This window comes from Plecotus auritus, assembly GCF_963455305.1.
Source record: "Plecotus auritus genome assembly, chromosome: 3".
Lineage (NCBI taxonomy): Eukaryota > Metazoa > Chordata > Mammalia > Chiroptera > Vespertilionidae > Plecotus > Plecotus auritus.
In genome coordinates, this window is record NC_137772.1 from 176,672,170 (window position 1) to 176,814,185 (window position 142,016).

A 142,016-nucleotide genomic window follows, 5' to 3' on the forward strand; every position below is an offset into this window, starting at 1 on the left:
CCCAGCAAGTTAGTGGCTGGGCTGGGACTGGAGCCTAACCTGGAGAGCATGCTACACACCCTGCACTGCCAGTCACACTCCGAGCCTCAGTTTTCTTGTTCAGAAAATGGGAGCAATGCTGCCCACCCCACGGCTGTTTTGAGGATGGAGCAAAAATAATGAATGGGAAATATTTTGCAATTGAGAATGCACCACCCAAACATATAGAGGGACTAGTGAACCCTACTAGTGAGGAGGCGGAGGAAGAGGAGGAGGGGAAGAAAGAAGAAAATGACCGCCTCCACCCCCAAATCAGGAATTCTCATGGGGCTTGTCCTCTGATGTATTTCCAGGGCCTAGAATGGTGCCTGACACACAGGTGGATGCTCAACTGTGACCTGAATGAAGATACCCCCTCCGCCCCTGCCTCCTGCTGAGACAGGCTGAGATGAATCCAGCTGGGCTGAGGACTGGGTGGACGCGAGCTCCATACTCCCCACGCCCACTGCCCACTCTGAGTCCAGCACCCAGTAGTTTTCCAATATCTCCAGGTAAAGCTCCCCTTCCCTTGACCTGCCGGCCCCCCTCTCCTTTTCCAGGACACAGCTCTTACTTGGCACCCTGGTTCTCTGCTCTCAGCCATCCCTTCCCAACCTCAGGCATTCCTACTGCTCAAGGAAGAGATTCAGAGGGAGGGAAAGATGGTGACTTGCCCTCATCCTTGCCTGGGCCCAAGGCTGGGAGGAGGGGAGGATGCCAATCTTGCCCGGGGCCTTATCATTGCCTTTGAGCCAGGGAGACAGAGGTGTTCCTGTCAAGCCACGGGTTCGAGCCCTGCTTCCTGGCAGGCAGTGGAACACCCCCAAGGGGCGGGCTACGTTTTGTCTCCAGTGACCACTATGTGGTGTCTTTATGACGTCCAGGATGCCATCAAGTGTATGATGCACTGCTAACGCGGTATGACAAAAATGCTCTTTTGGAGATGGGTGGTGGTAATGGTTGCACAACAGTGTGGCTGTACTTAATACCATCGAGCTGTGCACTTGAAAATGGGGAGGATGGTACTTTGTAGCAATCAAAAATAATTTTAGAAAGTGAGTAAAGGAACATGACCTGAAAATGCCTTTTTTAAACCAATTTTTATTTTGTGTACTTATTGGAAGAAATCTTTGTTATTTATTTATACCTCAGTTTTTAAGTCAAAATATCTCTTGTGCATGCATAAAAAAGGAAATTATAGGCAAAAGAAATTGGCTGAAATTCAATTGAGCCTTGAACAACAGGGTTTGAACTGCACGAGTCCATTGACATATGGATATTTTTTTTTAAAAAATGCTGTAAATGTATTTTCTCTTCCATAAGATTTTCTTAATAACATTCTCTTTTCTCTAATTTCCTTTATTGTAAGAATGTAGTATATAATACATATAACATACAAAATATGTGTTAACTGACTGATTATGTTATTAGTAAGGCTATTTGTAGTTAATAGTAGGCTATTTGTCGTTAAGTTTTGGGGGAGCAAAAAGTTGTATGTGGATTTTGACTGCACAGGGGGTTGGCACCCCTAATCCTCTTGTTATTCAAGGGTCAAGTGTCGCCCTAGGTTTCCTTCACAGTCAGAGTCCACATTTCCTAAGCCCTGCTTGGATTCCGCGTCCCCGAGGGTTTCTCTGCAGCGTCCTCTGTGCGTCAGGAGTGTCGTTGGGCACCATTTCTACGAGATTGTCCACTGCTATTTCCAGAATTCCTCTCCACGCCTCGGCTACTCCTTCTGTAAACTTGATCGCATGTGTTTTCCTGCTTCACATGTGACTGGCAATCATGTTGCCCTTTTCTCCGTAATAAAACATACCACAGCCCCATCTACTTGTGAGGCCGTTCCTGTCTTAGGTTTCATAAAACACTTGGTTGTTGTTTTGCAAGAAAATATGGAACGGCTCTTCAATGGTAACTATTTGCTTCACTAATATTACATTCTTGCTGCGCTCCTGTTTCCGTCTGTGTATACACAATAACTCCGTGTTTAACTGCGAAACCACAGTGTAACCTCCTTGAAGACATTTAAATAGCAATTAGGTTGAACGGATGTAGGCTTGAGAGGCGGGGAACTTACCTGACCAAGTTTAAGTACGCACAGGTGGTGACAGCCACTCCCAGCTGCTCTGACACAACACGACTGAAAGAGACGTTAACGTGAGGAAAAAGAGTACACCGTAGAGTTGGTGAAATGTAGCAGTTATAATATCAGCATGCACTTAGCGCTCACTCGGCCGTGCACTGCTCTCGACATTCTACATGTATTAACTCTCTTACTCTTCACAGCAGTCCTATCAGCTAAACATCCCATTTTTTGGAAATGAGGAAAATGAGGCAGAGAGGGGTTCAGTAACTTTCCAGAGGCCACACAGCTATAAGTGGTGAGGCAGAATTAGAACACTAGAAGTCTGGCTTTTGGATCGTGACAGTGAATCACTACCTCACCTTCAGAAATAATCGAGTTGGAAAAGAAGTGAGAAAGAATGCTAAAGGACACACACACACACACACACACACACACACACACACAGATGATTTGGGTGATGTTTGCTGGTGACTTGAAGGAGGGGCTGAGCCCCCGGAAAAGTGGGGGCAGAAAGAGGGTGTCTGTGGGGAGCTGTGCCCGTGAGGATGCTACACGTGGGAGCAGGACGGAATTCAGGGCCCATGCCGTCTGACCACTGGTGTGCGGTGTTTCCTGCTCTGAGCTGAGCTGCAAATGCCCTCCATTCTCCCCACAAGGTCAGAAAAAGTGGGTCACCCATCACAGCCTGGAGGCTGGACCACTGGGGAATGAGGGAGAAGGGACAGGGCCATCCACAGTCTGGTGAAGTGGGACGTTGTGGAGAGAGCAGACCCAGGCAGCAGCTGGCGGGAGGGGTGGGAGGCTGGGGCTCGGGCCCCTCGGGAAGCCTGGGAATGTTGCAGGGTGTCGGATCCATGCAGTTCCGGGACACAGTGCAAGCCCTTGGATGTCTTGTCGGGTGCCCAGATAAAATACAGGGTGCCCAGGTAATTTGAATTTCAGACAAACAATAAAATGTTTAGCATAAGTAATTCCAAGCCCTATGTGGACATACGTATACTGAAAAGTTATTTGTTATTTGAAATCTCTTCCATAACTGGGTGCCCTGCATTTTTATCTGCTAAATCTGGCAGCCCTGTTCTATGTGGAAGCAAAGGAGGAACCCAGAGGACTGAAGGCCTGGGACATCTGGGTCTCAAACTAAATCCTCACAGGACTTTTGGGGATGCGTCGTTTTAGCTCCATCTCACACAGGAGGAAACTGAGGCACAGGGAGGTCACAAAGGTTTCCCCCTGGTTAGTATGAATGTAAGCTATGAATACAGGTCTGTCTGCTCCAGAAATTCATGCTCCCTCTCCCCCCGCCACCCCCCTCACCCCCCCCCCCGCCCCGCCCGGGCCTGGCTGACTTCGTCCTCTAAACGCAGCTCAAGGACAGGCAGTTCTGACCGTGGAGGCCCAGGTGGAGGAGGGGAGGTTGAAGGTCCAGGCTCCTGGAGGGACAATAAATACACAAAATAATCCAAAGACAGCTTCATGCCATCTCCTCCTACCCACAGGGTGGGGCCCAGGGCTAGAGAAGATGGGAGCTCACCTGACCTCACGTAGCTCCCGACTGCCCACAGGTCAGCGCAGGCCTCGGGCTTGGCGTGCCCTCCTTCCACCCCTTCACCTCTGGGCTCTGATGTATGCTGTTTTCTCAGCCTGGTATATGTGTCACCACCATTTTCTCGTGACTAATTCTTCCTCCAACTCCAGGCCAGTGACTATCAAATCTTTTTGATCAAGACCTGCAAGAGGAAATACATTTAATATCCTAATTCATAACATTATCTGGATAGAATGATAGAGATCAAGATATAACTAAAACGAACATTTCACAAATCAGTATTTCCTAAAGGTGATGTTTTAAATTCCTCTATTCTGTTGCCCTAAAAGAGTTTTTCAGGTCACAACTATTAAGTCAATTTCATGACTCACGCATGGGTTGCCACTCACAGTTTGAAAAACACCACTTTCAATCCTGGCTTAAATATTGCCTTTTCTCCTTATTGCTCCTAGAGGACTAAGACACTAACCAGTTTTTTAAAGTTGTTTTCTTATTGGAAAGGACTTCCTGTAGCCTCCATATCACACCCTCCCAGGAACACCACCAGCAGGTGCCTCGACCTTTTGTCTCACTCAGAGGCTGGTAATTACCTCCTCAGCGTCTTGCTCCTCCTCTGGGCTGTGAACAGAGGGCAGGGCCATTTCTGGGTTTGCTCACCCTGGCACCTCCACCCCGTGCCTTGCATAGGGTCTGGCACATCAAGGTGCTCGGTAAATGTTTGTCAAGTGAATAAATGAACAAAACCACCAGCTCTTGTCCCCCCAAGCCTACCTGCCCCCTGCCCTGCACGCTCCAGGTTGCAGCCACATGGCTTCATGCCTCAGGGACTTGGTTCAGGAGAGAAGCTGATTTTCAGAGCTTGGACAGAGAGAGGGAGTGTGTATTTGTGCATTGGTGGGCGAGGAGGGGTCAGGGACACGTTTGTCTTCATTTGAAAGGATTAGATGTGAGTAAGGGGGTGGGGGCGGGGACACCTTTCTAATAGCCCTGCCTTGTGAATAGAGAGTTCCCTGTTGCCTGGAGGATCCAAAAAAGGCTGTGCAAGCACCGGGGAAGCTGTGGCAAGAGTCTGTGCACAGGGGAGGGTTGGACAAGCTGACTAATGGGGTCCCCTATAGCTCTGCACATGGAGAAGCCCCGGCTGCAGGTCAATAAAGCCTCCTTACAGAGGGCAACTGGGAGCCGTTGTGGAATCTGGCAGGAGAGGAGACCAGCTGGCAGGAAGAGGCTGCAGGAGGGCAGGCTGCTCCCCCCTTAACTGAGCGCCTTCCAGTCCCTGGCTTCCTCCCCCGTCACATCTTGGGGAGGAGGACCAGCCTGGAGGCCCCGAAGAGCTGAGGGTGACATGGTGGCCCCCTTGGCTTCCACCCACCCTGGAAACAGGCCTGGAGGGCAGGGAGGAAAGTGTTTGCCAGCTGGCCCAGGAGAGCTGGGGACCCCACCGTATAGGGAGAGAGAGGAGCTGTGAACACCAGGGCCAGGCCAACCCAGGTCCTACCAGAGAAGGGGTGGCAACGAACTGGAGGGTTGTGAGCAGCGCCCCACCACCTTGCTCGCAAAGGTCACCTAAACCTGTTTGACTCCTCACTTAGAACAGTTGCAGCTGAACTGCCCCGGCTCCCCAGCCCCTGCCTCCAGCATCTGTGGGCTCTGGCAACAGGGGGGCCTGCAGGACCCCTTTCAGACTCTGCGCAGGGTCCCTCTCTCCCCCACATGCCACACACTCACCTTCCTCCAACCCTGGAGCCCCCTCCTGTCCCTCCCAGGCCTCTGTCCCTGTCAGCCTCAGGCTTCTTCCTGCCTGTGCTTTGTGTGAGGCACCGAGCTAGGCTCCTGTCCTTTCTCCACCCGTCATCTCAACTCCGTGGTGAAGTGGGTACCAAACAACCCCATTTTATGGAGTAGGGTAAGGAGGCTAAAGCACCTTAAGCTGGCCACCTCCTCTTGCCCTCTATGCCACAGCACCCAGCCTCACCTCCGTAATAGCATGGATCATGCTGTCCTGGGTGATTTGTTTAAGCTCTGAGGATAGGAACTGTATTGAATTCAACTTTGTAGACCCAAAACTTAACACGTGATTGGCATGGAGTAGGTGCTCAAACAAAAGAGCTTGTAGAATGAACTGTTTGCCCAAGGTTCAACAGCTAAGAAGTACCTGAGCCATAATTCACACTCAGATCTTCCTGGATCCCAACCGAGCCCCACAGCCTTCACCCGCCTCCAGGCAGCCTTCCCTGACTTACTCAGAATCCTGGGTGTTTAGGTGCGTTCCTAGCCTTCCTCTCCTTGAAAATGGGGCCTGGGACTGTGTCTCAGCCTGGCTCTGCTCCCCAGCCAGCTCTGCCCCCAGAACCCAGGAGGAGCTCTGTGGAACGTGAATGCCCAGGCCAGGGATGGAGGGCCCAGGAGGTGAAGGCCTCAGTCAAACCAATGGTGTCTTCCTGCCTGAGCGCCCAGCCACCTGCCTCCTGACCCCTGCTCACTCAACCATGATTCCGCCTGGGCCTGGGCCTGCCAGCTTCTCGTGAGAGCCGGCCCAGGCCTTGGTATTCTCTGGGGTGGGTCCAGGTGGGGCACCTGATCCTCTGCTCATTTTGCTGCAATTCAATATCAGCCTCCAATTTGCACGCTCTGCTGCCATCCGTCCCTCCTCCCTCCGGCCTCTGCTGGGGGAAGGGAGAACACAGTACTCTCCACAGCTCTTCGAGGGCCCCTGGGAATCCCTCGGGGGGACTTCACCCCAGGCCTCGGTGTGGAGGGACTGCTGTGCCCACCAAGGGAGCAAGACCTGCATGTCCAGAAGGTTGGGGCAGACCTTGATGCCACCTCTTAGGCTTCCTGGCTGTGGAATCCAAAGCCACTAGGGCTCTCCAAGCTTCCGGGTGAACAAATGTAAGAGGACCTGCCCATGGCGAGTGTTCAGAAATGTGAGTCCAGGCTTCCCCAAGGGCTGAGGGCCCGTGGCTCTGGGACACCCTTGCTTCTCTAACCACCCCCATTCTGGCTGCAATGGCGGCCCATTCTCTCTGGTTCCACCTGCTGGATGTCTTGTTTTCTTGGGATTTTTAGGGCACTTGAAATAGCTCATTGTATTTTTCTATTCATGCGACAAATAGTTATTGAGCACCAGCTGTGTGCCAAGTACTGCTCTAGGCCTTTAGCTACATCAGGGAACAAAACTGACAAAGCTCCCTGGCCTGGCGGGCTGACGTGTGGGCAGTTTATTCAGTCTGTGGGGAAGCTTATTAAATGACCCTTCTCAGCCTGGTCCCTCCACTTTAAATAACCTGAATGAAAAGAAATTGTACATTGTAGAAAGTAGCGCTTACTCGCAGTTGTCATCTTTACCCCCATCTTATCACCGCAGCTTGAAGTTATGTCACACGAATGCAACAGAAAGTGTGTGCTGTTCCTCAAAAAGTTAAACACGGAGCTACGCCACCCTGCAATTCTACTCCTAGGTATGTATCCAAAGAGTTGAAATCAGGTGTTCAAACAAAAGCTTGTACACACATGCTCACAGCAGCACTATTCACAATAGACAAAAGGTGGCGACAACCCAAATGTCCATCAACTGATGAATGGATAAACAAAATGCAGTATGTCCATACAATGGAATATGATTCAGCCTTAAAAAGGAATGAAGTACCGATACATGCTATAGCATCGCTACACCTCAAAAACATGCTGAGTGAAACAACTCAGTCACAAAAGGCCACAAGTTGTGTGATTTCATTTACATGAAATGTCCAGAATGGGCAAATCCATCGAGACAGAAAGTAGGGGAGTGGTTGCCAAGGGTTGGGGAAAGAGAGGAATGGGGAGTGACTGCTTAATGGGTACAGGGTTTCCTTTTGGGGTGATGAAATGTTCTGGAACTAGATAGTGGTAGTGGTTGCACAACATTGTGATTTTACTAAACGCCACTGAGTTAACGTGCTTTGAGATGGGTGAAGAGGTGAATTTTGTGTTCTCTTCCTTTAAAATTTTAAAAAGTGTATGTTGTGCGGTCCTACCCACACTGGACTTCCTGTCTCATGTATTTCTTCTGCTTCCCCCAGGGCCTTTCACATGCTGGTCCTTCTACCTGGGATGCTTGTCTCTCCTCTCTTCTCTCACTTAAAGCATCACGAGTGTTTGGATCTCATCTTAACCATCACTTTCTCAGAGAGGACCAAGCCTCCCTATTACATGCTCAAGTACCATGTGCCATTCCAGTGGAGTACATGTCTTGGTTATAATTACAACATGTATATGATGACTGTCTCCCCTTCTAAATTATAAGCTCCTGGAAAGAAAGGGGAGCCTGTATATTTTTTCATCCCTGATGTACCCCTAGAGTCTACCTCAGTGCCTGACATAGGCACTCCATAAATATTTATTGTGTGCACAAATTAATAATTCCTAAGGGAATTCTAATAGATTCACTACCTCCACCAGCCCCATCCCACATGGTTTCCCTGTCACTGCCGCTGCTGCCATCGAGTCTTCGGAGCTGCCACAACTCCTCATCATAATTGCCACTAACAGGTCCGCATCAAGCCAACAGGAGCTAGAGATGGCCTGAGGAGGAACAGCCAAATTCCCAGGCAGTGTAGGTGGTGAGACAGAGTTGGACAATAGGGAGGCGTTCGGGTCAGTTGTTGGTATTAGGATGAGAGAAGTCGAGTGCCAAGTGGGGCAACGGCCTGAGTTAGAATTGTGAACGTGAGTCAAGTCAATGCTGCCCAGGATGGCCTTTCTAAGGAATGCTTGTTGAACGGATACCTGAAAGAATAACATGCCAAGAATGCGCAGGCTAAGTGCCTGGCACCTAACAAGCATGATGATGGATTCCAGGGATATGAAAGAGAAGCCTCGGTGAGTGGTGGGGGGTGGGATGTGGAAAATCGAGGAAGCGGGGAGTACAGAATGACTCTGGTGTGTAGTTGGGCCCTGCTGCCCTTTACTGAGATGGAGTGCACTGGAGGAGGAGCAGGTTTGGGGAGGAATGCCGAGATGAGCTCTGATGTTCGGATGTTGAGGTGCTTCTGGCTGGGTCAGAGCAGGTTCTGGCGAGTTGCAGAAGCCAGAAGCCGTGGATGGGAGGTGAGGACAGGGGGGTTTCAATGATTATGGGAGGTGCTGGGGAAAAATGTGTTGGAAACAGGGGCGTGAGGGGGGAGAACAGATGGTGCTCCATGTCCCAGGAAGAGGGAGGAGCTGGGGTCCAGACCCCAGGCTGGTCCCAGTCAGGAGAGCGAGCCGTGGTAAGAAGGAAGAAAGGTGGGATATGGATGATATGAAAATGTGAAGGTGGGTGGAGGAACCTGAGGGAATTTCCATGTTATGGCTCCTGTTTTCTTTGTGAATAAGGAGCAAGATCAGCTGCCTAGAGAGACTGGAGAGCTGGGGGCTGAGGGCACTGGAGAGCGTTTGAAAGAGCTGCAGTGAAGCACCAAGAGGGAGCGAGCCAGAGCGGGGGGGTGGGGGGTGGGGGGTGGGGGGGGCGGGGGGGGAGAGCCTGTTGAGGGAAGAGGCCAGGATTCCGGCGGCTGCTGCTCTCTCCGGGTGGGTGCAGCAGCCCAGGTGGAAACCAGGATGGCGGCGGCTCCATCAGGGGTGCTGGGTGGGTACAAGGGGAACCTGGGCGGGGGTGGCAGGCAGGGAAGGCTGTGCAGGCCAGAGGGACTTGGGGTGTGGGGAAAAGGGGGCTGGAGGTCTGGGTGAGTGAGACTCCAGGATCGGCAGATGGGAGCCAGGGAGTCAGAATCAGAGGCACAGAGGGATGTGTCCATCGAGTAAAATGTTTCATTCAAGCTTTTAAGAGCGTGTTTTAGGAAAGACAAGCTCCAGGGTGTGGCCATGGGAGGGAGACTAGAATGGAGATGGGAAGGCCTTTGGAACTGAGAACGTTAATGAGCAGAGCAGATGAGGGCCATCACCACCCCGGAGGAGAGAAGGGCTTCCAGGGCAGTGAGGAGGGAGGGAGGGGGGTTGACAGCGACGCTGAAGAAATAGGAAGGCTTGTCAGAGGGCGCTGGGAAGACTGGGGAGGGAAAGAGGGAGCAGGAAGCAGAGGACAAAAGGCAGGGAAGAGCTGGACGGCACACAAACTCACAGCTCAGATGGGAAAGGCTGGACAAGGTTTCCCAAACAATCCCCTCTGCGGCCTCTCAGCAGGGGTCAGCATACTGGGGTGTGGCTCTGAGGAATCTAGTCCCATGAACACTCTTCATTCAGGCTTCAGTATCTCCTGCTGAGATCCCCAGAGCAGCCAACTGATCCACAACCTGACTCCAGGGACCCCTCTCTCCAGACCTGCCAGAGCAACCACATCTCAGCGGACAACACCTCAGACTCAGACACCTCCCCACCCCCACCCTGCCCGCAGGATGAACCCCTGACCCCCTGGTCTCTCCAGCCACCTCTTTCTACACAGGCCACACTCGCTGGGGATGACTTGCACTTCCCTGAACTGTCTGTTCTCTCATGCCTCCGGGCTGTGCACAGGTGGCTTCTTCTCCCTGAAAGGGCTTCTCCGCCCTCCTGGCTGGCTCATGGCCCTGATCTACTCTTCCTTTGGGAAGCCTTCCCTCGTGACCCAAGATTGCCCTTCCTGGGCGTTCCTAGAGCACTAGGACTATCCTTGTCCCAGAGTTGACACAGCACTGCCATGTCTGCTCCGGCCTGCCTCCCCTGCACGGATGGTGCAGAGCTGGGTTTGGGGTCTCCAGCACCTGGCCCAGGGCCAGGCCCATCACTGACACTCACTAAAAGTGTGGAATGAATGAGCTAGTTGGTTGAATGGGCTGGGTTGAGCTGCTGGTGGTCTAATTAGTTCAGAGGAACAGTGTCTTGTTCCTTTTCAATGACCTTTCTGGGCAGTTGTTCTGGGGGAGAAAGACAAAGTGCTGGGACTGATTGGAATCACCTGGAAGGCTTTTCATAATGCACTTGCCCACCTTCCCGGAGGCCATATTGTCTGAGTTAGGCAAGGGTGAGGATGGGGAGGGGGTGACACCTTCACTTTGAGAAAGCTCCCGGGGGAAGGCTGACCCTCCCCATCCCCATCCCTCAGAAGCCACTGCTGAAGGCTGAGTTCCAGGGCATCTCTGAGGTGATAACAACCACCCCTGGAGCTCAAACATCTGAAACCAATGCACTTGACCTCCCCACTGCACTACCTTCGCCAGGACCACCTTCATGATCCAAACCTCCACCAGCTACCATCTCAGGTGTTCACCACCATCGCCTTCCTCGCCTGGTCCCTCATCCCACAGCCACCTCAGCCGCACCCTCAGCACGGCTCGGTCTCAAGGAAGTTGCTCCTGCTGAAGCCCACCTCCTTCTCTCACCAGCGGCCTAGCCATGTCACAAGAGTCACACTTTTGCAACCACTACCCATGGGCAGGCTGTGCCCTGGCTGGGGTCCTTGTCCTTGAGATTCATCTTTGCCCCAGAATTCAATGTCCTTAATTATTGCCATACCTGAGAAGCACGTGCACGTGTGTGTGTGTGTGTGTGTGTGTGTGTGTGTGTGTGTGTGTGTGTTTCTGAGAGAGCCCATAACTTTCATCGGATTCTAACAGGATCTTTAAGCCTCTGGGTATATGCCCACTTCATCCCTTGGAAAACTCTTAAAATGTCAAAATGCAATTCAGACACAACTGGCTTTAGACACTTTCTCACTCCCTCGTCACAGCCTTTCTCAAGTTCTGTGTCTTTACAGTTTTCCATGGTCTGTCTTCACCACAACGTCAGCTCCCGGGGGGCAGGGATCACAACTCTTCACCCTTATTTTCTGGAGCTGCGCCAGCCGTACCACCTGCTCATGTGGGGTTTCCTAGAACCAGGCCATCTGCCTCGTCTATCACGCTGTTCCAGAACGCACTTCTCTTAGCAGACAAGCACTTCTTTACCACAAGGTGACATCTCAGGCCACACCTCTCAATTTCCACTGTGCCTCGCTATACAAAAGCCCAGAAGCTTACCTTGAAGACAGTGGAAATGGGTCATCTACACTGACCATCCACTGTGACCTGCTCCAGGCATGTTCACATGTCCAACCAAGGCTTCTAGATGTCTATATCGAGTTCCAGGCTCTCAGCAGACTCAAGTCATTGCACACTTCCCCCATCTCCCACTAGTTGCACCCCCTCCCCTCCCCAACTCATCATCCCAGAGGATTTCCAGTTACTTCATTCCTCTAGAATGGATGCCCTGCCCATGCTCATACTGCCTAGAATACCACATGGAGACTGTCCCAGATGCAACGCCCCTGCCCCAGAACACCTCGCTCCATACAGCTCTGCCTACACTCCATGTCCATGCTGGAGTCCCCTTTGCCAAGAAGTTCTCTTTGACCAAATCCATTCCCTCCCTCCCTGCCCCCAGCAGCAAGCACAATTCCTGTCCTCAAGCAGACTTCATCCCATCCTTGGGTCATAGACAGAAACAGGTCATAGTCAGGGCTGGAAAGTAGAGAGCTCGTAGGGGTGCAAAGAGGGAACACTGGCCTCCTCTCCCAGGATGGTGGGGACTGCCTGGAGTTGCAATTATCACAGTGCTCCAGGAATTCAAGTGCCATCAGCAAGTTCCAAGTAGCCTCATGAAGCAATAGGAGAAAGCCCTGGGCCTCCAGGATTTGTCCAGCAGGGCTGGGCAGGGCTCCCCTCCCTCAGGGTAAAGGGCACAAAGCGGGGTTGGGGGCTGAGGTCAGGTTGAGAAGGGAGAGGTCCGTATTTCACAACTCTGCTGTGAGTTCCAGGGGGAGCAGGCAACCCCCAGACTCTTGGCTTACCAGAGCTGGAAAGAAAGTTAGTGATTGCCTGTCTGTCGGTGGTTCTGGGCCTGGGGCTGCATGAAGGCTGGAATGGGGGTTCTCAAGCTGTTTGTTATGATTCATTGGGTGCACCGGGCTCTGAGCATTTCCCTGACATGAGGCTGCAATCGAGTAACTCAGCCATAAAGAGCCTCTGCTTTTCCTGGAATTCTATCAACCCAGGGTGGCACTGCTCGCTATCTGCAGCAGATCTGAATCGGCTTCATACATCTTCCGTTAACAAGAAATGGGGAAACAAATTAATCATTACTTACATGCAGTCTGCTCAGTCGGCAACATTTTTCAAAGCATGACCTCCATGGCAGCGGTGGGGGTGGAAATAGATAACAGAAGGTGTCGGAGCTGGTGAAAAGGTAGGAAACGATTAACCACTCCAACCCTGCAGAGAATGCAACTGAGGTCCAGAGAAGCAAAGAGATTTTTCAAGGTTGCACAGCAAACTGTGAACAGATACAAAACTTGAACACAAGCGTCCGACTCCTAACCAGAGCACTTTCCACAAGGCCACCTGTCCTCCCACCTTCCCGGGGACCTCAGAGACCCTCCTTTTACATTTGTGGGTCCCTAATCTTTATGGGAGCCAGTCTTTTTTTTAATTTAAATTTTTGTTTATTGATTAATTTTAGAGAAAAGGAGAGAGAGAAACATAGACTTGTTGTTCCACTTATTTATGCATCCATTATGTTGGTTCTTGTATGTGCCCTGACCAGAGATCGAACCTGCAACCTTGGCGGATTGGGACAAGGCTCCAACCAAGCTATCCAGCGAGGCCGAGAGCCAGTCTTTCAAACACCCTCTCGTTTTCTCTCTTGAGTCTTTGACCAACTATTTGTTCAAGGGTAAGTGCCAAGAGAGTCCGTACTATATCATTCTATTTTTATGAAGTACAAAACCAGATAAAATTGATCTATGCTGTCACAAGCCAGGACAGCAGCTGCCCTTGAAGGAGGAGGTGACTGGGAGGGGGACGAGAAGAGTTCTAGGGTGCTGGTCACATTCTGTCTCTTGATCAGGGTTCTGGCTACACGGGTGTGTTTAGTTGGTGAAAATGTATCAGGCCGTATGTTTGTAATACATACTAATGTATGTTTGTAATTAAAAGCTTTTAAAGGTACATGATCTACAAATACTTATCATTGATTGGTGAAAGCACACCGAGAATGTTTCTTAGAAATGTTTTAAATGTTGGACAAAGCTGCACCCCCGTCAGTGGCCTGCAGTGCTGTGGATGTTCTCCCTGCCCCCACCACTTGGCTGGTCAGTCAAAGGACCCGTTGGGGGTAGGAGCTTCATCATGACCAATGACCTCTGGCCAGTTCACACCCAGCCTTCTGGGATTAGTACCACAGTGTGCAGTGAATAAGGACCCTGAGGGGATGCCCAGCCTGGTGGCAAAGTTAGGGCCTGTCCCGATGGGAAGGAAAGCAAGGAATGGCAGACATTAAATGCCCTCTTGAGAAAAGGACAGCTAGAACCCATGGCCTGGTGGGGCTTTGAGCTGTGGGCTGACCCAGGCAGACACAATGACATCATCTTCCAGATAGTTTCCGACTGGCCCTCGTGGGAGAAGGATGCATCTGAGTGTGTGCGTGTGCATTGGTGCAGTGTGCGCCTGGGAACATGCCTTTGCTCTCCGTGGTCCATCTGCCTGGAACACTGTGCCCTCCCCTTGTCTCTTTCTGGCAATATCCTGGGTAGGCTCCTAGGCTCGGCTCAAAGGTCTCATGTGGCCTGATACCTCCCTGCCTCCCAGGCAGAATTACTCCTGCCCTCCAGCTCTGGGCCCACTGTGCGACCTTGCACTTGGCCCCGGACACAGAAGAGTGGTGTGTGTGCTGTCTCCATGCCTGGACGGAGGGCAGGAACTCAAACCCCAGCTCTCCCTAGATTATTTAAGGGACAAATATGTGCATGGAGCTCTGGGATTAGAGTTAATTCCTCTAAACAACAAAAATCATTAGCAGATTAATTAAGAGCCCTGTTTAGAGTGCTAATTCAAAGGCTAATAATCTTTTCATTTAAGCAAGGTCTGATGCTTTGATAAGACCTGTCTGTCATTGTGTTACAGTATTGATTGAAGCTGGGCCCTGACTGTGGAATTGCCTGAGTATGCAATTCACACATAATTCCTCCAATAACTCAGCCACATTTTTTCCCTCTTGCTGACAAGCTTTATAATGGCTATAATAAGCTAAGGACACCTCAGACGAAACAACACATGACTACACTTGTCTGTAGAGGTATAGCCATGAATTTCATGAATGCATTTCCTAAGATCTGCTTCTTCTTCTTCTTCTTTTCTTTTTTTTTTTTTTTTTTTTGGTGGATGTTTGCCCAGGTTTTGATCAGAATATGACCTATATGATTGACTTAATAGCATTCATTTATTGATTTATTCATTCAGCATGTATATCAGCCCTATCATAATACTAGACTCTATGCCAGAAGCCCTGGGAAATACTTTCAAGTAAATAAGACATGATCCCTGCCTTCAAAGAGTTTGTCTTTGAGATTGGTGATCCCAGCAACCCCAGGAAAATACAAGATGCTATAAGAGAAGTACTAACAAGACTGTCAGAGGAAGGCAGATCCTGAATGGAGAGTCTGAGGAAGTTCCCTGGAGGAGGTAGCATTTGGGTGATAATGAATTGAAAATGTAGGATTTTGTTCATAGTAATAATATATTTTTCCTTCTATAAAAGTAATTCATGCTTCAGAATGGCCAAAACAAATCTTTAAATAAAAGAACAAAGTTGGAGGAGTCACACTTCCTGATTTACTCTTGATGCAGTGCACTCTGTATCAAGTATCAGGACTGTGTGGTGTTGGCATTGGATACATATAACAGATCAAGGGAATAGACTGACGGTCCAGAAAAAAATCCATATGTTTACGGGTAATTGATTTTCAGCAAAGATGCCAAGACAATCAATGAGGAAAGAATAATCTTTTCAATAAACAATGCTGGGACAACTGGATATCTGCATGCAACCAAATGAATTTGGACCCTTAAACTAAAATTAAGTCAAAATGATCAAATACCTAAATGTATGGGGTAAAACTATAAAACTCTCTTTGACATTGGAGTAGGCAATGGCTTCTTAGATATGACATCTGAAGCACAAACAACCAAAAAAATTGGAAATCATCAGAATTTTAAAAATTTGTGCTTTAAAGGACACCATCAAGAACATGAAAAAAGCAACCAATAGAATAAAAGACAATATTTGCTAATCATCCTATCTAATAAAGGTCTAGCATCCAAAATATATAAAGAGCATTTATAACTCAACAATAAAAAAGACAACCTAATTTTAAAATTGACAAAGGATTTAAATAGATATTTCTCATATATATATATGCAAATGGATACCACTTCATACCCAGGAGTTTGGCTATTGTAGATAGGGAAGGCACATGGGCATTCTTTAATTATTGTCAGCTGAACCCAAGGCGACAGGCAAAGCCGTGTCTTGGATACACATTTACCAAAAAGGCAGATGTGTTATCAGCACTGACTCTTACCTTTGCCCAGGTGTCAGGGAGTGGGTTTTTGATATGTAAATCCAGTCAAGCACCAGGGCCTACTCAAGAATGCAAATAATCTCCTTTGTCTTGACTTTTGGTGAAACTTCCTGGTATGTGGGGGTATAAAATAAACATGCTGTATCAGCTCTGGGTCACTGTCTCTCCAGCAGAAGAGGGCAGCGGTCCCACCCGGTTCCCAGCTTTTTCCTTCCATTTTGTGTCTTGTCTCTTTCTTTCATATTTTCTCAATCCCCAGCCTCTCTACTCGAAGAACCAGATCATCTCTCTTTCCGTGCTGCACGCGGAAAAGAGAGACCCCGTCATATCTGGTGTCCAACGTGGTCTGGCGAGTATAGAGGCAAGAGGCAAGGGGATCGCTCCAAGAAGTGTGCGCACCACAGATTAAAGGAGTAAGGTAAGGAGCGGATTGTTGCAAGTTGTATTAACTGGGTGTAAAATATGGGTAATTCTCAAATGCTTAAAACTATGCTCAAAGCTCAAGGATGCTCTGTTAAGCATAGTCAGATTCTTGATTTCTTAAGTTTTGTTGATGAAACGTGGGAAAAGGTCAGAAAGCAGTTGCGTGACTGATACACAGCAGAAGGTCCAGAGAAGATTCCTATTCCTACTTTAATTCGTGATTGCCTTGATCCAGCGCAGGAGAGTTTAAGAATGTCTAAGCAGGGTGTAGCCAAGGCCTTACAGCCTACAGTGGAGGGGTGCGAATCTCTAAGAATACCACCTCCCCGCTCTGCGCCTCCTCCACCTCCACGTGTCGCTCCTGCGACCACAGTCAAAAGCCCACCTGATAAAGGTTTATCTCGTAATTAGGAGCAGGAGCTAGAGTTTGAGGCAGAGCGGGACAAGAGTCCCTGTGAGCGGGATAAGAAAGGTTTTGCTCACAGCTGCCCAGCCTTTCAGACTGACTTAAATTGGCTAATTGAAATAAGTGAATATTCATAAAAACTTAATTGTACTGGACAAAAACTGTTCCTGAAGTACTAACAAAAATTTTTATTGATGGTTCATCTCATAGTAAAATTGCTAAACATGAAATGAATCCAAAACAGTCATATTTCTGTGCAAAAATTAAAAATAAAGGTTATCAAGACTGCATTAAAATTTTTTACAAAAAGCCTCATAATAATAAAATAAAAAAGGGGGATAGTAGAATAATATCCTGTAAGAAAGAAATATCCTGTAAGTAAATTACATCAAGCCTTAAAATTTTTTACATTAAAAATTATTTTTCATTTATAATGCTGATAACAACACACCCATAAAATCTTATGGTGTCAAAATAAGCCAAAGGAAAATCGTTTTGACAAAAATCAAAAGGATCCCAAGTCTAATTTATAGAAAAGATTTCTTTATTAACCTTTGGTCGAGAATATGTTTCTATATTTCCAGAAAACTCCAAACCCCTGTGGACTCCTGCAACAATGGATCCCAGAGAGGAATTGATAGGACTGTTCCAGCCACAGAAAAAGCAGTGGCCCCCAAGAACAGAGGAGAAACAGTCCAGAAATAAAGATGGTGAAGATGCCTTGCCATGCTAGCAGTCAGCAGCTGTGCTTGCTGCAGGTTGCCCAGGAGCAAGGGGAAAGAAGGTCGGTGTGCGCACGCTTCCAGACCATGTGTGCGCACCCTTCTGCATAGAAGTCAAAATGTTTGATGTTTTGTGTTCTACCAGGACCCCTGACTTGGGGGGCTTGCTTTATTTCTAACACAGGGAATGGTATTAGCTGCCATCAGGCATTAACCATTTTTACAGATGGATCCAGTTCTGGAAAGGCTGAATCTACTGCAGCAGGGGAGCAAAGGTCCTTCAAACCCCTTATATTTCAGTAGAAATACAAGCTCTTATTTATGCCTTAACAGATTTTGCTACGGAGCCCATCAACCTATAGTGATAGTGCTTATGTGGTAAGTATGGCCAAAGTTATTGAAACAGTTACTATAGGGCACACTAATTCGGAGGAACTTTTTCATTTATTTTTCAGCCTTCAAAATGTTATTTGAGAACGACAATTTCCATGTTTTATTGGAAGCAATGTCCTCAGTGTGTTATCCACCTCCTTGTGCCAACTTTAGGGGTAAATTCCCGAGGACTTAAACCTAATCAAATCTGGCAAATGGATGTCACTCAATAGTGGAAAGAGCCAATCGTACTCTTTTTTTTTTTTAAATATATTTTATTGATATTTTACAGAGAGGAAGGAAGAGGGATAGAGAGCTAGAAACATCGATGAGAGAGAAACATCGATCAGCTGCCTCCTGCACACCTCCCACTGGGGATGTGCCCGCAACTAATGTACATGCCCTTGACCGGAATCGAACCCGGGACCCTTCAGTCCACAGGTCGACGTTCTATCCACTGAGCCAAACCGGTTTTGGCACCAATCGTACTCTTAACATGCAATTACTAAAACAAAAAGGGGAGACGGATGTTATGTGTCACCTCAAAACAAACTCAGTCATGCTCTTTGTACTTTAAATTTTTTGAATTGTGATGCACAGGGTCGTACAGCAGCCGAAAGCCATCAGGCCTCCTGTATAATAGCCTCCACTGAGTTAGCTAGGTGGAAGGAAGCTTAAACCAGACAAGAGTTTTATCAGGTTCAGTAATAATGTGGGGAAGAGTTTGTGTTTTATATCTTTCCAGAAGGAGCAACACAGCCAATTTGGGTGACAGAGCGTTACGTCCGTCACCACAATGGACCCAGACAAGCTCCTTGTCCCTTCACTCAAAAGGACTGAGAGTTGCCCGATGACAGCAAAGCAACAGAAGAAGAAAAGTGAAAGCTACGCAAGGGTTCGAGGTGCCAACATGGGGTCAGCTGAAGAAGTTAACCACTGAAGCGCAGCAGATTGTGGAAAAGAAAGAAGTGGAAGCTACTTCTTCAACCATGTCTCTGGCTATGCTAGCATCTGTTAGCTGCCAGTCTTCTGCAAAGTCTTGTGCAGTCAAGTCCGAGGACTCTGAGTAAATATACACCAGCAGCAGAAGAAACTTTCTTTCATTTAGTAGCTAAAAATGTTAACATGTCTGTAGTTTTGATTTCTCTCTTATTGCTGTTTTGCATTGGCATTGTTTTGTTATTATTTAATAGCCAGAGTTTTGCTCTTGACATTCAAGTTTTAAAATGATATCATGTATGTAGTTTGGTTTTTGCATTGGCATTGTTTGCAATTGTTTTAATATTAGAGCTTTATTCTTGATGTTTAAAATTTTACTTTTATTATAGTAGCTTAAAAACAAAAAAAAGGGTGAGGCTATAATAAAAAAACACAGAAAATAACAAGTATTGACAAGGATGTGAGGGAACTGAAACACTCATACATGACAATGTAACTCTCATACGTAGCCATGTAAAATTGTGCGGCCACACCACACTGTAGAGAATAGTGTGGTGTTTTCTCAAAAAGTAAACATAGAATTACCAGATGGTCCAGCAATTCCACTCTTATTCCTCAGCTTCTCCAAGGTCAGCTGGCCCTTGGGTAGTGTCTTAGAGGACAGGTCAGGGCCTACGTGGCTCAGGTGGGGGGCAGAGATCCCGGATGCAGCTCGGAGGAGGAGATAGGGATGAGAACACTAAGAACATCAGGGACCAAGCCTGGGTTACCTCAGGTCATCCCCACAATGCCCCAAAGAGCTGGGGCTTGTTGTTGTCTCCATTTTTCACATGAGCAAACAGAGGCTAAGGGAGGTTAAGCAACGTTGCCTGAGGTCACTTAGCCAGTAGGTGGTAGAGCCAGGAGTCTAACCCACCCTGACTCCGCTTTGGGTACAGAAAGACCAGGAAGCAGGGTACTGAGGAGGCAGATGATGCTGGAATTCTCCAGGTGGCAAAGGGAGGGGGCATTCCCGGCAGAAAGAACAGTTTGTGCAAAGGTGCGGAGGCGTAAAAGGGTATGTCCTGTTCAGGCTGGTGACTAACTCTACGGCCGGAGTGGAGGGTGTGTAGGGAAGAGTGGCAGTAGATGGAGTGGGAAAGTGGTGCTGGAGCCAAGGTAGAAAGAGCGTGGCTTCCCGACCGAGGAGCTGGGGGCGTTGAGAGGCCATAGGAGGCATTAAGCAAGAGGGTGGATGACAGTGATAAACTTGGGTTTGCATGACGATCTGTGTTTACCCGGCCTCCCAGAGGTACATTATCAGGTGGAAGCCTCACGCCGATCCTGGGAGCCAGCCCATTTTGCAGATTAGCAAACAGACTCAGAATGGGTATGAGACCTGCTCAGGCCACAGAGCAGTGAACAACCGGTCCCAAACCCAATGCTGGAGCCCCCACAGGACATCGATCCGAAACTCAGGGCGTAATGAAATAAAGAGGAAGGCAGAGTCCTGCGTGAGCTCCTGATTTCTCCAGCTCTGCTCCTGCTCAGCCCTGTTGGAGACTGGGAGGTGAAGAGCACCTGGGCCTATATGTATGATGTTGGATGAGAGCAAGGCTTCTGGGTGATCGCTTCATACGGATATAAATGTCTAATCATTATGTTGTATACCTGAATTTAATATAATATTATGTGTCAACTGTAAATGGAAAAAAAGATCACCTAGGCCACGGTCCCATCTCTGTGTACCAAGACTGTGACAGTAAGTAATAAGAACACACATTCCTTGACTGCAACTATGTGCTAGGCTAACTGAGCGAGGAGAAAACTAGACAGAGTTTTCTAGCACCAGGCACTCTGTCTGATAACTAATATTCCGAACCGAGGGTCCCCTGCACTGCACTAGGAGGTGCCCCAGATCTTCCTGAAGAGCTAGCAAGGGCCCTGGAGGGAGAGGACTGCGGGGTTGCTGGCTCAGGAGCCCGAACCACGCTAAGATCCAGAGCAAGGCAGCCCTGCCTGGAGCCTGGGTAAACCCCGCCAAGTGAGGGACTGCACCAGAGGAGGGTTTATATGTCAGGAACCTCGAGGAGCCTCTCAAGCTTCTCAGGAGGCCCAGGGAAGGGCCTCTGATCGGGGTGTTTCCTGAGGTCCGCAGGCAGCTCTGAAAGCACAGCTGATTAGGAACAACTAGATGGTCAAGGTTCCTTCCAGATCCAGCTCAGCAGGTTCACTGTGGCACGTGCCCATTGAGCACCCACCGTGCCAGGCTCTATTCTGCAGGTTTGGGTATACCACTGAACAAAACAAGATAAATAAGTAACATTTCTAAGAAAGATGAAAGTAGCGTCGGGCAAGGGCGATGAGGAGGCCGGTTTGGGGGAAATTAGAGAACTCAATAGTGTGGACAAGGGCCAGCCAGCCTTGCTGAGACGGTGACTTGAAGGAGGCGAGGGAGTAGCTGAGTGGATATCTGGGTGACAGGTGTTCCAAGCAGTCACCAGCTAGAGAAAGGCCCTGACATAGGAGTGTGCATGCAAGGTGGCCAGTGTGACTCCAGCTGAGTGGGCAAGAGGAGGGGCGGGGGGTGGGAGGGGACAGCCATAGATTGCTGCCCCAACAGGCCAGCACATATTCAGCACTGCCTAAGGACCTTGATCCTGAACTCATCCCTGCCCTGATGCCTCCTCCACAAAACTTTCATTTTAGGCACCACCCATCGTAGTAAATGGCAGACCTGAACACCAAAACGGTGTTATTTGCACAGGTGTGCGCTTTACCTCCTTAATCCTAAGTGTCTTCAACCTCTCCTATTCCTCTGCTCCACCCAGCTACTGGCCCTTCCAGGGGCCCCAGGTCTTGGTGGCCTGGAGGAAGGGGAGCAGGGCCGCTGGAGAGCAGATGGCCAGGGAAGCAGTGGCTTAGAGTACAGCATCCAGGAAAGAGAGGCCCCCCCATGAATCACTGTCCTTGGAATCCACATTACTGAGCACCCTCTCTGAGCTTCTGGCTGGGACTCCCAAGGGGAATGAGACTATACCTGCTCTCTGGAGATCCCAGCCAGGGGTGAGGTGTGAGGGTAGAGTTGGGTACATATACACAGAATACTGTTTGGAATTGCCCAGCAGCTGACATTGTGAGAGGGAGGAGAGGTACATCACCCCCAGGGATGCAGAGTTCAGCTGGACACTAGCTACCAGTTGGGGACTCTGCATAAATCAGTTAACCTGTCTCTTCAGGCCTTGAAAAGCACTGGGGTCAATACACATTTTTAAATGAATGCACTTCCATTTCCTTGCATGTTAAGCGGAAGTAATAATGATACTGTTGACTGAGGGCTCCCCAGAGCCAGCCTCCACCCACTTCCAAGCTCGCTCTCCTGTCCTCAGACACTGGCATCCCCCCGCCCAGCAGCACTGGCATGTCCCCCCACTGCAGTGTCAATTGTGCCACCAAATCATATCCTGAAAGGAGGGTTATACCTGCTAGGGGATGGATGAAGCACGTAGTAGGATGAGAACCATGATGGCAGCAGAAGTAGAAAGCACAAACAGCAGCTGCACTCTTAGGCGAGAGGTCTGCGTCTCAGCAGGTGAGGGAAACCCCGGGAGGAAGAGACCACCGCTGCAACAGGAGTTGCTCCACCCGACCCCCCTGATTATGCTCCCTTTCTGAGGGGAAGTGCCAAGGACCGCGGTGCTCACACTCTGGACCCTGGCCGGACCTTCCCATCGTTAGGGCCTGCCCTTTCCCTGACTAGCTTAGTGCCCCATCCCAAGCTCCCACAGTGGTTACTTATACAACCACCCAAGCATGTCAAACTCGCACCCCGCAGGCCGCATACGGCCCACAATGAATATTTTTGCAGCACAGCCTAGGTAAGAAAGGTTTTAATAAAAATTTCGTAACTTAATTTTTAAAATATCCTGTTATACATAATTATTAATAATGAACTACAACGTTCGCTAATGACTGATTTCTATAATCGTGTTGCATTCATTTCCCTTATGTCCCTTACGTGCAGGCGCACCATTTCTCTCCACTAATACCAGCAGCGAATATTTTAGCAGCCAATTGCCACGTCATTAGTCTTGTACTGACTCGTTTGGTGTGTGCATAACAGGAAATATTTCACTTTCAGAGAACAAGAAAAATAGGTTTATTTGCATTACACTTATTAATCTGTGCAGTTATTCAGTGTCTGGTAAGTTAATGTTCAAGAAAAAATATTAATGTTTATTAAAATGTTCTATTATTTTAACAATTACTCATTTATTTCAGCCCTTTGTATTCAGCATGTCTCTATCGAAAAATACCTACATTTCTATGAAAATTGAAGCTTTTTGTTTTTTTGCGGCCCACAGAAACTTAAACCTTATTTATTTGGCCCGTGTTAGCCTTTGAGTTTGACATGCTTGCAACCACCCACAATTCTCACTAATGCACCCACTCTAGGCCAGCCCTGTGACAATAGGGTCCTGGCTAAAAGCGTGGCATTTGGAGTTAGGCCAAGTGCCTGGCATGATGCCTGGTATATATAGACATACAATGATTGATCATCACCATCTCAGGTCTTTACAATAACCACTGTACGGCAGCGAGCTTTGGTGTTTGCCGTCCTGGGTTTAAGCCTCGGCTCCACCACTTTCTAGGTGTGTAACCTTGACAAATTGCTCAAGAACTCTATGTTTCCGTTTCCTCCTCATGGCTAAAATGGGGATGATGACAACAGCTCCCACCTCATGGAGCTGACATGCAGACTACATATCATCATCATGTCACTAAAGCACTTAGCACAATGCTTGGAAGATGGTAAACACTCAGTAAATGTTAGCTATTGCCAACCATTCCCCTATGTTAGAGACAAGGAAATGGAAGGAGGGAGAGTTAAGTAACTTGACCCAGGTCACTGAGCTCAGTGGTGGAACCAGGACTCCGCCCCTGGCAGTTTGACTCCAAAGTCAGAGTTCTCTCAGCTTTTCCATGTGGCCCCTCGTTTCCCAAATTTAAGACGGAAATACACTGGTTAGAAATATCCTAAGTGTAATAGCAGTGGGCTGTGAAACTTCAAATATATTTAAATCTACAAGTTCACGATTTTAAAAGAATCATTTATTTCTTCCGGAGATGCTAAGGAAGTAACTCATTATTGTGAAATTGTAAATAAAGGGGAAAGAATCAAGCACGGATCTACTTTTTTTTTTTTTTTAATATAGTTTATAAAAGTTAACTCCGGTTAACCAAATAGTTGAGGGAGGAAGTTTCTCTTAGTGAACATATTTCAGTTATTTCTTTTTTTTTTTCCAATTACAGTTGACATTCAATATTACTTTATATTAGTTTCAGGTGTACGGCATGGTGGTTAGACAATTATATAATTTATGAAGTGATCCTCCCGAAAATTCTAGCACCCAGCTGGCATCATACACAGTTAAAAGTATTTCAGCTATTCCATGCAGAAAGAAATGATAGAATGTCACTATTTTGCAACCCTTAATGAAATAATGTGTCCAGGGCTTTATCATTCGTAGCTGCTTTCACTGTGTGTCTCTGCACAAGAGAGCACAGCAGCCCCTGGGGGTAACTTCCCAAATGTTGAACCTGGATCATATCGAGCCTCTGGATATAGGGACACGGCCGAACCTCAGACTGTGGGAAACTCTACGGGACAAATGGCCTGTGTGTGTTTCTTCCAACAAATACATTGTAAGGGGCGGGGGAACGAAAGGGGGCACCTATAGTTTAAAGTTGAGAGAGAGACATCAATAATTTGTAATACATAGACTTTATTTGAACCTCAATTTAAACAAATATTTTAGAAATGGGACAACTGGAGAATTTGAACAGTTATTGGATACTTGATGATATTAATATATTACTGTTTATTTTTTAGGTACACTAATGGTGGTGTGGCTATTTTTCAAAATCCCTTTCTCTTAGAGATACATACTGAAATGTTTACAGATGAAATTATATCATGTCTGATAGTTGCTTCAAAAGAGCCCAGGGGCATAGAAGGACTTGGTAGGACATAAGTCTATAGCAGCCGTGGACAAACTACGGCCCGCGGGCCGGATCCGGCTGTTCTATCCGGTTCTCTTGCTCTCCCCTCTGCTCCTTTACTTTGAATTTATATTAGTTCACACAAACACTCCATCCATGCTTTTGTTCTGGCCCTCCGGTCCAGTTTAAGAACCCATTGTGGCCCTCGAGTCAAAAAGTTTGCCCACCCCTGGTCTATAGTCATTGAGGTGGGGTAACGAGCACATGGGAGTTCACTATATTATTTCTCTCCATTTTTGTATGTTTAAAACTTTCCATAATAAAAACCAAAAGGAGGAGCTGAGTGATACAAGATCATTTTGTCTTTATAACCTGTCTCCCCAGCAGTAAGTGAGGGAACTGGACTCCTAACATTGAGTGTTGACCACATGGCGGCACAGTTCGAAGTCCTTGGTTTGCTTTCAGTCATTGACTCTCTGACCCATCCTACGGGCAGGGAATCTGTCTCGTGCCCATTTGAGAAGTGAGGGAACTAAGGCCTAAAGAGGTTAGTAACTTAGCCAAGATCCAGCCCCAGAGCCCCCTTTCGGCTTAAGTTCTACGATAGGCTGCTTCTCAACACGTAGCACTAGCCGCCCGTCCATCTGAGCTCCTCTGGGATCCTTTCTGTGTTCACAGGCCCTCCCTGGTCCTGCTGCCTCCCTACCTTGCCCACTGCTGGGCGAAGAGGCTTGCTGAGGGTGGGGACTGTGGGAACCTACCAGTGGGACCTCACCTTGAGAGTTGAGGTGTGTGAGACGGGTGCTCTTGAGAGTCACTGACCCATGAGTTGGGCAAGGGTGGGGCCCTGGTTTGAAGTGGGAGCAGAGCTGTGCCAGGCAGGAGTAGCTGAATGTTTCCTCCCTCCCAGGCTGTACCAGCTGCCTTCACCATCTTGGCCCGAGGAGGGAGACCTGCTCAACTCTCCCCCAGGGGCGTGTGCCTGTGAGGAAGGGCAGGCGGAGCTAGCAGGCAGGCTGCAGGAGTGGGGAGAATCCGCTCCTTTGGAGGGGGCAGAGAGGCAGGAGGCTGAAGACAATGGCCTCGGGATGTCCCCACTGCCTGTTCCCAGTTGTCTTCCGGCTACCGGCTACAATGTATATATGAGTTTGGCCACCCTGCTCTCCGGAGGTTATAATATAAAGGATTTAAGATTAAAATCTCCAAACATTGTGAGTGCTGTAGCCACCCAGGCAGACCCAGACCTAACACCATCTCCCGACAGTTCTTGCTGTCTAGATCCTCTCCCCATCCTATCCCTCACCTGATTCATTAATTCAGTTCATATTTTCAAGCACTTTCTCTATGGCAGGCACTATGGCTGGCACTGAGGACATAAAGATGACTAGAACAAGGCCTATCTCAGGGAGGCAGACATGAACTATGAGGAATATGAGGGTGAAAGAGAAGATGGCTGCTCCTCAATCCCCTCTTCCCAGGCCCCTTGTCAAATGTCCCTCTCCATCTCCAGCCTCGTCTGGATGCATCAAGATCCACCTGAATCTCCCCCATAATATCTGCCCGTGGCTTTCCCTCAGAAGATCAGGGGGAAGGGGAGGTTCCGTCTAGGTCAGCAAAGTTCAGCAGAAAGAAACACACTATACACAATCATGTAGCATGTAATTTGAATTGTTCTAATACTCACATGAAAAAAAGCAAAAAGGACAAGTAGAAGTATTTTTAATAATATGTTTTATTTAACCCACTATCCCCAAAATATTGTCACGTCAACATGTAATCAATATTAAAAAAATCACAAATAGCATATTTTACATTCACTTTTCCTACGATCGGGGAAATCCAGTGTGTGCCTTCCACTTACAGTGCACCTCAGCCTGGACTACCCACAGCAGGTGCTCAGCAGCCATATGTGGCGAGTGGTCACCACACGGGACAGCACAGGTCTGGATGATCAGCCTTGGGGCTCGGCCTGCTTTACTTCGTTTTGGAGCTGGAAACTCAGCTCCATTACCCCGGGGACAGGCTCCATCTCTTTGAGCGACTTGGCCGGGAAGAAGGGTGGCTGCAACTGCATGTCCTTGCCCAGAACCCAGCCCAGGGTGTCAGGCAGGAGAATGGGCTGAGGCTGGGCCCAAGGTGTGGCCCATTAATCAGTTAGAGAGCTGAGGACTGGGGCCCAGGGATCGCAAGGGTCCAGCTCACCTGTGGGCTCCGAGGACCCCAATGTAGGCACATGAAGAGTCCAGAGATGCCACATCCTCACTCTGCCCTCTCCTCCGTCCTGCATGCCTTTCCTCTTCCTCCAACTGCATCTGCCAAAATGCTACGTTCAAAATGCTTAAGCTGCAAAATGAAGTGAGAAAAGAAAGTGTAGCCAAGAAAAGAGACCAAAAGAAAACACACCTATATTTGAACCATATGGTTTTCTCCGGATTTTAGAACGAGGAAACCATTTTCTTCTTTCTACTCTTCTTTAAAACATTTTTTTCTTATGAACATGAATTAATTACTTAAATAATCTGAAAAAGCAATCTGTATTAATATATGTTGTTAAAAATCCTGCCTGGTCTTCAAAGACCAGTTAAAATGCCAGTTCCGCCCTAACCGGTTTGGCTCAGTGGATAGAGCATCGGCCTGCGGACTGAAGGGTCCCAGGTTCGATTCCGGTCAAGGGCATGTACCTTGGTTGCGGGCACATCCCCAGTGGGGGGTGTGCAGGAGGCAGCTGATCGATGTTTCTCTCTCATCGATGTTTCTAACTCTCTATCCCTCTCCCTTCCTCTCTGTAAAAATCAATGAAATATATATTAAAAATAAAATAAAAAATAAAATGCCAGTTCCCCTGAGTGCTCCCCGGGCCTTCCTCCACATCACTTTCCTCTGTTACGGTTCTAACGACGGCCTGGCCTGTACTGAGTTTAAATGTGGGCCCGTCTTCTCTTCTCTCCAGAACCTCGAGGGTGGGGTCTGCATCTCCATACCACCCGAGGGCCTACCACGTGCCTGCCACCTAGGGGCTCTCTGCCCTCTGGAATGGAAGATTGAGGCAAGCTAGAGCTCAAAGGCTCCAACTAGGAAGTAGGACTATATCAAACTAAAAAGCTTTTGCACAGAAAAGAGAACAATTAACAGGAAAAGGCAACATATAGGACAGAGTAGAAGCCTGCAAACCATACATCTGATAAGGGATCAATATTCAAAAAATATATAAGGAACTCCTAAAATTCAATAGCAAATGAAACCACCCAAAATGATCTGATTACAAAACAGGCAGAGGACTTGAATAGACATTTCTCCAAAAAAAGACATACAAATGGCCAACAGGGATAGGCATACCTCAGAGAACTGCAGGTTTGATTCCAGACCATCGTAGTAAAGCCAGTACCACAATAAAGCAAGTTGTAATCTTTTTGCTGGTGCAGTGTCTTGCCTTCAATTTACAAAAAATACAACATCTGTGAAGCTCAATAAAGCAAAGCGCAATACAACAAGGTCTGCCTATATATGAAAATATGCTCAACGTCACTAATCGCCAGGGAAATGCAAATCAAAGCTACAACGAGAGCTCTGGCTGGTTTTGCTCCGTGGTTGGAGTGCTAGCCTCTGAAGGGTCAAGGGGTTAAAGGGCCGTGGGTTCAATTCCCAGGCAAGGGCACATATCTGGATTGCAGGTTCAATCCTAATGTGATCTCTCTCTCTCTCTCTCCTTTTCTCTCCCTCTTTCTCTCTCCTTCCTGCCCTCCCTCCCTTCCACTCTCTCTAAAAAATTAATGGAAAAAAATATCCTCGGGTGAGGATTCACAACAACAACAACAAAAACCCTACAGTGAGATACCACATGACATCTGTTAGTATGGCTATTATAAAAAAATAATAACAAATATTGATGAGGATGTGAAGAACCTGGAACCCTTGTATACTGTTGGTAGAAATGTAAAGTGGTGCGCCATTGTGGAACACAGCATGGCAGTGACAGTTCCTCAAAAAATTAAAACTAGAACTCCCACTTCTGGATATTTATCCAAAAGAGTTGAAACCAGGATCTCAAAGAGATATTTAGACTTCCATATTCACTGAAGCATTATTCACAACAGCCAAAATGTGCAAACAACCTAACTTGTTCTTCGGTGGATGATTAGGGAGAGAAAATGTGGTGCATACATACAATGAAATACCATTCAGCCTCAAAAAAGGAAATCCTGCTGTAGATGACAACATGGATGGACTTTGAGGACTTTATGTTAATGCTGCAGGATTCTACTTTTATGAGGTAAAAACAGTCAACATCAGAGAAGCAGAGTGTCGAATGGTGGTTGCCAGGAGCTGGGGGGAGGGGAAATGGAGAGTTGTTATTTAAGGGGTATAAAGTTTCAGTTATGCAAAACGAATAAATTCTAGAGATCTGCTGTACCACACTGTGACTATAGTTAAAGAACATTGTACTGTACACTTAAAATTTAAGAGCGTGGATCTCATGTTAAATGTTCTTGCCACAAAACATTTTTTTAAAAAAGAATTCAAAGTTCTCGAGAGGCACCGACCCAGGTAAACTTGCCCTCAATTCTAGCTTCAGCCCCTGCTGTAGGGGTGTAGCATGAGTCTCTTGTTTTCTGGGCTCCCTCCAGCCCTCCTGGGACTCCTTGGCACAGTCTTCAAGTTGGGTGGGAGTGTGGGGGGTGGAGGAGCCCATGGTGGTGGCTGGGCCTTGGCGGTGGTCTTGTTTGGGAAATGGAACCCTGGGCCAGCTCATGTTCTGGCCTCTTTCCAGAAAAAGTCTACAGATCTGTCTCATGCCCATGACTATCAACTGTTCTAGGAAAAGATATATATATATAATAAAGCTGAGCAACCCAGCCAGTGTGGCTCAGTGGTTGAGTGTCGATCTATGAACCAGGAGGTCATGGTTCAATTCCCAGTCAGGGCATATGTCTGGGTTGCAGGATCGATCCCCAGTGTGGGGCATGCAGGAGGCAGCCAATCAATGATTCTCTCTCATCGTTGATGTTTCTATCTCTCCCTCCCTCTCCCTTCCTCTCTGAAATCAATAAAAAAAATATATTTTTTTTTAAAAGCTGAGCAAACACTTGCACCAGGCCTGAGAAGTCCCCCAGACCTCACTGTCAAAGTGCTACAGAGAACAGGCTTCACAGCCTCGGCCACAGACACCACTGAAATATTTACGAGGTTCCTGGCTCGTGAAACAGAGCGTTCCGCTCAGGAGAAAGGAAAGGGCCGTGCACGCGTGAGGTACCTACAACATGTCACACACTCATGGGTTTTACTCTCATCATTGAAGCCTCACGGCCCAGTGAAGGAGCTGACATTCCCCCACTTAACTGGTTTGAAGACTGAGTGTCTGAGGCAGGACTGCACGGAGGACTCCAGCTGTGGGAGACATTGGACAAGTCACTTAACCTCTCTAAGTCTCCGTTTCCTCATCTGTACCATGAAGATCATGTGAGGACCTACCTCCATTGTCAGGACTAAATGAAGCAATCCACGTAGCACACTTAGCTCAGAGCCTGGCATATAAGTGCTCAATAAATGTTAGCTTTTATTATTATTGCTCAGTCACATCCCTGCTCTGCACTGCTCTGAGGTCTCTTTCCCCACCTCTCTCTCCTTGGCCAGGAACCGTGCTTCCATGTTATTCCTCTGGGGATGGCTTGCCCCCCGGCACTTGCCCCAACCTGGAGACTGAATACTTACCCAAGGAAATACATTTCTGATGGTGAAATTTTGAGCCTGGTGTGGGGTTGGCCAAGGGTAGAAAGCTGGAAAGGGAGTCCCTCAAATCCTACCTCTTGGGCAATTGTCTCTTGTGTCTTGCCTGGCTCATCCTCCAACCTCACACTGGGCCAGGCCATCTTGGGATAAGCACAAAATTGGTGTCTCACGTTTTCCTTTCTCCATGCCTTTAATGTGTGCCATTCTGGTTTCCTGAAGGGCCTTCCTCCCTGTCTCTGCCACCCTGTCCCTGTTGAGTCCTACTCTTTTCTTCAAGATGCAGTTCAAAAGCCACCTCCCCCCAATCTCTTCTGATCTTCCAACCAAATATGACAATCCTTTTTTTTGAACTTCCCAAAAACCACACATGATTTATTTTCATGGCTTTGTCTGAGGGATACTGGGGGACACAGAGCTATATCTCTGCTACACTTGACATTCCAGAATTTTATGGGTTTTTTGTAGCCTGCAATACAAGTCAGTACTGGTTATAAGTTTCTGAACAATGATGAAGATCGTGTCCATTCAACACACAGTGGGTGCCTTAGACTGCTAGCTCCTTGAGGGCGTGGATGGGTGTTCTGCATTTTGCCTTCCTAGCATTTAGCACCGCGCTGGCACATAGTAAGTTCTCTATAAACGGTTCTGAATGAGTGTTCACAACAATAGCTCTCAGGCCTACCATGCCAGGCACTGCATATGGGAGCTCACTGAGTGCTCACCATCACCCTCTGAGACAGGCACCAATATTCCCCAGTAAAAAGTCAAGCCCCACAGGGCAGGGATTTGAGTCGTTTGTGTTCACTGCTGTACATACATCAATGCTTGAGATGTAGTAGGCTTTCACTAAATATTGGTTGAATGAGTGAATTAATGAGTTTCCATTTTACAGCTGAGGAAACTAAGCTCAGAGAGGGCCAATGACTTGCCTAAGGTCACTCACATAGTCAGTGGCGAGGTCATCTCTTTGCACCAGATGGACCTGATTTTAAAACCTTTGTTCTTCAACCACTGAACTCTACCAGGTGGAAGAGATGGGGTGGGGCTGGCAGGATTGAGATATACAGTCCTCTCTTTAAGGAGCTTTCTACCTGGTGGAGAAGCAGAAGTGCACATACTCATAGCACAACATGTGACAGGAGCGGAACCTGTGACCGTTTCAGGAATCAGGAAGGGCAGGCCCAACACCAAGCCCAGGGGAGAGAAGTGACTTCTGAAGGGCCGGGATACTGCGAGGCCAGCGGAGGAGGTGGGGATATTGACTCTACACTCTGCTCCCCTGCCCCAGCTCCTAGCAAGAGCCCAGGAATGGTGGTCTAGAAGGGGGGGCGGGGGAGAGGAGGGACAGGAATGTGGTTCCACACCTTAAGCAATCCTGCAGCTGAGAAGAGGGGTGTTGATGCTTGCCAAAGGCTTCTGTCCCTGTGCCTTGGAGACTGTATCTGGGCAGGCAGCGCGTCATGGCGGGAGGGGGGCGGGAGGCAGGAATGGACGCCTCGAGTAGAGGGGTTGTGTAACCAGGCTTTGGCCGGCCAGCACAGGATGTCTGGTTCTTTGCTGTAGGGCCACTAGGAGGAGGGAGAGGTAGGAAAGGAGAGTCATAGGGGGCCAGGGACCTGCACGGCAATGACAGGCTTTGAAGTTTGTGGAGGCAGCCACGCTGAGGCACAGGTTACACTCAGAATGCACTGGGATGCCTGAGCTCAGCTAGCCCACTACCTCTGGCAGAAACTTGCCTGCTGTGAGCAACCTGGGCTCTAGCACCTGCCTCTGCCCCACCCATCAGTGGCCTCAAATGGGCAGGTTCTCTCTTTACCCTGGGGAGACGCGGGGCCAGGGGATGGAATAGAGGCTGGTGCAGGCTGGGTGTACAGGTCCGTGGTTGGGGTGAGGATCTGGGGAGAGGTGCCTGGATAGCTCTGATTCTGCCCACTTAGGACCCCTGCAAACCTCCCAACTCACCCCTCACGCTCAGTCTAAGTGTCACTGACACATTCTTGGGCTGATGGACTTTTCTCACCTTGGCTTGGCCCCAAAAATGTCATGTAACTTTGGAAAAGTCACCATCTTTGGCTTTTGGCTTCTATGGCTATAAAGTGAGAAGTGTTGCCTCTGTCCGCACCTTCAGCTCCCTCCTCTCCCTGGCACTTGCCCCAAACAGAGCTGGCTGGCAACCGGAGCAGAACGGTGGAACGGGATGGGCCGCCACAGTGTAGGCCTAAAAGGAAGAGAGCGGAAATGGCTGGGCCCACAACCTCCCCGCCCCCCAGCAGCAGCCCTGAAAACATTGACTTAGGTCTTTGAATCCCTCCACTCTCACCACAGCCTAGTGGAGGTGTTGAAGGGAAATTCTGGAGGAGGAAAGAACTTCGTCTGTCTCCTCCAACCCCAGGTGCTGCCTTGGGTCTACTCTCCCCACTCTTCTCTCCTTGGCCTCACTCTCCAAGGAGCCTCACACCCCCAATCCAGTCCAGTCCCCGGTAGCCACACTACTCAACTCCATGGGGTTGGGCTGCTGGGTGGGAAGGGAAGTGAAATTCCCCTAAAACAAAGTGCACGGTGCCCCGGAGCTGTGGAAGGCCCCAGGCTTCAGGAGCCTCTACCTGATTGCCCACAGGACATCTCCCCCTGGTTGTCCCAAAGGCACCACAAATTCAATCCAAGCCCTGGACATGTCAGCTCCTTCCTCCCTTTTAATACTGACACCATTCTCCCAGGGACTCAGCCTCCAAACCTCCCTTTCTCCCTTTGTCCCATGTCCAGCCTCTTCCTAAGTCCCATCAGTCCTGCCCCAAGCTGTCTGTCTCTCTCCATCTTTTCTGCCACTGGATCATCTGTCTTATTTTTAGACTATCAAATGCACATAGAACACGTGGTGTGTCTGGCTCTGTTCTAAGTGCTTTACCAATATGAACTCACCACCGTCGTGTTACAGGCGAGGAAACTGAGGCACAGAGCAGTGAAGCATCTGGAGGGCCGGGAAGACAGCCCAGGCAGCCTGCTCAGAGTCTGGGCTGCGAGCCTCTGTCTCTTGTACCATCACGAAGTCTCCATGCTCGTCCCCGCACCTTTAATCAGGCCCCCGCTCAATCCCTCCTGTACGTTGCTCACAGGCCGGTCCTTATTCCCTTCGTGTTTAAGAAAACACTTTATTGGCAAAAATCACTACAGCAGTTTGGTCTTTCTGAAGCATGTCTTTGAACACATTATTCCTGCTCAAAACCCCTAGAAATTCCCCCACTGCCCCACCTCGTGCAAACAGAATAGAGCCCATCCCTAGGCTAGGAATTCAAGGGTGTGACCCCAACAAGTTCCCCTGGGCCACCCCTCACCGTTGCCCTTGGGCACCCCTTCCTCTAGGTGTCCTGCGTCACCTGTTCCCATGCCAGCACAGCACTGGGTGAGCTCTGAATGGACCTTCCCTCCTCAGACAGAGGCTGTAACATCTGATTCCTCTTTGACTCACCAAAGCGTCTGCCACAGTGTGTCACACAGAGGTAGGCACAGTACACGTGATGAGTGAGTAACAGTGAAACTGAGCTGCTGATGAGGGTGGGAATGAATTATTTCACTAAACAACATTTGGGGAACTCTTAGGACCAATACTAATACTGGGTGCTACCTGAAACCCTTTACATACATCATCATTTAATCCGCTCTACCATCTCAGTCAGTACTATCACTCTCCCTCATTTTACAAATGAGAAAACTGAGGCTCTGAGAGGGGAACTAACCTGTCCAGAGTCATAGAGCTTTGAAGTAGAGAGGCTGGGACCGCAACCAAGCCTGCCTGACTCTGAAGCTTGCCTTGGACCATCATATCTTGCTGCCTCCAGCGGCCAGAGGAGTGTTAGACAAACATTCCAATATTTGGGTAATGTCCAAAGACCACGCAACGGGGACATATCAGTGAGGCCATGGTAATAGAGTCCAGTGCTGAGACACATCATAGCACTGACCGTGTCAAAATGTCTGAGGAATATAAGGATTTTGTATAATGCTGTACTTTAGTCATTCAAACATTTATCAAGCATCTCCTGCTATTTTAACTGATGGGTGCAGAGCAATGGCAACTTCCCCCAAAACTCCTCCTCTCATGTAGCTGATACGCTAGTGAGAGATTGGGGGGGGAGGGGCGGGAGGCACAAAATATATGTCAGAGGTGACAACTGCCATGGAAAAAAATTAAGCTGGGTTAGGAAAAAGGAACTGTCCAATGAGCTGGTGGGGGTATGCCGGGGTCATTGCTACTTGTATAGGATCAGGAAGCCCTTCCCAGTAAGGTGATGTCTGAGCAGAGGCATGCCAGGCAGAGGACACAGCAAGTGCGAAGGCCCTGAACTAAGAGCATGCGTGGCCCAGTCAAGGAGCAGTCAAGAGGGCTGTGTGGCAGGAGCAGAATGAGTGGGGAGAGAAGGAGCAGGTGAGATATACAAACATATGAAAATGCTGAGGCCTACATAAAGGCAGGCTCTGTGTAATACCACATGCTGGGTAATCGTGAGAGCTAGGGTTTACTGAGTGTGTCCCACATGCCTTATACTCAGTACTGCTGACACAAAACCTGCTAGAGACAGGCTTCCTTAGAGTCTAATGGGGAGACAGATGAAGAAACCCCACAGTGCTATGTGGCAGGTGTTATGTCAGGGGGAAGTTATAGAAAAAAAAAAAAAAAAGCATCTAATCCAGACTAGGGGCCAAGGAGGCTTCCCGGAGGAGGTAGCCTTGAGCTGTCAAACAGGAGAAGGAAAACACTCCAAATCAGGTGCGGAGAGGGAGGGGCAGGCAGAGCTCAAGGGGCAGTGCAGGGTGTGGAGGTGGAGGTGCAGGGCCGGTTTATGGGAAGAAGAGCTCCAGGAGCAGGGCTGGGAGGAGAGGGCGGGCAGGGAGGGGGACAGGTTTATAGGGGCTTAGAAAGCCTCCAGAATGGGAGGCTCAGGCTTAAGTGTGTGGTTAGGGAGTGGGGGACAAAGGGCAAGTAGAGGTGGAATAAAGCCTTCAATAATTTACCTGCCTACCCAGGGCCTGCTTTCTCACAGGTCATGAGGTGGTCTAGCTGGTTGTTGACAGGGAAGCAGAAGGTAAGGGGCCACCCCCACTTGCACCAGGCCTTGGCTTCTCAGCCCATCCTGTGAGGTTCAGATCCTTCTTTTAGACAGCCCTCTGAGTCCTCACACTGGGGCAGCCCAGGATGCTCTGGTAGGAGGCATAAACCCTGTGTTCCCCCCATGAACTGTGCATCTTACGGTTAATCTAGGATGGACAGAGCTCCACTGTCGTCCTCCTTTCCATCGGAGATGGTGCAGCTCAGGGGTTAAGGCCTTGCCAAAGTCACACCGCCAATGGGTGTCTAAATTGGGACTTGAGCCCAGCTCTTGAGATTGCAAGCCCCACGGTAACACTGCAGCAGCTGCAGACAGCGGGGCCTGGTGATGGCCAAGTCCCAAGGACAAGCCTGGGAAAGGGGACGGGGCTGCCTCTGGAATGCGGGGGTGCGGGGGGGGGGGCGGGAATGGAGGAGAGTGAAGGGCGCTGAGAGTGGAAGCAGAAAAGGAGCAGCACAGAGGGTTGGAGAAGCTTTGAGACAGAATTAGAGGTGTTGCCAGAAGGACGTGGTAAAATGTCCCAGCAGGGGTATAAAAAACTGAGGCCGCATCTTCCCACAGCCTGTTTCTGTGACAAGGCAGTAAGGGGCCTCTTGCTCCCATTTCACAGGTGAGAAAACGAGGCAAGGAGAGGTGCACACCTGGCTTGCCCAAAAGCCCATAGGAACTTAGGGCCCTGTTAGAAGCTGAGGAAGACTTTTCCCAATCTACCCGGGATGATGAAATGGAGATGATGAGAGGGGAAATAGAGATGGAGACAGAAATCAGGGCTTAATCCAAAGAGGGAGGGAAAAGGGGGCAGAGGCAAGGGTAGAGCCTATCAGTGGCGGAGACGGTGGAGAAATGAGGCCCTGACACCCAGCTCCAGTTACCCGCAGGCGGCATCACCTGCCCGGCGTCACGGAGTCCCCGCGCCTCCTCCCGCCCGCACAGACCCATCCACTTGAGCTGCTCCGCAGCACGCTCGCCCTGGTCCCGGGGGTGAGGGAAGAGGGAAGCGGGGGGCCGAAGCAGGGGGCGGCGCACGCCTCCTCCCCTAGGCTCGCGAATCCGCAGAGGCCTCCTCCGCAGCCTTCCGGCCCGCCCCCGTCCCCACCTCCCCCCGCGCCCCGGTGGTACGTTCCGGTCCGCCTGGCACGGCTGCAGTGGAGGTTGCTAGAACCCACGCGGAGGAAGGAAGAGACGCAGGCAGGCTTCGGGGACCCCTTCCCCGAGAGACGGCACCATGACCCAGGGAAAGGTACCGGCATCTCCCCCGCCTGCACCATCCTCCATCCTCGGGCTCCCGGCTCCCTACCACCCTGAGCAAGCTCTCTGGACCACTCTAGCATCCTCCCCTGGCCCTTGTGGGAAGGTCCTCTGTGGTCCTTGCTGAAGTCAGAGGACCAAAAGACCCATTTCAAGGAATGGGTCGGGGCCTCTTCCTGCCCACCAGGCTCACCTCTCCTCCTCTGTCCCCCTTCCACCCTTGCTCTGATGTCCCAGAACCCTGCACAGATGCCCAGCCCCCCTAAGGAGTCAGCCTGGTGTCGTGTCCGTGTGTGTGCGTGTATGTATGTATGTGTGTGTGTGAGTGCCTGTGTGTTCACCAGGGTGAGCCCTGAGGGGCAGTTCCTATCCAGCATCCCCTTCTGGTCCAATCCCAACCCTAACATTAGCTCATCTTTCGCACCCTCCACAAAAACACCCCCCACCCAAACCCCTGTCATTATTCTACATCTGGACACATCAACTGTGATTAGAGGGTTACTATGGCAGCCCAGCATCAGGATGCTCTAATTCTTGTTTTGGTTTTGGCAGGGCATGGGACTAGATGAGACCAGATGAAACGTCTTTTCTTTTTTTCCAGTTCTAGGCCTAAAATGTAGGGGAAGGGTTTGGGCAGAGACTTAGCTGGCCCAGTAGGGTTATGTAACATCAGCAGCCTGTGGAATTACACAACCACCAGGGCCTAGGGCAAAGGGGGAGGGTCCTCTGGCCTGCTTGGGGGTACTAAGGATTGCGCTGAGAAAACAGATAGGGACCTCCCTTACACTCCCCTTCTTCTTTCTGAGATGAGCCTCAGAGCCAATGGCAACCTTCCCTGGCTTCTCAGACCCTCCTCTCCCTGTTTTTAAGCTCATGAGGCCTCAAATGATGTCATTGGGTGATACCACCTCCTGCCATTGGGCAGACCTCACTTGGGAATGCCAGATATGTGTGTGTGTGTGTGTGTGTGTGTGTATGGGGGGCAAGGCCCAGGAGGCTCCTGGTGATTGAGTGCCAGCGGGGGGGGGGGGGGGGGGGGGGCTGGTGAAGGGACCAGCTTGGACAGAGCTGAAGTCAGGAGTGATCGTCCTTTTCCCAGGCATGAGCCCTGGTTCTGGGCTCAGAGGACCTCCTTCTGGGGCTGAAAGGGATTTTCCTGCGCATGACTTCTGGTCGGGCTGGTCATGGAGGCTGGGGAGTGGGGGGGAAGCAGATGAGCCAGGACCCCATTCCCACAGGCCTAGGCTTGGAGGCCCTTCCCCAAGGAGGCCTGGGGGGGTATTCACTGTGGGGAAAATGAAAACTCCTCCCTCTCTGGACCCTCCCCCTCCACTCCCTACCCTCACCTCCACCAGGTACTTTGCTGACCCAGCTTCCTGTTCTGGGCTAACTGTATTCCCCTGCCTCCTCTGCTGCTCACCCCCAGCTTACTCACAGGCTTTCTAGTGACGGAATAGACCCTTCCAGTTCAATGGTCCTCAGGGCTGGGATGAGGACAGAGATCTGGTGCTTGCCTGACTCTGGCTGCCTCAGCTGGACCCTGCAAAGAAGGGACTCTGCGGCCTTCCTCAGTAGACCTTGAGGTTTAACACAATCATTTTGGAGGCAGATCTAAAGTTCAGTCCTTTTTTGCTGTTCCAGTTTTCATACCACCCCTCCACCCCAATCTGCCCTTCTCTGGCGACATCATTCAGGCCCTCACAGCTCATATCCTCTCTCCAAAGCTAAATGTGTACATTGTGGGGCAGGGGGCACATCGGAGTTAAATGCACTTGAGGTTTCAACCTGCCATGGGCACGTTTTCCTCTGGGCCTCCGTTTCTCATCGGTAAAATGAAAAGGGGTTGGATTCGATGCCTTCTGAGCTCCCTTTCAGCAGTGACATTCTGTGATTCTGTTCTGACCCCGGGGGCAAGGCTGAGATTACAACAGGACAAGGCCAGAACAGGGCCCTCAGCCAGGGCCTCTTGCCCTTTCTCTGCCCTGCAGTCCCCATTCCTCTTCCTCTTTCCTCCCTCTCCTCCCCCCTTCTGTTTCCCAGCTTTCCCACCCTCACCGTCCTTGGTTGTTTTCAGCCCAGCAGAAGCGGCCAGTCCCAGTGGATGGTGCCTGGGCTCTGTAGCCCAGTGGGCCACGTGTGGCGCTGTGACCTTGGACGAGTTATTCTTCTCCCTGATCCTCCGTTCCCTCATTTTAAAACAGAGGTCAACATACAACTAGCAAGGTAGCAGGGAGATTAAATAAGAGAACCATTCATTCAATAATACTTTTAAGGGTTTACTATGTTCCAAAACCTTCATTAGACCCCACAGAAACAGTGGAACCATACAAACCCAATCCTGCCATGGGAACAGTGACCACCAACGGGGAGGGTCTCTCCTAAGAATTTTCTCCTTTCTCAGTTCTTATCCCAGCTCCAGTGTGTGCCTGGCCAGTCCTGACCTTCCTGGAACTCAGTTCTCCCATCTATAAAATAGGAAGACCCCCCCCCCAGCTTATTGGGGTATAAGAGGCAAATAGAAATGGTACATATTTAAGGTGTACAACTTGATGTTTTGATATACATTGTGAAATGATCACCAAAATAAAGCTGTTCAACGTATCCATTACTCCACATCGCTCCTTCTTTTTTTGTGGCAAGAACTTAGATCTACCCTCTCAGCAGATTTTAAGTCCAACATACAGTATTGTTAAGTACAGTCACCACGCTGTGCATTAGATCCCGGAACTTCTTCATCCTGCATAGCTGACACTTTGTACTTCTTGACCAACATCTCCTCATTTCCCCCATCTCCCAGCCACTGGCAACCACTGTTCTACTCTGTGCTTTCATGAGTTCGACATTTTAGCATCCACATATCACTGGGAGCATGCAGTTTTTGCCTTTCTGTGTGTGGCTTATTTCACTTAGCATAATGTCCTCCAGGTTCATCCATGTTGTCACATATGGAAGGATTTCCTTCTTTTTTAAGGCTGAGTACTGTTTCATTGCATATGTATCCAACAAAAACAGGGAGGTTTTTGTCTTCACCCCGCCCTTCCTAGTGTAGGGGACAAAGTACCCATAAAACTACCAAAATTGAAGGGAAGGCTTGGTGAGGAGGGCTTGGAAGGCACCCTTTCCCTGGTAACCATCTCTCTCTGCCTCCACTCCACAGCTCTCCGTGGCTAACAAGGCCCCCGGGACCGAGGGCCAGCAGCAGGCGAATGGTGAGAAGAAGGAGGCTCCAGCAGTGCCATCGGCCCCGCCCTCCTATGAGGAGGCCACCTCTGCGGAGGGGCTGAAGGCAGGGGCCTTCCCTCCAGCCCCTGCAGCTGTGCCTCTCCACCCCAGCTGGGCCTATGTGGACCCTAGTAAGTCTCTCAGCTCCCGAAGGCTGGCTCATCAGGGGGAGAGGTGGACTCACATGGAAAACTGGGGTGGGAGGAAATAGATGCACTGTATGGTTGTTGTAGGGAGGCTCTGTGGTCAAAGGTTTGGTGATTGGAGGACTGTTCTGAGGATGGTCAAGGAGGACTCCATGAAAAGGGAGACATACAATGTCTGCAGTCAGAATGCTGTTGGATGGGGATGTGGGGAATTTTTTTCAACGCACCATGCTAGGCAGAGGCGACAGATGCAGGAAGGAAAACCAGGGGCTGGTCTAGAGAGGCTCTCCTAGAAGCAAGGGATACAGGAAAGGAATGAGGAGAGGACAGAGTCAGTGCAGGGAGGAGCCGTGTGATGCTGCGGCTGGCCACAGCCCTAGCTGGGGTGGCTTCCTGTGAGTGGGGTGCAGCATGTTTACTTGTTAGCTGATATGAAACCTCAGTGGGGACACATCACCAAGGAGGCCCTAGGAGTGTTGGGGGCCAGAGACCTGAGGATCCACTGCACCCATTACTCTCCTGTCTCTCTCCCTTTCCCCAGGCCCTTGGTGGGGGCATGATGTGGGCGGGTGTGTGGGTGACAGCCTCAGTGCCCCTCACAACCAGGCATAATTCATAGGCAGACTCACCAGGCCAGTGCCCAGAATGGTAGCTGGTGGGAGCCCCTTTGTTAAGTTGAGCAGCCTGTAGGAGCTTTGCCTCAGGGCTGGGAACATATAGCTCCCACAAGCTGTAAGGAAAGGCCCCTTCTCAAATCTTCCTCAGCCCCTTCAGCCTCCTCTGTAGCCCCTCAACCCCCTCCCCCACCTTCACTGCTCCCCACCCCCACCCCCAGCAGAATTCTAGAAGGGATCCCAGGGACAATGCCTCAGACAGACTCTACTCACAAGGAGTAGTCATCATGGTCCACACCACTCGCCACAAAACCCCTCGTCCTAGACCCAAGCAGAACTACGTGCTTGTGTCCAACTGGAAGGCCAATGAAGGTCTGGTATTTGGGGAGCCCTTCTCACCGCCTCAGATACCCACAGCATGCTTTCTCTCTTCTTTTCTCCCCCTCCATGGCCTGGCTAGTGGGACCTTGGTGGGGGGATGCAGACAGAAAGAACATGAAGAAGAAGTGAAGGATGAGAGAGTGAGGGTCTCCAGGCCCCAGGCTTGCAATAGGCTCACCTCTCTCCCCTTCCTCTTTGCCCATTTCCTGGTGGCCAGGACTGGCTGCCTTAAAGAACATTTTCCAAGCAGTTGTCAGGATAGGAAGGCAGGTCATTTCAGTCAACATGTGACAAACAGTTACTAGGTGTGTGCCAGGCACTGTGTCGGGCACTGAGCTCATTTCTGGGGATGCATCCATTTGCAAGACCTGCCCTCACAGCGCTCAGACAAGTAAACGGACAACTGCCATACAGTGAAACAGACGCAGTGATAGAGGCCTGGGCACTCACCTAGCCTGCCTGGCTGTCAGGGAACACTTCCTGGAGGAAAGGGTATCTGCCTTGAGTCCTGAAGAACAGCACGAGTTACCCTAGTAAAGAGGCAGGGAAATGAGTGTTCCAGGCCGAAGGAATGGGATGTGCAGAGGCCCAGTAGCAAGAGAACACATGGCTGAAAAAAACAGGCTGAAGAAAAGGAGGAGGGAATAATGTGCAGTGGAGGGCGCTGGGGGCTCGTGGGCGGCTGTGGGGCTTTGTTAAGGAACTTGAACTTGAGTCAAAAGCAGTGGGGAGCTGTCAAAGAGCTTGAAGCAAGGCAGTGCTGTGGTCACCTTTGAAAGACCAAGATGGAGGCTATTACTGTGGAGGGACCAACATGGAGAACTGATGGAGACAGTGAAGGGGAACACAGTGGGCACGTGAGGCCTCAGGAATGGCCCAGACGAGGGGTGCAAGGGAGAGGGTGCCGTAGTCCCCATCAGGGGACTCATTTCCCTGCCTCTTTACTAGGATAACTCATGCCATTCTTCAGGACTCGAGGCAGATACCCTTTCCTCTCGTGATGCCAGAGCCGTAGGCGATCACTTTTATCGCGTTTCATCCCCATGAGGTGGCTTCACTGACCCATTTCATAGAAGGGACTTGGGAAGGATGGTCATTTGCTCAAGGCCACACAGGAAGTCTTAGAGGAGGAGCCACATGTGGGTCTGTTTGACAATGGAGTCCAAGCTCTTCTGAAAGTCTGAGTTCTGGGACCAGCCTGCAAAACTTCATTCCCACTCACACTCCACTTCTTGCCCTGTCTTGGCTTTATTTCCCCTCCAGGATTCCCCCAGCCCTGGTTCCCAGCTGGATCACCAGCGGGTTCACCCATCCAACTGGTCCCAGTTTCCACCCCAAGGGCCTCAGAGCAAGCTGGGATCAGGACCCTTGACCCTGAGATGTGCTAGATAGTCCTGAGATTATGTCTGTCCCTCTCTGATTCTTTGCCACAAGGAAGCCCGAATGTCCAGGGAGGTGGTGGGGAGACACAGAGGGAAGGGTCGAATTTGTATGGCACAGCTTCATCTCGAGAAAGCCCCAGCCGGGGTGGAGGGAAGGGGCAGGGAGATGGCAGTTCATTCTCAGGACTCAAAGCAAGAAGGATGAGAAGCAGCTAGGTAGAGAGATCTGAAGATGGGGTGCAAGGCCTGAGAATGGGGCTGGAGAGAAAGGTTTCGGCTGGTCCGGAGAGCCAGTTTGACAAACGGCAGCTCTGAGCAGGTGGCTGTTGGGGCCAGTGTTTAGATGTATGGGAGCCCTCATGGCCCTCCCCTGCCCACCAGGCAGCAGCTCGAGCTATGAGAGTGGTTTCCCCACCGGAGACCATGAGCTCTTCACCACCTTCAGTTGGGATGACCAGCAAGTTCGCCGAGTCTTCATCAGAAAGGTAACTGCCTCTCCCCAACTCTCCAGGAAGGACTGGGGGGGTGGGTGTGGGGAGCTCAGCAGAGGCCACAGTCTGTCCCTCTCTCGTGATGCCAGCTGTTGGGAAGTGCTTCCTTAGATCCTCTCACTGGCCCTGCCACCCTTAAACATGTCGTCTCTTCTCTCCAGATACTGAGAGGCCCTTTTGCCTATGGGTGTGGGTTCTGGACCATCTTTACTCCTTTTACTGGGTCCTGGATCTGTTCCTATGACCCTCAAGAAGGAGGATGGAGGGCACAGGATGCGGGTCTGGAGAGGAGATTGAGTCACAGGGAATCTTGGGCCTCCCTGAGCTTCGCTGGGGACCTGAGCCTCCCTGGCCTCAAACAAGGAACCCCTCTCACCCCCAGGTCTATACTATCCTGCTGATCCAGCTGCTGGTGACCTTGAGTGTTGTGGCTCTCTTTACCTTCTGGTGAGTTGGCATTGGAAACCAGCACCTGTTGGGGGCTTGCCGTGACCAGGCCTGGGGTGGGGGGCACCCGGACCGATGTTGTGGGGCAGTGGGCCTCCTCACGCCTAAAGAGAACCTTAGAGAGTGCACATGCAGGAGTCCTCCATTCGGGGGGGCGGGGGCGGCGCGCTGGTGCTTTCTGGGTCTCTCTCAGATCCTCTCGCCCCACACCCAGCACTTCCGAGTCCCAGCCTGGGACTGGCTGGGGCTTCCTGAGCCACCAGGGGTGCATGCCTCCTTTCTTTCTCTCAAGTCCTGTGAACTGGGGTGGGGGTGGGAGGCCAGTGCAGATGTTGAACCAGAAATAGAGACAGAGGGTAAATGTTTGTTCTTTTTCCCTCCCTCCCTCTGCAGTGACCCCGTTAAGGACTATATCCAAGCTAACCCAGGCTGGTACTGGGCATCCTAGTGAGTATATCCCAGACCCCCGGTCCTCAGGCCCCTTCCCAGAGAACCCTCAGTGGTACAGAGTGGGAAATTTCTGTTGACAGAATACAAACCCATGGCCTCGTCCCACCCCATAGGATGTGATCCCACAAGTGTGAGGCCAGAAGGGCCCTTCTGAGGTGTTTAGGTCTTAGGAGAAGGGGAGAAGGTAGGTATAAGTTCTGATGCCCGCACAAGGAGAGAGGGGTGGGGCTGGGGCCATGCTGGAGAGACTCAGACCTTAGCTCTGTAGAGAAGGAGTGGGACACCTTTGCTCACACTAATAATAATGTTGCTACTCTTATTAATGTTATTAAACCTTACTAATTGAATTGTTAATTATAGGGTGCCTAATAAGGGATGAGCATTGTTCTGTGTGCTTGATGTATGGTATTGAATTCATTCCTCGAATCTACAGGGTATGATTACCTCAGAAAACTGAGGCTCAGAGAGGTTGAGTAATTTGTCCAAGGTCACACAGCTATTTCATGGTTGAGCTGGGATTCAAACCCAAACTTCAGGTTGAGGCTTGTGCTCTTAATCCCTCTGCTTGGCAGACTCCCTTTTAAGCCACTCAGCTCCTGGCTGTACTCTTTAAAGAATGTGGCAGGTAACTTGAGAGAAGAGGTTTGACGACAGTATAGGTGATTCTGACCCTCCTATCTGGGCAATGAAGGAGTTATCCAACACAATTCTCTCACCAGTTTCCTTCAGCACCTGCTGTGAGCCCAGCTCTGTTCTGGGGCTGCTGGGGAAGGCAGAGGGCAGCACAAGGCAACATGTGGAAAACTGGCGATCAGAGGAGGGGGCGAGGGAAGGTGTGAGCCTGGTACACTGAACCTCAGTGCACAGTGGGGCTGCACCTCCAAGAATGGAGACTGGAGTGGCTTAAGCAACAGCATGGCAGCGGGACTGTGCTGATCCGTTTGATAAATTAGAAACTAGATTGTCAGAGGGCTAGAGGCTCCAGGTGGGGGAATCCAGGATGTCTCAGAGACAGGGGGGACTTACGGGGTAGAGGCTCCAAACGCCTGGCCAAGAAGCTTACACACTAGGGCAGTCCCAGGCCTGTTTCCGGAAAGGGATCAGGTGGGGATGTGGGCTCAGCTGAGCCTGCTGGATCAACCAAGCCAAAAACAGTCCCAGAGTGGACCTAGAGTTTATGCAAGCCAGCCAGAGGTTGATCGGAGGGGGAGTCCTTCTGGCATCTGGGGCTTCTCAGAGGAGCAGAGGAGTGAAGGGATGTCTCCATCAAGTTGGGGGTCCCAGGGGAGGAGACATTCACACCCAGAGCCTTTCTTGGGGCACAGGAGAGAGGGCCTGTCTGCAGACTGGGCAGGAGGCATGCGTCTCGGGGAACTGGGAGGCCCTGTGTGGTGAAGCTAATGAGGCCCCAGGGACTGCCACCCGGCCGGCTCATGCAGCAGGTTGGCATGGCTCCCAGCACGTCAGCACTGCCAGGCAGCCTCGGGTGTCCTGAGAAAGGGAATGGAGTCCCCAGGTCCTTCGCCAGGCCTTCTACGGGAGGGTCTGCAGGACACTGTGCCCTGAGCAGATGGTGGCAGGGGGACAGCCCAAAAATGAGCAGGCTCAGAAGGAGGCAGAGCCCATCCACTGAGAGTGGGCACTCATACCTGGCCTCTGAATGGTGAGCTTTATCAAGGCCTCCTCAACAGCTCAAGGCAGACAACAGAGACGCTCTCCCTGGCTCAGGGGTGGGGAGAAATAGGAAGCGGGCATGGGCCCTGTGCCTCTCAGGGGGTGTCACAGTGCCTTTGAGATACTTGAGCATCCCACCACATGATGTGCCCTTCTCTCCAGAACAGCAGCCTGCCCTGCCCCCTTCTCACCCTTCAACACCATTCACCTGCCCCGAATCTGCCTCCTGGTCTGAGACCTAGTAATCTCACCTCCTGCAACATACTAAGCCCTTAATAGCAATAAGAGTAAAACAGCTCTCTCTCTTTTTTAATGTGTGAGGCTCTGTGCTAAGTACTTTACAGATATTTTCATTTGATTCTTACACCAACCCTACCAGGGCAGACAATATCATTATCCGCATTTTACAGAGGAGGAAATCGAGGCTCGGAGAGAAGTTATTGCTTCTGAAGCCACATAGCCACATTTTTCTGATTGCAAAGCTCCTGCACTTCCCGCTCTGCTGCCCGCCCCCCACCACCCGCCCCGCTTTCCCCCCCTCCCCCGCTCATGGCTCAGGACAGGGGAGGGGAGGATGCTGGTGTTAGAGCTGACCTCCACCTGAGCTGCACTCCTCTGTCCTGACACTCTGTAAACAGACCTTGGCGCCAGGCCAGGCCCTGGGGCCCAGGCTCTGACACACAAGTCAGTCTTTCTCTCACTCCTATGACTCATTTTCTGCCCCCTGGGAGGGCAGCCTTCTAACACCCCCTCTCTGCCCCCCTTTCAACTTTCTGGAAGCCCTAGCGATCTCCCTCAGTGAGCTCTTGCCTTATTGTCTGATTGCTCCCTCTGAGCCATGGCAGTGGGAATAGTAAGAGCTGCAGGTGGGGATAGGGGAACCAGGCAGAGGAGGAAGAGGCAGAGACCAGAGCTTGGGAGCTGTCCGTCATATTACAATAATAACAACTCCTATCCTCAAGTCCTTACTCGCGCCAGGCCCAGTGCTAAATGCTTGATGTGCATCCTCTCATTCGATCCTCGCAACCCAGTGAGTTGGTACCAATATTCCTGTTTCCAAAGGACGAAATGGGGGCTCTGCAGTTAACTTGTTCAAGGTCACATGATCATAGTGGCAGAGCTGGGATGTGAATGTATCAGGCTCCAGAGCTACACCCTCTCCCCTTCTTCCTGACCACTGGTCTTCAGGGTTGAGGAGCTGTGGACCAGAGCAAAAGGAAGACTGGGCCCTTGCCCTCAGGAGGCTTCCATTCTGGCCAGGGGACAGGACCCACACCCAGGACGCACGTAGACAAGGCATTACTACGTGTGTTGCTGAAGCAACTGACTAATGACTGAAGGGAGTCCCAGAGAGAGCAGACGCTAGCGTGTTTCTCAACTGGGGCAGGAGATTCAACTATCCTTCATGAAGCAGGATGTGTTCACCAAATCCAGTAGGCGTGTCTCAACCCTACATTCCCTGTCCTGCATTTCACCCACAAATACTTAAAGATCACCTAACCCGTGCCAGGCCCTGGGTTAGCAGGGCCTCTCAGATGAGCAGGCCCGTGGGATGTGGGGGTGCCGGCTTCGGTTGAGGTATGCCCATGGCACACAGAGGAAGCCTCTCCAACCCAGACCTCCAGTGTCCTTGCCAGTTGGTCCTTTCCAGCAGGAGCAGAGAGTGAGGTGCAGAGGGGGGTGAGAGGGGAAAGGCGGGGGTGGAGCGTGCTGAGGGGTGGGCTGGAGAGGTAGGCAGGGGTGGATCAGGCAGGGCACTGCCAGGTCTTTGGGAATTTTAAACAGGGAAGTCGCATGATGGGATCAGCCAGTAGCTTGGAGGGTAGAAGGCAGGGCGGGAGGCAGGAGGACCAGAGGCAGAGAGGGGCCCACCAAAAGGAATGGTAGTGGGATTGGAGAGAAGGGGACAGATTTGAGAGCTGCCTGGGTAGGAGGATCTATAGGTCCAGATGATTATCAGGCATGGCAGTGAGAGTCAAGGATGATGCTGAGGCCTCTGGTTGGGAAACTTGGAGGGTGCATGTCTTCTGCACTAGGGATGCAGGAGAAGAGCAGGGAAGAGAGCGCATTCGGGTCTAACCTGTTGAGTTTGGCGCGTTTCGGGGTAGCCATGTCTGCCCAGTAAGCAATTGGGTATTCAGGTCTTAGGTTGAGAAGGAAAATCTAGATCAGAAATATAGGTCTGTGAGTCATGAGCATTTGCCTAATAAAGGAAGTCCTGTGGGTGAGTGAGCCCACCCAGGAAGAGCGAGAAGGGACCCTATGCACAGAAGGAAGGAGCCATGTTTAGAGATCCTCTGAAGGAGACCGAGGGGCGTCCAGGGAGGCGGGAAGGGAACAAGTGTGGATCATTGTGGAACCAGGGAAACGGGCGAAGAGAGCAGATACTGTGGAGAAGTCAGGGAAGAGGTAGACAGACGAGTGTCAGTTGGACTCAACAAAGTTCTAGTATTAAGTGATGCGGGGGTTGGGTTTGCTGGGCTGGGGAGTAATTGGGAGATGGAGAAGAAGACAGTGAGTAGAAGTAACTTTTTCAAGAAGCTTGGCTGTGAGTTGGCTAAGGTGGCAGCAGCTAAAACTAGGGAAGATGTTGATTAAAGATGGAAAACAGCTGAGGAGGTTTGTGTGGGCGGAGAGGTAGCAATAGAAAGGTTTAGTAATAGAGATGGCAGGGCAGTTGAGGGTGTGGGACCCAGAGCCCAGGCCAAAGGGATTGGCCTGGGATGGGAGGAGAGAGAGGAGGAAGGGCACATAGACGCAGGATGTGATGGTTGCAGGTGGCAGGCAGGGAGCTAAGGGAGCCCCATCTCATCTTAAATCTTCCTGGGATTTCCTGGAGAGCAGTGAAAGTGGAAGCCAGGACACTAAAGAGTGAGGGGGCCTGAGAGGTTTGGGGATGGGGGAGAATAGTTGGAATTGCAGCTGTGGGGGATGAGTGAGAGAATCCAGGAGGGAGATGGGAAGGATGGCAGGAGCCTTGTTGAGAGCCTTCTGGGTGCTGGAGACCACACATTGCTGGTGGCACCAATCTAGGTAGGTGTGAGCATGCCCTACCCTTGGATCCTCAGCCCTCTCCTACCTCCTGGACTGGCCTCCACTTCCACTACTCTCCAGGAAATCCTCAATCCCCAATCCCTGTCTCTGGGTTGTTCCTGAGCTTCCTGCCAGTCTCCCACTGGACATAGCCACCTGTTCCAGAAATCCATGCCACAGGTACCTCCTGCTTTTGCCAGGCACTGGCAGGACAGACAAGGGCCCTGCTCCTGCTGCTGCCCCTGCTGGTAGGGTAGACCACAATAAAGTACCTCACAAGATCATTATGGGTAGTGCCAGGGCTGGGAAGGGCCCGAAGGAGGCAGCATGGAGCTGGGACTCTGGAGTCCGAGGGCCTGGGTTCTAATCCTGCCTTTGCCAGGTGGTAGCTGCATGACCTTGGACAAGTCACTTGACCTCACTGTGCCTCATCCAATGAAAAGCATGCTTCCCTGGCCCGCATGGCTCAGTGGTCAGAGCGTCAGCCTGTGCACCTAAGGGTCAAGGTTTCAATTCCAAGTCAAGGGCACGTACTTGGGTTGCAGGTTCAATCCCCGGCCCAGTCTGGATACATGCAGGAGGCAACCAGTCGATGTGTCTCTCTCACATCAATGTTTCTCTCCCTCTCTCCTCCCTTTCTTTATTCCCCTCCCCTTTTCCTTCCCCTCTCTCTGAAAATCAGTGGGAAAAATCCTTGCCTGAGGATTAACCAAAAAAAAAAAGCATGCTTCATAGAGAAAATATGAGATTACTTAATTTTCATAAAGCACATAGCACGCTGCCTGGCACATAGAAAACAGTATATATCTGCTTTGCCTTTGAAGTAATAAGCTAGTGTCCGGGGAGACCACTTTGGATTCATTGGGTGGTGATCAGCTGTCCCATGGCACCCAAGTATTTATAGAGGCAGGCTCATTCGATTCCTCTTCCTCTCTTTTAGAATTGAACCACCAACCTGCCCATTGCTAAGTTCTAGGATGACTGTAGCTTACCCCAGTCTGGTGCCTTGTGTGGGTATAGAGTGGGATGAGCCAGGGACTGAATGGAGAGGCCTGGGGGCGGGAGAGAGGGCCACTAACTCACCCTTCATCTGTCTGTCACAGCGTTGTATTCTTTGCGACCTACCTGACCCTGGCCTGCTGTTCTGGACCTAGGTATGATGATGGCTTGAAGAGCAACTTGTGGGAACATGAGCAGGATCTTGCACATTCTGACCCCAGGCCTGCCTGCCACCAGTGTGCTGTGCACCCCTAAGAAGGCCCATCCCTCTCTGGGCTCCTTCATGTAGGGCTGCACCTCCTTCCTTTACTTAATACCTCTGAGGTAGGAGGAGGGTGGACAGACCGATGGCACATGGAAATGTGGCTAAAGAAACAGCCTCCAAAAAGTGGAGATGGGGCTGGGCAGAGACCCCCCTTCCCTGCAGGGGTGACCCAGCCTGCAGCTGCTGGCACCCCCCCCCCCCCCCCCCCCGCCACCCATTCCTCTGAATTCAGTGGCTTGCCTTGCAGGAGATATTTCCCCTGGAACCTGATTCTTCTGACCATCTTTGTAAGTGATCTGGGGGGGCTAAGGGCAGATGCTGAGTGGGGATGGAGGGAGGTGGGCTTCAAGGCCAGGATGTCTAGATTGGGGATGTCTAATGTGAGGTCACTGGGGGAGAGGGGTGTTTTCACCCCACTTCTTTTTTAAAAAATATATTTTTATTTCAGAGAGGAAATGAGAGAGAGAGAAAGATCGAAACATCAATGATGAGAGAGAATCATTGATTGGCTGCCTCCTGCATGCCCCACACTGGGGATCGAGCCTATAACCCAGGCATGTACCCTGACTGGGAACTGAACTGTGACCTCCTAGTTCATAGGTCAGCGCTCAACCACTGAGCCACACTGGACGGGCCCCACTTCTTCCACAAAGATATCCCACCCTCTTTCCAAATGGGCTTAGTCTCTCCCTCCCCCACTCCATCCACTATCTCTTTTCATTGCAATTTTGTGTTTAAGAGGTTTGCATGGGCCATCCACGAGCTCTGGATAATGAAGAGTGGGAGGTCTTAGAAAGGGGGGCAGAGCAGGGCTGCAAATAAAAGAAAGGTACAGCTGGCACGAGGCCTGTTGGGATGCTATGTTGCCAGGCCCAACTCCTGGAGGTAACGTGTGTGAGTGAAGTCGACTCAGAGTTGAGGGGTATGTGCAAGGGGTGGAGACCCAGGCTGGACCTGGAAGGTGTCTGGGCCCCAAAGTCCGAGTCGTGGAACATTTCTGCTTTTCCTTTCAGACCCTGTCCATGGCCTACCTCACTGGGATGTTGTCCAGGTAAAGGGGACAGGGGGTAGGAAGGGGGCCATAGGGGCCCTAGGCCAGGCTTAGAGCCCGGGACTCCCACACTGTGGGTGGAAATGCCCCCAACTCCATCCTCCTGGGAGCATTGGGAGGGGGAGGGTCTTAGGCAGAAAACGCTGGCCTAGAGCCCTCTCCCTGTGCGCTCTGCCGGACGGTGTCCCTAGGACCTGGCTAGGCTGGTGGGGTGGGGTGGGGATAGAGGAGACCAAGGTGACCCCTGTCAGGCTGCAGCTTAAAAGACCCGAAACTTGAGATTATGGAAGTTCCCACCTACAGGCAATAGCATAAACCCCTCCCACCCCCATCCCCACCTCTCCAAGATCCTTCTAACAGGTTCGGGAGGTCAGGGCCCAGGAGAAAGGCCAGGAAGCAGGGAGAAGGAAAACCAAAAAGGAGACCAGAAAGGAGAGAGGGTGGGGGCAAGAGCTCACGGGGCAGCTCTGCAGAGGAGAGTGGGCCTGGGCGGAAGGCCAGGGGCGTCGAAGACCTGCTGACCCCTGGCCTGTGCCCCTGCAGTTACTACAACACCACCTCGGTGCTGCTGTGCCTGAGCATCACGGCCCTGGTCTGCCTCTCCGTCACCATCTTCAGCTTCCAGACCAAGGTCAGCTCCGGGGCCTGTGAGAGGCAGATGGGGTGGGGGGCTCCAAGCTCAGTTCCCATCTGATGAGAGAGAAAGGGGATGAGTGGGGCCTGGGGAGGCCACCTGGGAGAGGTAATGGGGAAGGAATGCTGGTTCTGCATGAGCACGAGGTGGAGGCCTGCTGGACAGGCCTCAGCTAGCAGCTGACCTCTCCGTCCTTGCAGTTTGACTTCACCTCCTGCCAGGGTGTGCTCTTTGTGCTGCTCATGACTCTCTTCTTCAGTGGACTCATCCTGGCCATCCTCCTGCCCTTTCAATATGTGAGTCTGGGGGCTCCCAGCGGGCCCCATAGGGCGGGAGGGAGCCTGCCAGCCAGAGGGTGCTGTTTTCTCCCACACCCTCCAGGGAAGGCCCAGAGCCAAAGGCTCACAGCCTGCCATCCTATCCGGCCCCTCCTGGCACCTGCCCTGGGCTTGTTGGCAGTGTAAGCAAACCAACAAGGAGGCCTTTCTCAGCAGGCCTGGGCACCTGCCTGCTCCATGAGCCACATCCGGCTTCACCTTTCCCATCCTCCTCTCTAGGGGGGCGGGGAGGCTGGAGGGGAGTGTGCCACGGAGTATTTAAACCCTTGGCAGGGAAGGGTGCTCTGGAGCTCCGTGGGGCCACCAGACCCCGAGGGGTCCTGAGGAAAAGCCTCCTGGGATCAGCCAAGTCCAGAGGGACAGACTCGGGGCAGCCAGACAGGTGGGGGTCCGGCACGCAGCTGTCCCCACCCCATTGGAACATCCATGGGGCAGCCAAATCTCAGCTCTTGTACAGTGCCCAGCCTGCTCTGGGAAATCCAACTAGGACTTCCCAGGGCTCAGTGACCCATTTTGGGAACTAAGGCCTCTGCTGATGGAAGAGGGCAGGTTGAGGGCATCACAGGAGGGGTTTGAGATCCTGGGAACCCAAGAGATGAAACTACATTATTGGACCCCTGCTGGAGGCTCAGTGTTATTAACCCCCCCCCCCCCCGCCCCTCTTGGTACTTGGTCAGCCCCACCCCTTTTCTGCCAGGTTGGGAGCAGCATTCCTCACCCCCATTGCCCCAGCCCCCAGCGCTTTGCTCCTAGGACAGCTGGATTGGTTCTAGCATTTCCTTGGCTCTTCCCAGGATCCGGTTGACAAAGGGAGGGGCCGGAGCTGGCCTGGGGCCCTCTGTGTATCTAAAATCGGGGGTACAGGGAGGGGCCCCAGAGCTTCAAAGAACCCTTTATTGACCCTGTCAGGCTGCTGGGATGCCTGTGTTTCCAGGAATCTTCTGGGAGAAGGCCCCACAGGGGACACAGCTGATGTGGTACCTCTCATAGGGTTTCCACGGGGTGCCCCTGCGACCTCAGGGGCTGAGACTGGGAAGGAGTGCGGTACCAGCCTCTGTAGGCAGCCTCCTCCTGCACAGCCGGCAGGAATTCCACATGGACCCCACCTCACCCCTGAGTTCAAGTCTTTGTTCCCTTCCACCCGAGCCCCTTACCAGCACAGGCAGAGCCTGGGAACTCCCCACAGAGAGACAGACGGACTCTGTGCAGGGCAGGGAGGGAGGAGCTGCCCCAGGGCAGCTCCAGGCTGGGAGAATGACAAGCCAACGGGAAGTCACTCTGGTGCTGCCTGAGCCTGGGGCTGTGTGGAGGGAACAGGTGCAGGTCAGGCTGGGCGCTCCCTGCCAGGCCCTCCAGGATCACTGTTAGCCTGGGGTTCCCCCACCCACCCTGGACACACAGAGAATCGGGGATCCCTGTTGGGGACCTGGCATTTCTTAGGAACATCTGGGGAGGGTTGGGAGCAGTGAGGAAGGGTCCCACTAAGGTCTGTCCCACGTCCCCCATTCTCTGGACTGAGCCCTCCTCCCTGCCCCACCGCCCCATCTGCCATCCCTAAGCCCACTGTTCGTCTGCCCCATAGGTGCCCTGGCTCCATGCAGTGTATGCCGTGCTGGGAGCAGGCGTGTTTACATTGGTAAGTGTGGCTCCCTAGGGGCCCCGCCTTTGATTATCTCCCCAGGCCCTCCACCATCTCTGCCTTTCTCATGGTCCTCCCTGAACCTGTGTGACGAATCTGGGGCAGAGCAGGGCTCAGTGCTAAGGTCAAGGAATTCTCTCTGGTCTCTAAGACAGACCAGCTAATCTGGGTAGAAGGGGAAGGAAGGTTGGAACAGCAGGATGGAAGCTTTAGACAGAGCTGGGAAGAGGTGCCCCTCACGTCTGGGGAGAACCAGGGCTGCTTATGGGGGTGGGAGAGTGAAGGTCCTGGCTACATGGACTAAGTTAGTTGTTGCTCTCCTCGGGTAATCCAGGAAGGCTTCTTGGAGCAAAGGAGATTCTGAGCACCCTGTGAGAGAGATGCACTTAGGCTGAGCTTGTTCCTGACTGTTCCCACCACACTGGGAGTGTGGATGAGCACGACTGCGATTCTGATAACAATAACAGCTAAAGTTTATTGAGCACTTGCTCCCCTCTCCTCTGAAAGCTCCCTGGGTACACTTCATCCTCACCATAAAATAAGTTCTGTTTTTAACAAACTAAGGTGAGGAACCCGAAGCTCAGAGATGGTAAATAACTTGTCCAAGGTCATCCAGCATTCAAGGAAGTGGTAGGGCCAGATTGGGAACAGGATGGTCTGGTTGCAGAGCCCCACCGGCCAGGTGGGGAAGGGAGTGGGTGGCTGGAAGCAGATGCCAGGGGACAGAAGGTACCCAGGGGCAGACATTCACCTGGAGCAAGACTGTGTGTTGACCCTTTGCTCAGATGAGCTCCAAGGGTGACTGTGATGGTGCTCCAGGGTCCACCATGGGGATAAACTCACGTTGGTGACATCTCCTGGGTGGCGGTACCCAAGTAAACTTCCACTGCCAGCAGGAGCAGTCTCCTTGCCCTCATTGGAGTGTTCAGCTCAACTCAGTCTGGCCAGAGTTCTGGGCGTAGTCACAGGTCCCAGAGGCTTGTGGGTGATAGACTGGGAAAGCAGAAACGGGGGAGTTAAGGGGTCAGATATGTGAGCAGAGGTTTTGGATAGATTGGCAAAGCAGGAATGGGGGTGTGGTCAGTTCGTTCATTCATTCCCACAGGTCTTTATTGAGCACCTACTATGTGTGATGTGCTGTGTGCCCAGGATGCCACAGTTAACAGGAAGAGCAGGGTGTGTGGCACATGGTAGCATTCAGTAAATATCTGTGCAATGAGTAAAGGACCTCCAGGCTCAAAACTTGAGAGTTGGAAGAACCTAAAAAAGGATCTAATGAAACTCCAAGCCCCTCCTTCTACGGATGAGAAAACTGAACCCTAAAGGAATTAAGTGATGTGTTCCAGGTTTCCTGGCAAGATGATGGCATAGCAACAAAGTGTGGCTTTGGTCAAGACTAGGGTGACCAACTTACCCAGCTTACCCAGAACTGTCCCAGTTTAAGCACTGACATTCCCACTTCTTGGGGGGCCTCGTAAATCTTGGGCAAACCAGGATGGCTGGTCACCCTACAACACTTAACTTCCCTTGGCTCCCGGACCAGCCCTCTCTCTTCCAGGCAGTACATGCTAAAGACAAGTTTAGACTAGGAGGATGGGGCAGGAATCTGCAAGGAGGAAAGAAAGAGGGAGGGTCACACTGGAAGGAGTGAGCTGCTGGGGCCTCAGAGGGGAGCCAGGGTTTGCCAAAGACAAATGGAAGAAGAGGGGTCAGTGCCAGGTTGGGGCGGGGGAGGGCGGGGCCGAGCATGATGGGTAGAGGGTAGGGGGGTTCACTTGGCTTCAAGAGGATCAGGTCACAAGTGTGTCAGCTACGTGGGGAGGCTGTCGGTACAAGTAGAGTTGGATGAACATTAATCCGTTAAATTTGTTTACTAATCCCTTGTGTTATTAGAATAATCAGAATAACCCAACCATCTGTTCCACCCTTTACCTTTCAACAAAGCACTTTCACACCTGTTACCTCATTGGGTTTTCACCTCCCCTGGGGAGAGAGGCATCACTGATGTTATAAGACCTGATTTCACATCTGGAGCCCTGGGTGTTAAAGGGCTGGCACCAAGTCCCAGTGCCAGGAATAGGCAGATTTAGGACGGGACCCAGGTGTCCTGTGCTCAGGCTGGTGCCATTTCCAGTGACCCATGGTCCACCTCAAAGAAGACAACTTGAAGAAGAAGAAGGAGGAGGAGGAGGAGGAGGAGGAGGAGGAGAAGGAGAAGCGGGAGGGGGAGGAGGAGGAGAAGGAGAAGGAGAAGAAGACTATTGTCTTGGAGTTGGGGGAGGCTGGGAGGTCTCTCCAGTAACTGCTCCCCCCAGCCCCTCCCCCCATCATCAGTAGTATTGCCCTTTCTACTGGATTATTCCCATCAGCCTAGAAACAGGTTCTGTCCTCCCCTACACACACACACACACACACACACACACACACACACTGCTCCCTACTCCTTGCCCTGCTTTTTTTCTCTCCATAGCACTTCTCATCCTCTGACAGACTCAGTATCTTTCTGATTTGTTTGTTTCTCGTTTGTCTCCCTCCAGCAGAATGTAAATTCTTCCATGGCAGGGACTTGTGTCTGGCTTGTGTATCGCTGCCCCCCCAGTGCTTTGAACAGTGTCTGGCACACAGTAGGTGCCCTTGACATTGTGGAATGAAGGGATGCCCGAGAGGCATGGCTGAGGTGCTGTCCACGGGGCAAAGGAAGCGGCTGCACAGTTGACTTAAGTGCTGCACCAGCTTCTGTGAGTCACAGGAGAGGAGGAACCACAGGGCTAATTAATTACCCGTTAATGTCTCCTTGGGAGACAACACACCAGAAGGCCCTGGTAGGGCTCATCCTTCAGGTTATGTAAACAATGGTCAGGAACCTGGTGGTGCCTCCCCCTGCTCTTCGCCCTGCCCTCGGTTGTTGGGTCAAAGGAAGGAGGACATACAGCAGGTCCCCTGGGTTCCATGAGGTAAAGGAGAATTGAGGCGGGGGGCGGGGGGTGGGGGTGGCGCTCGCTGGATTTATTCCCTCCCTCCCACCCCTCAGTTTCAGGTAGAGGCCCTCAGAGGCCCAGCCCCACAAGAACTAAGGTTCCCGGCCTTCCCATGAACTCCCAACTCAGAAGGCCCTTGGCCTCAATCTGACCTCCATCCAGCTTCAGTTCTGTCCTGTGGAATCTGCGGTCACCATCCCCAGAACCAGCGCCCAGCACCCCTTCTCTCTCCAGCTGCCCATCCTGGCATCCCCTACCCTGGTGTGGGGCATTCTCAGAACCCTGGGGGGCCCTCCCTGCACTGCAGCTAGAAAAATTAAAGCACTTAGCGCGTCCCTGCCTTGCTCGCTGTCTCAGGGAAGATGCTGAGGGAAGGGTGAAGAGAAGTGTTAGAGGAGGTCCAGACCCCCTGTGAGAACCAGCCCCCTCCCACCAGCCTGAGCCTTGGCAAAGTTAAGAGAATCAAATGGTTTTCTCTCCTAGAGATCACAGCCCCTCCCCATTTCTGAGGGCAGGGCCACCAGCTGGACTGGGCTGAGACTGGGGGGTTGGGAGCCCAGGTGTTTAGGGTTGTGGCCCAGCCTTGAGAGGCAGCCCCTCCTAGGCCTCACCCCATCAGCTTTGGTGCATTCTCAAGAGGCCTTGGGTTTTCTGCCTCACCCCACCCCATCCCCACTGGGCGCCAGACCCTAATGCCAGTAGAAGTGGGTGAGTCAGCCGAAATGTACTAACCGCAGGGTGGCCCCATCCTCCTCTCCACTCTAGTGCCTTCTCAGGTGCTTTCTGCAGAAGCTCATGGAAAACCAGGCAGGACAGCTGGAGGGCTGGGCTGGGCTGATGGGCAAGGTGGAGGGGCTGAGACCGAGCAGGAGGGCTAGGCTGGGAAAGAGGACGGGTGGGGCCGAGGGCCTGGCCAACAGGTTTGCGGCTGTGGAACCACGGTGCCTAATTAATTATGCCTCCATGCCCACATGACTTTGGGCAGGTTGCTCTACCTCAGTTAGTTCTTCTTTGGGGACTCCCAAAAGCTATGGAGCGTCTCCAGCCACCTAAACCAGAAGCCAAGCCGGAGGCCTAAGGAAGAAACTCGGCAGAGGATTTTAGAAATTAGGTGATGGGCCTAATGAGACGAGAACTCTCTCCGCCTGCCCAGCCTGGCCAGTTGGAGGCCCTCGGGAAACATCCCAGTCTCCCTGCTTTAAGGAAGATGAATGAGAAGCTGTGTGGATAGGCCAGAGGCTGGGAGACTGGTTAGGAGGCCCCTGCAGTGTCCGATGTGCTGGGACATTACCCTTTAACTCGGGGAAGTTGAGTAGATTCCTCCAGGGCAGCGGGGAGGCTGGATTGACCAGTAATTGTTCCTTTGGGGAAAAGTCTGCCCAAAGGTGCCCCCCTCCCTGGCCTCACCTCAGTTCACTTCCTGGAGTCTCACCTCTCAGGAACCAGACCCAGAGCCCCCTCTCCCCAGCCCAGGGGTGGAGGACTGAGGGAGATGGTGATTCAGAGGCCCCGTGGGGAGCGGGGCAGGGGCAGGGGCAGGGCAGGGCAGGGCAGGGCAGGGAGGGGAGGAGTCACTGCTCTCACATGCAGGGGGCATTCTCCAGCGCAGAGCCAGGAGAGGCACTATCAGAAGGGGCAGGGGAGCCTGCAGAGTGGGAGGCAGCTCTCCCGCTGGCCACACACATCCCACCCAAACCACATTCACGGCCTGGCTCCTCTTCTTACCACTATGACCTTGGGCAAGTTACTTGACCTCTCTGCCTCAGATGCCTCATCTTTAAAATGGGGCTAATATGAACCTCTCACAAGACTGGGTAATGATTACATACGATAACATGCACAAAGAACATGGTAGTTTCTCATCTCCTGTGGTAGCTTGTACCCTTACTGTAAATGTTAACCTTGCCATCCGGAGCCCTGGATTCGGGAGCCAGGGTACCTGGGCTCAGATCCATTCTCTGCCACATTTTAGCTGTCAGGTCTCTGTGCTCCGTTTTTTAAATCTATAAAATGCAGATAGTAATAGTACCCACTCCATAGGTCGTTGTAACTTCAAAATGAATTAATATATGCAAAGCACTTAGAGCGTGCCCCACACATCATCAGTGATCAATAAGTATTACCTATTAGTAGTGGTCAGTTGCCTAAGGTCAGAGGCAAGATTTGAACCCAGGTCTGTGTGACTTCCCGATCCGTGTGCTGGAACGCTGTATCACACTCCTGCCCTCCCTCATAAGACCGCCCCCGGTTCTCTCACATACTTTGTACACTGCTCCCCTTTTATCCTGGGCCAGCTTTCTGCTCACGTGCCTGCCAGACCCTGCTCCCACAGCGGCCCATTTGGAGATGCATACCAGGACCCAGGGCTACGTGCAGTTGCCTGTGTCATTAACATTTTTGACACGGAGGTCAGTGAAACAAGAGAAGTATGTAACACTGGCCCCAGGCAGCTAGTGGACTCAGCACCTCTCCTCCCTCACCCTGACCCACATCTCAATCTAGGGCACAAGGCTTTAGGCTCCTTGTTTCTTCCTGAAGAATCCTCAAAGCCCAGGCTCACTCTCTAGCCCGGAAGGTGGTGGCAGGGTCGGCTGGGCCCAGCTCTCTACATCCCCCAGGAAGCCTGCAGTGCTCTTGGCCATGAGCTCTGTTTGCACATCTCTTCCCACCTCTTCTGTCCTTACACACATGTGCACGCACATGTGCACACAACACCCACACCCGTGCGCGCGCACATGTGTGCTATGCCCCAAGGAGTGTCACATGGTGGGAAGCGTGGGATTTGGGGACAGGGACTCGAGCTGCCCTCTTGGCTGTGTGAAGTGGGCACATCACTCACACTCCCTGAGCCTCAGTCTCCTCAGCTACACCATGGGCTCGATCGTACAGCACCTGCCACAGGGGCTCGTGCTGAGAGGTCACCACATCTTCTTTTGTGTGACATTAATCTTCCTTTTTAAGTTTCCTAACTACATAATATATGAATACGCTTATTCATACATTTCATTTTTTAAAATCTTAAATAACAGAGGTAAGGCAAACATTGCTTTGACCATGTCCCTCACTGCCTCCCCCAGGGATAACCTCTGAGATCAATATCCTTCCAGGCCTTTCTATACGTGTTTTATAGATACTTGCTACATAGGCTCCTATGAGGTTTGCCTGTTAACATAAAAGGGATCATCTGATATGGATTTTTCTGCAACTTGTTTTTTTCCTTATAATAGCATATGTCAGTGATGTCTCTGGCCCAGAACTGCTACCCACAGCTCTCACCCGGTCCTCACCGATGGAATCGGGTGTTTTCAGGGTTTCGCTGTTGGAACCAGTGCCGCAGGGGACAGCCTCGGGCGTGCCGCTTCGTGCACTCCTGCTGGCATTTCTGTAGGATGGACACGGTCCATGTGTTATTTTCTATGCTGATTCAGCGCATTGCAACCTCAGCTCTTTGTATTCAGTGCCTGTTTATTGGTGGCTCTGAGCTGGCCTGTCCCTGGCCTGCTCCCTCGCTGCCTCACGCCTGGGAGAACAACAGACCTAAGCCTAAGCCCTGGACACAGCAGGGTCAACCCGAGTGTGTAGCCAGGGGCCCTGGCCAGGTCCAACGCTAGCCAGTTGGGTGAACCAGGAAAGTTTGCTTTGGATCCTCTGCCTCTGTGCACGCCCCCTCCCTCCCTGCAAGCCCACTCTACCCCCACCTTCATCAGAATGAGTCAGGTCATCTGGCTGCGGCACTAGATAAATGACTGCCAGCACGCCGGTCACCTGCTCTGAGACTCCTTCCCTCATATGTAAAATAGTGACAAGAGCACGCACCTCCTAGGGCAAATTGGGTGAGTGAGATGAGATAAAAGAATAGTGTGTAAAAGGACTAGTCAGACATCAGCCTAATCCTCCTGCCTCTTGCCCATATCCCACTTGCTCCCCAGGCAGGGTCTTCGGTTGGCTACCAACTCAAGTACCTGCCACCCTTTTTGTGGTTGAACCATTGTTTAGCTCTCAGCTGAGATCTTGGCTGCCAGCTAAGATGTTAACTGTAACCAAGATACCTGCTCTCAACCAAGATGTTAGTTAGCAATGCTTACTGTCACCCAGGGGCATTATTAGTAGGTAACTTTCCCCTGTAATGAATGCTTGCTAATAATATAATCTCTGATGATGTCTTTTGCTCTCATTCTATTATTGGTTCTCTGAAGGCAAGTTCCCTGAAACATAGTAGATGCTCAATAAGTATTGCTGGGAATAAATGAATGAAAAGCCTTCAGTTGCTTCACAGGCATGAGGTTGCAGTGGTGGGTGATGCCAGGCAGTGGGGTTGAATTTGGGGCAGGCTATCCCAATACAGATAAGCATCCGTGGCCACAGGCCCAATGGCAGGGGCAGAAATCATTTCATTCCTCTTTTCTCCAAGGGAAGAGCCAGCTGGCTGCTCTAAGGGGCCTCCTGGGTGAGTGCTCCTTGGAGGGGCCTCCCCCAAACCTGGTCAGGTCCCAGCCTTCGGAGTTGAGAGATTGATTTTCATTAGCTCACTCAGGGGTGACCAGGCTCTGGGCAATCAACCAAGCAAGCTACTGATTGATAAGTCAGATCAGCAATTTATTAACTTCTGCTGGCAGGCGTGACTGCTGAGCGGCTTGTAGCATTGGGTTGGCCTCTCTCCTTGCTTGTTCTCTCTGCAGAAGGAAAATGTTTTGGGGAACCCAAATCAAATTCAGGAGCGTAGAAAGGAGCGAGGTGATTCTAAAGAATGATAATAGTTGGTGCTACATACATTGTCGTATATGTACCCTCAAAACCACACGGAGATGGGGTCATTACTACTGTCTACTGTCCCATTTTGTAGATAAGGGCGCTGAGGTCATGTGGGTGATGGCTACTGAGGGACGAACCAGCACTCAAACCCAGGTGTTCTGGCTCCAGCCCTGTGCTCTCATATGCCCTTTGTCAGTGCCGCTGAGCCCAGAAAGGCCGACATACCGTGAACAGGGCCCTCTCGGCCCTGGTCATGGCTCCCCATTTTTCTTCTGTTGAGGCCACACGGCTTCCCTAGTAACATATCTGCCTCCTCAATGAGCCGCGGGAGACGCTGGAGGCTCAGCAGCAGCATACACATGTTCTCAAGAGAGCACCTCTCCTGCAGATAATAACAATAAAACCACATTAATAGCTACCATTCATTAAGCGCTTACCATGTTTCAGGCGCCGTGCCAGGCGCTTTGCACGCATTATCTTTCTGTCACAACAACCTCAGGAACGTTGTTTAGCTCTCATCGGTCTTAGAGAGAAATGCCTTGCCCGGGGCCCGCCACTAGTGGGTAGCGGAACTAAGACTAGAATCCAGTCAGTCTGATTTTCAAGCCTGCATTCTTAACCAGCCCCCTCCACACCTTCGAGGGTGACACTCCTCCAGGGCCCACTTGCTGGACTTGCTCTCTGTTGGAGCCTCTGCCCCCTGTGCCCTGGGGTCATTGGCACTGAGGTGGGGTCCACACAGGCTTCTGTGGGGCTGCACCTAAAGCAACTCCAAGGAGCCTGGGACCTAGAGTCAGGGAGTCAGTGTCTGGGGTGAAGGAAATGGAGCTGGGCCCAGTTTCCAGGGTAAAGTGTAAGCTGGCCCCTCCCTCCATCTCCTTCCCCCCTGCTCTTCCCATGCTGAATTTCCTCACCCATCACCCCATGCCTTCTCAGCCTAGCAAACTCCTACTCATCCTTCAAAGCCCAGGTTAAGTGTCACCTCTCCTGGAACACCTTCCTCCTACCCAATCAGCCCTAATTATGGCATTTACTGGTTTTTATTGTACTCATCTCAGACTCCCTACTAAGCCGTGAGCCCCCCAAGGCAGGCATTTGTGTCCCCCATTGGCTGCAGCTCTCAGCAAGTCGCTGGCACCCGCCCTTGCCCCATGCATATGTATCGTATAATGAATGTTTCAGAGAGTCCAAGGATTACAGGGCCATGCACAAGTGACGGAAGAGCCGGGCACAGCCCAGTTAACAAGAATGTGAATCGATTTAAAGAATTCCAACCCCATGTGGATCAGTGGTTCATAACCTTTGAGACGCTGGTGGAACTTTTTGGCTTCTTTCTCCCAGAAAAGTACAGCATGCCTGTCAAATTCCATATGCTACTTCTTGAGGGGTCCTGCTCCGTATGCAGGGACCCCAGAGAAGAACTGTTTGGAGGAGTCACTGTAGACAGTGGGAAGGCCTGGTAGGGAGCAGCAGGGTGGCCGAGAGGAGCCATCTCTCAGGGAATAACTATTCATAGTCCAGTAGGTCAAAAAGGCGCCCTGGGGAGAGCCTGTTTCCTGGCAGGAGGCACAAACCCGTGTGCTGTCTGCATGCAGCAGAGCTGAATGGTGAAGCATGGGGGCGGTAGGGGGGCCTGCTCAGGTTCAAATCCTGGCTTTGCCATTTCCTAATTGTATAACCTTAGGCACGTACTTAGCATCTCTGGGCTGTGGTTTTCTCTGGGAGTAATAGAACCCCTCCTCAGTAGGGATATTATTAGGACTAAGCAGGCTAATGTCTGGAAAACACCTAATAAATTTCCATCCCTGCTCACTATTACTTGAAGCATTCATTTGTCTTCTAAGAGCAGGGCCCTGGGGGGAATGGCAAGAAGACTAGGACTCAGCTTGAAGGTCCCTCAAGGCCCCCTCCTCCAGGAAGCCTTCCTGGCTCCCTGCCACACCCACACAGGGCCAGGTTCCTGTGATCAGCACCGGGTGCTTTGCTTACACTCATACCAACACCTACTTCCCACTAGACTTGAAGCTCTATGAGGTAAGGGATCTTGTCTGTTTTGTTCTTTACTGTATCCCTGTGCCTGGCACATAGTAGGTGCTCAGTTAATAGGTGTTAAATTAGGGACAGAGGTGTTGGGGAAGTTCCAGATGCTGGGCTGGAAGGTCACTGAGCAGTCAGACAGCAAGTGATAGTAACAAAATCAGGGACGGGCCTGGGTGGGGACACTGGGCCCCCTTGGTCAATGTCACAGTGACTGGACCTTCTGACTTCTCCTATCTCTTCCCCTTCCCTCAGTTCCTGGCATTTGACACTCAGTTGCTGATGGGTAACCGACGCCACACGCTGAGCCCCGAGGAGTATGTTTTTGGAGCCCTCAACATTTACCTAGACATCATCTACATCTTCACCTTCTTCCTGCAGCTTTTTGGCACCAGCCGGGAATGAGGGGCTCTTCCCACCACCTCTCCCTTCAGAGAATGCTCCCTCGCTGGCCCTCCCCACTCCCTGTGCTCCCGTAAGCCCAGATATAAACTAGCTGCCAGCCCAGCCTGTGGCCAGCCTGCTCTCTCCCTCCGCCCACCCCTCATCCTCACCCTCTGTAGCTTGTATCCATGCCCTGAGGGGCCCTGCGGAACCAAGGTCACCCCAGGCCCTGTGCCGCCCTCTCCCCCAGTTACATCTCCCAGACTGAGACGGTCCAGGCCGGAGGCTCCTCTGGGTTTGAGGACCCAAGGGACAAGTGAGAGGAGAGCAGCAGGGTTTCGGAGGGAAAGAGACCCTAGGAAGCCTGGCTGAGGCCTGCACCCCACCAAGATGCCTCCCAAGGCTGCCACAGCGGTGTGATGGGGGGCACACGGTCCTGTGTCCAGGACACCCTCCTCTCTCTCTTTCCAGGTCAGGCCTTGTAAGGAAGGGGGTCGGGGCATGGCAGGGAGTTGAGGTGAGGGTGCTCTGCAGGGTGTGGAGGGGAGGTGGGTAGGCGGTATGGCTGTCCCAGGCTGCCCATCTTCTCTCAGCTCTGAGACGAATGGCTTGTTCTAGGGACTGGAGCCCTGGGGCCAAGAGCACCCAGAGAGGCATAGGAAGGCAGTGCTATCTACCTCCTGGGTCGTGACAGAGCAGTTGGGGCGGGAGGTGGGAGCAGGAGGCCCTGCTCCTACGTGGGCCCCAAGGGAGGTGGGCGCAGGGCAGCCAACTGGGAGGTCTGGGCTCTGCAGTCCTGCCAGGTCACCCCGACCTGCACCCACCCGGGAGGCCTGTGGGGCTGGCAAGACTGAGATCTATTCCTCTCACCCTCTTCTCTTGGTCCCCAGGATGCTCCCACAGGCCTGGGGCGAGTGCTCTGCCCTGGAGGACTGGATGTTCTGAGGGAGAGAGAGTCATTCTAACTGAGCCAGCCCCATCTGGAGGGACTCCTACCCTGCCCCCAGCCCTTCCACAAGGCCTTTCCACACATCCCATTTCTTAAACCCTCCCCCATCTCATGCCATTTGCTGGCTTATCCCTAGCCAGGCCTCCTGAGGCCTCAGTTGGTTGTGCCTATGTCCCTTTCCCTAGCTTCTCTGGCCACTCAGCACGGAGTCCCTAAGCCCCCTCCACTCCTTATCTCCTCATCTCCCTAATTTGGAAGCTATCCAGCCAGGGCCAGTCCCACGTGATGAGGCCAGGGCTCCTTATCAGCCTCTAGGCGGCTGAGATCTCTGGCAGGGAATGCGTCAGCCACCCAGCCCCCTGCAGGCCCTGTTGGGGAGGGGACCAGGGGGCCACGCCTGGGGGAAGCGTGCAGCCATTGCAGCCAGCACGTGCGAGCAGCCAACCCTAGGCCAGTGGAAAGTTACTGGGTGGGGTCAGGGAGGTTCAGAGTGGATTCCTCTCCCTCTAGATACCTCTTACCCCTGTCTGAGGGGCCTGTTTGCCCGTGGGGAGGATGACTATGGATGCTGTCTGTGTTCCCAACCCCTCCCTCCCCACCCTTCCAATTTTCAGCTTTCAATAAATATTGCAGAAGTTTTATGGCACCTTGGGTATTTGAGGGAATAAGGAACCAAGAAATGATGGTGCTGTTTGTGTGTGAGATAAAGGCAATCGTGAGCATGGGTGAGATGCCTACTGTGTGTTGTCCTAAATTAATCCATTTCAGCCATCCTACAAAGGTGGTACTCCACCCGTTCCCATGGCAGAGGTGGTCAAGGGGCTTGGAAATGAGCCCAGGGTAGTATAGCTGCAATGAGGTTGCATGGTGGTCAGGCCCTGGGATTTGTCATCCTTGGTGCCAACACTGGCCTTGCATCTCCCCTCCCACTGCTACTACCGTGGTTTCCCCCTTGGACACACGCTGGGAGGCCGGGTTCGTGGCATTAGGTGAGTGTTTCTTGCTCTCTGTGATTCACAACTGCTATCAGCAAGAAGTAAGACCATGACCAGGGTGGCACAGGGGAGGCACCAGAACACATATTTCCACTAATACCCTCATCCAGTTGCCCCTTCGTTCTTCTCCTGATCTCTTGCCCCTGGTCTGAGGGGTCAGAATCCCCACCCCCCTCCCCCCACCCCCCGCCCTTAGCCCTGCCACTCTTGGGCTAGGCCCTGGTCTTGCTTCTCAGAATCCCTTCCCCAAGCCCTTCTCTTCCCAGGAGAGTTTATACAGAAACTGGGACTTGAGAAGCTTATCTGAGGCTGAGCTCCAAGAGCTGGGCAGAGGGGAGAGGGGAAGCCCTTGAGGAAGGGGCAGCTCAGGGCCATCACCACGCAGAGTATGCTGCCATCTGCCCCTCTGGGTCCTGAGGGCACACTGAGCTGGCAGCAGAGAGGTCCACCTCCATCCAAGCCCTGAGGAGCCCCGGGAACACCCGGATGGGACTTGGAAGGAGGAAGGGCAGGGGAGCAGGAATGCAGGATTAATAGAAACCTGAGAAACCTAAAATGGGCAGGTGTCACAAGCTGCAGAGGAGGAGGGGACCTGCTGGCCCCTCACATTTTTGGCAGGGGTGGGACTGGGTCCAGGAAGGGGTAGGTTGGGTTTCATAAAGCTAGAGGCAGCCAGGAATCTGACCATCTGTGATGTGAGGTCAAAGGTCTCTGCTGAGGGGAAGACAGACCAAGGGATCCGCTCTGGAGATTGCAGACTGGGGACTTCCACACTGATTCCCAGGTGCGTGCTTGCCTCCTTCTGTATCGCCTGGGGAAGCCCCAGGAATCTTGGCTTTTCCATCCTCTGTGCTTCCTCCCAGAGGAGTCAGGATCGGACAGACACATTTACTCCAAAAGGCTCTCTCCCTCCCTGGCCACCTGGAACAAGTCCCAAAGCTCTCAGCTCTCCAGCGGGGCTGGGCTGTCACACCAGCACTTTGCTGCCCCCTGGTGGCCGCCTGAGGAAAAGCAGGGCCAGGTTTTGTGCGAGAAGCAGGGGGCCCTATGGCAGGAGTTGTGGGCAGGCTTCCATTCCTGGCTCTCCTCTGACCTCCCCAGCTCGCATCCCCCTCCAGCTTTCCCTTTAGTCCACCCATCGTCGCACCCCTCGGACTTACCTGTCTGCTGTAAACCACTGTGCGCCACCCCACCTGGAGCTTCCTCCCAGTGTCTGAGGACAGACACACATCCTCAGACCCAAGTGCTATCCTTCCCTGTCCGTGACTGATGGGGGATAAGAATAAAAGTAATATGACACCTGAGCGGTTTCCTTTGCCTGCCTTTGCTTGTCACTTCAGATGGCTTAGGGAGTCTGTGTGTGAGTTTCAGCTGGTTTTGGGGTGAAAGGTCCACACCAGAGCTGCTTCTCCCAGTGTATTTAAGTGTGAATCAACTCTCCTCCACGTTTATGTGGAAAAGGGACACTGGACCCCCTTTGCAGAAACTCTTGGGATCCCAGAGTTGGAAGGAATCCCAGAGAGCTGGCACCCGACCTGTCACAGTTCTCCTGGAAGCTCCTCCCAGTGGGGCGCCTTCCAGGGGAGCCTGCTCCTTTGTGCACAGTTTCTTAGAAGATTATTATTTTGACCCAAAATTTGTTTCTCTAGAACAGGGTGGGGAACCTTTTTTCTATCAAGAGCCATTTGGATGTTTATAAGATCATTCGCGGGCCATACAAAATTATCGACTTAAAAATTTGCCTGCTAGCCAAAACCGGTTTGGCTCAGTGGATAGAGCGTCGGCCTGCGGACTGAAGGGTCCTGGGTTCGATTCCGGTCAAGGGCATGTGCCTTGGTTGCGGGCACATCCCCAGTGGGGGTTGTGCGGGAGGCAGCTGATTGATGTTTCTCTCTCATCGATGTTTCTAGCTCTCTATCCCTCTCCCTTCCTCTCTGTAAAAAATCAATAAAATATATTAAAAAAAAAATTTGCCTGCTATATTTGGTCAAACATTTAATTAACTCACCCCTACTGCCTTGGCAGAGCCAGACCAAATGATTTCATGGGCCTTATATGGCCCACGGGCCGGACGTTCCCCACCCCTGCTCTAGAGGGAAAGCCTGTTGTACCTGGAACCTGGAAGGATCCCCAGAGAAGTAGCTTAGTCACCTCTCCTGTGAAGCTTTTCTCAGACCTTCCCCAGGTGTCCTGGCCACTCCAACCTCGGAGCCCCCTGCCCTGTGCCACTCTAGCTGGGTCTTAACCACTCCTTCTGCCTCCTTCGATAAAACTTGAACTCCTTGAAGGCATGAACTGTCTCTTGTTTACCCTTGAATTCGCAGGATTTGTGATACCATCTTAATAAATAAGTTTTGAACGAATGGAGGAATGGATGAATCCACTCCAGCCCTTCTATTGTACCTAAGAGGGAACTAAGGAGAGGAAAGTACAGTTACTTATCCAAGTTTATACACAAGTTAGTGACTGGGAGCAGGATTAGAAGGCACATGGAGTGATGCTCATGTTACCAAGTTCTTCTGAAGAACTTGTTTCCAAGGGTGGGTGTGAGAGGGGGGCACGTCACAGTGGAGCAGCGGGAGACATTATCCTCCCTTCTGACAGGTTTGGGTATAAATTCAAGGAAAGGAGCAGGGCAATAGTTAGGGGACTCTGAAGAGAGAATAAATAACATTTATTAAGCACCCACTGTGTACAAAGCACTTCCAAAGGCAGCGAGAGACAGGAGAGGGAGAAAACACTGACTACTGCAGGAGGGAAAGCACACACAACAGCTGAGACCATGTCTCTGAGAGTCCCAAGGAAATGCTCTTTAAAGTCGCCCCAGCAGGGAACAGGTGCTGAGATGTGGAAAGGGGAGTCCTCCGGATCATTCTGTTAAACAGTATTTTGCTATGCAGCTATAGATAAGTGGAACAGAATTTGGTATCTGGTAGCGAGGCATGGCCATACAAAACTTAAAACATATGGCATTGGTTCTGGGACAAGGATGCCTGAGAAGCCTCAGAGATACTGTTAGGGAATGCTGGAAGGGCCTCGGAGAGACTGCAGGTGACAGTTCAAAGGAAAGTTGAGGAAAATGTAATAGGAACTTGGAGGAACAGAAATTCTTGTTACGTAGTAGGAGAAAATTTAGCAAAACTCTTATCTACACTAATGTAAAAAACAGCAAAAGTACCTAATGAAGTGATGGAGCTGGCTAAGAAGATTTCCAGGTAGAATGTCAACTGGCTTATTTTGGCTTGGTACCATAAGAAACAGATAGTGAAAGAAAAGCTAAAGAAAAAATTCTTTTGTTTTTAGTCAGAATTTGGAGGATTTGTAAAAATCCCATGACAGTCTTTCCAGCCAGCAAAGAATTCTCAAAGTAATAAAGGCCTCAGGGCAAAAATAAAAACCAGGGTACGGTGGGGAGGGGAGTGTTCTTCTGGTAAAGATGAAGGCAAAGGTGTGATTGTAAAGCTCTTTGTTCATAACTCAGAAAGGTCAAAGATGAATCTAAGATCTCAGATAGAGAGAAGTACTCCTAATCACCTAAAAGGCAATGTTGTAGAGCCATTCTGTTAAACAAGAGGGCTTCTATAAAGATACTAGAGGCCTGGTGCATGAATTTGTGCACAGGTGGGGGTCCCTAGGCCTGGGCCAATCGGGGCCGTCTCCCCCAGTCCCAATTGGGGCTGGGCCAATCAGGGCCTGCTGGCCAGGGGGAGGGATGAGGGGAGGGACCACGCGAGGTTGGCTGTGGGAGCACACTGACCACCAGGGGGCAGCTCCTGCATTGAGTGTCTGTCCCCTGATGATCAGTGCGCATTATAGCAACTGGTCAAACGGTCATTCCGGTTGTTCTGGTCATTCTGGTCATAATGGTCTCTTAGGCTTTTATATATATAGGTTACCCCTCAGCAGCTTCACTGGGAGTCCCAGATAGAGAATTCCTTGTCTTAAAGAGATCTATATGTGTGCCTTTTGTCTAATGGAGTGCTCCCCCAAAACATCATAGAAAAATCGCAGTTTTCAAGACAGTTGTATTGGTAGAAGCACCACAAGCTCAAACTAAAAGGGACAGAAACAGTGCAAAATGAAGAGGCCTTTGGACTCCTGAACTTCTATGAGTGTAAGCAGGCTGCAAAAACTACTCAGAAGCAAGATGGGCTAGTTCCTATGTGGGGAAAGATGACTCAGAGGCAAAACCAGAGAGTGGAGTTAAGAGCCACAGAGAATCATTGCCAGGAAGCAATATTGGACCAATACTGGGTCAAGGAACTGGCAACATGTGCCCAGCTGGAGTTCGAATTGCTCTAACCAGTGTTTGCTGTGGGCCTCTCATTTCCTCCCTTTTGAACCAGAACCTCTATTGTATTGTCCTATGTGTGTGGGGGGTGGGGGTAGTGGGAGTAAATAACTTGTCTTTCTAGTTTTGAAGTCTTTTTAGATTGAGAACAGCCATGGAACTAAACCTGAAGAGCCTCAAATGCACAGACTTGGTTTAGATGTAATTCTGGACTTCAAGCCTGAGCCTGATGTTATAATGGGAGTCTTGGGAAGAAGTTGAATATATTTTTGCATGCGACCAGAGGATGGAATGAAGCATTGGCCACAAGTTCTCTGACCAATGGAACATGATGAAAGTGCTGTTCCAAGTGAGTTCCAAGAGTTCTCTGGCCGAGCAATTCCAGCAGAATTCCTAGTTGACCCTGATTGGTCCTCCTTGGTTCAGCAACTCTCCACTGGACCAATCACTATGGTACTGGTGTAGGATGCATTGATTGACTAGACCTAGGTCATATATTCACCCTGGAGCCACATTCATTCACGAGAACAAGGGAGGTGAAGGATGTTTCTCCAAAGGAAAATCAGAATATGGTTCTCAGAAAAAGTTGAATGTTAAGCAGGCAAAAACAACACATGTCTACCACCATAAGACAGAGACCCTGTCCTCAAAGAATTCAGCATAGTGCTATGGAGATGACAGGGAAGGAACTGTAATGTGATAAGTGCCATGCTGGTATAGTTAGATGGGAAGTCAAAAAAGGCTTCTCAGTGGCCTTTGAACTGGGTTTTAAAGGATGAGCAAATTTTAGTCACACAGACAAGAGAGAAGAGGGCCTTTGAGACAAAGAGAGCAGCCTGAACAAAGACCTGGTGGCATGGGATGTTATAATATGTTAAGAGATGACAAGTTGTCTGGTGTCGCTGCAGCACAGGAAGATGGAAGGGAGTAGCAAGATGTTGAAATGTAGAAAGGAGTCAAGTTATGAGGCACAACGTAACGCCAGATAGAACTAGGTTCTGTAGGCAATGAGGACACTGAAAATGACTAAGTAGAGGAGTGACAAGATTCGATCTGCGTTTGGGAAACAACTGTGGAAGATAATTTGGCAATAGTATCGACTTGTTAAGATACATTTTTATAGATTTCAGAGAGGGAGGGAGAGGGAGAGAGAGATAGAAACATCAGTAATGCCCAGCCGGTGTGGCTCAGTGGTTGAGCGTCGACCTATGAACCAGGAGGTTATGGGTTCAATTCCAGGTCGGGGCACATGCCTGAGTTGCGGAGCTTGATCCCCATTATGGGGCCTGCGGGAGGCAGCCAATCAGTGATTCTCTCTCATCATTGATGTTTCTATTTCTCTCTCCTTCTCCCTTCTCTGAAATCAATATGTATATAATAATTTTTTTTTTAAAGAAGAAACATCAATGATCAGAAAGAATCATTGATCAGCTGCCTCCTGCACAACCCACACTGGGGATCAAGCTCGCAACCCAGGCATGTGCCCTGACCCGGGATCAAACTGTGACCTGATTTATAGGTCAGCACTCAACCACTGAGCCACGCAGGTCTGGCAGTTTCAAGTAACTTTTAGAAGTAGACACCCTTTGGCCCAGAATATACACTGAGTGGCCAGATTATTATGATCTCTGAACGCATAATAATCTGGCCACTCAGTGTACTTCTCTTGAGTACCTCATTTATTTGATATCAAAGATACTATAAATCGTGCACCTGATCAGTTTTCCCCTTTGCACTGGCTAATAGAAAGCTCAGGGCAAATAGGTGGTTGATCTCCAGCAAAAGTCCAGAATACTTTTGGTACCCATTTGAGATACAAATACACTGAGTGGCCAGATTATTATGCGCTCAGAGATCATAATAATCTGGCCACTCAGTGTATACTAGATAATAGATACTTATCCTAAATAAATAATTGAACAAATACCAAAAGAATATAAGAATGTCCTTTGACATAGACATAAATATTAAACAATAAGGGACTGTTTAACAAATTTTGGTATGTTTGTTCTATGAAATACTAAGTGGTCATTAAAATGATGATATGGATAAATATTTACAGAGTCACAACCTTGTATAATATTAAACTAAAATGCAAATTGCAAAGTGTTATGTAGAGCATAATCACATTTTTTAACATTTTAAATGTATTTATGGCTCTTCCTTAAGTAAAATGCCAACTAATAAATATAGAAACAATGATAGAATTAGAAATTTAAAATTTTGCTATAATCAAAATAATTGATTCAGGCAAGAATCAATGAATGCCAAACTTATAGGTGAAAGTTGGATAAGGAACAAAATATTTATGTAGTTCCACCTTATCACCACACACATTACTTTTTTCTTTTAAACAGTTTTATTGAAGTTAATAATTCACACATTTCAAATACACAATTCAATGTTGTTGTCTTTAGTATATTCAAGGGGCTGTACAACCACCATCATAATCTGTAGAAAACTTTTGCCCCTTCCTTCCATTGGCAGTCAGTCCCCCATCCTTCTTTCCCCATTCCCCTTGACAACCATTAATCTACTTTCTATCTCTAGGAATTTGCCTATTCTGAACATTTCATATAAATAGAATAATACAAATATGTGGTTTTTGTGACTAACTTCTTTCACTTGGCATAATGTTTTCAAGGGCCACCAGGGTGAAGCATGTATCAGTACTTCATCCCTGTATATGCTGGCTCCACCTTTTGAGGAACTGTTTTCTAAAGGAGCTGCACCATTTACACCTTCACCAGCAATGTATGAGGCTTCCAATTTCTCTACATTGTCACCAATACTGTTACTGTCTGTCTTTTGTATTTTAGCCATCCTCAGTGTGAAATAGTATCACACTGTGGTTGTGATTTGAATATCACTAATGACTAATAATATTTAGTGTATTTTCATATACACAGATTTTTTTCACAGGTTACTTTTTAAAAATATATATTTTTATTGATTTCAGAGAGAAAGGGAGAGGAAGAGAGAGATAGAAACATCAATGTTGAGAGGGAATCATCGATTGGCTGCCTCCTGCACATTGGACTGAGCCCGCAACCCAGGCATGTGCCTTTGGCCAGAATCAAACCTGAGACCCTTCGGCCCACAGGCTGACGCTCTATCCATTGAGCAAAACCAGCTAGGGCCAGGTTACTTTTTTCATTATTGATTTTTAGAAAGAGAGGAAAGGAGATGGGGAGAGAGCGAGAAACATCGATGTGAGAGAGACACATTGATTGGTTGCCTCGTGCACCAACTGGGGCTGTAGATAGAACCTGAAACCCAGGTATGTGCCTTTGTCCAGGAATTGAACCCACGACCCTTTGGTGCATGAGCTGACTCTCAAATCACTGAGCCACGCTGGCCAGGGCAATTCCACCTGAATCCTGAATCAGTTTACATCACAAATAATTGACACTATGTGCTGTCTGATCTGATATACTGAGAAGCACACACTCTACTTATATAATTTCTACAACAAAACTCAAAGCTTGTGTCTTATCATGAGGAAAACGTAGATAAAAGCAAATTGAAGGATATTCTACAAATTTACTGGCCTGTATTCCTCAAAACTGTTCTGAAATGTAGGCTTTTGGATCTATCACCAAAGTAGGCTATACTCACAGTTGGGTTTGCCTAATATTTTAAAAAATTAATTTGTTTAATGATAATTAAGTATATAAACACACGCATACATTTTATGTATACTTATAAATAGGGAAAAATCTAGATGGATATACATTAAATTGTTAGGTGTTGTTATCTCCAGGTGGTAAGACTTTAAGTCTTTTCTTATGATTTATCTAGATTTAGTAATTGTTCTATACTGAAAAAAATACATAACTGTGTAATAAAATATACTGTAAAGGAAATTTCAAAAAATAAACAAGTAGAGCCTTAACTGGTTTGGCTCAGTGGATAGAGCGTCGGCCTGCAGACTCAATGGTCCTGGGTTTGATTCTGGTCAAGGGCATGTAACTTGGTTGCAGGCACATCCCCAGTTGGGGGTGTGCAGGAGGCAGCTCATCAATGTTTCTGACTCTCTGTCCCTCTCCCTTCCTCTCTGTAAAAAATCAATAAAAATCTATTTTAAAAATAAAAAATAAAAATAAATAAACAAGTAGAGAAAAATGTTAGGAAGGAGGATGGGAAGGAAACACAGGCAGTAGTGGCAGTTACCAAGTATCACCTACCTGGCACATGAGTACCCCTTCCTGAGTCTTAATTTCTTTGTCCTCTGTGTAAAACGATACATTGTTGAGAACATATTCTCTCTTTATAAAACAAGCATTCCTTCATTTAGGAGGCATTTGTTTAGTTGCCATCACCGTGCCAGATGCTGGGGGCACAAAGGTGAGACAGAGTCACTTCCTTTAAAGAATTCATCATAAATCAAAAATTGCAATATTGTATGATAAAGGGAATATTAGACACACATCTAGGTAGAGAGAGGGAAATATTCACTCTATTTTAGGATGTCTTCACAAAAGAGGACACACATGAGTTGAGTTTCAGGAAAGTAGATGTGGACACGGGGAGGCCAGGCAGATTCCAGGCACAGAGAACAGCATGTGCAAGGATGTGGAGCTCCCACCCAGCGTATTCAGGGCATGTGAGCGGCTGAGCATGGCTGGAATAGAGATGTTGGAACAGGATGAGAAGTGAGCAGAGGAGGTGAAGCTGAAGCAACAGGCAAGTGGTCAGTTTTAAGGGACCTTGTGGGTCATCTTGGGCCCTTAAGGTATGCTCCATGGGCCAGCAGACTTGGCATCACCTGAAAGCTTGTCAGGAATACTGACTCCTAGCTCACCCCAGACCTCCTGAATCATAATCTGCATTTTAAGAAGAGGTTCAGGTGATTCATTTGCATATAAGAAGCTTGGATTTAAGGACTTTGGACTTTATTCTGTAGGCTCGAGGGGGTCTGACACAGATTTGTCCTCCCTTGGCATCCTTAGCAGGAGATGGTTCTTCATTTCCTCTTCCCAGTCCATTCCTTCCTGGCTTCATCACTCTGCCTCTCAGAAACTCCGAAACACTCCAGTCCTCCACCCATTGCTTCCCTTCACAGACCTTGCCTCAGCCACATTGTCCTGAGCACTTTACAAAATCCTTGAATTCTGGAAGTCCCTTGGGTTTGAAAGATGATAAATGAAAATGTAAGATTCTATGATTCTGTGAAAGAAAACTGTACAGCAAGGTGATGTTGTGGAACTCATTATGCCTAACCAATAGTACATGCTAAAATGAGTCAGCTCAAATAATATTTAGAAAAATTCACAGATGCTAAGTCCATGGTGAATTAAGAGAAGCTGAAAATGCCTGTAGATATGGTTCCCAATCTTTTCTTTGTAATAACCTGTATTGGGATATTTTCTGACTATAAAACTAATACATGTGCATTATTGAGAGTTTGGGAAATACATTAGTTTGAAGAAGAAAATAAAAGGGCAATCAGAGAAAAAAATCAGAAAGGATAAAAACAAAATGGGAGAGAGATGGAAATCAAGTGTGCACACACACACACACACATTCTTCCTCTTCCTCCCAACCCCTAAGTCTTTCTGATTTGGTTAATCCATAAATGTAGATTGATTCATATTCAGTGTTTACATTATTAAGACTATAAACCCTGTTGACCACTAAGCTATGTAATATACAATGGTTACTTTTCCTTTCTTGCACAATGCTTTGTTTTTCTGGAAGTTAATCATCGTCATTGTTGTTAGTTGTCTGTTCATTTGCATAATTTTATATGTTTTTACTAATAACTTTTTTTTAACCCTTCTTTAAGTGGGTAAATATCCTCTCAATATATTCAATTGCGCCCTAACCAGTTTGGCTAAGTGGATAGAGCGTCGGCCTGTGGACTGGGGGGTCCCGGGTTCGATTCCGGTCAAGGGCATGTACCTCAATTGCGGGCACATCCCCAGTGGGGGGTGTGCAGGAGGCAGCTGATCGATGCTTCTCTCTCATCGATGTTTCTAACTCTCTGTCCCTCTCCCTTCCTCTCTGTAAAAATCAACAAAGTATATTTAAAAATATATATTCAATTGCATTAGATGTTCTATCAATTTTATCATGTTGACGCCATCTTCCCAGAATCTTCTGACCTCTTAAACCTGTATTGTTCACTCTAAAGATCTGCTGGCACCTCTTGTGCAGGAATCTTCCTTCATCTCCATCCTGGGATTCCCTCACCACTCTCCTTTGTATAAACCTGCATTCTGGATTTCATGAATTTCCCTCATTTGGTTTTCTACCTAATTTTGGTGAAAAATATTTTCCAGAAAGAGTTCATGGAAGATAATATTTTTGGCTTCTTGCATGTCTGAAAATGGCTTCATTCTGTTTTACACTTAATCATTTGGCTGTGTGTAGAATGAAAGATTGGAAACACCTTTCCTTCAGAATTTTCAAGGCATTGTTTCATTGCCTTCTAGCTGCCAGTGTGGCTGTTGTGATTCCATGCTATTAAGATTCTTGATCCTATGTATGCAATATTTTGTTTTTAATCTTTCTGGAAACATGTCAGATTTCCTCTTTGTCATCAATGCTCTGAAATTTTACCATGTTATGTATTGTTGTGAAACTATTTGTATCCACTATACCTGACACCTGAAAGGCCCTTCAAATTCTGTGAAATTTTCGTGAATTATTTCTTTGATAAATAGTTTAAAAGTTCCTCATGTTTTCTCTTTCTGGAAGTCCTAATATTTGGATATCAGACCTTCTAGGCTGGACTCTATCTTTTGTCTTCTATTTTCCATCTCTGCCTTTTTTGCTCCTTTTCTGTTTGTCAATGAGAGTCTTATCAACCAAGACTGGAATAATAAAAATGATTTATTTCAGAGGGGAAAAGAGGAGGCTCTGAAAATAAATAAAGGAATTGGCTGTTAATAATCTGCAGGTCCTATGGGATTTCAAAAGGGACAATAAAATGATTTAGGTTGTGGAGGGTAGGCTAGAGAAAGTCTTCCTACAGGTTTTCATACACATTTTCCATCTCATCTGTAAGTAGAGTGTTGGTTTTATGTGTCCCTGGGAGTCTAAAATGCGCCTTCGCAAAGAGATGGAGGATGAGAAATATCTTGTTTCCATTTTACCTTCCATTTGGGGTTGAGGCCAAAAAAATACCACCCTGTGAACAAGGAGAATCTGAAGCCTGTGTCAGGTTTAATGAATTAATGTACAAAAATCCCGCTCCAATATTCTACAAATATTCTGTCTCTTCTTTATCTCTCACTCTTCCTAGACAGGGACTAGTTAGTTTTTTTCCAAAATCCATGGTTTTTTTTCTACCTGGACACATTGCTAGGCTATATTCCCCACCCATCTTATATCCAGTTGGGCCATGGCACTGAGTTCTGGCCAATGGAATGTGTGTGAAAGTAAGAAATGCCTCTTCTGGACCTGGCCCCAAAATCATCACTTGAGATTCTCTAGGATCTCTCCTCTCTCATCTGATATAGAAGACTCACTTTAGGACTTCGGGACCTCCGGGAAAGGCAGAACTTGGAGATGAGTCCATGAAGTCTCTGAGAAGCAGAGGGTCCTTCCCTCCTCCCCCACCGACCCACACTAGACTGTGCCATAAGGAAGAAATAAACCTTTATTGATATTTGGAGGTTGTTTGTTATAGCACTTAGTCCACCCTGACTAATTTTATTCCATTTTTGGAGAAACTGCATTTACCGCCTGGGCCTCAATTTCTTCATCTGAAAATGTGAGGTTTAAATGGGTTCCCTCTTAGTTGCCTTTCAGCTATTACACTCTAATTATAAACTGTATGATTATTATTCCAAGTGGTTTCAAACTCTACAAGGACTAATTGCAGAATTTTTCCATTATAATAAGGAGTATATTCTCCATTTATAGATGGGGTTGTATTCCAAAAGGACAGGTGTGATTCCCTTGTTGGAACACTGCTTATGTCAGAAATAGATTCAATATTTTAAAGTATACACAGATTCATGCTTAATCCTCAGTTCTGAGGCTCCCCGAGCCACAACGGTAGGCAGTGAGTGAGGCGGAAGGTCAGGAACTGAGCAGAGGCTCTGAGGTTGATTAGAGAGGGACAGGATAGGAAGGTAGGATGAGGTGGGCCATGGGCCAGGCTGTCAGTTGCACAGCTTCCTTGGGAGGTCACAGGAGCCATTATACATGTGAATCATTCCTATCTTGGATATTTCCAATTACACTTCTTAGTTTTACTAGTAACTGTGCTTGGCTATGTTGTGTGCATGACAGAGGTGGATTTATCCTGGAGCTAATGAAGCTCAAACTTCAGATCCTCACTCACACAAGGATCCTTCCAAGGCCTAGAATTATGTTCACAAGGTTTTTATAAAATTTGAAAACGTAAGATATTTTAACTGTAGTTGGTTAAGACTTCTGTCTATTTCCACTTCAATTTCTCCTCCTTCACCTTTCCCTTTGTGTTAGGGAGCACTGGCATGGCCACAGGCATTTTTGGAATCCAGCTAGAGAGAAGTTTCATTGGGATACATTCCATTTGGTATCTATTCACATGGTTTACAATTACTTGCATGCAGAGTTGAGCTATGACCCACAGCCCAGATGAAGGGATAGCTCCTGGAGTCTCTTATCAACCTACTTTATTAACTCACCTGGAATTGGGACTTGTAGATGCAAGGCCAAAGTTCAAATCAAGATCTAAACATTTCCTACAGCACCTGGCACCAGAAGTGTGAGGGACTGGAGGAGAAGCAAGTTTTGAAAATGTATAAAGCCAGAAGCTAGTCTGAAGAAAACTCATCCAATCATCAGCTATGCAAAAATATAAGCAGAGGTTTCTGTCCTTATTGACATCCAATCCAAAGAAGTTTTGTCCTGTTGGCAATATACTCAGTATATATCATTATAAATGTATCATTCATTCTTTTCTTTTTTTATGAGAACTGTTCAAAATACAATTTATCCGAATTACAATCTTTCACAATTTGTGATGATGACATAAATTACTGATATTGACCAAGATAATTAAAACTCAGAATACATCACTTATAATGAGGTTTTCAAAGACAAATTGGCTAGTAAAGTACTCAATTCAAAGAGTACATCTAGCCCTAGCCTGCTTGGCACAGTGGATAGAGCGTTTGCCTGCGGACCAAAGGGTTCCAGATTCAATTCTGGTCAAGGGCATGTAGCTCTGTTGCAGGCTCCTCCCCAACCGGGCCCTGGTTACGGCTCCTGCAGGAGGCAACCCATCGATGTGTTTCTCTCACATTTCCCCTCCCTCTTCCACTCTCTCTCTCTAAAAATCAATGGGAAAATATCCTCAGGTGAGGATTAACAAAAACCAAAAAAAGAGTACATCTAAGCTCAGTCACTGCACAAGAAAATATGAAATGCTTTGGAATCTTATAGCTCATAGATGAAAGAAATTTTAATCAAGGTTTTCCCCCACTTTGATAACAAACCTAAATGTTTACATGATATTGCCAATAACAAATTGTGAACCTGAAAAAAAACTTTCCAAAAAAATAAAAGAAATTTGATGCTAAGAAAAGACTGAATTATCTTTGTAGTCCTCTCTGTAAAGGAGTGCTATCACATTATTGTCATATGAAGAAGGAATCAAAGAGTAAACAGCCAAAAATGTAGGGGCAAAAGTAACATTCAGCCTTGGCTGGGTGACTCCGTTGGTTGGAGCATCATCCCAGACACCAAAAGGGTTGTGGGTTCGATTCCTGGTCAGGGAACATACCTAGGTTGCAGGTTCCATCCCTAATTGGGTGTGTACGGGAGGCAACCAATCAATGTTTCTCTCTCTCTCTGTCTCTCTCTCTCTCTCCCTCTCTCAAATCAATAAACATATTCTCAATTGAGAATTTTAAAAAATAAGTAATATTCAGGTATGATTGGCATTTAATTCATCAAACCATTATGGGAATTTTTTTGTGATGTTTGTGGTATGTGTCAGCTTTTTAAAATGTGTAATTTGTTGTGATTTATGTTCTTATTTTAACTAGAGACCTGATGCACAAAAATTCATGCAAGAGCAGGCCTTCCTTCCCCTGGCTGCCGGCAGTGACTTCTTTCCGGCACCCGGGACCCGGGCTGGCTTCCCTCTGGCCCCAGCTTTGTCAGGAAGGACGTCCAGAATGATGTCTGGAAGACGTCTGGTCTAATTAGCATATTACCATTTTATTATTATAGATAAATACTATTCACTTTGACATATATCTTTATATTTGTAATTTTTTTTCTTTAAAACATGCCACCCCTACAATTATATAAGCATTGGGCTCCACAAATCCTGGCCAACTGCAGTGCAGAGCATACTCTTAGGTGCTGCTACAGCTATTTTGAGGTGTTGGGACTTGTTACTCAGGCCCCAGGACCAGGAGCTGAGTATTGTCAGGTTATCTGGACCAGTCAGGCTTTGAAAAATGGATACAAGTCCAAAAAGTCACCAGACTGGGTCAAGCTAAAATGCTTCTTCATGGGCTCACCTCTGGGGCATTTTAGGTCCCCAGTAACATTACCAGGCCCACCCCTATCTTTGCTTCTTGAAGACCCCAGGATCAGGAGGAGCCTGCCTTTTACCATGTAGACCTGGTGCCTTTTTTTTTCCTGATGAAGTGTTTTAAGAATTCAAAAACTTGCCCATGTCCTTAATCCTTAATGAAATTAAACTCTTTACTGACAAATTGTATGAGAGTGTGTGTGTGTATGTACAATATGTGTGTAATTATATATGCAATGTGTTTAAACAAGCAAACAAAAACAGTGTTTACTAAAGCAAGGTGATTCTGGCTCCTTGAAAACGAAGGACTGTCAAGTGTTTGTGTTAGCATCATCTAATGACAAAAAGGGGTAAGCTCAGCTCGCCATAATCTGTTAAACACTGGGAACAGAAATTATACATACCCCTTTTCTTGTGCAGAGTACTGTGGTTTATTCAATTCCACTGTGACTTTTTGTCATTAACTTATGTCCCCAACATAGATCAGGCAAAGTTGAAAGTATGAAGTAAAAATTGAGAGGAAAAGATACAAGGCCTGTGTTTACCCTGACGGCATTGTCTGCAGGGTTCATGCTTCAGTCCCTTCGAAGTTCAGCAAACCACTGGCCTGTGAATCAGGAGGCCTCTTTAAGATTGCTGGCCAGATGTGGAGAGGGCAGCACAACTCTGCCAACCCCTGGCTGGCCCAGTTGGATAGTCTGGGCCAGTGGTTGGCAAACTCATTCGTCAACAGAGCCAAATATCAACAGTACAACGATTGAAATTTCTTTTGAGAGCCAAATTTTTTAAACTTAAACTTCTTCTAACGCCACTTCTTTAAAATAGACTCGCCCAGGCCGTGGTATTTTGTGGAAAAGCCACACTCAAGGGGCCAAAGAGCCGCATGTGGCTCGCGAGCTGCAGTTTGCCAACCACGGGTCAGGGCCATTCTGGCTTCTGATTTGAACCTGCTACCTAGACTGACCCCTTAGTTTCTCTCCTCATCAGCTCTGTTTGTTCCTGTCTCTGGCTCAGTCCACATTCTGCCTAGCTCCATTCCATCATGTCTGTTTCAGTTTGGTTCCTTTCTCCCTTCCATTTCCATTCTTGTTTTTGCAAAACTGATCTGACTTTAGTCACCAGGAAAGTTAATCCCTTGAATCCTTTATTGAGTTTGCTTTTTAAAAAAATGTTATTGTGATAAGAACACTTAACATAAGATCTGCCCTCTTAACATTTTAAATATACAGTACAGTATAGTTATCTATAAGCATAATGCTGTACAGATCTCTAAAACTTATTCATCTTGCATACCTGAAATTTATACCCATTGATTAACAATTCCTCCTTTCCCTCTCCGGTAGTGGCTGGCAACTACCATTCTATTCTTTGATTCTAATTTCCTTCTTTTTTTAAGATGAATAATATTCATACACACACACACACATATACACACAAATATATATACATCTATCCATCTGTTGATGGACATTTGTTTCCACATATTGGCTAATTTTGAATAACAGTGCAATGAACATGGTAGTGCTAATGTTTCTTTAAGATCCTGATTTCAATTCTTTTGGATAAATTCAAAAAATGGGATTGCTGGATCATATGGCAGCTCTATTTTTAATTTTTCGAGAAACCTCCATAGTATTTTCTATAGAAGCTGCACCATTTTACATTCCCACCAATAGCATACAGGGTTCCAATTTCCCCACATCCTGCCAACACTTGTCTTTTGTTTTTTTTATAAGAACCAGCTTTAACAGATGTGAAGTGATATTTCGTTGTGGTCTTTATTTGCATTTCCCTGATGATTAGTGACATGGAGCATTGTTTCATATACCTGTTGTCCATTTGTATATCTTCATTTGGAGAAATGTGAATTCAAGTTCTTTGACCATTTTAAAATCAGGTTATTGGGGGGAGGGGTTGCTATTGCATTATAGGATTTCTTTATATATTTAGGAAATTAATCCTTTACAGATACATGGTTTGCAAATATGTTCTCCCATTCTGTAGGTTGCCTTTTTACTCTCTCAATGGTTTCCTTTGCTGTGCATAAGCTTTTTTAGCTTGATATAGTCTCACTTGTCTATTTTTGCTTTTGTTTTCATATACATAAAATCATTGCCAAGATCAATGTCATGAAGGCTTTCCCTACTTTTTTTTCTAGTTTCAGGTCTCATGATTAAGTCGATAATTCATTTTGAGTTAATTTTTGTGTAAGATAAGGGTCTACTTTGATCTTTTGCATATGAATAGCCAGTTTCCCCTGCAGCATTTGTTGATATTGAGTTTTCATTCAAATTTTTATTGAGCATCTTTGGCCCAAGCATTATGATAAGGCATAGAGGATTCAAGGCTGTGAAAAACATAATGGCTGCATGTACACCCTCTGGAACCAAACTGCCTGGGTTCAAATGCTGATACTACCATTTCTAACTGTGACCTTGAACAAGTTACTTACTTCCTTGTGCCCCAATGTCCTTATCTACATAAAAGGGATAATATTTATGGTTCTTTCCCCACAGAGTTTGTGTGAGGACTAAAGGAGTTAATACATGTGAAGAGCTTAGAAAAGTGTCTGATACTTGGTAAGCACTCTTAAGTGCTGGCTCTTAAGGCATAGTCCTTGCCTCTCAAGAAGCTCACAGTTATACTTGCCCCGTCCACCTCTCCCACCTTGCAGGTTGGGCCACGTGGGTCTTTCGGCACAAGTGACACATGGCTCCTGGCTACACTTTTCTAGCATCATCGGATAAACAGGGTGCAGATTCCTGTGTCACAGTTTCACCCCTGGACAAATAATTTCACTCCCTTGGTCTCACTTTTTACATTTGTAAAGGAAGGAAGTTGGACCAAAATTGATTTCCAAGATCCCAACAAACTCCTCGTTTGATAGTCCAAGTTGAAACTGTTCGCTTGGGGAGGTCACAACCTCTCTGCTCGTTTCCTCGTCTGTACAATGGGATACCATTACCAACCACTCCCCAGGTTACGTGAGGGCTCCATAACGTAAAGCAAACTCCGGGTGTCAGCGCTCGCTCGGCGATGCCGCCTTCGTACCCGCTCGCCTGGCCATTCAGCGCAGGCGCACTGGCGCCGCGGCCGCAGGTTCCCGGCTTCCGGTTCCGCCGGACCCGGAGGCCAGACTGACGCTAATGGCGGCGTCCACGGAACAGAACCTGGGAGGCGTAGAGGAGGCCAAGGTGGAAGAAGAACCGCGAGTTCTGGAACCCGGGGCCGCCCCGTTCGGAAATTTCCCTCATTATTCCCGCTTCCACTCTCCAGAGCAACGGCTCCGCCTCCTGCCTCCGGAGCTGCTCAGCCGGCTCTTCCCTCAGGGTCCCGAGAAGAAGCCGATTCTGGGGCTGGACGTGGGGTGTAACTCCGGGGTGAGTGACAGGGGAGGGGTCGGAGTCGGCAGTCCATCAGTTGGCTGCCTCCATGTCCGCTAGGGTTCTGGCCTGGGTGTGGCATCACACTTTTCCCAAAATGCGCTTAAAGGCATAGACGCTACGTTGATCTACTCCATGCTGCTCCTAGCTGCCCTCCAAGGCCTCACCACCATCTGTCTTAGGACTCTAGTGGCGGAATTTTTCTCAACTACGTTCCGAATTCTCGCGTCCCCGCCTCCGCGTTTGCCACCTCTAGGCCAAATCTGGGTGGGAAGGGCCACCGTGTCTGGGCTTCTGGCTCTTGCCTTCTGTCCAGCGTGGGTGGCGACTTGGCTGGGGAGAGGGGGGCTTCCAGAGGCCTCGGTTTGGAAGCTGGGGTTGGGATTTGTTTACTGGAAGAGATAAGCCAGAGGTGACAGAATCATGCCTGGATTTAAGATTCGTGTGTCTTGCAGTGCAGAACGGAACCTGGAGTCAAGTTGATATTTATTTTAAAAGCACTGGGTTTACAGAGTACAGTGTAGGATCGAGAAGCAAAAATACAGCAGCCTCCTGAAGGAAGGCATTGCCACGTTTTCTTACCGAAAAGCATTCTTAGGTGTATAATGGTTATAGTTAAACCACATGCAAAATAGCGAAATGTCTCTCTGACACCAAATGCTTCAAAAGTTAATGCCCTCACTCCACCTCCAGGAGTGGGAGAGGGTGGGGAGAATTTTATTGTGTTGCTGGTCATCGTCAGAAGAGATTTTGGTGGAAAGTTGAAGGCAATAGAGACACAACTGATAAAGGAGAGGGGGACATTTGGATACAGACTCAAAGCTGGAATGAGCAAATGGGTGTCTGTGTGTCCCCTGCAAATATTTCTCCACTATAATGATATAGAAAGTCACAGGGGGAAAGCAATGGAAAAGAGACTAGGTTTAAGGCTTGGGGTTTCATGAAAGGCATTAGTAAACCACAGGAGATTTTAAAGTTGACAGGGGTGTATACACTGAGTTGCCAGATTATTATGATCTCTGAACGCATAATAATCTGGCCACTCAGTGTATATCCTTATAATAAAAGGCTAATATGCAAATTGTCCCCTCAACCAGGAGTTGGACCAGCAGGCAGGCCAGCCAACTGCCCATGTGTCCTCCCCATGGCCAAGCTCGCCAGACCCCACCCATGCATGAATTCATGCACCGGGCCTCTAATATATATAGAGAGAGGTGTATACACTGAGTGGCCAGATTATTATGCGTTCAGAGATCATCATAATCTGGCCACTCAGTGTATATACACATTACAGGCAAGGACATAGTTGCAGTTAAGGAGGGTAGTAGTTCCCAGCCATGGTTGTACATTTAGGGAGCAAGTCTCTACTGACCTTAAATCCTCCTTTCCCCCTATACAGTGGCAACTGCTATAATTTCTTGGGTATACATCCTATGCATATACAAGTATAAATATCTCCCCTCTTTTAGAAATACAAATAATAGACACTAATTTGCACCTTGTTTTTTTTCTTTTTTATTGAATTTATTGGGGTAACATTGGTTAATAAAATTATATAGGATTCAGGTGTACAATTCTATAATACATTATCTGTATGTTGTATTGCACCTTGCTTTTCATTTAATAATTTGAAGGTCAATCATATGTCACTTCATTCTTTTCAGCAGCTTCATAATATTTTATTGTGCAGATGTGCCATAATTTATGGGGTGCTTTGTTTAAATTTTAAAACTCCTAGACCCCACTCTAGATCTACTGAATCTGGATCTCGGGATATTAAGCCCTTGAGTCTGTATTTTCTTTTTTAAACTTCCATGGGACTCTAGGAATGGGGAATCGAGGATGGAGAGAATGAAGAGATGTGGTGGAGGATGTGACAGTATGACTGGTCATACATGGGACACACCCAAGATCAGATAGGAGGAGGGAGACAGGGAAGAAATAAATAGATGGGGAGGAAATTAAGTAGCATAATATAGGACCTTCCTACGCAAAATGTGTTCCTTGAACTACAGCATCAGCATGACTTAGAAGTTAGATTATTAGAAATAATCTCAGCCCCAACCCCAATTTGCTAAACAGTTTTTATTTTAACAAGATCCCTAAATTACGTGTATGCACATTGAAGAGTGAGAAGCCTGGTGTAGAAGAAAGAATCTAATGTAGCCTAACTCTTGCTGTGTGACATTGGACAAGTAAAGTCACTAGCCTCTGAACCATAATTTTTAAAATACAGGGGTGTGTTTTTTTTTTTTTTGGTGAACTATACCACACATAGAGAAAAGTGCATAAAACATAAATCTACACTTATGAATTATTATAAAGCAAACACCTTTATGACTACTTTCCAGAACAAGAATAAAATATTTTCAGTAGCCCATAAGTCCCCCATATGTCTTTTCCTATTCATAACCCCCTCTCTCTACCCAGAGGTAAGAACTAGTCTGACTTTTATTGTTTCTTTATAGCTTACTATTTTTGTGTCCCTAAACAATGAAGTTTAATTTTATCCATTTTTAAATTTCAAATAAATGGGAGCTTATCATGTATTTTCTTTTATGCCTTTTTCTTTTACTCAGTATTATATATTTATGAGAGTAATTCATATTACTGCACTTAGCTAAATTCCTTCATTTTCAACTGCTACTTAGTATTCCATCTTAATGACTACATCACATTTATTTATCCATGTACTATTATCTGGTTTGTTTCCAGCCATGCTTTCTTCACCTGCACAAAAGGCATAAATATTTCCTCACAGGATTATTGTATAGAGCAAATGAGGTCATGAATAGGAAAATGCCTTGAAAAAATGTATAAAACAACACATTTGTTAGTAATAATGGTTATAGAAGTCAAAGTTAGAGAAAGGGATAGTGACTTGTTTAAGAGTAAAAAAAAAGTGCTAAGATGGTGAAAATCAATCACTGAAGAAGGAGGTCAGCAATGACTTTTGGGAGTGATGGAGGCAGAAGCAGAATAAGTTTCAGAAGTGGTGGTGAAGCATAGGACCGGTAGTGAAATTGAAGCTGTAGAGTGAAGGCTAGATGAGGACTTTTTGGGATCCACTTTCCTAGTAACAGGTTTGAGAAGCAGGTTTTTCTAAGATGTTGTTTGCTCTATTCCTCATCTTCCTGGTAAGAACACCAGTGATGCTCCTGGAACCCTTTCCTCCTCCCTGAAGTCTGAGATACCCAAAAGGGAAAAAAAAAAGATCTGGAATTTACCAGCATATTAAGCTGGAAAATACTGCTCTATTTTTTCCTGCATCTATTATGCTGTAACTTTCAATCATACTATCCAATCTGCCATCAGTCAGGAAAGCATACAGATGATTCATTACAGCCTCTCACCCCTGGAGGGCGCCCAGAGCATGCTTTGTGGAAAACTACAGACAACCTCCTTAGGCTATAGTTTAGGAGTCTCACACCCTCTAAAGCCAGGAGTAGGTGGCAGTCTCAAGAGATAAGAGGATAAATTTTTAAAAAGAAAGAACTCATGGACAAGTGTGGCAATTGTGGGGGGAGGAGGGGATAGAAGAGGGTATGGAGGGATAAATGGTGATGGGGGAAATATTAAAAAGATAAGAGTTTAGACATCTGTAATACTGTCAACAATAAATAAAAGAGATAAGTTTCTCTTCTATTCACTGGTTGAAAGCTGCAATGACAAAGCTCTTTTGGATTCCTCTAGGATCTAAGTGTGGCCCTGTACAAACACTTTCTTTTCCTACGTGATGGGGAGACCCACTCAGATGCCTCAAGAGAACTCCGTCTCCTCTGCTGCGACATAGATCCAGTCCTGGTGGAGCGAGCTAAAAAAGAATGCCCTTTTCCTGATGCCTTGACTTTTATTACCCTGGACTTCATGAATCAAAGGAGCCGGAAAGTTCTCTTGAGCTCTTTCTTAAGCCAGTTTGGGCGCTCAGTTTTTGACATTGGCTTCTGCATGTCCATAACCATGTGGATTCATCTGAACCATGGGGACCATGGCCTGTGGGAGTTTCTGGCTCACCTCTCCTCCCTCTGCCACTACCTCCTTGTGGAACCACAGCCCTGGAAATGTTATCGGGCAGCTGCAAGGCGTCTTCGAAAGTTGGGCCTCCATGATTTTGACCACTTCCATTCCCTTGCCATCCGAGGTGATATGGCCAGTCAGATTGTGCAGATCTTGACCCAGGACCATGGCATGGAATTAGTATGCTGCTTTGGCAACACCAGCTGGGACCGAAGCCTTCTGCTCTTCAGGGCAAAACAAACCACAGAGACTCATCCAATTCCTGAATTACTGATAGAAGGAAAAGAAGGGAACAGGTTAAGATCCTTGAGATAGTAAGATGAGAAGGGGAGAAGACCAGGAAAGAGATATTGAAAGGCTTTTATTCTGAGAATTAAGTCCACTCTCCTTAACAGGCTGCTTCAAAACCTGGCAGAAGCTTTTGGCAAAATGTCCAAGATGCCATTGAAAAAATCAGTATCTGTTCCCCATTGTTCAGGATGATTCTGAAGGAGAATGCATCTGTGGAGCAGTGAGCTGGGCTGACTGACCTAGAGAAAATGATCCTGTTTCTGGGATATGGAAGGAGCTGCTTTTGGTGGTTATTTATAAAAACCAAGCTAGCCTTAGAATGTATCAGTTACCTGGGCCCCTTGATTCCAATCTGGCTTCTTAATGACTTAACTCATCCTTCAGGCAAAACCTCACTATACAATTTGAAAAAAGAGTCACTGGCCTGGCTAAAAGTGAGCAAAAGTAGGAAAAACATCTTATCTTCCAGAGCAGGTCTTAATCTCCAACATGACCAGGCTACAGATACTAGGCAAGATGGATTGGCTGACATTTAAAAGATATTTAAAAGATCTAAATTATGCAGGGGGAGGTAGAAGTGAATAAATGGAAGGAAACTTGACTTCAGGTGGTGAATATACAATCCTATATAATAAAAGGCTAATATGCAAATTGTCCCCACGGGCGGGAGTTCAACCGACCGGGAGTTAGACGTGTGCTGACCACCAGGGGGCGCTGGCAGCAGGTGGCAGTGGAGTCACTGCCGGCCCCGATGGGCCCCAATGAGAGCAGGATTGCAGTGGGATGGTGGAGCAGGTGAGCGGGCAGTGCCAGGTCAAGGCAGGTGCAAAGGGAAGCCGCAGCCGGCAGCAGTGGCAGGCAGCTGGGGGAAGGGAGGCCCCAGCCAGTGGCAGCAGCAGGCAGCCAGAGAAAGGGAGGCCCCGACCAGCAGCTGGCAGCCGCTAGGGACCCTACCTGTGCACGAATTTCATGCACTGGGCCTCTAGTCTATATTAAAGATTGGTGCAAGAATGGGCCTTCCTTCCCCTGGCTGCCAGTACCGCCTTCACTCCGGCTGGAGCCGCCTTTTCGCTCCGGCCCGGAGGTGCATTTCCGCCTTCCCATGCTGCCCAGAGGCCCAGAGCAGCTGGGGCGGTCAGCACCTGAGTATGCAAATTAACCCACCATCTTTGTTGGGTTAATTTGCATACTCCTGATTGGCTGGTGGGTGTCGCAAAGGTATGGTCAATTTGCATCTTACTCTTTTATTAGTGTAGATATATAAAAGAGCCTAAGCAACCGGCCAACTGGCCGGTAGCTATGATGTGCACTGACTCCCGGGGGCAGACGCTCAAAGCAGGAGCAGAAACATGGAACAGACTTATGAATCTCAAGGGGAAGCGGGGAGGGCGGGAAGAGATTAACCAAGGATCTTGTATGCATACTAGAGGCCCAGTGTACGAAGGTCCCTCAGCCTGGCCTGTGGGGATCAGGCCGAAACCAGCTCTCTGACATCCCCCAAGGGGTCCCAGATTGTGATAGGGTGCAGGTCAGGCTGAGGGACCCCACCCGTGCATGGCACCAGGCCTCTAGTACAATATATAGATGATGTATTATAGAATTGTACATCTGAAACCTATGTAATTTTTATTAATGTCATCTAATAAATTAATAATAAAGATATAAATAAAAGATTTAAATTATGAACCCCAAATCCAACTGGTATAAATGAATGAAATTAGTTTGTATATAATATAAAAAATAAAGGTGACGAGTACAGTTGGGAATACCCTGTGAATCTGTGGTAGATAAGAAACTTCTACTTTTACCCACTCTATCCAGGAAGATTTCAGCTCAAGAAGAAACCTCATCTAAGCTCAGAACAGAAAACAAGCCAGTGAATAAGTTAATTCAGGACTTTTTTGTCAGCATCCACTGCCAAAGCACACCAATATGGAGGTGGGAATATATGCAGAGACGCTTGTGTATAATGCAGTCTACAATTGGATGAGTACACTGTAAGTGCTGTGGGATAGTGTTGCTGATGTTTTTTACATTTTGATTTTTAAAACACCCATCAGTTGAATCCAAGGAAAAGTGGAAGATGGAAAAAGATTTATTTGGTGAAGAGAAAATAGAAAAAGCATACCTAGCTAAGTAGGGAGAATGCATTGATGAGCTTCAAAATTTCTAAGATTTTATTTTCTGAATTTAAGTTAAAGAAGAGCAGGGAACAAGAGAGTCTGAACCATCAGTTTGATGTTGGACCTATTGACTGAGAAGTTAGGTAAAAGCTCCTGCTAAGGAAGCAGAGGCCACTGCTGTCCCTACACAACAAGAAGGTGGAACTAAAACAATTTAGAAAAAACAATTTTCTATTTTCAGCTAATTGTGTTGGTTTGTGCCATTTCCAATCTCAGTTAGATTCCAGTACTATTTTTCAATCTTTTTATATTGCTGCTCCTAGTCACTTTTATCCTAGTGACTTCAGACTTTTACCCTTCTACAGGCTCCTGACTCTATCCCTGCTCCATTAATCTAAGCAAATAGTTTAACCACCAACTAATGTCATTCTGGTTTGTTGTGTCAGGAAGTCTTTTCTTAACCTTAGTCTTGAATTTCTTCATCTTGCCTCCTTTCCACTTCTAAACTTACCCAGTAATTACCAAATAATCTCTGCCTAAATTCTTGATCACAGTGTGTACTACTCCCAAATTATGCTTTGTAGAGGATCCCTTTGGTGTTTCCTTGGCCATATTGACTCCTTCCTGTCCACCTACCAACATGTTCAATTCTCTCTCATCTTCAAAACCACCAATTTTTCCTGTGTCTTATATCCTCCCCAAACTTATGCAAGCTTTCCTTCAATATCATCACCCCCCAAATGTGAGCAAGTTCTTTGAAACAACAGACCCCCACAGCCTCTGCTCCCTCACTTCCCATATATATATATATATATATATATATATAGAGAGAGAGAGAGAGAGAGAGAGAGAGAGAGAGAGAGAGAGAGAAAGAGAGAGAGAATATGCAAATTAGCTGGGACACCATAATGTCATGACCACTCAGGAGGAGGCTGCATGCACAGTGAGGCAAGCCATGGATGGCGCAGGCCCGCAGAGAACAGGGCCTGCCAGCCACGTGGGCTGGTAGTCCCGCCTCTGCATGTGAGCTGCAGAGGAAACACCTTTTCTGACTGCTCATTGGCTAAGCTCCCCATACGCCACTCTCAGTATTCTTGGTAACTTGGGTAATAAGAATCCAGGAATGTGATGTAGGGTTTGTCCACCTCACTCCTGGAGGAAAAAACAAAGGTCTGCTGCTGGAGGAGCTAAGAGATGTCATATTCTGCCCTAGCCGGTTTGGCTCAGTGGATAGAGCCTCGGCCTGCCGACCGCAGGGTCCCGGTTCGATTCTGGTCAAGGGCATGTACCTAAGATGCAGGGTCCTCCCTGACCGAGGCCCAGATCAGAGCTCATGCAGGAGGCAACCACACTGATGTTTCTCTGTCTTTCCCTCTCCCACGCTTTCTAAAAATCAATGGAAAAATATCCTCAGGTGAGGATAAAAAAAAAGAAATGTCATATCCTATGAAAGAGACATCTTGAAAATGCCTAAAGAAAGTTGTCATTATTTTGTGGTGAAGGGACTGGAGTCCGTGTTGATGAAAACACCTTGGCAGCTGCGGCGGCCGGCAGTGGCAGCAGCAGCAGGGTGATGGGGGTGGCACCTTCCCCTGATCAGCCTTGTCACCTCCTGCAGAGGGAGGCCAGACTGCGGCTTAGGACATCCTCAGAGCTCCCGGATTGGAGAGGGTGCAGGTCAGGCTGAGGGACCCTAGTTCATCAATAACCACCTGAATACCAAATCTGTAGCCTCTTTTCAATCTTCCTCCTGGGCAGTGACACCAGTGAACAATATTGAGCCCTTCTTCTTGAACCTCTTGCTCTCCCTTGGTTTCTCCACCATACTTTCCTTCCTTTATTCTCTTTTCTCTCTTAGTTTTTCACTACCCCTTAGGCATTTGGTTCAACTTTTAATTTTGCATTTTTACTTGGTGATTCCAGGATTCATCTTCAAAAACATAGTGATTTAGGTCTGGAATGCTTTGTTTTGCTTTTTGCATTTTTTAAGTTGTGGTACGATATACATATTTACCATTTTAACCATTTTATCATTTTAACCATTTTTAAGTGCACAATCCCATGGCATTAAATAATTCACAATGAGGAATTTCTTTTAACAAACATCCCAGATGATTCTGATGTAAGCAGAGACCAACTGAGGGTTCTATCCTGTCATCTTCTACATATTTTTCCTGCGTGAGTTCCTCCACTCCCATTCCTTTAACAACTACCTATCCTATCTAATAAAGAGAGAATATGTAAATTGACTGTCATGCCATAACAAGGTGGCTGTGCCCACAGCGGAGGCAGGGATTCTGTAAAACAAGATGGCTGCACCCACAGCAGAGGAGGGGATCCTGTAACAAGATGGCTGCGCCCACAGCAGAGGCCGAATTCCTGTAACGAGCCTTAACGAGCAATCATCAGGGACCTGAGGCTGTGTGGCGCTGGGCCAGGGCAGGGGACCTGAGGCTGCACCCCCCACCTGGTGGGGCTTGACAGGGGACTTCAGGCCATGCCCCACGCCCTGGCGCCAGGCTGGGGGACCTCAGGCCCTGCCCCACGCCCAGCGGAGCTTGACAGGAGACCTCAGGCTGCGCCCCCTGCCCTGGTGCCAGGCTGGGGGACCTCAGGCCATGTCTCCCACCCAGTGGAGCTTGACAGGGGATCTCAGGCCATGCCCCCTGCCCCAGCACCAGGCCAGGGGACCTGAGGCCGTGCCTCATGGCCCGGTGCTGGGCCATGGGACCTGAGACCGCACCCCCCGCCCAGCAGGGCTTCACAGGGGACCTCAGGCCATGCCTCCTGCCCAGCGGGGTTTGACGGGGGACCTCAGGCTGCACCCCCCACCCCAGCGCCAGGCTGGGGGACCTGAGGCCACGCCCCCTGCCATGCGGGGCTTGACGGGGACCTTAAGGCGTGTCCCCTGCCCCAGGCCGGGGGACCTCAGGCCGCACCCCCCTCCCTGGCACCAGGCCAGGTGACCTGAGGCCGTGCCCCCTACCCAGCGGGGCTTGACATGGGTGGGGCCGGCCCGGTCTGGGTCTCCCATGATTTCGAGGCACACATGGGTGAGCAGGGACTTGACTCTGGTTCCCATGGTGCGCCCCACACTCTGACAGGAGGAAGATTTTCATATACATTTTACTAATTTTCTTTTATCTCTGACACTTCTATTATAGAGAAAGGGCAAATAGCAATATTAAAATATTTCCTCTAATTAATTCCCTTTTAATGTGCATGAATTTCGTGCACCGGGTCACTAGTATAGTAATAACCTCCAAATATATTGGTAGCCCCATCTCCACAGTTCCAGATGAAGGTTTTTCCTGTTATATAGTCATATCCCCCAGATATTTCTTAGACATTGCAAATTCAACATATCCTAAATACAAACTCATTACCCTCATTCTAAACCTAATCCTATCTCAATGGTGACATCCTCCATTGCTCAAGCTACAAACTTCAGTTGACTCTCCTCACTTAATACTCCCTACATTGAAATAGTCACAAAGTTCAACAAATTCTACCAATAACATGTAAGTCCCATTTATTCCATCCATGTGGTTGGCACCAACCTGGGTTTCTGTCATGTACCCTCCAATCCAGCCCCTGTCCTGCTGCCGGTGTTCTTTCTCTTAAAAACCTTCAGTAACCTACTCTTGTCCTTTATCCAGTGCCAAACTTACACTGTTTAATACAGTAAGTGCTTGTTATTTAAGTTAATTAAAATGAAATAAAATTTAAAATTCAGCTCCTCAATCATGCTAGCCACATTACAAGTGTTCAATAGCCATATGTGACTAGTAATTACCCTATTAGACAGCATAAATTTCCATTGTTGCAGAAAGTTGTGGGGTTTTTAAATATGTTTTTATTGAATTTTTTTTTTTTTTTTTTTTTTTTTTTTTTTTTTTTTACAGAGAAGAAGGGAGAGGGATAGAGAGAAGCATCAGTGAGAGAGAAATATTGATTAGCTGCCTCCTGCATGTTCCCTACTTGGGATCGAGCCCACAACCTGGATATGTGCCTTGATTGGGAATTGAACCTGTAATCTCTTGGTTAAGGGGTCGACACTGAGCCAAACTGGCTGGGCTATTGCAGGAAGTTTTGTTGGACAGTGCTAGTATTCAAGGCCTTAATTATTGATGTTTTGGGAGATCAAGACTTCTGGAAGTCATGCATATAGAGTGATTACGATTTAATGAGTAGTAAATTACTAAAATAAGTGGATATGATAGGAGGGGACTATGTCCTAAGGGCTGAGGGCTGAAATAGGAAGAACTGAAAGAGGTCTCATTAGAAAAGAAAAATGCTAATTATAGAATACCATATGCTAGACAACTTGTAATCCTTGAAATAACCCTATGAGGTAGGTAATATTATCCTCATTTTATAGATAGGGAACCTGAAACACAAAGGGTAAGTGACTTTCTAAGGTCACACTAGGTGTGTAGAAGAGTTGGGCTTTGAACATTGGTTATATTGTTATAGAATCTGGGCCTTGGCTTCTAGGCCTTGAGATGTCGCAGAAATCAAGATTGAGAAGAGACTCTGAGGAGCCATTGTAAAAGAGCATGGGCTTTAGATTTACTGTGCTTCTTCAAGTTATGTGTTCAGACCTGGGAATGAGGCCCAGCCAGGCCTAGCCAGTGTGGTTCAGAGGTTGAGCATTGACCTATGAACCAGGAGGTCACGGTTCCATTCCCAATCAGGGCAGATACCCAGCTTGCAGGCTTCATCCCTACTAGGGGGTGGGCAGGAGGCAGCTGATCAGTGTTTCTGTCTCCCTCTCCCGTCCTCCCTCTCAAATCAACAAAAACATATTTTTTAAAAAAGAGAATATACACCTAGATAATAAAGTAAATCCGAGAGTGAAAAATCAAAGAATAGCAGAAAAGCATATTTAGTCCTATCAAAACATCAGCCAAAAGGTTAAAATAACGCATTGCTGGGAATGGGAAATGAACCAAATAATTGCTTCTATATTTTTTGATTTTTTAAATGTATTTTTATTGATTTTATTTTTTTTAAATGTTTAATATATTTTTATTGATTTCAGAGAGGAAGGGAGAGGGAGAGAGAGATAGAAACATAGAAACATCAGTGATGAGAGAGAATTATTGATTGGCTGCCTCCTGCACAATCCACACTGGGGATCGAGCCTGCAACCCGAGCATGTGCCCTGACCAGGAATCGAACTATGATCTCTTGCTTCTTAGGTCAACATTCAACCACTGAGCCACACCAGCCTGGAATTATTTGATTTTTTTAAACATATGCACACAATGCTTTTTAAAAATAACATTTAAAATAACTTTTAAAAATAAAATTAAGCAGTGTCTTTCTAAAATAACTCTCATCCCCCATTACCTTACCTACCTATCTGTCTAACTTTTACTTCACAGCATATCCAAAATTATTGAAAGTTTTAAATAATTGTGTTTATTCCTTATATTACATATCTTTTTCACCCCTTCAAAATCTGGTTTTACTAGTAACTAGTGACATGTGGCTAAAGTCAGTGTAATGTCTCAGTCCTGATCCAGCTTGACATCAGCAATATCAGGGAACCATTTGGTCTTTTTTTGGAAACCTCTTGGATTCTAGTGGCAGCACTCAGCCAGTTTTCTTCCTCCTCCTTTGGAGACCCCTCTCCAATATTACTGGTCCTTGGGGATCTGTTCCAGTCCCTCTTCTCTCCTTGCATAATTTCCTCAATCCCATGGTTTCAGTTACCACCTACGTTTTGATGACTCAGAAATCTCTTATCTGTCTGCAGTCCAGATCTCTCTCCTGAACTTCAGAATTATTTATCCAACAGCATTATACATCAGTGCTTCCCAGCCCTTTCCACATCATAGCAACCCAGCATCACTGAGACTGCTCTCTGTCAGAGGAAGCTCATGCTGCCTTCAGAGTTGAGAAGATCAATATGCAACACATCTGTAACCTCTTCTTTTTTTTTTTTTCTTTTCTTTTAATATGAAACGCTTCACGAATTTGCGTGTCATCCTTGCGCAGGGGCCATGCTAATCTTCTCTGTATCGTTCCAATTTTAGTATATGTGCTGCCGAAGCGAGCACTGTAACCTCTTCTTGAGGCATTACAATTGGGAAGCTCTGACCTGTTGAATAGACATTTCCACTTGCATGTCCCCCAGATATTTCAATATCAGCATGTTTGAAAGTGAGCATATCATCTCCCAAACCTGCTCTTTCCCTGGTGTTTTTTTGTGTGTTTTTTTAAGAGTTTAGATTTACAATCAGTAAACACACAAATAAGTGGAACTGCAGATTGATGTTTCTCTCTCCCCCACCTCCCTGCCTCTTCCCCTTCCTCTCTCTCTCTCTCAAATCAATGAATAAAAAAAGAGTTTATCATTTATTATAGTCTTATTCCTTGATGAAACTTTCAGTGTCTTTTATTTCAGTGAGTGGCCTACCATCTGCAAGTTACCCAGTGTCAGCTTAGTTCTCTGTTTCCCTCCACTTCCCATCCCAAGACTTGGTGACTCTACGTTTATTATATATTTTTAGCAATTTCTATTTATTATGCTTTAAAAGAAGAAGGGGTGTCAATTCAACAATAAAAACTGAGCAATATTCTGGAGGAGTCAGAAAGTCATAGAAAAGCCAAATGATGAGTTGTAAACAGGGCACCACAAACTTAAAGAGTAAGCCTATTTTAAGTAGGGATAGAATGAAAATATGTTTTAGCCAATTTTAATTTATGAAATAAAGTCCTTTTAACATTAGAAGGTGGTTCAAATAATCTAAAAATCAATGAAGGAGTCGTGTGAACTATGAGAATAACAAATGAGAGAAAGATACCTTTAGGAATTTTTTTTTTTTTTTTTTTTTACAGAGAGGAAGGGAGAGGGAGAGAGAATTAGAAACAGCGATGAGACCTGCACACCCCCCACTGGGGATGTGCCCGCAACCAAGGCATATGCCCTTGACCGGAATTGAACCTGGGACCGTTGAGTCCGCAGGCTGATGCTCTATCCACTGAGCCAAACCGATTAGGGCTTTAGGAATTTTTTACAATGTTTTATTCCAGCAGGAATTAGCTTTTTTCCATCTTGATGAAGTGCCTCCAACCTCTCTCTGGGTTTCTCCTGTAACAGGAACTCTGGGTCTTTTTTTCCAGTTTCCAGTTATGTTCCTCATTTCCACCTGAGGCCTCATCATAATTGGCCTTTATGTCCAAATATTCCTATCAACATCCTGTTCAGAATGACTTGTGTATTCTTAAAGATTAAGGCTTTCTCTACAGCTCTCCTATTTTCTTTCTGAGCTCTCACCAGAACCACCCTTAATGGTATATTCATGGCAATGTAGATTTTTTCTAGCATGAAGTTCAAAAATTTTCCAGCTTCTAACCATTACCCAGTTCCAAAGTCACTCCCACATTTTTAGACATTTGTCTACTTCTTGGTACCAATTTCTGTTTTAGTCCTTTCAGCCTGCTATAACAGTACCTGTACTAGGTGGCTTATAAATATTTCTCACAGTTCTGGAGGCTGAGAAGGCCAAGAGCAAGACACCAGCATGGTTGCATTGTAGTGAGAGCCCTCTTCCTGGTTCACAGCCAGCATGTCCTTGCCGTATCCTCACATGGGAAAGAGCTGCTTATTTCTTGAAGTCATCTTTTATCACCACTATCACTTTCCTAGTCCAGAGCATATTTCTCATTTTCCCCCTCAATTACCATGAAAACATTCTGTCTGATCTCCCTGACTTCAATCTTACTCTCTCTGTTCTCTGCACTGCAACCACGGTGATTTTTCTAAAATGGAATTCTGGTTATCCCACCCTCCTGCTTAAAACCCTTCAAAGGTTCTCCTTCACTCTTAGGATGAAGTATGATCTTCCACTGCTTACCTTTTCAATTTCTTAATTTATCATACCTCACATGTTATCTAGTGCATAGTACCTAGCATATAGTAAGTACTCAATAAGAATTTTTTTTAATATATTTTATTGATTTTTTACAGAGAGGAAGGGAGAGGGTTAGAGAGTTAGAAACATCAACGAGAGAGAAACATCGATCAGCTGCCTCTTGCACGCTCCCTACTGGGGATGTGCCCGCAACCAAGGTACATGCCCTTGACCGGAATCGAACCGGGGACCCTTCAGTCCTCAGGCCGATGCTCTATCCACTGAGCCAAACCGGTTAGGGCTCAATAAGAATTTTTGATTGATTAAAATGAGGGAAAAGGCATTTAAGGACCTAAGCAGATCCATCATATCTGTACCAGGTAAGTTTCAAAGCACATATTGGCAATGCTGTCAGAACCCAAGGAACTTAATTGTCCCATGTAGAATTAAATAGCAATAGCAAAGATCTATTTCTATTCAGTAAATGACCAAACGTTAACCAATACCAGCTCCTTCCTTCCTCTTATTGAGCAGGAAAGACATCAAGAACACACTTAGAGCCCAAGCCGGTTTGGCTCAGTGGATAGAGCATCAGCCTGTGGACTGAAGGGTCCTGGGTTCAATTCCTGTCAAGGGCATATGCTCGGGTTATGGGCTTGATCCCCACTAGGGGGTGGGCAGGAGGTAGCCAAACAATGATTCTCTCTTATCATTGATGTTTCTATCTCTCTCTCCCTCTCCCTCTCTTAAATCAATAAAAATACCTAAAAAAAAAAAAAAGAAGAAGAAGAAGAACACAGAGTCAGTCCAGCCTGGAGAATAACATTTTTTATTTTGTTTTGTTTAATTTTATTTATATCCTCACCCAAGGATATTTTTCCATTGATTTTTTTAGAGAGTGGAAGAGAGAGGGAAAGACAGAGAGAAACATGGATGTGAAAGAAACACATCATTGATTGCCTCCTGCACGAGCCTCAGATCAGGGCTCAGGTCGGGAAGGAGCCTGCAAGCAAGATACGTGCCCTTGACCAGAATCGAATCCGGGACCCTTCGGTCTGCAGGCTGATGCTCTATCCATTGAGCCAAACCAGCTAGAGCTAACAGATTATTTAAATGTTTTGAGAGGCCAGTTACCACCTGAATTCATCTCAAGAATTCTAAGATGGGGTGAGTTACAACCAATGTAACACAGTGGCCAAATAGTTCCAATGCCAAACTAAGGAAAGGAGATGCTCCAACACTGAATGAATGACCACATAGTATTGAAGCAAAAGACCCCAAAGTACTGAGGTGAGCGGTGAAGGGGGTGGGTTTCTGAGATGCCATCTACCAGTCAGTCATCAGCACTGTATGCACAGACCACACCACCAAACTGCTTGGTTTCCAACAGCTTGCAGCCTATGAAGCCTAGCTTGTTTTGTAACAGACAACTCAAAGAACAATATCCTATATAATAAAAGGCTAATATGCAAATCATCCAAACGACAGAATGACTGGTTGCTATGATGCGCACTGACCACCAGGGGGCAGATGCTCAATGCAGGAGCTGACCCTTGGCGGTCAGTGCACTCACACGGGGAGCACCGCTCAGTCAGAAGCTGGGCTCACGGCTGACGAGCACAGCAGTGGTGGCGGGAGCCTCTCCCACCTCTGTGGCAGCACTAAGGATGTCCAACTGTCAGACATCCCTCAAGGGCTCCAGGACTGCAAGAGGATGTAGGCCAGGCCGAGGGACACGCCCCCCCCAGTGCACAAATTTTATGCACCGGGCCTCTATTCTATATAATCTATATAATAAAGAGGTAATATGCTAATTGGTCCTAACGGTGTCACATTCACAACCAGGCTGTGCACGCACAGGAGCTGGGGGGCGGGGACTTGTGCCACCGGGACATGAGGCTGGCCCAGAGGGGGGTGTCAGGACGGGCCACAGCGGTGCCCCTGGCGGAAGCGCACACGGTCCGGAGCGGGGGGGGGGGGGGGGGGCAAAAGGATGGGGGCAGGACATTGGTGGAGAGCTCTCAGCACTCCTACACTGTGGGTCTGAAGGCATGGAGAGGAAGGGAGAGCACATAGGCAGGGGGTTTAGGCCAGGAGGGGAGAGCAGATAGGCAGTTAGGGGGATCAGGCCAGAAGGGGAGAGCAGATAGGCAGTGAGGGGAATCAGGCCAGGAGGGGAGAGCAGATAGGCAGTTAGGGGGATCAGGCCAGGAGGGGAGAGCAGATAGGCAGGGGGATCAGACAAGGAGGGGAGAGCAGTTAGGGACATCAGGCAGGCAGGTGAGCACTTAGGAGCCAGTGGTTCTGGATTGTGAGAGGGATCCCAGATTGGAGAAGATGCAGGCCAGGCTGAGGGGACCCTTCCCCCACACACACCGCCATGCATGAATTTCGTGCACCGGGCCACTAGTATGGTATATAATAGTTCAAAATTAACTTTGGAACTTAGGTATATTTTTAAATAATTTAAGTGAATAATACCATTGAGAATGAAAGTGTTTTAAGCCTCATCAAATACAGAAAACTATGGAGCAATGTTAGATATCATTCTTTCACCTCCTGTCAATGAGGATGAAGGTTTCTGAAGCATAGAGAATCCGCCAAAATCTGAATGCTTAAACTTTCAAGTGTGCAAGAGCCTTTCAAGTAAGGCAGGTACTTACTTGCTCTGACAAGTGTAGATGTTCTGGCTGTGTTTATTAAACAATGGTAAACATCTGAATGAAAAGTAAAACATCATTTAGATGGTCTATTTGCTTTCCAAAATTTAGTTATTTGGAAACATCCAAAAATATTTAGAAATACCTGACAAACAAGGTTTATCTACCCCTTGGCTTTGGAATGCAAAAGATAAATGGAGTTTTATGGGATATTTAAGCCTTTTGAGGAAAGAATCATGTCTAATTTTTGTTGTAAACCAAGGACTCTCCCACAGATCCCTATTCAATAAATGCTGGATTATTGAATAAATAAGAATTAATTAATGCTTCTGGATTCCCAAGGTGCTGCTATCTATCATCAAGAAATAAGGTGAGCCCAGGTTGCTGGCTCTATCCCTGGTGAGGGGCATGCAAGAGGCAACCAATCGATGTTTCTCTTTCACATTGATTTTCTCTCTTCTCTCTTCCTCACTCTCTAAAAAAAAAAAAAAAAAAAAAAAAAAATCAATAAAAACGTATTTAAAGAAAATTTTTAAAGAGGTGAGAGAAATGAAAATATGCTCATAAAAATATTTGAAAAAGAATGTTTTAGCAGCCTTATTCATAATAGGCCCAAATATCCATCAGCTGGAGAACGAATAAAGAAATTGTGTTGTAATTCATACAGTAGACTATTACTCAGCAATAAAAAGGAATACACTACACAGAGATGGATCAAGAAAACATTACTATGATAAATAATATAGTTGCAGTTCTGGCTGGTGTGGTTCAGTTGGTTGAGCACCATACCAAGCACCAAAAGGTCGCCAGTTTGATTCCCAGTCAGGGCACATACCCAGGTTGCAGGTTAGCACACACAGGAGGCAACTGATTGGTGTTTCTCTATCACATCAATGTTTCTCTCTCCCGCTCTCTTTTCTCTCTCCCCTTTTCCCTTCCTCTCTCTCTGAAATCAATAAAAACATATTTTAAAAAGTACATAATGTCCTGCTCCACCACCACCGCTGCCAGACCCAAGTGGTTCGCCAAGCAGTGCCAACAGATTCCAGAAGCCAGGAACCCACACCATCATCCAGACGATGTCCGGCAAAGGCTCCGTGGTTCTGGCCTACAGTGGTGGCCTAGACACTTCCTGCATTCTCACGTGGCTGAAGGAACAAGGCTATGATGTCATTGCCTACCTGGCCAACATCGGCCAGAAGGAAGACTTTGAGGAAACCAGGAAGAAGGCGCTGAAGCTCGGGGCCAAAAAGGTGTTCATCGAGGACATCAGCAAGGAGTTTGTGGAGGAGTTCATCTGGCCCGCCGTCCAGTTTAGTGCACTGTACGAGGACCACTACCTCCCCGGCACCTCTCTGGCCAGACCCTGCATCTCCCGCAAACAAGTGGAGATAGCTCAGTGAGAGGGAGCCAAGTATGTGTCCCACGGCGCTACGGGAAAGGGCAACGACCAGGTCCGGTTTGAGCTCATCTGATACTCACTGGCCGCCCAGATTAAGGTCATCGCCCCGTGGAGGATGCCCGAGTTCTACAACCGCTTCCAGGGCTGCAGCGACCTGATGGAGTACGCGAAGCAACATGGGATCCCCATCCCGGTCACCCCCCAAAAGCCCGTGGAGCATGGACGAGAACCTCATGCGCATCAGCTCCGAGGCCGGAATCCTGGAGCACCCCAAGAATCAAGCCCCTCCAGGCCTCTACACAAAGACCCAGGACCCGGCCAAAGGGCCCAACACCCCTAATGTCCTTGAGATTGAGTTCAAGAAAGGGGTCCCCATGAAGGTGACTAACGTCAAGGACGGCACCACCCATCGCAGGTCCTTGGAGCTCTTCGTGTACCTGAATGAAATGGCGGGCAAGCATGGCGTGGGCCGCATCGACATCGTGGAGAACCGCTTCATCGGGATGAAGTCCCGAGGTATCTACGAGACCCCAGCGGGGACAGTCCTTTACCACGCTCATTTAGACATCGAGGGCTTCACCATGGGTCGGGAAGTGCGCAAAATCAAGCAAGGCCTGGGCTTGAAATTCCCCGAGCTGATGTACACTCTCTGGCACAGCCCTGAGTGTGAATTCATCCGCCATTGCATCGCCAAGCCCCAGGAGCGCGTGGAAGGGAAAGTCCTGGTGTCTGTCTTCAAGGGCCAGGTGTACATCCTCGGCCGGGAGTCCCCACTGTTCCTCTACAACGAGGAGCTGGTGAGCATGAACTTGCAGGGTGATTACGAGCCCATTGATGCCACCGGTTTTATCAACATCAACTTCCTGAGGCTGAAGGAATATCATCCCCTCCAGAGCAAGGTCACCGGCAAGTAGACCAGCTGACAATGAGGGCTGGGCCTCCTCACTTTGCCCATCTCCCAAGTATAGGCGCTAATTGTCGTGATAATTTGTATTTGTGAATTGTTCTCCAGGGCAGGGCTGGCAGCTTAGTGGGGGTGCCAGGCCCCAGCTTTGTTCCCTGATCCCCTGTAGCCTACAAAAGTGGTCAGTGAAGGGAAGGGTAGGGAGTGGCTATGGTGGGGAGCTATAAGATGACAAATAAAAAACAAGATACCTTAAAAAAAAAAAAAGTACATACTATATGATTCCACTTATAAAAAATCCAAGAACAGATAAAACTAAAGTGATAGAATTCAGGGGTTGCAGGGGTGGTGTTAGGTGCAGAGTAATCCTATATAATAAAAGGCTAATATGCAATTGTCCCCTCTACCTACCAGGAGTTCAACTGGGAGTTCGACCAGGGGGCGGGGCTGGCCAGCCAACCACCTGCAGCCCCTCCCCCCAGCCAGCTCCACCCTCTATTGCCCCCCATCCCCATCTGGGGTGGGTTTGGCCAGCCAACCGCCCGCATCCCCTCCCCACGGTCTGCCCAGCCCAATCCACCTTGATCAGGGAGGGCTGGCGGGACCCCACCCGTGCACGAATTCATGCACCAGGCCTCTAGTAAACTATAAAGGGACATGAGGGAACTTTCTGGAGTAATGGTTCAGTATCTTATTTGGGGAGTTACTGTTGAAATTCACAAAACGGAGCACCTAAGATCTGTATACTTAATTGTATGTTAAGGATAAATCAATGAAATAATTTTAAAGCAAATGTGAAAGCTGCTATAGGTAACCATCATGGCATCTTTTAGGCTCCAATAATAACTGTCCTCAGGCATTTGAAAAAGTCAAGCTACCTCTAATGCTCAAGAACCCACCATGACTTATCACCTGTGCTGTCAAATCTATATCCTGGTTCTGATCTCCATACTAAACCTCCTCCATGAACTTCTCCCACTTCCAATCCTACCAAGGTGATTGCTCACTATCCCACATAGATAATTTGCTCTTTCCTATCTGAGTCTCCTTTATGTCCTTACCCTGACTGGATCTTACACAAAATTTTTTTCTACCCTTCAAGTCCTATTTTATTTTATTTTATTTTATTATTTGTGTGTGTGTGTATGTGTGTGTGTGTGTGTGTTTTAATCCTCACCCAAAGATATTTTTCCCATTGATTTTTAGAGAAAGAGGAAGAGACAGAAATGTGAGATTGGTTGCCTCCCGCACACACCCGGACCGCTGCCAGTGATTGAGCCTGCAACCAATATACGTGCCCTTGAGAATCGAACTGGGATCCCTTCAGTCCGCAGGCTGACACTCTATACACGGAGCCAAACTGGCTAGGGCCAAATCCCATTTTAAATTACGGAGCCTCCTTCACAGAGGAACTCTAGATTAATCCTAGTCAGTCTGAGCACCATATGTTCCCTCGGCTTTTACGTTCCTTTGACTAACATGATGCTTTAATGCATCCGCAACCAAAGCAATTTAAATAAAATGGACAGAGACTGTGGCTAGGGATCCCTTTTTATTTCCTTGCAGGATCCAGTTCAGAACCTGCATTTCCGGGCCAGTCAGTACAATGCAGATTATGAAGATTATAGGGGATCCAGATGAGGGCAAATAGTTTATCTAAGGACCAATGAGAATGGTATCAAAGGGAGCTCTGAGGTCCTCAAGAGCCTAAGTGGGCTGTTTGCTTTTCCTCTTTTAAGCTCGAGGTTAGTTAGTTCAATAGGAAAGGGACTCATCCCCAGTGAGATAGCAAGTGGCTGAGAACAAGGTTTTATGCTTTTTCTGCTCAGCCTTCCCTCCTAAACCAGTGAGGAAACGGGCCAGCAAAGCTCTGAGAGGAGTGGAATCTGTTCCCGGCGCCCAGTTTTCCTTATTACTGGGAGGACCCCATCCCGAAGGAAGAAAAGAGAGGCGGGAGTATTTAAGGCCAAGGAGGCATTCAAGCCTCTTCCCTTAGATTTACTCCTAACACGTATGCAGGAAGGCAAATTACAAACCCCAACGCTCACAACCACATATACACGTGCACGCCCAGCCCCACAGAAGCAGACGCGCATGTCTGTGGGTCCGTGCGCACCCACCTAGTTTTCTGTACTATAGATGCTTCCCTATTTCACCCCAGTTCGACCCAGCCTGGCGTCCCATATCCCGGCATTGAGGAGTTTTTACCAGGCCCACCCGGCCCAGCCCGGGGAAAGTGTTTCTGTATGGGGGGGGGGGGGGGGGGGGGAGGGGCAGTCCTTCCCTCCCGGGCGGAAGCGGCGCGCGCCGGCGGGCAGACTTAGCTCTTGTCCTGGGAACATCTGGAGGAGCTGGGAGGGGCGTACATCCAGGGTGAGCTCGGATTGGCTGCGCGGGAGGCGGGAGGCGGGATCTGGGAGAGGGGCGGAGTTCCCTGGCCCCTTTAAAGCCTTGACATCAAGAGGCGGACCCAGCAACCCCCCTTCTCAGCCCCTCGCCCCCGAGCCTTGGCCATGGACCCGGCCTACCTGGCCTGCCCAGGTCCAGCACAACACCTGATTTCGGTGAGTTTTGGCCTACTTGGGACTTAAAGGGCGGCGAGTGGTGGGGTCTGAAAGGCACGGGCTGGGGGTGAGAGGAATGAAGGGTAAGGCTCTCGTGGCGCCTTGGTTCAGAGCGGGCAGCGCGGCTTCCAGCCCGGACCTCGCTGTCTGCCTCTCCCTCCCGCCGCACTCTCCCCAGGGGTCGGGTTGGGACTCTGTCCACCCCCACCCCACCCCCTTCAGCCCCCCGCGCCATCCTCGCGCACACTCCGTGGCCCCGGAAGGGAAACTTTCGGAAGAGGGGGATGTTCCGGGGGCGGTCTCCCTCCCTCTTTGAAAGCACTGACCTTGCCCCAGCTGCGCACCCCACCCCACCCGCATCCCACCGTCCGGGTGCCGCTTAGCGGTGCCCGGTGGTTGCGGTGGGGGAGGCTCTTCCCAAAGCGCAGGCGCGGAGACGAGCCGCGGGCTCCTCTTTACACTTAGCAGTTCCTGTGGCCTGGGGCGGTAGGGCTTGGAGGAGTGGGGAGAGGCGGAGAGATCGGGGCCTCGGGGAACGACCCTTCTTGGCTTTGAGGGGATGCAGATCGGAGGAGGGCAGCCAGATGGGCTGAACACTAGAGGCCGAGGGAGGGAGAAGGGCTGGGCAGGGAATGGGGCCAGGGCAGCGCTTGCAGAAAAGACTCTGGGTCCTTGCTGCGGTGTCAGAAGAATGCCGAGAATGCCCGACACTCCCCTGGCCTAGCCCGACCAGGAAAGCAATTGTCCGAACCTCAGCCCCCCTTAAGGAATCTCCTTATCCTTATCCCAGGTGGGCCCAGGATAAGGATACAGCCCAGGCACTGTCCCAAGGGCACAGAGGGCCCGCACCTCCCACAGGCCTAGTTTTCCAGGTGTGTCAGCGCTATCCACCCAGCCTGTCCAGCAGCTAGCTACTTTTTGATGCTCGCCTTTCTAAGGAACCAGGGGTCTTGGGCTGATGAATTCCCTCCCTGGCTGTAAAGGCAATTCCTCTTATTCCTGTTCTGTCTCCCAGAGATCTTCCTGCCTAAGCACAATTGTCTGCCAGAGGTCATGGTTGGAAACATATGCCTGGGACAGAGATAGTACTGAGGGACACTAAAGAGGGGGGTCAATGTCTAGCCATTCCGTGGTTAGTAATTTTGGGGATAATGGATCCCAGTTGCCTGTTGTAGACCCTCTTGCAAGACATGTCAGCTGGCTCTGAGACCCCTTGTCTGGCAAAAAGGGCGACACAAAATTAACTTTCATATTGGCCCCTTATCTCTCTAAGAACAACATGGGTTATTGTGCTTCCTACCTCAGAGGGACACAAGTATTCCTCTCTGGGGAGATTCCCACAAAGTTCAACTTTGTTTTCAAAGTCTACGGTCTGTGTCTTAGGTGGCATCTGCCCTCATGCATGAGGTGGCATGGGCCCTCCATCATGTTTCGTGGCCTGAGCTTCAGGGAACAAGGCTCTTCCACAATAGGAAGGTGGAAACCAATGTACGTGAGGACCAAGCTGTGGTCACTGTGGACTGGGTCAGAAGTTTTGGTCTCTGCACGTCTTAGCTTGCTGTATGACCTTGGCCAAGACAGTTTATATAATTCAGCAGTTGGACTAGAAAGCTCTAACATTCCCTTCCACTTTTGGTCCTGTGTGGTTCCACTGATGAGTGATTCCGGAGGGGAGAAAGGTCCTCTGGTAGGGTGGCTCAGTTTGGAGAAGTAGGTGTTAGGTGATGTGGTTCTAAATCTCATGATTACTTGGGATTAGAACCTTGGGAGGAGAGGAGTAGACTACCTTATCCTACCTAAGAGTAGTCCTTGTCCTTCTCACCCCTGGTGCCTTGGGCTATGAACTCCTGCTGCTGGGGTTTGGCCCACCCATCAAGGCCTCTGGTGAGACACCCTGGCGGGCCAGTCTTTGAGTTGGGCCTTTGGGGAGGGGTTGAGAAAGGAGGAGGCAGCCAAAGGCCAGCAAAGTAAGCAGATTCCCAGGAGACAGTTTGCATCTCAGTTGTTGGGACTTGTTTTAGGATCTGGGCCAGAGAGCACAGCACACTCATCTGCCCTCTTATGGGAAGAAGACAAGGAGGGCCCACTGTTGTTGCCCATTCCACTCCCTGCCCTACTCACCTCACCTCTGCACTCACACCCCCAACTCCCAGGCAAAGGGCTAAGGACTCTCCCCTGCTGCCCACACCCAGCCCAGCCAGCCTCCCAGGCCCTGCCATGTCAGCCCATCTTTCCCAGCCTCCTTCCCTCTGGGGCGAGGGCTTTCTCAGGAGTCAGGCTCCCCAGGTTGGGACTTGCTCTGTAGCCCAAGAGCCAAAGGCCTTCGCTTTTTCCTTGTTTGTTTTCATCCTTGCTCTCCCAGGTGCTGAGTGGGATGTCGGAGAGTTAGAGAGGCCATGGGATTAGTTGGATGCTGGGCACATTCTCCTGCCAATATTGTTCTTCCCTCTGCTAGCCGCCTTGGGCCCTGCTTCCCATGGGAGTGAAACTACAGCAGGAGGAATTTAGTTAGACCCCCAAGGAAACCTTTCTCACTGCTAGGAGCCCCTGAAAGGGAGAACTGAAGCTCCCAGGGAGGTCAATTTCCCAGAAAGTGGGTGATGGTGGAGTCCCTGTCAGAGTGAAAGATGCAGCTGTTGCTAGGCAGAGGCTGCTGTTCCCTTTTGGGGTGTGGCTGACGCTGGCAAGCCAAGAGACCTCTTTAGAAGCAGGAAGAGAAAGGACCTTTATTTAGTAGCTGAAGGGTCCTAGGCCCCATCAGCCCTGGGTGACCAGAACTGCGTCTCTCAGAACAAGTGCTGCTTCCTGGCCCTGTTTCCCCCGGCTCCTCCCCCAGTTCACCACCACCACTGTCTGCTGTAACAGTCCTCACCCGAACCTGGCAGGCTCCTCCAGCCCCAGCCTAGCTGCACTAAAGGACTGATTGGATTTTCTACACTCAAAGTTTGGGATTTCTGATTGAACATGCAAATTTATGTAAAGTAACCTGAAATTTGCCACTACATAAAAACAACATAGAATCATAGACTGGAAGGAATCCTAGAGGCAGTGTTAATGCCCTCGTGTTAAAAATGGGGAAACTGAAGTCCAGAGGGGAAAGTGATTCATACAGTGATGAGTGTCAGGCAGGGCTCCTGACTCTGGTCAAGTGTTTTCCATAGTACCATTTTGCCTTAGTTTCTCGTGCATGAGGAGGCCTGGCTGATTTACAGCAGAGAGGGTAGTTCTTAAAGATGAGATTATAGGGAGCTGGGCACTAGGAGGGGCAGAGTATTATCTCAGGAAACTTCCAAAGGCTCTGGTCAGCTGTCTAATATGTGGAAGTAAACAACTTTAAATCCCTTCCAGCATCACGCTTAATACTTTTCCCCAGGCTCTGTCCTGGAAGGTTAGAGGACAAGGTCATTGGTTGCTACCTGCCTTGGCCCTTATGGTTTCTCCAGAGCTGAGTTGCATCTCTCCCTAGCATCTCTCACAGGACCAGGCACATATAGACTGTGGATAGACCTTCACAGGCAACGTCTTTATCCTTACATTCTCATTTGAGTCTCTGCTACTTCCCTCTGTGGCCACCCTGGGAAAAGGTCTTTGGTGTTCTTTGACTCTTTGCCCACCCTTCCCTGCTCTCTTGGAGGGCACAGGCCAGCTGGGCCTCCTCTGCAGTTTTCTGCAACATGATCAGCCCAAACAGGCCTTGCTATAGGAAGGATCTCATTATTGTAAAATCAGTGCCAAAACAGAAGGGGGCCGCGGATATGGGCTTTGGTTCCCAAGAAGCAGTCTCCCTACTTCGGATGGGTTCTTGATCTGATCCACCTACCCAGCTTCAGGATGCCCCGCTCCCACTTTATGGACTGTACCCGTGGCATGCGGTTATTTGGAGGGCTAAGCCCCCACTTACCCTATGGTTTCTGCTCGAGTTGCAGAGATGGAGGAGACGCTCAAAGCAGCTGTCAGGCTGCTTTGCAGAACTTGGGGAGAGTGGGTAGGTGTATGCACTCAAGATCAGAGGCCCTGGTTCTCAGACAGGGCTACCACCAAGCCCTGCTTCAGCCTGGGGAGGGGGCTTGGGACACATATCTGGGGTCTTTCCTCACCTCCTCAAACCCAGATCTGGCTGACTCTGGAAGGAGTGCCCTTATCTTCAGTATCCTCTCAAAACACAACAGATATGGAGCTGGCACCTTCGTTTCTTCACTGCCCAGTGGCCTTGGCACTTGCATCCTTAGCCCTGTTTGAGAGGAAATCCTTCTCCCTGGGCCTCAGTTTCCCAGCCTGTGCTGATGGATTAATAACACATCATCATTGGGGTGTGGCACCTGCTTGATAATTACCGTTTTCCCACCTCTGGGAGTTAAAAGATGAAAGAGTCCTGAGGAGGCCAGGCTGTTATTAAGGTGAATTATCATTGCTGTTATTACTGATTTCTGAAAATCCAGCAGCCACTGAGAAGAGCCCAATCAGGCACAGCTCCCTGAACCTTATGCTGGTCCTTGAGCTCTGATAATTCTTCAGTCCTCAGTAAGCTTTTTTTTAAGTATACCTAATTTTAAAGGAGACACCCATTCTGCTGCTCATGCTGTACCTACAGGGTTTGGGTGTTGGGTGCTGCTTAGGGCATTGGTCTGCACTTCTTAAATTGTCCCTCCCTGAAGACCCTCTGGATAGAGGAATAATGAGGCTTTTCCTAGACAGGATTGTGAGGGTCCCTGGAACTCCTGGGGTGTGGCTCTGGGGTTCTCAGCAACTGTAGTTCCCAGAGGCTGATTCACTTCACCCCCCAGCTAGCTTGATGTGGGGGCTGTAATTGGCCCTTTTGTGTGAGGATCTGTTGAGACACCCTCAGAACCTGCCCGCAACAGCCCCAGGCCTGTCCAGGAGCCACCCCACTCTATCCCTACCTGCTCCAAACTCTCACCTTGCCCAACCTCCCACCTCTGCCTCTGCCCTTGGCCAGACCCTGTTAGCTCCCTTCCCAAGAATCTACAGTGAACTCTCATCCAGTGGCCCTGATCAGCTTGTGAATAATTTGGTGCTACCACGCCACACCACAGTCTGGGGGTGGGAGGGCCTCTCTCCTAGCCCAAGGAGAAATTTCTGGGAAGAAAGGGAGTGGAAACACTGGCCTCCCTTGGCCAAAATCCCCTACTCATTTGGCCAGACCTCCTCACCCCTCCCTGTTTCAGGGACTTGGTTCCTACTTTTTAATAGGGGACGAGAGAGTAGATGGCCCCAACTGGGAGGGGCTTTAGAAATCACCTGGTCACGTGGTTATTCCTTCTAACATTTTTTTGAACTTTTTTTTTAGTATGCTTTTATTGATTTTAGAGGGATAGAGGAAGGCAGAGGGAGAGAGAAACATCAATGGTTGATGAGAAAGAACCATCCATTGGCTGCCTCCTACACGCCCCCTACTGGGGATTGAGCCTGAAACCCAGGCATGTGCCCTGACCAGGGATTGAACCAGCGACCTCTCCGTGCATGGGATGATGCTCAACCACTGAGCCACACTGGCCAGGGCCCTTCTTACATTTTTTAAAGTTTTATACTTTATTTTTTCACTATATTTTTTTAAAAAATATATTTTTATTGATTTCAGAGAGAAAGGGAGAGGTAGAGAGAGATAGAAACATCAATGATGAGAGAGAATCATTGATCGGCTGCCTCCTGCACACTCCCTACTGGGGGATTGAGCCTGCAACCAGGCTTGTGCCTTTGACCGGAATCGAACCCAGGACCCTTCAGTCCGCAGGCCGACACTCTACCCACTGAGCCAAACCAGCTAGGGCTCACTAGATTTTTTTTTAACCCAGTCTGAAAATCAAATTGAAAAAAAGCCATACATTGAGAAATCTTGCTCCCATCTCCACTCCCTTCTCCCTCCATAGAGAAACACTTATTAGTTTCTTACATATCCCTCAAGAGTTTCTTTACACAAAAACAAATACAAATATGTATTCTTTTTCCCCCCTTACTCAAAAGATATATCTTCTTCTGTTGCCTTACCTGTTGGCAATATCTAGGTGTGCATAGATTTCTCCTGGCACCTGTGTCAGTTTCTGACCTTTACCACTCACCCGAGGGTCTCCCAGTCAACCCCAGGCCATGAGTAGAGTTCATTCATCTTCGTATACTGAATTTTATTCAGATGCCAGGGTTAGGCCAAAACCAGCCTCTGAGGAATTCTCAAGCAGTGGTCAGCACATTCACTCAGACAGCACTTAACTATGTGATGGGTGCTATGCTAGACTCCGGGGGTCTAATGGTCATCAAAAAGCCCACATTAATCAAATAATTAAACAGTCATAGAATTACATCTGTGATAAAGGCTGCAAAGAAAGGACATATACTGTAAGAGTGAGTAATCAGACCTGGCTCATCTTGGGGGTGGGGGTTGTGGAGCAGGGCTGGAGTCTGGGGCCAGGACTGCAGATGTGATACCATGGACCTGGAAAGCTGGGTTTCTCAACTTGACTTCAGTGGCTTCTCTTCTCTCTCCTCCCGGAGTCTGTGCCCCTGGAGTTTTATTGTGTCCAAGACATGAAACCCTCTTCTCCACCAGATGGTGTTGATAATGCCTCCTTCCCACCCCCACTCCTGCTTTCTCTTTCCCCAGCCCTGGGACTTCAGCCTCCTGAAGCTGGAGCCTTCCTTTCCACTGTAGGCTGAGGGGAAGTTGGGGGGTGTTTGCTTCTTACTTCCTCTGTAGACAGCACCTCACTTCCTGTCCCTGGCGCTAGAAGAAGGCTAAAGCCCTTGGCTTTGCTGTTCCTTCCTCTCCACAACCCCACCCCCTGCTTTCCTGGGAAGCCTGTAGGCCCTGTAGGAGGAAGGCAACATCAAAGCCAATGGCTTCTTTCTAAGGCCCTGCTGAGTTCCTCACTCCCAGCCCCCAACCCCTCACAAGGAAACCTGTCTTTTCAGCTACAGTTCCTTTCCAGACATGATCTCATCCTTTTCTTCTATGCGCTGTAAGGAGAGAGGAGTTAGAGAGATCACCCCATTTTACAGATAGGAAAACTGAGTCTTCGAGGGTTTCTAGGCTTCACATGGGGTCATGCAGTATGACCAAGCCAGAACTGGAATCCAGGAAGCCTGTTCCCATTTGTGGGCACAAACAAGAGCAGAGCCAGTGGAGGCTTGTGGGCAGAGCTAGCAGCTTAGGAGGTCACCTCTGGGCCTTGGCCAAATGGTGCCCACTAAGTCAACCCTGGAGCTTCCTAGACACAGCGGTGCTTAGCCAGCCACAGCCTGTTCCCTTTGAAGAAAGAGATCTTTTCTCACCCACCCCCACCTTCCCTCTGAGATTCCACAGTCTGTTCCATGCTTCTATGTCTCTGGATCTATTTTGTTCATCAGTTTATTTTGTTCATTAGATTCCATATATGAGTAAGATCATGTGATACTTGTCTTTCTCTGACTAGCTTATTTCGCTTAGCATAATATTCTCCAGGTCCCTCCATGCTGTCTCAAGGGTGCATTGTATTCCATGGTGTAAATGTACCACAATTACTTTTTTATCCACTCTTCTCCTCATGGGCACTTGGGCTATTTCCAGATCTTAGCTATTGTAAATTGTGCTATGAACATAGGGGTGCATACATTCTTTCTGATTGTTTTTTGGGGGGTCTCTTAGGATATATTCCTAGAAGTGGGATCACTGGGTCTAATGACAGTTCCTATTTAATTTTTGAGGAAGCTCTCCATATTGTTTTCCATAATGGTTGCACCAGTCTGCATTCCCAGCAGCAGTATACTAGGGTTCCCTTTTCTCCACATCCTTGCCAGCACTTGTCATTTGTTGATGGTGTGATGTGATACCTCATTGTTGTGTTATTTTTTTAAAATATATTTTTTATTGATTTCAGAGAGGAAGGGAGAGGAAGATAGAAACATCAATGAGGAGAGAGAATCATTGATCAGCTGCCTCCTGCATGCCCCTCCATTGGGGATCGAGCCCACAACCAGGGCATGTGCCCTGACCAGGATGGAACCATGACCTCTTGGTTCGTAGGTTGATGCTGAACCACTGAGCCATGCCGGCCAGGCTAAGTTGTATGAGTTCCTTATATATTTTGGACATTAACCCTTTATCATTTGTATCATTGCCAAATATATCTTCCCACACAGGGGGCTCCCTTTTCATTTTGTTGGTTTCTTTTGCTGTGCAGAAACTTTTTATTTTGATGTAGTCCCATTTGTTTATTTTTTCCTTAGTTTCTTTTGCCCTAGGAGATGTATCTATAAACATATTGCTACAAGAGATGTCTAAGATTTTGCTGCCTATGGTTTCTTCCAGGATTTTTATGGTTTCACAACTTATATTTAAGTCCTTTATCCATTTTGAGTTTATTCTTCTGTATGGTGTAAGTTGGTGGTCTAGTTTCATTTTTTTTTTTTTACATGTATCTGTCCAATTTTCCTAGCACAACTTGTTGAAGAGACTGTCTTGAATCCACTGTATGTTCTTGCCTCCTTTGTCAAATATTAATTGAGCATAATGTCTTGCATTGATTTCTGGGGTCTCTGTTCTGTTCCACTGATCTACATGCCTGTTCTTATGCCAATACCAGGCTGTTCTGATTACAGTAGCTTTGTAGTATAACTTGATATCTAGTGTTATGATTCCTCCAACTTTGTTCTTCTTCCTCAAGATTGCTGCAGCTATTTTGGGTCTTTTTTGGTTCCATATAAATTTTTGGAATATTTGTTCTAAGTCTGTGAAATATGCCATTGGTATTTTAATAGGGATTGCACTGAATCTGTCGATTGCTTTGGGTAGTATGGACATTTTAATAATGTTAATTCTACCTATCCATGAATACGGTATATTCTTCCACTTGTTATATCTTCCTCTATCTCTTTTTTCAATGTCCTATAGTTTTCCAAGTACAATTCTTTTATCTCCTTGGTTAAGTTTATTCCTAAGTATCTTAATTTTTTTGTTGCAGTGGTAAATGGGATTGTTTGTTTAGTTTCTCTTTCTGAGAATTCTTTATTGGTATATAAAAAAGCCATCAATTTCTGGATGTTAATTTTGTATCCTGCTGCATTACTGAATTCCTTTATTAACTCTAGTAGTTTTTCAGTGGAATCTAGATTAAAAGTGTACAATACCATGTCATCTGTAAATAATGAGAGTTTTACTTCCTCCTTTCCAATTTGGGTGCCTTTTATTTCTACTTATCTGATCACTGTGGCTAGGACTTCCAGTACTATGTAGAAGAAGAGTGGTGAAAGTGGACATCCCGTGTTTTTTTTTTGCATCCAAGGTGGCGGTGTAGGTAAACACCTAAACTGCTGCCTCGCACAACAATTTCAAAACTACAACTAAAAGACAAAACGTCTATCACCCAGAACCACGGGAAAGCTGGCTGAGTGGAAGTTCTAGAACTAGAAGGAAAGAGCGAACAGCATTGAGGGGTGCACAAGCGCTGAAAAGCTGAGGTACGAGGCGTGCGAATCGGGCTGGCGGTAGGCGACTGGGAGCGCTGCTTTTTTCAACCCGAAGGGAGACAAGCTCCCGATTACTCCGAACTCCAGTTTCTGGGGAGACGTGGGGGACCCAAACTCCTACGGGGAGAAGCTGGACTGTCTGCCGTGGGGTCAGAAAGTGAGGGAGGCTTGCTTGCAGGGCTGCGCGCAGGAATAATTGTTTACTGCGCTGGGGCACGGGAAGCGGGACACGGTTGGAGACGCAGAGCTGGCTAACTGGCAGCCATCGCTGTTTGCCACGCCCTAGCCTAATCACGCCCTGAGACCCCGCCCTGCACAACCTACAAACCCACCCAAGCTCCAAGCAGCAGCTTTAGCATATGAATGGCCTGCCTTATCGCAGCTTAACCTAGCAAACTTGCAGCCCGGGTCAGACAGCTCCAAAACCTCCAAACCCCAAGCAAAGAGGAGAAAACTGTAGTTCTCGCTGTAGCGCCTGCTGGGTAGCCTCAGACAATAGCTGACCTGCACCCCATTGGAGATCCAGAAGCCAGTGTACCTAGTGGTCAGCGTGAGACACCAGATTTCAACTCCTCACATCCATAAGTGACACATTCAAAAGGCAGACTCAGTGAGCACCAAAGCCCCACTGAAACAAGTCCTGCACCATAAGCGTGTCTCCAGCGCAGCAGTTCTTCCATTATAGACACAGCGGGTCCTCACAGCCAATTGGCCTGGAGGTCAATTCCTCCCAGTGTACCAACAGCAATCAAGGCTTAACTACACCAAGACTTTGCACTCAGCCCACAAAGGGGTGTACCAAAGGCGTGTACCAAAGGCGTCCACCTCAGGTGATTGGGGAGGCTGAGCTACTGGCCCCTATAGGTCACCTACCACACAAAGCCACTCCATCAACACAGGGAAGCAGCCAAAATGCGGAGACAAAGAAACATGTCACGAATGAGAGAAGTGGAGGAAAGCAAACTACTGGATGACATAGAGTTCAGAACCACATTTATAAGGTTACTCAAGAATCTTCTAAAAACTGCTGAGGAACTTAGTGAGACCTTTAAGGATCTTAATGGGAATGCCAAAAAAATGGAAAAGGACCAGTCAGAAATTAAGCATACACTGTCTGAAATAAAGAATATACAGAAACTCAACTGTAGATCAACGTACCCCAAGAATCAAACCAAAGATCTGAAATATGAGGAAACAAAAAACACCCAACCAGAAAAACAAAAAGAAAAAAGAATCCAAAAATATGAAGATAGTGTAAGAAGCCTCTGGGACAACTTTAAGCGTACCAACATTCGGATTTTTGGGGTGCCAGAAGAAGAGAGAGAGCAAGATATTGAAAACCTATTAGAAGAAATAATGACCGAAAACTTTCCCCACCTGGTGAAAGAAATAGACTTACAAGTCCAGGAAGCACACAGAACCCCAAACAAGAGGAATCCAAAGAGGACCACACCAAGACACATCATAATTAAAATGCCAAGAGCAAAAGACAAAGAGAGAATATTAAAAGCAGCAAGAGAAAAACGGTTAGTTACCTACAAGGGAGCACCCATACGACTGTCAGCTGATTTCTCAACAGAAACTATGCAGGCCAGAAGGGAGTGGCAAGAAATATTCAAAGTGATGAACAGCAAGAACCTACAACCAAGATTACTCTACCCAGCAAAGCTATCATTCAGAGTTGAAGGTCAGATAAAGAGCTTCACAGACAAGAAAAAGCTAAAGGAGTTCATCACCACCAAACCAGGATTACATGAAATGCTGAAGGGTATTCTTTAAGAAGAGGAAGAAGAAAAAGGTAAAGATAAAAATTATGAACAACAAAATGACATCAAATACATATCTACCAACAAGTGAATCTAAAAATCAAGTGAATAAAAATCTGAAGAACAGAATGGACTGGTGAATATAATAGAATCAGGGACATAGAAAGGGAGTGGACTGACAATTCTCAGGGGGAAGGGGGTGTGAGGGGTGCGGGAAGAGATTGGACAAAAATCTTACACCTATGGATAAAGACAGTGGCGGGGGGTAAGGGCATGGGGTGGGGTGGGGAATCAGGTTGAGGGGAGCTATGGGGGAAAAAAAGAGGAACACCTGTAATAATCTGAACAATAAAGATTTATTTAAAAAAAAAAAAAGAAAGTGGACATCCCTATCTTATTCCTGTTCTTAGGGAAAATAGTTTTAGTTTTTGCCTATTGAGTATGATGTTCTCTCAATAGGTTTGTCATGTATGGCCTTTATTATGTTGAGATATGATCCTTCTATTCCCACTTTGCTGAGAGTTTTTATCAAAAATGGGTGTTGGATTTTGTTGAATGCTTTTTCTGCGTCTATTAATGTGTCATGTGACTTTTGTTAATATTTTGTTGAGGATTTTAGCATCTATGTTCATGAGGAATATTGGCCTGTAGTCCTCTTTATTTGTAGTGTCTTTATCTGGTTTTGGAATTAGGATAATGCTGGCCTCATAAAAAGAGCTTGAAAGTGTTCTTTCCTCTTGGATTTTTTGAAGTAGTTTGAGGAGGATAGGTATTAGTTCTTCTTTGAAGGTTTGGTAAAACTTGCCTGTGAAGCTGTCTGGACCAGGGCGTTTGTTTGCAGGGAGTTTTTTGATTACTGCTTCTATTTCATCAGTTGTTATTCATCTATTTCAGCTTTCTGATTCTTCCTGATTCAATTTTGGGAGATTATATGTTTTTAAGAATTTGTCCATTTCCTCCACATTGTCCATTTTGTTGGAATATAATTGTTCATAGTATTTTCTTATAATCCTTTGTATTTCTGTTGTGTCGGTTGTTACTTCACCTCTTTTGTTTCTGATTTTATTTATTTGGATCCTCTCTCTTTGTTTCTTGGTTAGTCTGCCTCACAGTTCATCAATCTCGTTTATCTTTTCAAAGAATCAGCTCTTGGTTTCATTGTTTTTTTAGCTTCTATGTCATTTATTTCTGCTCTAATCTTTATTATTTCCTTCCTTCTACTTACTCTGGGCTTTTCTTGTTGTTCTCTTTCTAATTTTTTAAGTTGTAGTGTTAAATAGTTCATTATTATTTCTTGTTTTTTGTGGTAGGCCTATAGTGCTATGAACTTCCTTCTCAGGACTGCTTTCGCTGTGTCCCATTGAAGTCCTCTAGAGCCCTGACCGGTTTGGCTCAGTGGATAGAGCATTGCCTGCAGACTGAAGAATCCTGGGTTCAATTCCGGTCAAGGGCATGTACCTTGGTTGCAGGCACGTTCCCAGTAGGGGATGTGCATGAGGCAGCTGATCAATGTTTCTCTCCCATCAATGTTTCTAACTCTCTATCCCTCTCCCTTCCTCTCTGTAAAAAATCAAATATATATATGAAGAAAAAAAGATTTGTCTCTTTAAAAAAAAAAAAAGTCCTCTAGAACAGCATTGGTAAATGGGATTGAGCATAATGTCTCAAAGCCTCCTCCACTGGTGGTCCGTGAGGTCTGAAAGGTTGGTGACCGCTGCTCTAGAAGTTTTTTTTATATATTTAGGTGTTCCTGTATTGGGTGCATATATGTTTACCAGGATTATATCCTCTTGTTGGATCAATTCCTTTAGTATTACATAGTGACCTTTACTGTCTCTTGTTATGGCCTTCATTTTGAAGTCTATTTTGTCAGATATGAGTATTGCTACTCCAGCTTTTATTATTATTATTATCTACTAGAGGCCCGGTGCACGAAATTTGTGCACGGTGGGGGGGGGGGGGTGTCCCTCAGCCCAGCCTGCACCCTCTCCAATCTGGGACCCCTCGAGGGATGTCCGACTGCCCGTTTAGGGATCGGGCCTAAACGGGCAGTCAGACATCCCTCTCACAACCCAGGACTGCTGGCTCCCAACTGCTCACCTGCCTGCCAGCCTGATCGCCCCTAACCGCTTCTGCCTGCCAGCCTGATCACCCCCTAACCACTCCCCTGCCAGCCTGATTGATGTCTAGATTGATGTCTGACTGCTCCCTTGCAGGCCTGGTTGCCCCCAACTTCCCTCTTCTGCTGGCCTGGTCACCCCTAACTGTCCTCCCCTGCAGGCTTGATCACCCCCAACTGCCCTCCCTTGCAGGCCTGGTCCCTTCCAACTGCCCTCCCTTGCTGGCCATCTTGTGGTAGCCATCTTGTGTTCACATGGGGGCAGGCATCTTGTGTGTTGGAGTGATGGTCAATCTGCATATTACTCTTTTATTAGATAGGATAGAGGCCTGGTGCACAGGTGGGGGCCAGCTGGTTTGCCCTGAAGGGTGTCCCAGATCAGGGTGGGGGTTCCCTTGGGGCGTGGGATGGCCTGGGCGAGGGGCCTGTGGTGGTTTGCAGGCCGGCCACTCCCCTCGGTGACCCAAGCGGAGGCCCTGGTATCTGGGGTTTATTTATCTTCTACAATTGAAACTTTGTAGCCTGGAGCGGAGCCAAGCCTTCTGCTTGCTCCATGGTAGCAGCCATTTCTGTTGGAATTTATGTATCTTCTATAATTGAAACTTTGTAGCCTTAAGCTGAGGCCTGGGCCGGCCAGGGTATGCGGAAAGCTTGGCTTCCTCCATCGCTGGGGAAACCCAAGCCTCCCTTCTGCTCTCTCCGTCGCTGCAGCCATCTTGGTTGGGCTAATTTGCATACACACTCATGATTGGGTGATGGGCGTGGCTTGTGGGCATGGCTTGTGGGTGTAGTGGAGTGATGGTTAATTTGCATATTACTCTTTTATTAGAAAGGATTTGCATGGAAAATATTTTTCCATCCTTTTGCTCTCATCCTGTGTGAGTCTTTTGTTCTGAGGTGGTTTTCTTGTTGACATCATATAATTGGGTCATTTTTTTTTAATCCATTCAGCTACCCCATGTCTTTTGATCAGAATGTTTAATCCATTTATATTTAAGGTTATTATTGATAGGTACTTATTTATTGCCATTTTTATTCTTTATGCCTATGTTTCTCTCTATATTTCTTCTCTTTCTTTTAGCATTTCTTGCAGTGCTGGTTTGGTGGTGATAAACTCCTTTAGCCTTTTTTCTCTGGGAAGCTCTTTATTTCACCATCTATTTTGAATGATAGTCTTGCTGGATATAGTAATCTTGGTTTCAGATCCTTGCTTTTCATTATCTTGAATTCTTCATGCCATTCCCACCTGGCCTGTAGTGTTTCTGATGAGAACTACTCAGCTGATAGCCTTTTGGGAGCTCTTTTGTAGGTAACAAATCGCTTTTCTCTGTTGCTTTTAAGATTCTCTCTATCTTAAATTTTTGGCGTTTTAATAATGATGTGTCTGGGCATGGGCCTATTTGGGTTCTTCTTGCTTGGGACTCTCTGTGTGCCTCCTGAACTTGTGTGACTTTTTCCTTCACCAGGTTAGGGAAGTTTTCTGCCATTATTTCTTCAAATGCATTTCTATCCCTTACTCACTTTCTTCCCCTTCTGGCATTTCCATTATGTGAATATTGTTATGTTTCATGTTGTCCCACACTCCCTTAAGCTATCCTCCTGCTTTTTGCTTGTTTTTTCTTTTTGGTTCTCTGTGTTCTTATTAGTTCTGTGTCATTCTTCATAGTTACTATATCTTTTCTCATGCTGTTGAGCATCTTTGCCATCATTATTCTGAACTCTATGTCTGATAAATTTTTTATCTTCATTTCATTTAGCTCTTCTTCTGGAGAGTTCTCTTGTCCTTTCATTTCAGGCTTGTTTTTTTGTCTCCCCATTTTGGTGGCCTGTTTGGGTTTGTGTCTGTGTCTGTGTACTAAGTAGAGCTGCTACGACTTCCAATCTCTAGTGCAGGACAATGTCAGATGCTGTTTGTGACTGGTCCTGAGTACGGTTTGGAGCTATCAGCAATCCACAGCTTGTGGCTCCCTCTGCTGGGGCTGGGTGCCTTTGGAAAGGACCAACATGTGCACCAGTATCTGCTTTTCCTAGCCCCAAGCCCAGGAGGAGATCAGGCAAAGACTCACAGCCTCCATTAATCTTCCTCTGCCTTCAGTCTGATTATTATCTGCCCTGATTAGCCTCAGGTGGGGTGAGAGGTCTTCCAACAGGATGGGGCAACTGCCTTCTCCCCAGGCAAAAGCCTGGATAGCAAAGGTCTGTGGAGAAAGGTCTCCTCCGCAGTGTGAGGAAATGACTCAGCACAGGAAACTGAGGTGGCTGCCCTCGGAGCACCAACCCCATAGAGCACCAACCCCACAGCCCCCAACCCTACTCTCCTCACATAGCTCCAGTCCACTCTGCTCTGCCTCTATTGGAGCCCAAGGTGAGTGGCTGCACATGAAATTTTTTGTATTGGCCCTTTAAGAGGGTGCCTGCCTTTCCAGCCATCTCTGATTGGCAGACAGACAGATGTTATGTGGGCACCTTTCTCTGTTCTGGTGCTCTGGGGAGCCCAGCTTGGGGTTTAGACCCCAGCATTCTCATTGGGAACCCCCCACAGCTGAGATATCCCTCTGAGACTTCAGCTGCTGTCTGTGAGAGCCGGCCAGTCTCTATGCCAGCCGTGGGCAAACTACGGCCCGCGGGCCAGATCCGGCTGTTCTATCTGGTTCTCTTGCTCTCCCCTCCGCTCCTTTACTTTGAATTTATATTAGTTCACACAAACACTCCATCCATGCTTTTGTTCCGGCCCTCTGGTCCAGTTTAAGAACCCATTGTGGCCCTCGAGTCAAAAAGTTTGCCCACCCCTGCTCTATGCAGTCTCCACTTTCCATCCTTGGTTATCAGGGTTCTCTCCAGCTAGTCTTCAGTTGATTTTTTAGGATGATTCTTCTGTATTTTAGTTGTATTTCTAGTTTGGTCCTGGGAGAATGTCAGTGTAGCTCTACTTACTCTGCTGCCATTTTGGAATCCCTCAGGGGAACATTATTTTTAAGATGAGATATATGTGTTAATGTGAAATGATCTTTAAGATAATGTTAAATGAATAAAGTATTCTATTATAAAAAAAAAATGAAAGACACCTGGCAGGTGTTAAAGGTGGATGGGAAAGATCCTTTCAGGAGGTAGATACTGAAGGGGCTGGGGCAGGAAGGACTGCTCTGCCTGGGAAGAGGTCAGCTCCTCTGCTGTAACAGGAGGCGATGCGGAGATTCTGATGACACTGGGAGGGTGGTGGCAAGATATTTGAAGGGTTTTCCCTCTGCTGGCTTTCATACTTTGGGGAAACAAGAGGTGACAGGCTAGGAGTTTGAGGAGAGGGTGTGAAGGAGTCGTGTCAGAATGAGAGAGCCTCTCTAACAGTAAGCCTTGGTAGGAGTGTCAGGCAGGACTGACCATGTGGTTGAGATGGCTTTCCTTTGGTCAGTGAGAGTGAGAAATAGTGTGAGTAGAAGTCTGGGGACAGGAGTACATGTCAGTTCCTGTTTCTTCCTACCGCCAACCTCTACAGTCTGTGGAAAGAAGCATTGACCTAGAATGCTAACGTCAAGGAATCTTCTAGATTCCAGGGGTCTTATAGAACTGCACTGTTGAGCACAGCGGCACACAGCAGCCACTGACTGCATGTGGCTATCAACATATAAAATCCAGTACTGCCGTGGCTGCTGTGGCTCAATTGGTTGGAGCATCATCCCATACACCAGGAGGTGGCGGGTTTGATTCCAGGTCAGGGTTTATACCTAGGTTGTGGGTTCGATTCCTTGTTGGGGTGCAGGAGGCAGCCAATCAATGTTTTTCTCTCTCTCTTCTCCTCTCCCCCTCTCTCTCTAAAAACCAATAAAAATTTTTTAAATAGATAAGTAAAATTTAGTTCCTCATTTAGACTAGCCATGTGTGATTAGGGGCTGCCATATTATACAGCACAGAATAAATATTTTCATCATCACAAACTGGACAACACTCCTAGAAAAGTGATTCTCAAACTATTTGGCCTGAGGACCCCTCTACACCAGCGATTTTCAACCTTTTTTTATCTCATGCCACACATAAACTAATTACTAAAATTCTGCAGCACACCAAAAATATTTTTGCTGATCTAACAAAAATATTAGGTATAATTTTGACTCATTCACACCAGACGGGTATTGTTCTGTTGGCTGTTGTCATTTTTTTTTTATTTGACAGTTTAAGGGAAAAGAGGTCAGTGCCCCTGACTAAATAATAGTCAGATATTGAATGTTTTAAAAGTTCTTGCAGCACACTGGTTGAAAATTGCTGCTCTACACTCTTAAAAATTAATGTATTTAATAAAAATAATTATATATTTTTCCAAAACAAAAATAAATAGTAAAAAGAATGTCATTGTTCTTCATTTTTGCAAATCTGTCGTGTCTGACTTAATAGAAGGCAGCTGGATTCTCAATATCTGCTTCTGTATTCAGTCTTCTGTGATATCACATATCACATGATCTCTGGAAAATGCTACTCTATAATTACAAGAGAAAGAAAGTAAAAGAGACAAGTAATGTCTTAGTAGTATTATGAAAATAGTTTTGAACCTGTGGACTCCTTGAAAGGGCTTCGGGGTCCCTGGACCACACTTTGAGAACCACTGTTCTAGAAAAACCTCCACTTGGCATGAAGGAACTTGTCCCTGCGAGACTGTAATTTGCCTAAAGTCACACAGCAAGTAAATTGCAGTGTTGAGACTAGACTAAATCTGCTACCTTGGTCTGAGGCTTTTTCCAGGGCCTTTGGCTGGCCTGGGCTGGGCCCCACTGGGCTTTTGGGAGTGGGGCCTAGTCTTCTTAGCTGCAGAGCCCCTGGCATGTGGCCCTATAAATAAATCCATTGTGTCTGTGTCAGAGTCCCCTCGCCTCCCCCGCCTCACCCACCCACCTCCACCCCCGCCCCACCTCCCACCCCAGCAGCTGCGTTTTTGTTGTTGGCTTATGTTATGGACAGGACATGAGGGATCCCAGGGAGGAGAAATAAGCCTTTGGGCTCCTAACATGTCTGCCCTTCTGCACTGCCTGGAAGGGCAGGTGGTTGATCCCACTATCGGTTCAAAGAACCCACATCATAGTATGGAGGTTCTTGGAGTGGCCGTGAAGAGGAAGTTAGAGGGGAGATTCAGGGACACATGCCTCTCAGAAGGCCAGTTGTCAGGAGGAGGGAAGGAAATTCCTATCTTCCCTCTTTCCCTGAGAAGGGAAGAGGCCAGTTGGAATTCTTAGGGCTAAAAGATGCTTTGGGTCAAGGATTAAGGTGGCCACTTTCAGGCCAGGGGTGCCCTGAGGCCTCTGTCCTTATATGCCTCCATACACCCCAAGGCAGCCCAGGGCCAGTCCTGCCTGGGAAGGAGTGTTTGCTGGGTACAGAAGTTGCTATTTACAAGTAGACTCTTGGGTGTGACATGGATTCCAGAAAGCAGCTGGAGAATGGGGGGAGCAGAGGGGGAAACCGTTGGTGTTACGGATGATTCTGTTATTAAAGTGAGCTTCTCCATCTCGGCCTTCCTGCAGCTGCCCAGCCCTCCCCCACCTCCTGGTCCCTGGCTTCTCTCCCTAGAGGACTCTGGGAGAACAGCTGGTGAGTGAGGGGCTCATCAGGGCCCCAAGGCCTTGGCGAAGGGCCCAGCTTAGGGAGCATGGGGGACAGGCTTACTGCCACCTCTCAGGCCCCTTCCTCCCAGGCCTGGACTTGAGTTCTGCCTGTGCCCTGGCAGGGGAGGGAATGGGAGCTGCAGACCCGACTCCGTTGCTCTGGCTGCCTGAAAGGCCAGGAGAGATCTCTTTTGAGGCCCTGGAAGCCCCTGTCCCTTCCTGGCTTTAAAGGGCCAGTGGGTACTAGGGCCATGACTGACTAACTAGGCTGAAGAGATAGTGGTCACCCAGATTCACTCTGCGATTGGGCTGAACCAGCCACGTCCCCAGGCCAGGAACTCCCCCCACCCCCACCCCCAAGCAGCTGTTCCCCCTTTTCTGTCCCTGGCTGCTTGAAAACTGTGCTCTCCCCCCAAGGACTGGCCAGAGAGGCTTTGCTCTTCCCCTCTTCTCTCCCTCCTCTCAGCACTGAGGTCACCGCCCGCCTGCTGAATCAGGCCTTTGTCGGAGGCGGGGCTGCCTGTTGGTTGGCAGTTGTGGCGGGAGAAGCCAACAGTTCAAGTTAGAGCTTCCACACCCTGCAGCTTCATCCCTACGCAGCCCTGGCTGACCTTGTCCCAGTATCCAGCATCCAGGATGTGTTTATTGTAGGACCACCAGAGGACTATTTGAAACCAGGGCCATCCTGAGAAACCCAGGCTGGGGGTTTTCCCGGGGGCCCGTCAGGCTGAACACAGAAGCTGTGAGTAGTTGTGGGCCTGGGGGAAGGAAGATAGTACTCAGACCCTGGGGCAAGGGGCCCCCAATGACACCCAGTAGGGACCCCACTGGGGAATTGACCTGGGTTGGTATTTTTTCTCATGAGACTTAAGCCGAAAACCCAGACTCTGAAGGGCCTAATTAGGCTGATTGGGAACCGGAGGTGGTAGTATCTCTCTGGATCTTAACATTCCCCAGAGGAGTGCAAAGATGCAGGAAGTTTTCCTAACACCATAGAAATCTTGAACTCAAAATCTGGTCTGACTCATAGCATATGCCCCTCCCCACCACCAAGGTCAAATGCAGGCCTCTTGCCTGTGACTCTTAATCCTGGCCAAAAGCTTCCTGCCCTCTGCTTGTGGCCCTGCAGACACAGAGAAGGCCCCTTATCCTGAGCTGGCCAGACCTCCTTGGCCGAGGGCAGCAAAGATCTCCCCCAAAGTGAGGCTGAGTCATAGCCTGCCTGCAGCCGACATTTCCGGAGTCTCTCCTAGTCCCAGCCAGGGATACAGAGACACGCATGGCAGAGCTGTTGCTCTTGGGTGGCTTATCATTGGGAGGGTACCCCCAGATCACAGTGGGACTCAGGCCTCCCTGCTCTGAGACCCATAAGGGCTCAGGTTGGAGGGTGGCATGGTTGGCTCTGTGGGGTGTGCATCATCCATAGCCAGTCCTCACATTCAGGACCTCGAGTCTAACCTGGGTGCTTTTATTTATTTGTTTGTTTGTTTATTGGCTGCGTACATAGGGTACCTTATTCTCCGGAGTGAAAATGCTAAGGTGGATTGGGCTTGGGCCGATGTTCCCATACTGTAACTACAGAACTGAATAAAGTGGGTCCTGAGAAGTTTGACTTGTCTTGATGTGGAGGAAGGAGATGAACATTACAACTGGCATGTGTACAGTCCTGTGCTGGTTCAGTCTGGAATGCAGGGAGATGAGGCAGCTCTCTAGGTGATCACTTCCTGTCAGTAATGCCTGCGGGCTTGGAGAGCCTCCCGAGCCCAGGCAGGAAACCCTGGTGCAGGCAGCCGTCGTCCTTTTCACAGCTCCACCTGTTCTGCATCCATGGGGTGCTCAATGCTGTAGCTCCCTCGTCTTCACCCTTGCTCTCTAATGGTGGGTCTGGCAAATGAAGCCCCAAGTCCTGGATCTAATCCTGGATATCCACAACTGCATCTCCATCCCCACTGGTGCCAGCTCCACCTGCTCTGCGTCAGGATCTGGTTCAGGGAGTAGGAGCTGATAGGGGTAGCCAGCTAGGCCTGTACCTGCTGCTCTTCCTCAGGCTCCTCACTGCTCCAATCCTGTAGGACCTGGCATGGCTCTAGTTCCTCCATCTGATTGGGGAAAGTACGCCCAGGGCCTCTGGTGTCTCCCCCTAATATTGCCGCTGCTCGTAGCAGAGGCCGCTCAGAGCTTGAGGCCAAACCCTATTTTTATTTTTTTAGGAAAACATATTCTCCTAAACCACCTTCACCCTTACTTTGGTTTTTGTTGTGTGGCGAACACAAGACTTGGGCCTTCTGCAGTTTTAGCTGTATTTTTATTTTTATTTTTTTAAATTGATTTCTGAGAGGAAGGGAGAGGGAGAGAGAGATAGAAACATCAATGATAAAAGAGAATCATTGATTGGCTGCTTCCTGTATACCCCCCACTAGGAATTGAGCCGTTACCTGGGCATATGCCCTGACCCGGCATCAAACCATGACCTCCTGGATCATAGGTCTACGCTCAACCACTGAGCCATGCCACCAGGCAGCTAGGTACATTTTCATGATATTGAAATAACTAAGGACTGCCCTGGCCAGTATGGCTCAGCCGGTTGAGTACTGACCTGCACACCAAAGGGTTGCCGGCCCAGGTTATGGGTTCAATTTATCCCATCGTCATACACACATTCTCACTCAGAAAGAAGTGTTCTCCTGTTTGCTGTTACCCCTCTTCCCAGGGTGCCAGGCACAGAAGAGTGTAGGCTGCCTGGCTCTGGGGTGGAGAGCTGCGGGAAAAGGGTTGGAGAAGGGGAGCTCCTTGAAGGCAGGGCAGTTTGGGCAGCACTCTCAGATCTCCAGGTGCCCGTAGTGGGCACCCCGGCTGAGGTGACTCGGGGTCTGCCTACCTGTGAATAGAACGGAAGCGGGGGGATGTAACAGCAGGCTCCATTGCAGGACTTTGCACTGTGCCTGGGTCAGGATGTGATGATATGAAAAGCTTCCATTTACTGAGTTCACGCACGACACTCTACGTACATTATCTCATTTCATCTTCCAACAACCCTTTCTGCATAGTATTCTTATCCCCGTAATATAGGTGAGGAACCAGATCTTGCGAAGTCAGGATTCTAACCCAGGCCTGTTTAACTGCATTGCTCCAGGAGCCCTGGGACTGTGCAGAGCTTACTGAATATAAAGAGCTTACAGTACAACTTGTGTACAGAGAGGCCCCCTGGGGGTGGCGAAGTCCAGGCCTGCCCAGTGTGCTTTGTGAACCAGCCGTATGATTTGGGCTGCATCTTTTGCCTCTGGAGCCTGCTTCCTCCTCAGGCTGGCGCTCCCCTTACACGTTTGGTAGGAGAATCAAATGGAATGATGCATGAGAAAGTGGCAACACACAGGATACATTCAGTGTCTGCAAGTGTAACCTCTTATTCCTTGGTTTCCTCATCTCAAATGTAGGTGCTGATAATAGCTTTTAAGTCCTTTTAGGTGGTGATGAGGAGGAAAGAAGACGTAGGTTGTGGAAGGGCCAGAAAGCACCGTGTGTTACTGTTCATTGCCACCTGGTGTCTGAGTGATTTCTGACTGAGAGCTGGGACCTTTGGACCGGCTCTTCCTCTACCCAGAATGCTTTTTCCATCCCAGGATTTGATCTGGACTTCCGTCAGTCTCTGCTTAACTGTCGCCTCTCAGTGTCTTACCAGGACCCAGCATATGTTCCTTGGTTTATCGTGTATTATCTGCCTCCCCCAGTAGAATGGAAGCTTCATAAAGGCAGGGCTTTTGCTGGCTTCTTCTTCCCTGTGGCCCAGCACCTGGCACACAGCAGAAGCCAAATAAATGCTTGTGGCAGGCATGGCTGACGTGCTCTCCCTGTTTCTCCACAGGCAAGGTGACCATTCTGGCTTTTAGAGTGAGTGTGCCAGCCTGGCCGAGGGAGCAGAGACAGGTGAGGGGCTCTGGGGCCTGTGTGCGCTGTTGATGGCGACTGGAGGAGGAAGGCTGGGGTGGGGCAGGCCCCCGTACCCCACCGTAGAGGACGGAGGAGGGAGCATTCAGATGCCTGGTGGACGAGCTGCTGCGGACCTCTCTTCCTTAGTCCAAAAGTGCTAAGCTCCTTTGTGGGGGCTTCAGTGGGGCAGGGAGGCAAGTAGTCCGTTGTAAACCGGAGCCTCCACCCTTTGGCATTAGGAAGGGTTTTCCATCTACTGGAAATTTCCATGATATTTGTGTAGAAGAAGGAAGTGAGCACTTTCCTCTGGCAGAGAAATGGAAACTCAAATGGAAGATGAAGCCTAGTCAGTACAGGCAGTAACCATGCACCAGTGTGGCGGGGTGGAAGGTTAGAAGCCTGGCTCGCTGTGTTCATGCAGTGACAGGCTGGTCTCTTTACTTAGTGCTCAGTCTGTCTCTTACACACCAGCTATCACACCAGGAAGTGTAAGCCTGGGCAGTGACATGAACGTGCCCTCATGGAATCGAGAGTCTGGGGGAGACCGTTACAGACCTGAGTGGACTTGGATTGGGAGCCCTGAGGAATAATAGGAAGGAAGGCGGGTAAAGGGTCGAGCCCCTGCAGAGGACCAGGAGTCCTTGGAGGCATGCAGGCACCTCCCAGTGTCGCCAGGAGGATACAGTGTGCCAGGTGGAGGCCAGTCTCGGCGGAGAATTCAGGTTTCTCAGCTCCTGGCCAGTGTCTGTGTGACCTGGGTTAGGGCGAGTGCAGTTACGGGGGTTTACAAAACAATGGTTTTTGTTCTTCAGATGGGAAAAGTGTCTTTTTCCCGGGACCAGAGAGACTTAGACTGAGTTGTTACAGTGTCTGTGGCACATCAGTCATACTGAGCTAAACTTCGAGAATACTAACAAGTTTCATCTTTGTCCTCCTCCCCCACTCACCTCCTGGGCCCTGGAGTAGCCTGCCCAGCCTCTCTGCTTGTTCCCAGGACCTGATGTCAGAGGCCATGGACCAGCAGCCTGGGAGTCCTGAAAACCCGAGGCCAGGAGAGGGTGGTGATGGCGGCATGGAGCCGGGTACCTGCCAGGAACTCCTGCACCGACTGCGGGAGCTGGAGGTGGGGCACGGGGCGAGTTGGGCATTTGGGCTGCCCTTTCCTCTGAGCTTGGTGTGGGTGTTTTGGGTGCGGTGGCCCTTCCTCTCAGCCCCCTTTGCCAGGCTGCAGCGGAGATGAACATTTCTTAGGAGAGCTCCTCTGAGAAGCCCTCTCCCTGCTCTTAGCTCTCTAGGCTAGGTGCCAGCTCAGGGACAGGAGGCATGCACAGGGGCAGGGTTGTCCTAACCCCTCAATGTCTCCCTTCCTTACCACACTTCTCCCGCACATTCATGCTCTTTGAGGAAAGGGGTGGTCACAGAGGAAAAGGGTTTAGATGTCCTGGCACTCAGGATTTGAGGGACAAGGACATGGATCCTTAAACTAAGGCCCTACATCGCATTCTTAAGGTCCTGCCAGTCTCCTCTGCCCTCTCCCTAGGGAAATAAGCATTACTCTTGGCACCTCCCACCTTAGGTCCTCCTGTCACTGACTGAGGTTGAGGTTACAGAAAACCAGACATCTGAGCTCGGCCTTCTAATGCCCTCAGCCCGTCTCTATAGGCCTCCCCGTGGCAGAGCCCATCCAGAACCAGGAGGTGGGCAGGGGTGTAGTTGGTAGACTCCTTGGCTCCCCTTCCCCAAAAGCAGTTTGCCCTGAGGGAAGAATGGTCCCATAGCCTCCTTTTTGCCCTCTTCCCGCATCCTGCAGGCAGAGAACTCGGCACTTGCCCAGGCCAATGAAAACCAGAGGGAGACCTATGAGCGCTGTCTGGACGAGGTCTGTGGGGTCTGCAGTGGGACTGATGCTGGGGAGGGTTGGGGAGCATAGCTTGTCTCCTCCAGATAAAGGCTGTTGGCTGACATCTCTGCCTCGGGCCTTTCTGTCCCCAGGTTGCCAACCATGTGGTACAGGCACTACTGAACCAAAAGGTAAGTGGCCATGGGAGACCTTCTCACCCCTAAGTCCAGCCTCCCTGGGAGAGGTCCTGGGCACCACAGGGGACCCCTGAGCCTCCTCAGCTAAGCCTTTGATGGGGGCTAGAGAGGGGACCTTCGTGGAAATGTCCTATTGGCCCAGTGATGCCCCCCACCCTCCCCACTCCTCGCTTCCTCACTTCAGACAGGCCTGTGCTGTTTTATCTGGAGGCAGGGGTGGCATAGGTGAGGCCAGATCTCTGAGTTATGGTGCCTTTGATTTGGGCTTGAATCCTTCTCTTATCCTGGCCCCAGATGGTAATGGACCTGAAAGCAGAGTTGATGTTGGGAGCATAAGGTGGCATCTAAATATTTACTGAAATACTGTGGGTAACTTCTTGACACCTGGTCCATCTGACCCCTAGATCTTCTGCCTTGTATGGACCCTTCTTTAATGTGTGGTTTCTAAGAGGTGCTGGGCTGGCTCCAGGATTGGGGAAGGGACCAATGGGAATGGGATTTACCTCCCTCCATGGGTGGTTAACTTTAGAGAGTTAACCATCCCCTGAGGATTTGATAGCTGCAACCTCCCTCCCAGAGGAGGTTGCAGGAGAAGGGCATGCCCGGGAGGAGTGCCCACTGCTCTGATGAAGGGAACTGTGTACTCATCCACCCTCCCCGGTATCGTCTCCTTCTTTTCCCCCACCTTCTCCTGGGTGGTGCAGGACCTTCGGGAGGAGTGCATCAAGCTGAAGAAAAGAGTGTTTGACCTCGAACGACAGAACCAGATGCTGAGCTCCCTGTTTCAGCAGAAACTCCAGCTCACGACAGGCTCCCTCCCTCAGGTGGGCATAAGGCATTCTCCTCCCCTCGTCACACCTCAGTTTCCTGCCTCCCCAGCCCCATCATTATCTCCACCCACTTTTCCCCAAAACACCTACAGAAGCAGGCTGTCCAGTGTTCCCTCCATTCTGGAGGCAGTCCACCCAGGGAAGGCCCGCCTGGCCTGATAGATCTGTGCCTTAGACTGGGTGAAAACTCCCTGAGTCCCCTCAAGCCGGGCTGCACCCACCTTGCAGGTGCTTCCCTCCCAGATGGATGGGATCCCTTCTTATTGACAGAGAAGGTTCCTGCTTACTCTCATCCTGTGTGGGGAGATGGGTGGAAGCTGAAATTGTAATTATTTCACGCTCCCAAGGGGCCTCTTTGGCCACTGCACTGCCTCTTCTTGGCCAGGGGCAAGGGTGGGACTGGGTGGAAGGCACCCAGCGCTTGGTGTCACGGAGAGGTCAGGAAAGGCACTTGACCGGATAACTCTGTATTTGAGCACATTGCATACGGGGTGGGGCAAAAGTAGGTTTACAAAACACAGAGTTTATTCTTGTATTATTATTTATTATTGTCTTATTTTCCATACAAACAACTGTAAACCTACTTTTGTCCCATCCTGTATGCTCACCCACTGACTCAGGCATGGCCGTAGACCCTGGTTGGTCCCTGCTTCTAGCCCCGACACCTGCCTTACCCGGGAGAAGCAGGAGCCTACTCGGAGTGAATCCTGTGTTCGTTTGGGGTCACGCTGTCAGAAAGCCTCAAGGATGGGGTGAGACATGGGGGTAGGAGGGTCAGGAGCAGCTCTGGTTCTGAAGTCAGCCGACCCTTCCCACCTCTGACCTTGACAAGAAGAGAAGTATCTTCTGTGTGTGTGTGTCTGAGACTAACCAGGCAGCTCTTGGCTCCCAGACCCTGGGCAGGATGCCCTCAGCTTCCTGGGAGGCCTGACCTTGCCTGTCTAGAACCCCTGTCACCAGGCAGGTACAGAGCTGAGTGAATCAGCGGCAGGAACTGTAGCCCCCCTGCCCTGGTCTTGCCCAGCTACAGAGTTCACCCTGGAATTCCCAGAGGCCTAACCACACTGGCTGATCTCACCCCGTCCATTCCTTCTCAGTAACTGGTGGTAAAAGAGGTATAGATCATCCTTAAGTCATTTTTTTATTTTACTTAAATTAATTCTGGGATTTGAATTTGGGCTTTTTAGATGAATTTTGGGGTTTGGGGTCATAGAGTCATCTTCCCCAGAGGTAATTTATGACATAATGGAAAGAGCATGAACCTCAGATAAACTCCCTAACTTAGCTAATTCTTAGCTATGTGACCTTGGACAAATTATATAATCTTACAAACCACAGTTTCTCCTTATAGGTAGGGATAAGAGCACCTATATTGCAGGTTGTCATGAGGATTAAGTAAGATAATAAATAGTGCTTGGCCCATAGTAGATGGTCAATATTCGGCAGCAGCTATTTTATCATTATTCATGTTATTCCTAAATTGTGCTTTTCTAGGATGAAAGCCCCATTGAGATGCTAATTAAGCTCTTGTTGTGAGTAATGCCTTTGCCAACACATATGGAACTGGACAGGGCTGTCGCCCATGCAGAGCAAATGTAACCCCTGAAGGCCGGGACTGCAGAAGCGAAAGCAGGTCTACAGACAGCAGTAGTACAAAGCAGAGTATGACAGCGCTGCCCAGAGCCAGAGGGGAGGGAGGCCATCAGAGACAGGCTGGGGAGGGCTCCCTTAATGAGGTGGCATTGGATCTGGGCCTTGATGGATGAGAGATTTAAAGAGAGTGCAATGGGGGGTAGAGAAATGCGATTCCCTGTGGAAGGAACAGAGCAGGAAGCCTAGGAAGCGGCAAGCTGTTCAGCAGGGCTGGAACAAAGGGTGTGTGAGGAGCAGTGAGACAGAGATGGAGCCGGCGTCGGGAAGACCAGGCAAGCTGGGCTGGAATGCAGGCAGAGGAGTTCAGACTTGTCTTCAGTGGGCAGGCATAGGAGGCTTTGAGCACAAAGATGCTTTAGAAAAAAAAAGAAACAGATGCTTTAGGCTGCCTTGTACATCGGAAAAAGATGCTTTAGGCTGCCTTGTACATCGGAGGTTGAAAAGCCACCCAAGTCAGAGAGACTGAAATGCTGAGCAGCATCCAGCAGGAGGTGTGAGGATCTGGGCTGAAGGGGCGGCTGCAGGTGGCCAGGGGGGAGGCAGAGACGCTGCCAAGACAGGATCTAAAAGCTACAGAGAATGAGAGACAGGGAGGACTTAACGTTGACCGCTATCTAGTTGAAATGCCAAAGCGAAGGAAGTGACATCCTCAGGGACTGAGAGAGAAGTGACCCATGATTCAGTGCTACTTTTGTAATCCTCAGAGTACAAGTTTCACATGAGACTAGTTAAGGGAGGGAGACAGAAGTGATAACTGACACCACCGTCTCTTTTCTGGAACCCAGTAATAAGTGCCCCTTCCCTTAGTCTCAGCCTGTGATGCTGGGCTCAAAGGTAGTCAGAACAGGAGGGGCCTTGCTGCGCGCTCTCTTTGTAATCAGGGAGGAGGTCCTGAGGAAAAGCAGAACGCTCTTGGACCCGCAATGGCACCTAGGGTAGGCCTGCCACTGCCCTCGGGCCCAGGAGCCACGTCTCCCCTCCCCCAAAGCCCCTGGACCGCCCTCACCTTTCTGCCACCTGGGCATGCACTTCTTCAGTCTGCCTGTGCCTTGGTCTCCCAAGGCTCCTTGACCAGGTGGTGGAGACAGTGCTGAAAGCGTACCTTGGGCCAGGAGATGTCCCTGAAGGGGCAACTTTTTCCTGCCCTGGGATGGGAAGGCCTAGTTCATGGGGAAGTAGGGACCTGGGACAGAGCACTGGTGCTAACTCTGCCTCTCCCTGCAGATCCCACTTACCCCACTCCAGCCTCCATCAGAGCCACCAGCCTCCCCCTCCCTGAGCTCCGCCGAGGGACTGGCCACCTCGCTGCCTCTGGGGCGCTGTGCCGGGCAGAGAGAGGTAGGAGGGCTGGGCGCCATTGCTGTTTCTTAATGAGTCCCAGGGGAGGCCGTGCCCCCGTGCACAGGTTCTTGACCAGGCTGTGTCACCTCCAGCCAAGAAAAATAGATCCCATCCCAACCACTGGCCTTGCAAGCAAATGTGTTAGTTCGGCAGTAAGAGTCACGGCTTCCTGTGTGCTAGCCACTGTGCTGAGCTCCTGGTCTCATTTGCCTTATGAGGTAAACATAATTAGCATCCATTTTACAAATGATACTATGAAGCTTGAAGATTCAGTAACTTGCCAAAGGCCATGTAACTAGTTAGTAGTAGATCTGGTACTTGAAGCTACACAGTCTGGCTCCAGAGCCCATAGAGTTAACCAGTCTGTCAGACGGGGCTGGGCAAAAGCCGCGATGGGCTTGCAGTAGAGTCGTTCCCAATCCTCTTCTCCATGGAGATCAGGTCAGCAGGCCGCTGTCTGACCTAAAAGGACCTGGGCTTGCTGCAGTGGCTTAGGAATTGGCTGCATCACATCCCCTTCTTGAGTCTGTGTTCTTTCTGAGCCTGAAAAATGAACAGGCCTCCCTCCCCGGGACAAGCATAGCTGTCAGTGTTATAGGTGGTCAGCCCTGCCGACCCAAACAGCAGTGGCAAGTGGTGGGAAAGCAAGGCTGGGATAACCAGGAAGGGAAATGGGGTCCCCACCCAACCCCAGTCATGCCAGGAAAGAGTTGGACTAACCAGGGCTCAGTGATCCTTAGGGAGGATGAGCCATCATATCCCAGGAGCTGTCAATTCCTTTTGGGGGCAGAGACAAAACCAGGCCGGCTGTGTTCTTGCCATACACAGTTATGCGCAGCTCAGGTCCTGGGTCTGCACATGGTCTCCTTATGCTGTTTTTCCCCCAAGGTGTGCTTGGAGCAGCAGCTGCGTCCAGGAGGCCCAGGACCCCCAGCTGCCCCACCCCCAGCGCTGGATGCCCTATCCCCATTTCTTCGAAAGAAAGCCCAGATCCTGGAGGTGCTGAGAGCTCTGGAAGAGACTGACCCCTTGCTTCTCTGCTCACCTGCCACCCCCTGGCGGCCTCCAAGTGAGGGTCCTGGCTCCCCAGAGCCCATCAATGGCGAGCTGTGTGGCCCACCCCAGCCTGAGCCCTCACCTTGGCCCCCTTACCTGCTATTAGGCCCTGGTAGCCTGGGAGGCCTGCTACACTGGGAGCGCCTCTTGGGGAACCAAGGGGAGGAAGAGGGTGCTGGACGGCCCTGGGGCCCTAGTAGGGGCTCCCTGCAGGCCCAAGGTGCCATCTCTGGCCCACCCTGTGCCCCAGGCAGCAGCTCCTCCTCCTCTTCTGATGAGGCAGGCGATCCCAATGAGGCGCCCAGCCCCGACACCCTGCTCAGGGCCCTGGCCCACAAACAGTTGAACCTGGGTCAGCTCCTTGAGGACACAGAGTCTTACCTACAGGCCTTCCTGGCCGGGGCCACCGGCCCACTCAACGGGGACCACCCAGGCTCCGGGCAGCCATCCTCCCTAGACCAGGGCCCCCCACAGCTATCCAAGTCCAAAGGCTTCCCCAAGTCAACTTGGGGTGGAGGTACTCCAGAGGCTCACAGGCCAGGCTTTGGTGCTACCTCAGAGGGCCAGGAGTCCCTCCCCTTCCTCAGCATGTTCGTTAGTGCGGGGGATGCCCCCTTGGGCTCTCGACCTGGCCACCCCCACTCCTCATCTCAGGTGAAAAGCAAGCTCCAAATTGGCTCCCCTTCTCCTGGGGAAGCCCAGGGACCCCTTCTGCCCTCTCCAGCCAGAGGGCTCAAGTTTCTAAAGTTGCCTCCAGCCTCAGAGAAGGTCCCCAGCCCAGGAGGCCCCCAGCTCAGCCCTCAGCTCCCCCGCAACTCCCGAATCCCCTGCAGGAACAGTGGCTCGGATGGCAGCCCCTCCCCACTGCTGGCCCGAAAGGGCCTGGGTGGCGGAGAACTGTCCCCAGAAGGGGTACAGGGCCTGCCCACCAGCCCTTCACCCTGCTCCACAACCCCAGACTCTGCACAGCTCCGACCTCCCCAGCCAGCCTTCTCCACCATGCTCTCCCCGGGGTCAGTGGTATCGCCCTGCTACGAGAACATCCTGGACCTTTCCCGGAGCACCTTTAGGGGACCTTCTCCAGAGCCACCCCCATCCCCATTGCAGGTGCCCACCTACCCACAACTAACTCTGGAGGTGCAACAGGCCCCTGAGGTCCTCAGAAGCCCTGGAGCCCCCCTTAGCCCTTGCCTCCCAGAATCCTGCCCCTATGGGAGCCCCCAGGAGAAAAATTTGGACAAGGCAGGCGTGGAATCTCCCCATCCTGGCCGCAGGACCCCAGGCAGCTCAGCCAAGAAGCCCAGCCAGGGGTCAGGACGGCGACCTGGAGATCCTGGCTACACACCTCTGCGGGACAGACTGGCAGCCCTGGGGAAACTGAAGACTGGCCCCGAGGGGTCCCAGGGCCCAGAGAAGAACGGGGTGCCAGCCAGGCTTGGCACTGAGAAGGTGCGGGGAGCAGGGAGGTCAGGGGAGAGTACTGGAGACCTGGCACTCTCCATCCCCAGGCCCCCTGAGCAGCCAGAAGCCAAGGGGGCCCTGCGGGGGGCAGTGGCCTTGGGCACAAGCAGCCTGAAGCAACAGGAACCTGGGCTCCTGGGGGACCCTGGGGCCCGAGTCTACTCCTCCCACTCCATGGGGGCCCGGGTGGACCTGGAGCCTGTCTCACCAAGGAGCTGCCTCACCAAAGTGGAGCTGGCCAAGAGCCGGCTGGCAGGGGCCCTGTGTCCCCAGGTACCCCGCACCCCTGCCAAAGTACCAACCTCAGCCCCCAGCCTGGGCAAGCCCAGTAAGAGCCCCCACGGCAGCCCGACAAAACTACCTTCCAAGTCACCTACCAAGGTGGTGCCCCGGCCTGTGGCCCTGCCAGCCACCAAGGAGCCCCCCAAGCCTGACAAGGGGAAGGGCCCACCGTGGACAGACTGTGGTGGCACCATGGCTCAGCCCACACCCTCAGCACCTGGCCCTGCTGACCTAAGCCAGGGCCCTGAGGGGCGTGCCCTACACTCGGCCATTGAGGAGAAGGTGATGAAGGGCATCGAGGAGAATGTACTGCGGCTCCAGGGTCAGGAGCGGGCACCAGGCACCGAGGCTAAGCACCGCAACACTAGCAGCATCGCCAGCTGGTTTGGCCTTAAGAAGAGCAAGCTGCCAGCACTAAACCGCCGCACCGAGGCCACCAAGAGCAAGGAAGGGGCCAGCGGGGGCTCCCCGCTCCGGAAGGAGGTAAAGGTAGAATCCCGGAAGCTGGAGGCAGAGAGCCTCAACATCTCCAAGCTGATGGCTAAGGCAGAGGATTTGCGCCGGGCGCTGGAGGAGGAGAAGGCCTACCTGAGCAGCAGGGCCCGGCCACGGCCCGGGGGACCAGCACCAGGGCCCAGTGCAGGGCTGGGGCAGGTCCAGGGCCAGCTGGCTGGCATGTACCAGGGCGCAGACACCTTCATGCAGCAGCTGCTCAACAGGTAAGGGCCTGGGACCAGTCACAGTTGCTTGGTGACTGAGGGCACTTGTCTCTCCATGGGTACACCGAAGACTGGCTGGGAATGCTTGGCCTGGGAGCTTAGGCTTCACAGAGGTAAAAGGGGTCAGAGGTCAAGCAAAATGCTACCAAAATATTGGGGGGTTAGTGGCCTGACCAAGAGGAAAGTTGGGGTGTTTGTTCCCCAGCTCCCCACCTCTCTGGCTGATATCAGACTTGCTGAGACCCAGTTTCTCATTTGGGAAGAGGGAACAGTCCACACTTTCCTGGATCATCTCCGGTGTCGGATGAGGCAGCTCACCAAAATGCCTGCACACAGCAGTCAAAGAGGTGTTGGTTCCTAACCATGGCCTGATGAAGTCTCACTCTGGGGTTTCCCATTCTATAGAACAGGGGTGGGAACATCTAGCCCAAGAGCCGTATAAGGCCCACGAAATCATTTGGCCTGGCCCTGCCAAGGCATTGAGGGTGAGCTAATTAAATGTTTGACCAAATATAGCAGGATAATTTTTGTTGTTGTTAATCTTTACCCAGGGATATTTTTGCATTGATTTTTAGAGAGAGTGGAAGGGAGGGGGAGAGGCAGAGAGAAATATCAATGTGAGAGAGACATCAATTTGTGCCTCATCCAGGGCCGGGACCCCTCAAGCTTGCGACCAAGGCACATGCCCTTGACCAGAATTGAACCGGGACTCTTCAGTCTGCAGGCCAACGCTCTATCCACTGAGCCTAACTGGCTAGGTCAACAGGCTAAATTTTTCAGTTGATAATTTTGTGTGGCCCGTGAATAATGTTATAAATGTCCAAATGGCTCTTGGCAGAAAAAAGGCACCCACTCCTGCTATAGAACAAAGTGGGGGGGGTCTCCTTCCCATCTTGCCCTTTGGCATCTGCCACAGACCCAGCAATGGGAGCTGTGGTGTATAGAAGTGGCCTCCCACCTTGGGGTTGCCCTGTCTGGGCCAGGTTAAGGCAGAATGTCTGCAGGAATTGGGCCCCAGGTAAGTGTGATTTGGACAGCAAGAGCACTCAAATTCAGCTGGGCCAGGCAGGGTGTGTTGTGTGTGACCAGGTTTGCCATCTATCTGCCAACATTGTTGAGTGATCTCTAAGCTTGACTCTGGTAGCTTTGGGAGAGTTCTCCCACCTTCCCAGCCCCTGCTATCCCTCTGGGGTTCCTCTAGGGCAGGGGTGGGCAAACTTTTTGATTCCAGGGCCACAATGGGTTCTGAAACTGGACCGGAGGGCCGGAACAAAAGCATGGATGGAGTGTTTGTGTGAACTAATATAAATTCAAAGTAAAGGAGCAGAGGGGAGAGCAAGAGAACCGGATAGAACAGCGGGATCCGGCCCGCGGGCCGTAGTTTGCCCAAGGCTGCTCTAGGGTCTCTGCCAGTTCCCTTGTCAGAAGGGGTTGTTGTGGGCAACCACCAGGGATATGTCCCCTTCCCCAGGGACAGAGGGGGTGTCTCACTAGACCCTCACCATTGGTGGGAGCAAGGCCTCCCTCATCTCCTGCACTGTTGCCCCTAGGGTGGATGGCAAGGAGCTGCCACCCAAGAGCTGGAGGGAGCCCAAACCCGAGTATGGTGACTTCCAGCCAGTGTCCTCTGACCCCAAGAACCCCTGGCCAGCCTGTGGGCCCCGAAATGGCCTGGTGGGCCCTCTTCAGAGCTGCGGAAAACCTGGGAAGGTAAGGTCTTGAGACAAGGGCTGGGTGGAGGGCTAATCTCTTGGTCCTGTCAGATCTCTTAACCCTGGAGGGCTCCCCTCCCTGAGGCCTGGAAGCTGCTGAATGCATTTCTGGTGGGGGATGGGAGGGTGCTGGGAAGGGGAGAAGACCTCCTGGAAGCTGGAAGGCTTTGGGCACTCTCAGATCCATACTTCAGGGGTCCTAATGCTGAGGCTAGGAGAGGGGTTTGGGGGAGGGGACGAATGTGCTCAGAGGTCTCCTGTTTCCCACAGCCAAGCAGCGAGCCAGGAAGGCGGGAAGAGATGCCTTCAGAGGTCAGCCTGGCCGAGCCAGTGCCCACCTCACACTTCACAGGTCTGTAGATCAAGGGCCAAGAATAGGGCTTGACCCCTTCCTGTCACTGCAGCGGATGCCAGGCCCTGAGTGCCATATTGGTACCAATCACCAGGCAGGCACTGGGACTGTATAGAAATATATCACTTCTTACGCTCGGGGTACCTGCCACCCTTCCCAAAACCTAGGGAAGGTGGGACAGGGTAGGCAGGGACAACCTAGCCTGTTGGGCCTGGAGGGGCCTGGACCAGGGGTGGAACCTAGGTTGGGGCAGGAAACTGGAAGAAGGCAGAGTGGATGAGCCACCTGCAGCCTCACATTCATGACTTACCCTCCCCTCCCCCAGCCTGTGGCTCCTTGACTCGAACCCTGGACAGTGGCATTGGGACCTTCCCACCCCCAGACCATGGCAGCAGTGGGACCCCCAGCAAGAATCCTCCCAAGACCAAGCCACCACGGCTGGAGCCCCCACCCGGGGGGCCCCCAGCTCGGCCGCCACCCCTTACCAAAGTCCCCCGCCGCGCCCACACCCTGGAGCGTGAGGTGCCAGGAATAGAAGAGCTGCTGGTGAGCGGGCGGCACCCCAGCATGCCAGCCTTCCCCGCCCTGCTCACTGCTGCTCCCGGCCACCGGGGCCATCAGACCTGCCCTGACGGTGAGTGTCTGCACAGGTGGGTGGGCTATCCCTGTACTCCACCTACCACCACCTCCTTCCCCTTGTCACCACATAGATCCCTGTGAAGACCCAGGACCTCCCCCTCCTGTCCAGCTGGCCAAAAACTGGACCTTCCCCAATGCCAGGGCAGCCGGTGGCTCCACTGACCCTTTCCTGTGCCCACCCCGACAATTGGAGGGGCTGCCCAGGACCCCCATGGTGAGCATGGTGGAAGGGGAAAGGGCATAAGACTGGCGGGCAGGGGGATAAGGGAGAGACCAGTGTTTCCTGTGAGGTACTTCCTTTCCTGGACGAGAATTGAGTGGAGAGCCCCTTGGATGCCCCTCTGAGCAGCCCACCCACCTCCCTTTTTTTTTTTTTTTAATGTGTTTTTATTGATTTCAGAGAGGAAGGGAAAGGGAGAGAGAGAGAGAAAGAAACATAAATGATGAAAGAACCATTGATCAGCTGCCTCCTGGCCCCTACACGGGATCGAGCCCGCAACCCGGGCATGTGCCTTGACCGGGAATCGAACTGTGACCTCCTGGTTTATGGGTCGACACTGAGCCACATTGGCCAGGCCCTGTCTCCCTTCTTCCACCTCTCTGGAAAGGGTTTCTCTCCTCCCACAGAACCGTGGTAGGACTGTGCTCACTCATGCCTCCAGCGAGCTTCCTCTGAGTGCACCCCCCTGTGGTGGACCCCATCTGCAGAGCCCCCATCCCGAGGGCAGAGCCCAGGCCTTTGGGCAGGGCCAGGAGGTGAGAGGAGTTTCCTCCTGAGCTTCCCTTCCTTTCCCAGGCCCTGCCTGTGGACCGAAAGCGGAGCCTGGACCGCAGCCGCCCAGCCACTACAGCGCCCCAGGGCCCGGCATTTGGGGGTAGCCGCACTCCCAGCACATCGGATATGGGTGAGGAAGGCAGAGTGGCCAGTGGGGGCCCCCCAGGGCTGGAAACCTCAGAGTCTCTCAGTGACTCGCTCTACGACTCACTCTCCTCCTGTGGGAGTCAGGGCTGAGGAGCTGTGCTTCGGCCCCTCTCAGACACAGACTGGACCGGCTCTCCTCAGGCCCTGCCCCCTCGGGGCCATGGGGTCCTCCCTGCAGGGACCAAAGAGGCAGATGGATCAGAAGGTGAAGGGGGCGCCTGGCACCCCCACTGCCCTCCGCTGCTGTGGAGGAGTGACCACTCTCAGCTCAGGGAGAGACGCCACCTTTGGTCCTTCCTCTCACCCAGAGTAAGGCTCCTCCTCTGAGGGACTAGGTTCCAGGCCGCTGCCCCAGCCCTAGCTCCTACTTCAGCCTGAGCCAT

General features: G+C 49.3%; 3 protein-coding genes and 1 pseudogene across 7 annotated transcripts in view; all 4 read left to right on the top strand.

The window, feature by feature from the left end:
* The first annotated feature begins 36,548 nt into the window (after nt 1–36,548).
* Nucleotides 36,549–67,091, top strand: FAIM2 (Fas apoptotic inhibitory molecule 2). The gene is made up of 12 exons (XM_080660581.1): nt 36,549–36,918; nt 40,084–40,279; nt 43,053–43,156; nt 43,545–43,609; nt 44,003–44,056; nt 49,870–49,920; nt 50,278–50,317; nt 51,044–51,081; nt 51,625–51,712; nt 51,916–52,011; nt 53,636–53,689; nt 63,715–67,091. Exons 1-12 carry the CDS (start codon nt 36,904–36,906, stop codon nt 63,862–63,864), a joined length of 951 nt encoding a protein of 316 aa, XP_080516707.1. The 5' UTR covers nt 36,549–36,903; the 3' UTR covers nt 63,865–67,091.
* A 16,581-nt stretch (nt 67,092–83,672) lies between these two features.
* Nucleotides 83,673–89,963, top strand: BCDIN3D (BCDIN3 domain containing RNA methyltransferase). Its single transcript, XM_080659367.1, has 2 exons — nt 83,673–83,944; nt 87,641–89,963. The coding sequence occupies exons 1-2, from the start codon at nt 83,711–83,713 to the stop codon at nt 88,277–88,279; spliced, it is 873 nt and encodes a 290-aa protein (XP_080515493.1). The 5' UTR covers nt 83,673–83,710; the 3' UTR covers nt 88,280–89,963.
* A 12,019-nt stretch (nt 89,964–101,982) lies between these two features.
* Nucleotides 101,983–103,219, top strand: LOC308245607 (argininosuccinate synthase-like; annotated as a pseudogene). Its single transcript has one exon. The product of its transcript is annotated as an argininosuccinate synthase-like (transcript).
* A 2,419-nt stretch (nt 103,220–105,638) lies between these two features.
* The window catches only part of NCKAP5L (NCK associated protein 5 like), a 36,757-nt gene continuing 379 nt past the window's right edge, over nt 105,639–142,016 (top strand). Inside the window, exons 1-13 of one of the 4 annotated variants that reach the window (XM_080662811.1) lie at nt 105,639–105,773; nt 128,565–128,626; nt 129,596–129,752; nt 130,440–130,508; nt 130,622–130,660; nt 131,371–131,490; nt 134,374–134,487; nt 135,379–138,008; nt 139,559–139,718; nt 139,991–140,072; nt 140,398–140,706; nt 140,783–140,925; nt 141,508–142,016. The exon at nt 141,508–142,016 is cut by the window's right edge and continues 379 nt beyond it. In XM_080662811.1, coding sequence (XP_080518937.1) covers nt 129,630–129,752; nt 130,440–130,508; nt 130,622–130,660; nt 131,371–131,490; nt 134,374–134,487; nt 135,379–138,008; nt 139,559–139,718; nt 139,991–140,072; nt 140,398–140,706; nt 140,783–140,925; nt 141,508–141,723 — 4,005 coding nt within the window. In that variant the 5' untranslated portion in view covers nt 105,639–105,773; nt 128,565–128,626; nt 129,596–129,629 and the 3' untranslated portion in view covers nt 141,724–142,016. Of the gene's footprint in view, nt 105,774–128,564; nt 128,627–129,595; nt 129,753–130,439; nt 130,509–130,621; nt 130,661–131,370; nt 131,491–134,373; nt 134,488–135,378; nt 138,009–139,558; nt 139,719–139,990; nt 140,073–140,397; nt 140,707–140,782; nt 140,926–141,507 lie in introns of those variants that run through there. The other 3 variants (XM_080662812.1, XM_080662810.1, XM_080662813.1) reach the window with 3 other exon arrangements.

Bases quoted from the DNA above. Each gene is read 5' to 3' on its own strand.
- BCDIN3D (XM_080659367.1), top strand. From the start codon at position 83,711: ATGGCGGCGTCCACGGAACAGAACCTGGGAGGCGTAGAGGAGGCCAAG. The intron at 83,945-87,640 runs GTGAGTGACAGG...GGATTCCTCTAG, and splicing joins ACGTGGGGTGTAACTCCGGG to GATCTAAGTGTGGCCCTGTA.
- FAIM2 (XM_080660581.1), top strand. The intron at 49,921-50,277 runs GTATGATGATGG...CTTGCCTTGCAG, and splicing joins GCCTGCTGTTCTGGACCTAG to GAGATATTTCCCCTGGAACC. The intron at 51,713-51,915 runs GTCAGCTCCGGG...CCGTCCTTGCAG, and splicing joins TCTTCAGCTTCCAGACCAAG to TTTGACTTCACCTCCTGCCA.